This window comes from Pelmatolapia mariae, linkage group LG22 (assembly GCF_036321145.2).
Source record: "Pelmatolapia mariae isolate MD_Pm_ZW linkage group LG22, Pm_UMD_F_2, whole genome shotgun sequence".
Lineage (NCBI taxonomy): Eukaryota > Metazoa > Chordata > Actinopteri > Cichliformes > Cichlidae > Pelmatolapia > Pelmatolapia mariae.
This window is the reverse complement of record NC_086245.2, coordinates 9214764-9357563: the sequence shown is the minus strand read 5'-3', so window position 1 is coordinate 9357563 and position 142800 is coordinate 9214764. Positions and strand designations below refer to the sequence as shown.

The following is a 142800-nucleotide window of genomic DNA, read 5'->3' as shown; positions in this document are numbered from 1 at the left end:
TAAAAGATTTTTAAGCGACATTCCACACTGCTGTGTGTTTTTGGAGGACATAAAGCACTGAGGCTTAAAGAAACATTGCAGATAATTTTAGAACCCTTAGGCTGATTTGAAACAATCTGGAATTCATGTTTTAAACAATGCTGAAGTTGTTGTAGAACACTTGTGTGTAGATAGTGGTGGCCATTCTAGAACATCGGTGTGCAACATTCTAGAATGCAGAAGTTGATTTTTAAACATTGATGGCCATTCTAGAACACCGATGCTAATGTGAAACATTCTAGAACTCTGAGACTGATTCTAAACTTACTAGAGCACGGCACATTCTAGAACACAGGTGTCGAACTCCAGGTTTTAGATGTGCCCTTGATCCAACACAGCTGATTTAAATGGCTAAATTACCTCCTCAACATGTCTTGAAGTTCTCCAAAGGACTGGTAACGAACTAATCATGTGATTCAGGTGTGTTGACCCAGGGTGAGATCTAAAACCTGCAGGACACCAGCCCTTGAGGCCCGGAGTTAGACACCCCTGTTCTAGAATGTATGTTTTAAACAATGCTGAAGTGCTGTGTATATTGGTGGTCATTCTAGAACAGGGGTGCCCAATCCCAGTCCTCGAGAGCTACCATCCTGCAGCTTTTAGATGGATCCTTGTTCCGACACACCTGAATCAAATGAATGGCTTGTTATCAGGCATTTGCCAAACTTGATGGCATGCTGAAGAGGCAATCAAACCATTTGATTCAGCTGTGTTGGAGTAGGGATGCATCTAAAAGCTGCAGGACAGTAGCTCTCGAGGACTGGGATTGTCTAGAACATTTTAGAAACATTCTAGAACACTGAGGCTGATCTGAAACATACTAGAATGTTTTTTTAAACAATGCTACAAGTAATTATTGAACACTAGTGTTTCATTGTAGCTAATTGTAGAAGACTAATGCATGAATTATGCTTCAGTGGGAAATCTACAATGTAGAAGCGGAAACTCCTGTTAACCCTTCACTGTAACCTTCCATGTCGCCTGATGTGCACCTCCTGAAAAATGTAACTACACATCGGGTTGATGCAGGCTGCCTCGACTTCAATGGCATGGAAATGTGGTGGACGGCTAAAAGGAGTTTCTGATTACGACGCAAGTTAGGATGCAGCTTTCCTGCAGAAGTCTAAATCGAGCTTTAGGCTCATCTTAAAACCTGGGTCATTTATGGTCATTCTCATAACAGTCTCAATAACTGTTTGTTGGCTCTTAGTCACCTGCTGAGTTGTGTGCATAAGAACAGATTGCTTTTTTTATAGTGGAGAAATTCTCACATTCAAAATTCAGTAAACAGGTGCTGCTTTTGGATACAGTATGTGCCCCATTAGAACACATTTAGAATGCTGCCTTGCAGCACAATGATGGGGCACAAGAGGTCTCTGTAGCTCAACACTGCATCAAGCCATTCTCGTCAAAAACTACACTATCTGTGATAAAATGATCTAGAGATGCCAGTGAATGGGACTGCTGATTAATGTATTTGGGTGTTTTCAGAAGGGATAGTCTATAGAAATTTCAAGATCAATAGCAAACATGAGGTCCTGACCATCAAAAAAAGAAATGACATAACACAGAAAATACATTTTTGGCTTGCAGAGCCCTATAGCTTAGAGAGAAATGTTACTGCAGTACAGTTAAAAATCATTTTATAGAAATGTTTTGTCACATTAGACACTTGTATGGCTGGATTAACTGTGAAGATGAACTGGCTGAGTGTACAGTTTGCTCTTTATATGAGTGCTCAAATGTGCGTGATGTGACATGGATTATAGACCTCTGAGCCAATTATTGAATTATTCAGAGAATATGCAGCTCAGTGATTATTCTGCTTTTAGGGGCAGTAGTCCATGAAAAGTTCTATCTCACCGTTATTTCTAATGATGAGAAACACTGTTTTTCCCACTTCTCAGTATTGACAAGGGAGTTTAATGAGGATGACTCATCCTTGTTTAGTGTTTAATTAAATGTAGGACAGAGTGTCCTGCTTGATGTAGTTGAGATCTTGTTTTTTTCATTCTGCAAAAGACTTTGATATTGGGATTATCGTCTGACGTAGACGATTGGCCTCGAGAGAATATTTCAGCAGTGTTTGGGAGCTTTTTATGGCATGGATCATCGCTGAGTTACAACAGGGGCTTATCAGTTTCTACCTCAGGTTTTGAGCTGCTAGGTCAAACTAAAAGCCTTCTAAGCTGCAAGAAGGTAACAGGGTCAAAATTTGTAGTTTTTTAAAACAAGTTGACAATTCAACAAAGAATCTTAATGGGTAAAATATTGAAAATTTATGAAGTATGGTTACATATCTTCCAGTAGAAGGCTATTACTTGACCTTAAATGAGCTGTTAAAATGTCAGAAATGTAATTTTCTTTTTCTTTCATACTACTAGAAATGTATATTTCTTTATTTATTTGAGCTTATTTAAGACGTTAGAATATATAACTTCATAATAATGGGAAGCTGTGCAAGAAGAAGAAAATCTTATAAGCCTGCCCTTTGTACAAATGAATTATTTACAATAAGGTATTTCATAATTGCAGAATGCCTCTATGCATACTTGCAAATGTACCTGAGCATCAACACACATACAACATATACACATACAGAGCACTGCATATTTCATACATTCATGTGCTCAAGGACAAAATAGAAACAAAATAGAAAGTAAGCATGATAAATTGGAACGGAACCGATGAACAGCTCATTTTCTACATTATTATTAGGGACACTTTGTGTACATTATCTTTGTGTAGTGTGTCTGTGTGAACTATTCCCTCACTCAGTGCAATCTTATCTACAAATTTTCAGTCAGAGGAAGGAGGATATGCTCTCAGAACCAATGATGTTGCCAGTGCTAGTGATTTTTTTGTTTTGTTTTTCACATTACATGCGTTGTGGGAACGTTTGATTTACTGTACACTTTGTACACTTTTTTTATGTTGTTTGTTTACATGATTAATTTAATATGTGTGATGTGAGGCATGATAACTTACAGCGAATGGAGCAGCAAGCATGCCAATGGTACTAAAACAGTCATTTCTGTTCTGAGCCTGTCATTTTCCACGTCTCTGTGTCAAATTGCTTATGTCTCATGCTTTGTGTTTTATTTTGATAGTCCTTGTCCCATGTCAGTGTATCTAGTTTTGCGTCCCCTTGTCTCTTAATGTCTGATTAGTTCCAGCTGTGTTTCCACCTGTTCCCCATCCTCTCGTTATCCTGCCTGTGTATTTTAGTCCTCAGTCTTCCCCTGTTTGTTGTCACGTCATACCGTCAACCCTCCTAAGTGCTGTGTGTGATTCTTCTGTGCCCCTAGTATTCTCTAAGTTCTCTGTTGTAGTGTACTTCCCTAGGTTTCTTGTTTCTGGTTTCGTTTTCTTGTATTCAGTGTGGAGTTTTTACGGGAAATAAAGCTGCCGTTTTAATTTTACTTTTCTGTGTGCCAAGTCCTCGATTTGGGTCCTCATCCTGCCTGCCACACAGCGAAACATGACACTATAAAATATTTTATACTCTGTTTTTTGCATTACTTTAACGGAAAAAGGCATAAAGCTTTAGAAGTGCAGCTATTTTTATGGTCTGTTCAACCTTAAGAATATAGACTGTATATAGGTGGTTATGTTCTTCAAGAACATAACAACCGTGACATCATCATATGGTTATTATAGTCCTAATGTGAGGCCCTGTTCTGAGAATTTGTTGCTGTTCCTAACTTCATAAGGAGTGAGAGCTCAGTCTGACTGAGACACCAATAAACAGCAGATACTCTCATACACCAGAGACTTACCATGCATAAGGTAAACATGCCTTAAAGCAGGGGTGGGGAACTCCAGGCCTCAAGGGCCGGTGTCCTGCAGGTTTTAGATTTCACCCTGGGTCAACACACCTGAATCAAATGATTAGTTTATTACCAGGCCTCTGGGGAACTTCAAGACAAATTGAGGAGGCAATTTAGCCATTGAAATCAGCTATGTTGCATTAAGGACACATCTAAAACCTGCAGGACACCAGCCCTCGAGGCCTGGAGTTGGACACCCCTGCTGTAAAGCATCTTGCGTTTTATCTCCTCCTAAACTCTAGCAGAGACTATATTTCACATACATTTGAAACTACTGACTGAGAAGAAGCTCATCGGGAAAATCTTTAACTGTGAGTTCAAAATAAACTAAAAAACATTTTCTCATCAGTTTCTACGAAATCAAACCTTTTTAAAAGGAAAAAAACCTCTGTTTTAAGGACTTCTGGCTTGAGCTTTATGACTAAAGTCCATCTTTTACATACAGTCTATGCATTTGACTAGTTGTGTCCACTTGTTTTCAGGCATTTTAAGCCTAGCAAACTGTCCCCTTACCACAGACTTGAAAGTGTTATTATCTGGTTAACGTTCAGCAGGAACGCTAGCGTGCGCATTTGATGTCACATTTTTTGCTCAGAGCTCACTTGAATCATATGTTTGGTAAATCATAACAATTAAAACGCAGCAAAGACAAGGGAATGATCTGATTTTAAAACATTTAATAACTCTTAAATGTGAAAAAAGTAAAGGTGTTTATTGCAAGTTAGGCTGTACATTACAAACAGGAAATTTACATTAAGAGGAAACGCAACACTTATCTAAGTATCAGTTCCTATTCCCGTAGCACCACCACACATTAGCCACCTCATCTTTACAGTGCTTTTGACCATTCAGTTAAAGTGAACATACAAACATCAAGTAGAAACAAGAGTGGCAGTGTAATTTATTACAAACAAAAAAAATCACAAAATATTTGTCAGAACACATGAATCCAACATCCTGTCCTACAGTACTGTGCTCCTCGTGCCACCTTGCTGCTTCATCCTTAAACCTTTGAACCACTTGCAAATTAACCATCAGCTACAAAACATGTCAGCCATCCTCTGGAAAAACACAAATCACCATAAAACTTAAATGACGACAGATCAGATAAAGATAAAGAAAGAAATCACTAAAGGAGCAAAAGCTACAGGAAAGACAACAGAATAGTTTTAGCACATTTCTCAGGTGTGAAACAGTGCATTCGAAAGGGCATTTTTATCTTTTTTTGATAGAGTTGGGTAGCATCAATATCATACATGGTGATTAATTACACTGAGGCAAAGAAAACTTAAGCAGTGGTGTTAAAAACAATATTAGAGTCCACTACTTCTATAGGTTTCCATTTGCATTTTACAAACGTGTGGCTTTGTGACATGCTCAAGCAGAAACGGGACCACCCTCTGTCACGATTTCACATGTGAAAGTTTGTTTGGCTTGTGTGTCGTGTGAGCTGTGTGTTTCTAGGAAGCAGCGAGATCCATAAAGCATCAATCGTGTACAAAATGCAGACGACAGCAGACATAGAAGAAACAAACACCTGCCATGAACAAACCTCAGACAGCAGACACTAGCACCATCAGACAATGATTTTTATGGTAGGAGACTTTACTAAAAGCATGACTGAACCTCTTACAAACAGCTAAATAATTCCTCAGAAGTAGGATTAAAAATAAAAAGAGGATTTTTACACTAATGTTGTGTCTCTGTCTAAAGATAAAGGAGGATCGTGTTAGTTTGTTAACATCTCTTGAGGTTGTGAGTCTGCCGCAGGCGTATCTGTCTCTCCTCCTTCTGGTCTCATCGGTGTCGGATCTGCGGTTTGGTCCTCAGTGGAGAGCTTAGAAGATGGTGCTCCAGCGTTTAGAGGGTGCACGGGACTTGCCTTCTCCCTGGAGAGAAGAAGAAGTGGACACGAGGAGGTTGAGAAAAACATTGGTGTTCCTGCCGCAGCCACAGATAAGAGCAATCTGGGGAGATATTTTGGTTAAAACAGTGTTGAAAGTTCATGAACGAGGTGATTGTCAAAAAAACGTTGCATTTAGTGGCGCTGATCCACACTGAAAATAAAGCCTCAAAAAACGTTGAGGTAGATGGCATTGGATGAATTTGGGCTTACATGTAAAAGTGAAAATGTGGCTCTAAAGCTTGTTAGTTTATTATGATGACAGGCTGCAGTATGATGATGAAATGACCGTATTTATGTCCTACTCACTGATCTCTGACGAGAACATCACTGTTGCATTTGAGCAAACACAAACAGGAAGCAGTGCTCGTGAAATCCAGGTTTACAGGCAAAAAGGGGGAATTCTGGGTAAAGCAAAGAGGCAAACGTTCTGCGAGCTCACCAGGTTGAAGAGTCTGGACAGCGTGCTTTGGTCTCTGCGTCTTCTGACTGGTGACTTTGTGCTCTCGGCACGCGGTGACGTTGCCTAGAAAAAGATGCCTTATAAGCACAGGTGGTGGACTGGAACTAGCTCCAGAATCCAGCATTGCCTCGCCACTGCATAACCTTTAAGCAATTCATTTTATATCAACGGCCTTTTCCTCTCCATGAGATTAAAGACATTTTCCGCCAGACAATCAGAGATATCAAACTACTTCAACAAAATGCCAAACACAAAAAAACTGCTTAACATTTTGTTACAAAGGGCGCCGTTTTTGCTGTTGCTGCACAAAAAACACATAACCACCAGTAATATGACTGCAAACCTTCTTATTAATGATCTCCATCCTCTTTAAATGCATTAGGATGGACTCCTTGGTATTTGGGTTTGTGCTTTCATTGTGTTTGGCTACGAGTTGAATTTCCTTCTTTGATATTTAAAGTGAATTGGTGTGCAAAATAACAAAGTGCAGGTATGTGGTTTCTCTGCAACAGCAAAGAAGAAGGTTGTCTTTGATCTGTTATTGTGAGTAGACATGAAAGGAGAGAAATATGAATGTGTGACTGGACCAGATTTCACCTAACAGTAACCTTTAGAGGAAAGAAGCTGGATGACAAGGAGAAGATGGGGTCCATGAGAAGAGACACTGACACAAAGGGTGTAAATGGCTGATCAAATGACACACAAAGAGGTGTCCACAGTGGCTGGACAGAGAAGAAGACACAAAGGAGGTGGCAGACCAGAACAGATGGATCGGTGAGTCATCTCTGGAGAAGTTGATGAAGGTGTTACAGAGAACTAGAGGTGTGAAAGAGGAAAGGACGGGAGGGGGGAGGGAGAGGTCCTAAGAAAAAAGTGTTTACCGGCTGTGGTTCATAAATAGTTGAGCGATTTCAAAGTCATCCAGAAGCAGTGAGTCGCTCTGGATTGAAGCAAAGAAGGGAGGCAAATTGAAGTGTAATGAACTTATCAATAAGCCAATAACTGTGTCAATAATATTCAAGCAGCAAGTCAATGAATGAAATTGATTTTCTGTGGCATTCATCCAGGCTGATCTGCTGTAACTGTGCCTTTCCGGCCTTGTGTGTGAATGCTGGTGAATCAGGACATGAATGTGACTTGATTTATCGCGCTCCAGTATAAAATGTATTTCTCTTCAGGAAGGAAAGCAGTGAAACACAAAGTAGGAAGGAGGCAGAATGAAAGTGAAGGTTAGGTAACAGGTGCACTGCAGACAAAGGACATTGCAGGACGTTGCAAAGAAGAGGTTGACAGACAGATTTAAATGGGATGATTGCAGACGCACAGAGCGGCGCAGTCAGCAGTGGGGCTTTTGTATAATTTGAGATAGATTGAGTGACGTACCAAACCCAAGACGTCTCTCCACTGGACATGAAAAAGAAACAGATAACGACATGGTGACATGAGCAACAGTAAGATTATGATGCCACCTGCATTGGTCTCAGATTAGCTTTGTGGTAGCAGACAAGTCGATGTGAAAACTCTGATTTTATCCAGTCCCTCCATGATCACCACTGCTATGATCTGGCTTTTAAAAATGTTTCGGTAAAGGTTCCTAAAAAAAAACATGAACAAACTGAAAATGGATGCACATATAAAAAAAGAGAAAAGGTTTTGTTTCCTGTCCATTCATCTCATGATCCTTGATAATGTATTTATCCAGTACCAGAGTGGGAATTTGCATTTTAGAGGAATATGTAACCCTTATAAAGAAACTGCTTTGCAATAATAAGACAAATATAACAATACAGTTAGATCCCCACACAGAGGATTACTAATAATCTAGTAAACATCAGCATAAATAAGATGACTTGCTATGATAATTTTTTCCAGATATTCATTCAATAAACGTATGAACTATAACCTTAATATTACATAATGGCACCATCATCAGGTCACAGTCTTGGTTTGCCCAGTTATAACCAATTATCTATTTGTCTCACTAAAATCAGCCTCAGCTTTAGTTTATGTTACCATGATAACACCAGGATAGCAACCATGGTGATGTGTGAAATTAGGTACACATTACATTTTAGCATGCTTTCATTAACCCTTCAAAGCCCAAACCGTGTTTATGAACCCTTCTGACAAATATTAAAAAATACATTAAATATCATTTTTATGCAGTTTATTGCTGACAGTTTGTTTATCTTAAAAAAAAGAAGAACAATAAGTGGGTTACGGTTAAAGAAAATCTCACTGATGCAGAGGTCTCAAAAACTCTTGTATCTATTATGATCTTATTATCTGATATTTTCTTACTTATGGCTTATAGTGCTGGCTGTGATTACATCAGCTTTTTCCTTTGTAGGACATTTAGATAATCTCTGTGAGCACAGGTGAACTCTGTTTCATCCATTTGTTTATGGGTGAAAGACCCACAGCGCACATTTAGATCCACAGGACACTAGATGGGCAATTCATGGCTCTCCAATGATTTTGTAACCATTACATGAAGGCACCTTCAGCAAAAGGCTGAAAATTAATAAAGTGAATTTCCACAATAAGATGTGAGATGCAATTAGCAGAAATTGTGGTGGGAAAGTTGCAATCTTGACAGTATCAGTAAAGTAACCACTGAGATGGATTTTAGGTCAAATATCCAAATCTCATTTTTAGGCTTCTCTAACTAAAGAACTTTGATTGTGTGCTGCTTTTATAACAGAGTGTATTTATATCGGAAACAGTTGAGTACTGATTTCAGTTTTACTTCTTTGAAGTCTGGGTGCATGTGCAGTTGGTGCATTCAAGACACAAAAAATGAATTAAATAAAAAAATAAAAATAAAAATAAAGGCAGGACTGCAGATGTCCTCATAGACCTTCATTATCTAATGCTAAAATTTGTATCTCTCAGGCCTGAGCAGACCCTAGCAGACTTACAGTAATTATAATCGATGCGTGCAAAGCGCAAAATTCTTGATGTAATATTCAACAGTAAAATACGGTGGCCCTGAGAGGCCAAACGGACTGCAACTTCAGAAAACACCTGCAAAAAGAAAAACGCTGCAAAAAGAAAAACGCTGCAAAAAGAAAAACACCTGCAAAAAGAAAAACGCTGCAAAAAGAAAACACCTGCAAAAAGAAAAACGCTGCAAAAGCACACAAAACACAACGGAAATAGGAAAAAACACAATGGAAATGTTTCTGGGGAGACAATAACCCGACGGACCAGTTGTACAAACCAAAACATGCTAACAAGTGCACTGGGACTGGGAGACACTTCAAAGAAGTGGAGGAGAGGTAAATGTGTTGTAATCATATGATTCTAATAATACTACAGATATCTGGTATATACATACATGTTTTGGTTCATGCAACTGGTCCGTCGGGTTATTGTCTCCCCAGAAACATTTCCATTGTGTTTTCTCCTATTTCCGTTGTGTTTTGTGTGCTTTTGCAGCATTTTTCTTTTTGCAGGTGTTTTTCTTTTTGCAGGTGTTTTTCTTTTTGCAGGTGTTTTCTGAAGTTGCAGTGCAGCATTTTTCTTTTTGCAAGAGTTTTCTGAAGTTGCAGTCCGTTTGGCCTCTCAGGGCCGCAGTAGTAAAATCTGCTAAATTGGCTAATTTTAGCTTGTGGTTTTGTACCTCCATTTTTTAAGATAATATTAACAAGATTTCTGAAATAAACTCAGTTTTGGATTAAGTATTACCCAAAATAAGTGACGGAGTCCATAGACTCAGGAGGAAAGTGTTTGCAGAGGTCAAAAAGGGAGTTTTCATATAAACTTGTATAGGACCTAAATCGTTTTTGCTACTACAAATGTCGCCATCTTGTGGTCTTTGGATAGAATGCAAGTTTTAGGTACTTCCCCTTTTGAGGTTAGGAAGCTACATTCATGTTTTATGCTGCCTATCTAAGTGACAGCCAATCAGAAGAGGTTTTGATAAAAAAAAAAAAAAGGTGTGGCCTTAGAGGGAAATGAGCTTAAACGGCTTAAGACAGAGGAATGAACTTAGGGGCTTTTCTAACATTCAGTCTATCTTACTATATAATGTCTTTGTCTCTCTATTGATCCCTTCTCTTTCTTCTCCTTCACTTCACCCCCCTAAAGACTGCAGCATATGGCTGCTCCTCCCTGAGCATGGCTCTGCTCGAGTCCTCTTCCTGTTAAATGGCAGTTCTTTCTTCCCACTGATGCCAAGTGCTTGCTCACAGGGGTTTGTCTGATTGTTAGGCTTTCCTCTTTAAAATGATTGGATCTCTATTTTACTATAAAAAGGTGAGGTGATTGTTTTGACTTTGTTTTGGCACTTCATCAACAAAATTGAATTTAAACCTGAAATGATAAAGAATGATTATTTTAACCTATGATTTCTGCAAAAACACTCTCTCTTTATCTTCATCCTGTGGTTAAACCTTTGGAATAATTAAAAACAGATATGGCGGTAAAGTGGGACTCACCCTGGATTTAGGACGAGGAGAGGAAACCTGAGGAACACCAAGCAACAACAACAACAACAACAACAAGAGAGTGACTGATTGTTCAGAGCAAAAACAAAACAAAACAGAGCAACAAACTCAGATATGAAATAAACAAAAAGTGCTGAGCTGCTGATTGAAAATTTTTTTTTATTGGTATGCAAATGAAGGAGTCATGCGGCGTGCTAATCACTGAGGTAGGCGAGGAAAAACAATTTAACCAGCTGTTTTTGAAACATTGCCACACTGTTGATGCCAAGAGTTAGAGCCAAAGAAAATACTGGAGGAAATTTATCTATTCCGCATTATGAATTATGCAGTTTTTGGCAATTTCAGGGGATCACATCAAACACATTTAACTGAATGACGCTCGGCGGGGTTAGCGTGACGCAGCAACAAAAAATAGCTTTTATTAAGGAGTGTAAAACATGTATGGTCCATGGAATGGCATGAATAACGTGTGCGTGCAAGTGGAACTTACAATGCTCCTGAAGAAATGCACAACAGCATTTTCATTAGTCCGACGGCGGGAAGAGGACTGCTGGGGTGAGGCGGCCAGATGACCCCGGAAAGACCCCTGAGAAGATAAGCAGAGGTCAAGTAACTACATATATTTGTTTAACACATGTTCAACTGACAGTATGAAACATGCATTTTTCTGCAGTGTATTCATGATAGAACAGATTGGGATGAGCTCACTTCCTCTGATGAAAGTCAGCACCAGCTGCACCACAATATACCAATAATTATAGCTTTGATATTTCCTAATTGTTGTCAGAGCTCAGTGACAGAGAGGAAATTATTAAGATGATGTTTTTAAGACTTCAATCTGATGATACAAATTAAACCTCATATATGCAAATCAATATTAAATGATTTTGTAAATGGTCAAGGTTCAAAGGTTCAATAAACACTCCTTTTAGAAAAAAATTGAGTGTTCTGGGAATTATTTAATGGTTCAGACTTTAAAGTATTAAAGGCAAAAGCAATGAAGACAGTGAGAGGAGATGTATCCCTGATGGTTGTCTAAGGCGAGCTGTGAGATCAGAAGCAACCCCTACATATTGCTGTAAGCCTCTGTTTATGTGGGAAGCCAATCAGAAGAAGGTTCCTGCCTTTCTATGACAGTTATTGTATTTTTTTTTACTTGGTCTTATATTTAATGAATGCAAAGAAGTCCGAATAAAGAAGTGGAATCTGTGCAGGCACGCATCTCTTTGCTTTCTGTTGTTTTCTGTCTGTCTTGCAAATGAGTCACAGAAAGGCTGAAATACAAGAGTGAAACACACAAACAATAAAATTCAAGAAATCTCAGAGATCTGGCGTCCTTGCGCACAGCCTACTCAGAATAACAGCCTCAGATAGCAGATGAAAGCAGTTTGAAAGCAGCAGAAGGGCCCCTCCCATCACATACTGTTGAATCTTGAAATTTGAAAGGGGCTTTGTCTGATGTTTTCTATCTGCTGCAGCTCATGGTCAGACAGATATTACAGACTAAATTTACCTGCAAACATTGCACGGTACATGCATCCACATTGAGGCCTGTTTTTCCCTTCACAAGATCTCAATGGGACTGCATTAGAGCCTTTATATTAGATTCTTTGCAGCATTTTGCAAGACAAGAAGAAAAACAAAACAAAACAGCGCATCGGGGCAAAAATACCAAAGCAACTGGATGGATTTTTGAGTTACTCATACCCTCCAAAAATATCTTTTTTTTTTAAAAAAAAAGCTCAAGATGGGAGGTAAAAAAAATAATCCACAGCCCACAGCACATACAGTAATTTTGAGTGTGAACTTTTACATAGTGCAGTACTCAGTGAAAATTCCAGAGATGGTGTCTGACATACAAAACAACCGCAGTGCTTTAGGACACTGAAGCTTAAATAAGTGGATTTTAATTAACAGATAAGGCTCTGCAGGTGAATGTGAAGTACAAGCAGTAAAATCAAAGAAATCCTAACACTGCTCAAGAAAATTCAAAACTGCTTAAATATTTAAAAGCAAACCGTAATAATATGAACTGCAGAAGTGAATTATCACCTCCCTTAACCTCTAATCATCCACAAAGTCTTACTTTAGCTTATGAGGACATTTCTTTTTAATATTTCACTTTTTAAGATAAAAACACAAATTATAATTAATATTAATTGCATTATTATTGTAACCACATTATTATTTATATGTAAAAATTAATATATGCATGAATTGGCTTACAGACCACAGACCACAGCTTGGCACAAAGTATCTAATTAACTAAGTAAAAGTTTAAAACTGGGTTAAGCTGAGGATAAAACTGTCCTTTTAAATGGATGGATGCTCACCTTGCTCCTCTTCTTTTTGTTTCCTCCAAAGAATTTGCTAATCTGATCCATCAGACCGGGGTTCTTCTTTTTCCTCCCGAGCCCGAAAGCGCTCTGCCCTGAGGTGCTCGCTGTAGCCATGCTAGCTGCTGCTGCTGTTTGGTGGCGTTGACCTCTCTGTTTACTCAGTAGTCCTCTTCCAAGCTATTCCAACCCGTCTCTGCTGCTCCTTCAGGGTGGTTTGCAGCCCATCTGACGCTCAGGGGCTGTCTTTGAAGGTGTCATCCCCTTGGCCCAAGGGCACCATGGGACATACTGAGGGTCAGGTTGGTGAGGGTGGGGGGGTTTGCATTGGTGATGTCCATGGTTCTGGCTCAGCTCCAGGCATTCTTTGGAGCTTCAGTGGCTGTGTCAGTCACTGCCGCCCTCCGCATGGGCCCGGCCATTGTTCCTCTCCCCATCTGCCTCACCCCGGCCGCAGGGACAACAAGGGTTATCTCTGAGTCTGAACTCACACCCTGATGCAAAGCAGCCCGAAGCACTGTGGGGCCATTGTTGCATCGGCCCCATATATCTTCTTCATGCATTGTGTTTGAATTGGATGTACAGTCACCAGATTAAGTAAAGGAAAGACTATGGTGTGAAAGAGACAAAAACCTGTGAACACAAGCCAAATATCTGTCTGCACAGTAATAAAATAAACTTGAGGTGACTTTGCACATTGCATTTGCTCCGTTTCGGTGTCTTTAAGCCAAAGCCATTCAAGAGCTCCAGTTATTTCAGTTTATGACTAACAGGAGAACAAGATCTGTGCCATGGACTTGAAAACTGCAGCTTTATGCTTTAATGCCAATAAAAGTACACATTTAGCATTAAATGCACCAAGTTTAAATACGCAAAAAAATAAATAAAAGGTAGCTGCCTTAAAAGCATCTGCAGCTTGTTGACGACTGAGCAAACTGCATTTGCTCCTGAAGACCTTGGAGTGAATACTTTTGTTAGCCGTCAGTGTTTCACAGAGCGATCCATGGCTGTTTAGCAGTGTAGAGTGTAAATTTCTTTTCTCATTGTACCACTTAACAACATTACAAGGAGTCCTGCATGTGTTGTTTCACCCAGAGCGGCTGCGGCGGTCGGCAGACAAAGCACGATCTGTTGAGCAGCGAGCTGTGTTAGAAAACACCCATGCAGCATCAGAATATTAATATTTTGGAACAGATGTCTTTTTGTTTTTGATTGTTTCTTATTTCAAGTCAAGCAGAAATGTTTATAGAAAACAAACAGGTTAAACTGGAAAAACATGGCTTAAATTCACATGTGTTCATATCGCACAACATAAAGCAAGTAAAAGTCGGGGTTTGGGCCACTTTACTGAAGTGGAAGTTTTATAGCAGGAACAGTCTCCACATTTTAATAACAATGTTTTAGTGTTTTAATATAAATAGTAAAACATTCTTTCAAGCTTCCGAACATTTTCTAAACTTTGTATCCAATTCAGATTCAGATACTAAGCCAGAGATGCAAATAACACACACATATGGCAAATGATTGAACCACCAATGACATGCATGTCTAACATACCACTGTGGGAGGAAACTGGTATGCAAACATGCAAACTTCACAAAGAAGCAGGTTCAAACCCAGAGCCATCTAACCGCTGCAACACCATACCACCCATTTTTAAACTCTGCTGAACTAAATTAATAGTTATGATAAAGACAGACTGAAAATTTGACTTAGCGCCAGTCAGAGGAATAAATGACCTCAATGACCTGCCATTGTGGTGCAACTTTTCAGCTGCCATGGCTTATAAACACCATATAATAATACAGAGCTGAGTTCTGGCTCCTCACGACAAAGCAGGCAAATTAAAAAGACAAAAATTTTGAGGAGAGATGCTGAATCGAGCTAATTTCTATTTATAGACGGTATTTATTCACAAGTAATTTTACAAGTAATTCATATGCCAACTGTTACGTCCCTCTGCAGCCCCTAATCATCTCAATGTGTTCAGCTGGTGCTAATTGGCCACACCTAGTCAGGTGTGGATAAAAGCATACCTGAGGCAAGCTTCCGGGGAGCTCACTTGTCTTTGCCTTGGTGGTACCAGCCATTTTAACCAACCTGGTATTCAATTTTAAGTTAAAACCTCTTCTCACCTACACTCTGCTATTCGTCTCCTTTTTTATGTTGCGGCTTTTGAGCCGGGTCGTAACACAACCTTGGCAGCCCCACTGGCTGATAAACGCATGCAGGTAAATTACACATTCACCACAGCAGCTAAGATCTATAGGCTATTGGTTCCTGCCTTTCTAATCATTTATAATCTAATCCAAACAACCATCTGCAGATCACTTGCACACAACAAACATTTTATATTTGTATATTTCAATAAAAACTCTATTATTGTAATCATAGATAAAAAGACATGTACATAGTGTATCTGTGGATACCAATGACAAACCAAGTCAGTTGCATATCCAGTGGGTTGCAGAGGCAGGCCTCTAAATAACTTGGATGTTGAATGAATGGCCGAGCTTGATGAGTGGGTGAGCTGTCATGTGGCCTGAAAATGAGGAGATCCTGCTGGCTTCTCAGTTTCCACCAACAGTCTTATTTTTAGCTTTTCTTTATCATGTGATCACAAATTTTAGTTAACACATTTTTAGTATTTATACTTTACTTACTGACTAAACTCTAAATATTATGTACCACAAATATATATTTGTGGTCTTCTGGTCTATTTAGTGTTGACTGTTGTGAACTGCCTGGCTTGCGTACTTTCTGGTTTTACTTTTAAGTAATATGTGTACGTGGTGTGCTAAATGTGGATATAAGATTTAAAAAAAAATCATGTTCTGCTTGATGGGCATATAATTTTGAAACAAACGAGCCCTGAACTGTTTCTCCTCACTCGTGCTGTCATATTGTTGTGAATCATTACAGGATAATGTGTTTTGGAACTCATTTCTCTTTCCTGCTGACATCAGAGGCTGAATGTCTGCAGACAGTCTCAATCTGGGATATTAGGGCTTGTTCTCTTTTCCTGCTTTCACCCAAATTAAAAAAAATCAAATAATGAAAGTCTCAGCCTTACAGCAGTATTTCTATTTATTTATCTTTCATATCAGTCCCTGTTTTTCAGCAGACTGACTGTTATCATGTGTATATAAGAAAGAACTTGAGAAATCTGACAATCCCCTATGAGCAACACTTAGCAAACGTTGGGAGGAAGAACTCCCTTTTGACAGGAACAAACCTCCAGCAGAATCAGGATCACGGAGAGGCAACCACTGGTCGAAACTGGTTTTGGGGTGAAGGGAGAGCGTAGACAGAAAATCAAATTAAGTAACATTTTCTGTAGCAAGAAACACATTTTTAACTATTCCAGCAAGATTTATGACTTGCTGAGTTTGTTGTATTTGAACATTTTTATTCTTTTATTGACCCTATATTACCTCCTAGGTAGCTGTTTCTGGGGTCTTTCAGCTTATAAAACTAAAATAAACACATTGAAATAAAGAGAATCGAAAGCAAGCATAAACGTTAAATACCAACACTTGAAATTTGACTATATTTTGCACATCTTATATATCTGAAAATTAAAGTTTATTTAACAATAATTTAACTCTGACATGAATGTTCAGGTTTGAATTTTGTTGATTGCATCATTAAATGTGACATGGATTTTGTCAGTGACCACTGAAAGTTATTTATTCAAATCAAACCAAAGTTTAAAAAAATGAAAGATACATTTAAAACTTCATTATTGTTTTTTCCCCCTTTTTTTTTTTTTGTGTAGAATGTCAGTTTCATTTGTAATTGTTTACCTTTGGGTTTGAATCATGTTTAATGCTCCGAACTCACTGAGCCTCGTCTCAAGTGGAGTTCAAGTTGCATTCCAACTAATGCTAAACTGGCAAATAACGATGATGAGCATGGCGCAAAAAAGGGTTGACAATGGCATCCAGAGTCTAGAGCCCACTTGATGATGACTTGACCTTTAGATGCAGAGGGGAACATTGCTGCCTGTCAAACTGTAGGTATAATGAAATGTTATGCTGGTCTTTGAGTACAAAGTGAACTATTCTTGGAGGGTTTGCAGATGCATATACTGTCATATTTTGTTACTTTTGTTGAAAGTGAATGGCTCAATAAATCAACCAAAAAATAAAGCCCTTAAATTTCTGATGTAAATCTGCCAGATTTAGCTACACTAGCTAATGTTGATCTGCAGTGCCAGGCAGGTTGTATTTAGGTTTTTAGGTTTTCATGGCTTGCTTACAGATTCTTTTGATTCATTGTGATGTGGTTTCATTTGTCTGTGTCCAACTAATGAGACAAAAGGTCATAAGAGAGAAAAGTTTGGAGGCCTCAGTCGTTAAATTGTTCCCAACAAGCCTAAAATTTGCCAAACTAAATTTGACTATTCACAACTTTTCTTTTAAATGTAAATTCTGGATCTATTATTATACCTAAATATTTATATTTATCACCTGATACTGACTGATGATGATAGTAACTGACAGTCTTCTCCCTCCTACTAATTACATCTGAATCACTATTTCAGGACCATGAAAAAAAAAACACTGTTTAGCTGAAATTAAGATGCAAACATGAATTTGGCAGGCAGGTAGTTACATTGATCAGTGTAACTGACAGTTCTTCAGCAGCCTGGTTCTTGGTTTTAGCATGTAGCTATATAAGCACACAACGACATATATCTGGCAATATCAGTAGGTGGACAAAATACAAGTCAGCCATTAATTTACAAATAAATGTAAAGCAGATGTTGCTATTGTTGATTATGCAAAGCTAGCTGTATAGCCCCTTGCAGCTAACTGTCCAATAAAACACCAGTTGCCAACAAAACTTGATCATTTAAGACTAATTGCACAACTCTAAAGTGAACTTGTTATGATTTTCTGTTACATATAAATTGTTACAATGATGGATACCTCAGATTAAGCATGGCCAAAGTTTAAAATAATGGGATCAGTGTATAGACAAGTATAGCCCGTGAGCTCAAAGCTCAGACGGCTCTGAACTCTCAGTTTCAGAAAGTTTTTTCTACTCCTTGGTCTTGGTGATGTCGGTAAGAATGGAAATCCTAAATACACCCACTTACTACTCAAACCTTTTGGTTTACAGATTGTCAGAATAATAACGGAAAAAGTTAAAATGGCTTTTTTCAGTATGTATTCAGTAAGTGTAGTACATCCTTTTTTCCTTTTTAAAGTACAAACTTTAAATTTAAGCCATATATGTGCAGAAGGAGCAAAGAGGAGAAATTATTTGTTGATATTAGTTTAATCCATAAATCTGATTAGACTGCCACCACATCTAAATGAAAGTAAAACTGAAGTCATTGTGTTTGGGCTTCCTAAAGACCCCAACTCTTCTTTTGATTTTATGGGACCCCTAACTTCTGAATGTACTTCCTCCATTAAGAGCCTCGGTGTTACTTTTGACAGTGCTTTTAAATTTGATAAACAAATCAGCTCCGTAGTCAAGGGATCTTTTTATCACCTACGGATTTTAGCTAAAGTCAAGTCCTACCTGTGCAGGAACGATCTAGAAAGGGTGGTCCATGCTCTTATTACTTCACGGCTGGACTACTGTAACTCCCTTTATGTTGGTTTAGATCGTTCCTGTTTGCATCGCCTCCAACTGGTGCAAAACGCTGCTGCTCGCATGCTTACCGGTTCCAAAAAGAGAGACCACATCACTCCGGTTCTCTGCTCTCTCCACTGGCTCCCAGTTGCTTTTAGGATTGATTTTAAAATTTTACTGCTGGTTTTTAAGGTTCTTAACGGCACTGCACCTCCTTACCTGGCAGAGCTTCTTAGCATTTACTGCCCCAGGAGATCTTTGAGGTCAGCAGACTTGATGCTTTTAGATGTTCCCAGGTACAGATTGAAGACTAGGGGAGAGAGGGCTTTTGCTGTGGCTGCACCCAGACTGTGGAACAGTCTACCCCCTCACATCAGATTCTCCACAAGCCTAGGAACTTTTAAAACTGCTCTTAAAACTCACCTCTTTTCATTGGCTTTTAGCAAGGTTTAACCTATTGTTTTAATTTATTGCTTTATCAGTGAGGTATTTTATGTACCTGTGTCTTATAGTATTTTATATTTGTATTTTATTGTACAGCACTTTGGTCAGCCTTGGTTGTTTTTAAATGTGCTTTATAAATAAACTTGACTTGACTTGACTTGACCACATTTAGGGCTAAAGTTGGCTGTTTTGGGCACTCACAGCTTAGTTGAGCCTCTGACAAATGTTGTGTGGACCGAATGTCATGATAGACCTGACATCTGGCCAGTGTAAGATGGATTTGTGGCTAATGTGAGTGACCCTGAGTCAACTCTGTTAGTCATGGTAAAATGTAACCTGCAGATGTAAGCTAAATTTTGGCTGAACAGTCATTGCTTTCTGGGAAGTTGCTTTTTTTGTACATTTGCTAATCCAAAATAACACATTAGTTGAAACAGTGATGTCTTTCACTAATATCACTTATCGCTTACATGCAGGTTTTCCTCCTGATATAAAAGCTAATGGAAACTTTTGAACTCTTGCAGCTCTAAATGTTGCTCATTCACTTAAAATGGTGACTCAGGAAATCTCTAGTCTCGTAAAAACGTAGAAATGTGAGGCCTTTATCTGAACTCATCCGCTGAGGAATCTTGAATAAGTGGGTGAACGTGCCCTGATATCACATACAACTGCCCGGGCAACATGGCTGCCCAGTTTCCTGTACAGAGAGTCTAAAATGGGGACATGGGAGACGTGTTTGTCCACTCTGCCCTGTACACTGTGTTGTTTGTCCTGCAAAGCTGGACATCAGTGCAGCACCCACAGGCCTGTCAGAGGTAGGGTGCAGGAATGCAGAGAGTGGGCTGACCACACTGCTTGTGCTCTCGTGTCCAGAAGAGTCTTGGATTTGTTCCTGGGAATGGATGGCTGAGGACGGAGCGAGGACAAACAATAGCAGCCATGGAAGAGAGCTGTGGGACACAAACACGGGAGATATCCTCGAACCCCAGCAGGAATGTTGATCTAAACCAAGTCACCCACTCAGAGCAAGCAGCCGAATATCTATCTGCTACTGGAGAGAGGAAGAAAGACGGCCTCTGTTCCATCACATGTACTGTAGAAGAGCGCATGAGAAAGTCTGCCTTGTTTTACATTATTAAATTAAAACTGTTTTTATGACTTTTGCAACCTTGCAGATGCGGGAGTCAGCCTGAGAGGTTCCCAGAATTAGTCTGACATTGTCACCATTTTAAAGGCTCGAGGTCACTTGAGTTATAATTTGGTAAAGATGAGCTTAAATTGAATTTTGGTTATTTTCTGGCACAGTTTAATGAAAAGACCAACCCTGCCACCCAGAGACAGATCCTGCTGTTTGTGAGTCTCTTCAAGGCATAAAAAGACAAATCACAGGGTCATAAACACTGTTTATGCTTGCTTTGTACATTGGTTGTTGCAGGTAGATTCCAGTGGAGGGCACATCAGAGATCCCAGTCATTGGAAACCACACTTGAAACCATATTATTTTTGAAAAACTGGTTTTGATTTATAAAGGTACTCAGCAAAATAGTTGCCTGAAGACTGGTGGACAAAATACAGCATCATCACCGTTTCCCCTCATTTTTTAAGTAGACTGACTTTTTTCTCCCGTATATTTGCAGATTTTCTGTTCACTTTTTGCAATTTTGTCAAGTATATTTGTCCTTGTGCAGTAGCAATGGCTCACTGTATGTTTTAGTCTCGAAGTTTGTCTTTTTTTTAAAGAAAAGAAACAATCTGGCATGTTTATTACTGCTGATGCGCCTTCTGAACATGTCAAAAGTCCATATTTGTATTAAAGTATTTGGAGTGTGACACTAACCCTCTTATTCTGAGGGCAGCAATTTCTGGGGTGATGGACGCTAGATGTGTGAAATTAAAAATGTGATGGTCTAAATCTGTGACTCAAAGTTAACCAAGATATTAAATGTGCCTCAGCATTGCTACAGCTCAACAAACTCTTAATAATGGAAATATAATTACTTACAAATATCAAATCTAAAGATGGGAGTCCTGAAAAAATAAACAGAACAAAAGAGCCACCCACACATTGAGCCACTGGATCAGGCTTCTCGCCTTAATATTATTATTAATAAATATTGAAACAGAACCAAAATAAAACAGGGCAGCTGTTAACTTCCAGCTCAACTGATAACTAATAAAGAAAATGACAAATCAACAGTAAAATCAGACCAATGCTAATGGTGGTGAGGAGAGGGAGAGGAAGGAACAACCATCATGCTGCACCTTGTCTAGCTTCCTGTGAGTGCAGGTGAGTCTTCTGCAGCGTATTGGCAGTAGGAATAAATGACACAGGAGACCAGTTTAGTAAGGACAGAAGAAAAACAACAGCAGGACGAAATAGCCCAGCACATTGAGGCTCGTGTAAGGAAAAGCGTTATTATTTCTTTAGACTGGTTTAATGTGAGACCAGTGTAAAATTCAACTTATCCTGGAAAGTGTTTATGTTGTGAGGAAACTATAACTACAAACGATATTTACTGGTGATTCTGAAAGCATGCTAGTTAAAGGAACATGCTATTAGAAAGCTGCTGTTATTAATGCAATGTGCTTTTTTGTTGCTTGGCCTGTTGTATGGCTGATGTGTTCATTGGGTTCAGTATAAGATCGTGATTAATTTCCATTTATGCTTGTACATTATACTGGGAAAAGAGGGGTCAGCAATGTGATTTTCTTGAAGTCTTAAAAAGTGTCAAACCCGTCACTAATAAAAGAAACAGTATTAACAAAACAAAAGATTTTTATTTGATAAATGCAGTCTCATCTCAGAGCATCAAATCCTGACATTTTTAAGATGCCACTGCATTGCTTATAAATATTTATATGTTGTGATGGTTGCCTTGGAAATTGAAACTGAGAGATAACAGTCTTGTTTTAGACATCTTTCTACTTTATCACAGTAGATGTCTTTCTGAAAGTGCTGTAACTAAGTTTAAGAATTTAATCCACCCACTGCTATCGTCGTCAATGCCCTGTACCAACACAGAGCAGAGAAGCTACCTGAACGCTACTCCAACAGAGGTCGATCATCTTGTTAACAATTTTACTTCCTCACTACTACGACTCTGGATACTGTAGCTCCGGTGAAAACTAAGGCCTCAAATCCGAAGTACCTGACTCCGTGGTATAATTCTCAAACACGTAGCCTAAAGCAGATAACTCGTAAGCTGGAGACGAAATGCCGTGTCACAAATTTAGAGGATCATCATTTAGCCTGGAGAAATAGTTTGCTGCTTTATAAGAAAGCCCTCCGCAAAGCCAGAACATCTTACTATTCATCACTAATTGAAGAAAATAAGAACAACCCCAGGTTTCTCTTCAGCACTGTAGCCAGGCTGACAAAAAGTCAGAGCTCTACTGAGCCAACAATCCCTTTAACGTTAACTAGTAATGACTTAATGAACTTCTTCACAAATAAAATTTTAATCATTAGAGAAAAAATTACCAATAATCATCCCACAGATGTAATATTATCTACAGCTACTTTTAGTACCATCGATGTTAAGTTAGACTCTTTTTCTCCAATTGATCTTTCTGAGTTAACTTCAATAATTACTTCCTCCAAACCATCAACGTGTCTTTTAGACCCCATTCCTACAAGACTGCTCAAAGAAGTCCTGCCATTAATTAATGCTTCAACCTTAAATATGATCAACCTATCTCTAATAATCGGCTATGTACCACAGGCCTTCAAGGTGGCTGTAGTTAAACCTTTACTTAAAAAGCAATCTCTAGACCCAGCTGTCTTAGCTAATTACAGGCCAATCTCCAACCTTCCTTTCATATCAAAAATCCTTTAAAGAGTAGTTGTCAAACAGCTAACAGATCATCTGCAGAGGAATGGCTTATTTGAAGAGTTTCAGTCAGGTTTCAGAGCTCATCACAGCACAGAAACAGCTTTAGTGAAGGTTACAAATGATCTTCTTATGGATTCATCTCTGTGCTTGTCCTGCTAGACCTTAGTGCAGCGTTCGATACTGTTGACCATAATATTCTATTAGCGCGATTAGAACATGCTGTAGGTATCAAAGGTACTGCACTGCAGTGATTTGTATCATATCTATCTAATAGACTCCAATTTGTTCATGTAAATAGAGAGTCCTCTTCACACACTAAGGTTAATTATGGAGTTCCACAGGGTTCAGTGCTAGGACCAGTTCTGTTTACATTATACATGCTTCCCTTAAGCCGTATCATTAGAAGACATAGCATACATTTTCACTGCTATGCAGATCACACCCAGCTCTATCTATCCATGAAGCCAGGTAACACACACCAATTAGTTAAACTGCAGGAATGTCTTAAAGACATAAAGACCTGGATGGCCGCTAACTTTCTGCTTCTTAATTCAGATAAAACTGAGGTTATTGTACTCGGCCCTGAAAATCTTAGAAATATGGCATCTAACCAGATTCTTACTCTGGATGGCATTACCTTGGCCTCCAGTAACGCTGTGAGGAACCTTGGAGTCATTTTTGACCAGGACATGTCCTTCAATGCACATATTACACAAATATGTTTCTTCCATTTGCGCAACATCTCTAAAATTAGAAATATCCTGAGTGACGCTGAAAAACTAGTTCATGCATTTATTACTTCCAGGCTGGACTACTGTAATTCATTATTATCAGGATGTCCTAAAAACTCCCTGAAAAGCCTTCAGCTAATCCAAAATGCTGCAGCAAGAGTACTGACAGGGACTAGAAAGAGAGAGCGTATTTCTCCTGTATTGGTTTCCCTTCATTGGCTTCCTGTTAAATCCAGATCAAAATCCTGCTCCTCACATACAAGGTCTTAAATAATCAGGCCCCATCTTATCTTAATGACCTTGTAGTACCATATCACCCTATTAGAGCACTTTGCTCTCGCTCTGCAGGCCTACTTGTTGTTCCTAGAGTATTTAAAAGTAGAATGGGAGGGAGAGCCTTCAGTTTTCAGGCCCCTCTTCTGTGGAACCAGCTTCCAGTTTGAATTCAGGAGACAGACACTATCTCTACTTTCAAGATTAGGCTTAAAACTTTCCTTTTTGCTAAAGCACATAGTTAGGGCTGGACCAGGTGACCCTGAATCCTCCCTTAGTTATGCTGCAATAGACGTAGGCTGCAATAGACTGTTGTTGTGATTTGGCGCTATATAAATAAAATTGAATTGAATTGAATTGTTTTGAAGAGCAGAAAATGTCTGCATTAAGAGGCAGTAAAGCAGGTGAAGGCACATATAAACACTCAGAGAGGGCAACGCTTCCCGAAGGGCAAGTGCTATATCAAAACTTTGATGTTGTATGATGTCTTTATTACAACACGCTGTCATCAGCCTGCTTTTATAGCAACACACTGATGTTTGACCTTTGACCTATGTCCTTCAACGATTACATACTAAAATTATCTTTAACCATATGATTGGAGCAGAATGGGCTGAAGCCTTTGGCTTTAATAAGTTTTAAAACTTCAGATTTTAAGATATACAATTACAATGTAATTGTGCAAAACCCTGGCATCATTGTAACATATAAAAAAAATAAAATGTGTAGACTCTCCGTGCCCTTTCATGTGATAGAGTACCTGATATAGTTCTGTGAAATTGTTTTTCAAGGTCAGCTTTGACCCTGGACACTAACATTGATGGTTAAGGTCAAAGCCAACCTAGGTACTCATATCCTCTAAGGTCTAGTATGTTTTTGTAAATAGAATAGAATAGAATAGATATATACAGACTAGATGAATCTATACAAACATGTGTGCCTACACATTTAGAGCAAGGTTTTTGGAAGTAATGCAAAGGACTTGGTCTAAGTATTGAGTCTGTATGTGATTGTGGGTTACTGTGGGTGTGACTGTGTGAAAAAGTAATTAGCACTACTGTTAATTCATGAATTAACTGGATTAATCTCATTTTTGGGGGGAAGCTAAGTTCACCTGCTTACTGGCAGACTTGTTGGATCAAGAAATCACTTAAATAGAAATTGTCTGATAAAACTGAAGCAGGCTAAAAGATCTCAAAAAGCAACACATGATGATATAAATTAAAGAAACAGCCAAGGAACAAAGTCACCGACATCTATCACTTGGGAAAGGATTACAAAGCCATTTCTAAGGCTTTGCGACTCCAGTAACTCACAGTCAGAGCCATTATCCACAAATAGAGAAAACAGTGACGAACCTTCACTGGGGTGGCCGATATACCGAAATTACTTCAAGAGCACATCAGCGACTCATCCAGGAGGTCACAAAAGGAACCAGAGGAACATCTAAAGAACTGCAGGCCTCACTGGTCCAAAACAGTAAGGTTTTGGAGTGGCCTAGTCAAAGTCAAAATTTAAATCTTATTGAAACCCTTTGGAATGACCTTAAATAAGCTGTTTAAGTTTAAGTCCCTTCTTGTGTACAAACTTCCTGCAGAGATCTGAAATTACTTTTTTACACAGGGTCAGGTAGGTTTGGATAAATATTTCCCTTAATAAATGAAATCATCATTTAAAAACTGTCTTTAAATGAAACCCCAAGTGCTCCTTAAAGAGTGTTTATATTGAATTGGAAGTGACAGACCCGCCTTAGTGTTGCTATAAACTGTTGTGTCACGGTACTTATGTTTGTTGTAAAGCACGTCTTGCCTGATGCCAGCTGCTTTGACAGAACGGCAGAATTAGACATCCTAGAAATGAAATGGATCTATTTTTTGTTCACAGAAAATTTCTGTCCTCAAATAAGTCTGAAGATTTAAATTTGTCTGAAATTACTTTCTTTTCATTTCTCTTTAATCCGAGGAAGACAATAGCTGTGGTAGAAAAAGGAAGAAAGGAGATGTTACTCTGTCTCATATAAACTGTGATCCACTAATAAGCCCCGAGAGTGAAAAGCCTTTGTGCTGCTGTGTCTCTTCGTCACCCTGGATGACCTCTTCGTATCGAGTGGCTTCCCTGTAGATGCACATAGATGACACCATAGCTTTGAGGCTCGGCAGCTGATGTCGCCATTTAGCAGACACTTGGCTGAAAAAGAAAGAAAAAACACTTCCTCCACTTTAAAGTAAATATAATTGTGTTTCATTTTACATCTAGTGTTTCATAATTCAAGATTTAGTCCTTTAAGTCAATTATCACTAAAGGAATAATGATTTGCTGATTTTTCTGAGGCAGTTTGTCTCTTTTCTGTCTTTGAACATTTCTATTGTTTGAGCTAATTGGATCAGCTGTAAGATATGCTCCCCCCCCCATCGCAGTGCGTCCTTGCAGCAATCCTTTTGGCTGGTAAACAACTCAATGCAAATGTCTTGGTGGTTGAAAGCCAATGATTCCATCAACATTTGGCAGGAGCCACAGCGCAGGGCTCCAGCATAAAGCAATCATTTGTTTAGCGACTCAACAATATCGCGCTCTCTTGTTTCAAACCGAAGGCTGGAGGATATTTTTGAGTCGCCGCCGCTAACTGCACACGAAGGGGATTTTTGCAACCAGAGACAAAGTAGAAACAGAAGAAAAGTCTGTGTTGGAAATGTTTCTTTTGCAGGTTTTCTGTCTTAAATATCACAGCCTGCCCTTGTTTTTGCAGCCATTGAAATATAATCACTTAATTTCTTTCTTTATTTTTTGGTGATACCATTTTCCCAGTAAATGTTATATATCCAATATTTATTGGAGCCACTGATGTGTTAAAAACATCTCCTGTGCTGGGTAAAGACGGCCTGTTATGCACCTAGTTTCCCCCACAGAGAGCAGGTGACCATTCGGCTGGTTTTCAGTAAATCTCCATCTTTGCATTCATTATGAAAACAGTGAGTCTGTCTCTCAGTGCTGCATGCTGATCACATAAAAGAAACTCTGACATTTGTGTACACATCAGCGATGTATTCCAGATGTATTCTGTGGGAGTGTGACAGAAACATGTTGGTAGGCAGCGAAGGTCACTGGAAACAACAAGACACTTCACAGGAGTGGACGAACTGCAAACTGTGTAATACATTTCCCAGTTTTATCTTTCTGGTGTAATCAACAGAATTGATCAATCTATCACTGGTCTGCTTTTGTTCCATTTAACACATTCATGAGATTGGCAGGGCCTGAAAGAAGTGCAGCCATGTTGTTATCATAATAATACTGTGACAATATTTTCCACTTCCATGCCAAAAAAGATTTCACGGATTTCACTCATTGTGCCTGCGATGGCTCAAGTGGGCCAGCTGCCTGCTGTTTCCATTCATTTCAAAACAACATGCAAACTGCATCTGCAGAATCCTAACATCTGTCACAGTCTTATGGTTTTACTAAAAACATATTCAGGAGTTCAGTTAATAGATTTAAAAATATTATGGTTTAGAAATAAGACAGGAAAATTTTTCTTTTTCTTACCCTCAACTGTAGCTTGAGCCACAGAAGAGAAGAAACCCAGCTGATAAAGTCATCTTGGACAATTCAGCAGTCTGTCACAGGGCTAACACAGAGACAGGCAACCATTCACACCTTTAAAATCACCATTCACATGGATCTCTTTGGACTATAGAGAACATACAGACTTTGGAGGAATCCTTCCTTCAGCTGCAGCCATGAATTCCTGAATGCTGAAATATAGCAAGTTGTTCATTTCTGGTTCTTAGATGGGTAACTGTTTACTGTGTTCAGCATTAACTGGAATCCTAATTCAGAGTAAACACAGATTCAACACCACATTTGAATGTGTCTCTTGCCTTTTATTTTTTTTACTTGCTTTGTTTTGGATTCACTGCCAGTAAAAACACACAACCCTGCCGTTACTTTTGAAAGTTTTGTTTCCTGAAACTGAGCAGGAATAATGTGAACTGAATACCACTTTTGAAACCTCTCAATTCCGAAGGTTTCTGTCCCTTCAGTGAATCCCCATGCTGCTTTCCCTCATGTTTTACTTTCAACTGTTATCCTTCTCCCTCTTCATCTTCGCAGCCTCCTTTAACAGCAGAACTCCTGCTGCTTGTTCCAGCATCTCCAACTTGTAGCTACCAATAGCTGAAAAAAAAAAAAGTGCTACGTGCATGTTATTTTGCTTTATCTTCCCTGGAGATGTGTCTTGTTTGTTTTCTTTTGTCTGATACAAGTTCCTTTGGTGTTGTGACTTTCATGCATTTATTTCTGAATTTCCTTAGTTTCATTCACTTAATCCCTTTTTCTTCAGTACTTGTTTGTGACAGTGCTGTGCAGATGGAAGTCCAATTTGAAAAGTGTGGTTCAGAAATTTGGTCAAACCTACCTACAGTTCAAGTGCACATCAGACATAACAGACATGTTCTTCTTTGTGACAAAGAACAGTGCATATGTATTTATTTACCATACCCTCAGCCATATTAAAGAACAAGTCGTGCCTTCACAGCTGCAAGTCTTCATGTTTATCATCCATCTGAAGCCATATTTGAAATTTAGAACTAGTAACTTCAGATGGCACGATCTTAAAACAGCATGTTCCCAGCAGCAATTAATAGTTTATCTTAACACTTCTTGTTGTTTTCTGCTGTGTGCTGTATGTACAGTAAACACTATGCAAATGAGCATGCTCAACTTTGATCTGTGTTTACTCCAGCAGTGCATCTTAATGTCATGCTGAGTGGTTCTCACGTGGGTCTCGGTGTGTTTCTGTGATCGTGATTAAATTTGCACAGGTTCCTGACACTGGATGCAAAATAATCTGAGCCAACAAGGGCTTAAAAAAGACATTTCCTCTGGCTCCAGATAAATCAACAGGACTGTTTGACTTTGCACTTGACAGTGGCACTCATGATTGCTGAGGCAAACCTCGATCACTCCCTCTGCTGCTGGTGTAAGGAACTGTGACTCAGATGAATATTTATTTTGCTTTACTTAAGTGTCAGAATGTGTTAATTTAATTAAATGGTAAGATTTACTATGACCCTTCTCAGAGGCTCAAGAAAAACACGAAGAATTAAAGAATATCTTTCTCATATCAGCCTACCACACTGCATTCTGCTTTATCGCTAATATAAAATTTAGTACTCATCACTGCTTTCTGAATAATGAGGTTGGATAAGGTAAACCACTGAAAAAACAGAGTCCAGATCAGGGTGCCAATAAAATAAAACAATAACTAACTAAATATAAGAACAAATAAAGCAGGGGAAACGAAGGTATGTACATTCCTGCCACATATTAATACAGGGAGGAAATGAAGAATTCCAGTGCTACCAAAATATTTCCAGGTCTGTTGAGCCTCAGCAGCTGGTCGGTCAGTCGTAAACATCACTTTTGCTTGAATTCCTTTCAGCACAGTCAGCAGGCTGATAATTAGCTTCCACCCTAATTAAGAAGAGTCCATCATGGAGTGCCTCCTACAAGGTCAAAAGATTCTCTGGTGAAAACCGAGGGCTTTCACTTTTTATCTGAACTAATCCCACAAGCTATTCAGCTGTCATGCTAGGCTACTACAGTTATTTATTAGCACTGTTTATGACAGGCAGGTTTAAAAGCTAACTTTAAAAATAAAATAACACTTTTTAGCTTTTAACAATTTCTGTCATCAACAAAAATATTTTAATTTATCCCAAAATCTACATCTTACAGCTAATCTCTTTATATTAGCCTAGCTCTGCAGCTAGCTACAAGGTATCTCTGGACCCCACAACCCTCTGGTCAGTAGGAAAAAATGTGTATTTCCCCAACTGGCAGCAGCAAATGGCCGTCCCTTCCTGAGCCTGGTTCTGCCGGAGGTTTCTTCCTGTTAAAAAAGAGTTTTTCCTTCCCACTGTCGCCAAAGTGCTTGCTCATAGGTTGTCATATGATTGGTGGTTTTTTCTCTGTGTGTATTATTGTAGGGTCTTCCTTACAATATAAAACCCCTTGAGGTGATTGTTGTTGTGATTTGGCACTGTATAAATGAAACTGAATTAAATTAAATTGGTTGATGAGTGGTTGCTGGAGGCTGCTGGCTGGCACTATATGAAATTAGTCAAAGAGGTCGCTGCACTGAAAACCTGCTCTCATCATTCGCAGATTGTTGTCATCTTTAGTTTGCATGGAAGACGTTTATTTGTCAGTAAACACTTGTCATTTTCTTGATCTTCTTGAGAATGTTCGCCTTCAAGGTAAAAGTTGAGCCTTACCACTGAAACCAAGACGTTTCAAAAGGCACGATTTTTACTTTGAAGGTCAACGGTCTCTGTTCCCAGTTTATGCTGCATTTTTCACAGTTTCACTGCCCCTTAGTGAGTAGTTGGCAAGTGTTTTGTCATGATTTGACATCTATACAAGCTACGGGCAACCACACAAATTTGCAACCAATGCACTGGCAAGGAGGTTTTTGGTGTAGTCCCTTATACTTCTTTGCAACCTTGAACCACTTTCCATCCAGTCAGAGTATTGTCTGTAGCATCTAATTACTGTGGTTCTGGCCTTACGCCTGCATGACTGAGGCTTGAGCACGTGACTGAATCACACACTTTTTGCTGTGGACGCATTGAAAAGTGTAGAAAAACAGCTGCAAAGCTGATTTTTGTGACTGTTTTGTAAACTAAATAGTGCTTTTAATTGCCACCAGGGGGCAATACCTGTGACTGCAAAAAAACCTTTGGCCTTATAAAAATCAGAGCGAAAGTGGCCTTTGTAAACACTTTCCTGATGGATTTATGGGCTCATTCACTCATTTCAATAAAAAATTATGTTCATTTTGTAAATTATGATCATTCATAAGGGCCAACTGTTATGTTGTATTATGTAATGCATGTGTTGGGTAAATATACTGTAACCAGCAAGGGAAATTAAAAAACCTGTGAACCAATTCGGGAGTGAAAATTGAGGTCAAATACACTCGCCCGATGTGTTCTACGGACCGTATTACCACCACCATGTAAGCCTCTTAATGTGGACAATGTGGATCTTTAAAACAGGACTGTTTTCAGCAGTGTTTTCATTCGGCACCTCATTTTGTTGCAAAGACCGCTGTCAAAGAAAACCTTAATGTTGAGATGCAGGCGGCTTCTGAGACAAGACACTGAGACAAGAACACGTTGCATCTTTCATGATATAAAACCACTATTTTGTTTGTTTGTTTTGTTTTGTTTTTGCTGTTAAAGCCTTGAAAATAGCTCACATCTCCTTTTTTCAGTTTATTCAGCTACAGCTCACCATCCCAAACATGGTCAACCTTTGACATCCAAAAGAATATGACACATTCAGACCATCCGCTGACATAGTCATCACTTAAAAAGAATGACCTCAAGCTCTGATTGAAGACTTTAAAGCTCTACTACCTAATGTCTTTTTTATTACGCTCATAATCGTCTTTATGTAGGGTTTTTTATTTGCACACATGCACAACAGCATGAAACTAGATAATAAAAACAAAACGGATGTGACAGGAGATAACATGTACTCTCACATATCCACAACTGAGCGCTATATTATCTGAGGGAATACCGGCCATGTTTAGTTTTCTCTATAAGAGGATGCTTTATTTAGGCATTTCACAAGAAGAAGAAAAAATCAGCACTGAAGAAAAAAAGGTGAGTTTTTTTTTTGTTCCCTGAGAAAAAAACAGTCTTATCTTACTGAAAATTGATGTTAGTTTGAGGAGGAAGGCTAGCAGATTTTGACATCATCATCCTCTGCATCTTCAGGGACTCACAAAGACCTATCATTATCCAGAAAAGAAAATGAAGGCAAAACAAAACCCAACAAACACTGTGGTCTTTGAAAAGTAAATCACCAAAATGACAATCTGAGGCTCCCAACTAGTTAGCAGGAGAAGTAAGCTTGTTTCAAATTATTGGTATAAATGGATGTGCTGTTGCTGTGGTCTCCTCTCATGGCTCAGTGTCATGGAAACAACAGGTCTGACTCCAAGCTGAGGTAAAGGGCTAACCACCTGAGAGGGCAAGCAGCAGAGTCGAAAGCAGCTTATCTCCTTATGTCTCTAATAAGGTTGGTAAAGAAAATCACAGAGGTGGGAGGGGAGACGATGTTGTATAAGATCATGGTATCGCTGTGAGATAAAGCTGCAGCAGATGCTGAAAGTAGGACTTCATGCATCACACCTTAATGATTGTGCCCTTTAGGACTCCATTACTCCTGCACTGAAACAAAGGCTCACATGGCTTGTTTGTGATGTCCCTTCTTTACAGATTTCACACAATGTCACAAATTAGTGTCACAGTACTTCAAAGAAAACAAATTTATTTCAAATATAGCTGAGGATATATGAGACATTACACAAAAAATTCACCTCCAATAAAACACAAAGCAATAATTTTGAGTGAAATGCAACCGAAATATATGAAATCAAATGTTTATTTATTCAAATAATTATTCATTAAGGAAAATATGCTGGGTGTCAACTGAGTCTGACACAGACAGCCACTCACGCTCTCATTCACAGCTATAGCCAGTTAAGATTAATCAGTTAACCAGACAAGCACGTCTTTGGATTGTGGGAAGAAGCTGGAGCACCTGGAGAAAAGCCTTTTAAGCACTTGGAGAATATGCAAACTTGACACTGTAACGCCCCCTGATGGGTTTGAACTAGGACCTCTTGCTCTAAGGCAACAGTGCTAGTTCCTTTTCACCGCACTGCCCTAAACAATCCATGTAACAGTTGGAGGATTGATCATCTTGGGAAATATGATTATGTGTTGTTCTGAACTATAACATCCATCCAACTGTAATTAAAAGAAATTCTCTTGCTGTTTTGTAGCAGTCACATCTTCTTACCTCTCTGATCTTTGAATTTTGCACACTCCCATTCGATCCCTGCGATCTACTGAACAAATCCTAGCTATCTATAACAAACAGAGGAGGTTGCATTTTTGCACTGACTGAAACAACTTCTCCTTCACATCAGGAACTCCCAACATTAGAACAGTTTTTAAAATCAGTTTGAAAAACATTTTGGTTTTTTTTTTTGCTTTTAAAACAGACTTGAGTTTTTCATTTATTTACTTTTGAACAGTTCTACTTTATTCATGTTTGCATGTTTTATGTTTTCTTTTTTCAATTTTTTTCAATTATTTTGTGTTGTTTATAAATGTGCTTATAAGTAAATTTGACTTGACTTGTTGTGGTGGTGTTTTACGTCTCAATCAGAGTTACTTTTTGTGCTTGGAACACATGTGTTATGACCCCTCTGAGGTCTACAGTGACCTACACCTCGGGGCCACGGTCATGGCTTTGCTGATTTCTGGATCTGTTTGGCTGATGATTGAAAGTGCAGCAGTGGGTATATCACATCACCATATTAATGGTGTTTACTTCTAAGGGTCATTATGAAATACCTCTTTAAAGGGAACCTGTTATGGTCAGTTTTCACCACTGTATTTTTGTTCTTGGATTGGGCTAGAAGCTTTGCAACATTCGCAGTTTAAAAAATACAACTTATATCAATTTTACCGGTACTCGGTGCAGCCCCTCAGTTAGTCTTCTCCCTGGAGAAAAGGCATTTTAACCCTAACCCTCCCCCTCATTGATGATAACCCTAAACAGAGGTAGGTAGAATGGTCGCCTCATGATCGCAAATTTTTAGAAGAAAATGTAGATAGTTTGTAATGCATATCAATTATATTAATTTTTTTGTTTCAAGACTACAAAGACTGGGAAAAGGAGTTTAATAAGTACAAACATTATGTAATCTTTTTATTATATAGTTCCAATGTACAGCACTTTGTGTCAGCTGTGGTTGTTTTAAAGTGCTTTATAAATAAAGGTGATGATGATGATGTAATCTGATTGCCTGTGGTTGGAGTTAGGGTTGAGCTTCTCACTGGTGATAATTTAGATCTCAGAGGGTTAAAACAGCTACTTTAAATTTTTACTTTACTTTACCATTACTGAAAACACTAATAAAAAGTATTTGTTATTGGTATTAACTGGAAGTTTTAAAAAGAGGCTTTTGTAAACACTTAGAAAAAGGAAGGTCTTTGTCATATTTTTTAATATAGAGAAAATTCCTCCCAAAATCCAATGACTTTGGGAGTTAGATCAATGTTAGATTAGTTGGTGATTGTAAATTGGCAGTAGGTAGTTGAATGAATGGTTCATTTAAAAATGAGACCCCAGACTTATGATGTAAATATTTTTCTTTTTTTTATTGGACTATCTAATTTAATAATTAAATATATTATAATAACTTTTATTTCTCCTGATTTATTTGTATGGTTAGGTTAATAAAACAAACAAAACAAAACATTAACTATAAACATTGTTAAAAGGCTTTATTTAGTTTTAAATGCACAGTATTTTTATAAAGTCAAAGTAAAAACAGTTCACATCTATCAAAATTAATGCACCACAAAAAGGTCCTAAAGTGATGAGTGCAAGAGGAGCATTTCCTTTTCTATGATTATTATTATTATTTCTTTAAAGCTTTCCTACACTTGAGAATCGCCTTGCCCATTTTTTTGCTTCTGGTGATAATAAACAAACACACACGGTACAATTTAGATTCATATATTAGATATCTAAACTGGACATGCTTTGCAGGTTGACAGGAGATGAACTGAAGAATGTAACAAAACACTTTGCATTTTACTTTTCTTAGAACATAAGTCACATTATCAAAATTCTGTAGGAATAATTACAATTTTCCTTGGAAATCTGCAGCTTTTCCGAGGCTTCAGTGTCACTTTCTTTTTCCCAGCAGAGAAAGGGATAACATCTCAGTCGATGGAGTAAGGAGTCACCATGGAAACTTGGGGCTGCTTCAGGACACGAGCTGAGAAACCAATTACAAAACATCTGCCATGCTCCCAAAAGTATAATAAAACCCCTTAATAAAAAAAAAAACATAATGACTACTACTGATGGCGAGAAAATGCTAAGTGGGAGAATTGGTCACAAACATTTGTCTTCATCTTCATCATCGAATCTGCCGCCATCATTAACATCAGCATCACTGCCATCGACGATAACAATCCCGAGATGTTTGAGACTAAAGGAGTAAAGTTTCTGTGTTTTAGCGACATGATTAACACTAGTAAATTAACCAAACAATAACAATAACAGCTTCAGTCATGGACAATCAACTGAGGATAAGATATCATCAGCCTCTGTTCTCAGGTTACATAGCATGTGCATCATCTCTGTCGTCATATCCAGATGGTATCCCTCTAAGCAGATTTGGCTGATACTCACATGCTTGTATAATGATAATAAGCTGCTTGAAGACCTGCTCAGAGCAGATCAATAAGTGAAGACAGTCGACTATCAATGAAAACCCTTTTCCTAGCGCAGTCTGTGCTCTTTTGGGTTTTTCAAATTTTTATTCATCATTTAAAAACAACAACAACAAAAAACTTAAACCAACTAGTGATTTGTTGAATTTTCATTAATTTGAGGATCTTTTTTTTTTTCTGGTGGTCAGTCTCACCGTACAGTGTGCACATTCTCGTGGTGTTCTGCTTTTGATACAGTGATGATGATCATTTTATGTATTGTTAACAATATCTTGACAACTTTATGATGGCGTCACAGATGAAATTAATGTTAGTTCATTGTGCCCACAGGATGAATCCTGGGTATTTTCAGGCCTAACCTCCAGGATTACTAGCAAATTAGATTTGATCTTTATTGTGGAGTGCTAAAGTGCTAAAGTCATGTTCTCTACTTGGTTGTCTGAGTGATTAGTGCTTGTAACTGGCTATAATATCATAGACCAGTCATAGTCTGTATATTTAAAGTCCCCACTCTCACCCACACACTCCTGCATTTCTTTTCTCTCTCGCTGCCTCCTAACATGCCTTCCCCCTTTCGTTTTCCATTATCTTCAGCCAACAATACCAACATCCTGTTGGCCAGCAGCACTGGAGCCAGTCGTTAACCCTGACATCTACCAATCCATTATGGAAATCTTCTTTATGATTCCATTTATCCAGGCTTGGGACTGTCACTGGGAGTATAGCTTGTGTCCTGTTCATTGTTGGGTTGTTATTGGCTATTGGACATTTTGAGCATTTTAATATCACAGTGGTCAGCTTGCTTAAATTAATGTCCCTAATTAGCAACAGCCTTCATAGCTAATGGCAAAAGTGAGTTGATCTCCATAGGTTCCAGTGGTAAAATCCTAAACTTTAGAGCTTTAAAAAGCATTCTTAGAACAAACAGTTTGGATAGTTTTACCTTTCATAACAACAATTATTTGCTAGTAGATGGTCAAATAAATCAACCATTTGTTAACTGGTAGATCTTAATGTGCAGCTTTACTTAACAGTTGTGCTGCAGCTGATAGCTTTCTGCTAGGCTTCATTTGCCATCAAGGGACCTTTTTACCATGTTTCCCATGTTTGTGCTTTCTGGATTACTGTTTATGAGATTATCTGAAAAATAACATGGCTTGCTGTTTGGAACAGACTGTCCAAGAGGGTTATGCTTAGGTTTTAGTCAGATTTCTATTCTTAAATTTTGCACCATGACTTTGCATTACACCTGTATAGTTTATGGATGCATGATGTTGCTATCAAAGCTGAGGTGACATCTTATTCACCAAAATCATTTATGGCTATGAAAAAACAAAACGATACTATCAAAACAAAACAAAACAAAACAAGCCCCACAAAAAACAAATAAAATACAAAACTAAACAAACCCCTTATATTGAGGCTGTGTCACTTGTGGATTGATGATGTCACAGCACATATGTCCATCTTTTACATACAGTCTATGTTAGCTAACTACAGTATGTCCTTCATTGCACTGGTAAAGCTCCAAGAAAGACACGTCACATCCTGCATCCCCATAAAAAAGCTGTTTGGTAAAAGTTCTGAAACTGTTACAAATAGTACACGCTAATATAGACAAACTATTCATCTCCTTTTTGAAGTCATACCAATTGCTTATAAGCAAGGATTACAAATCAGATACTTTATTAAGATTTTACAAATGATAATGACAAAAATATTTAATTAAACCTCTGTTTTATTTTGTTTTTTACTTTTGACTGTTTCTGTTACATTGTAACATGAGTTATCTTCTGTCAATGGACACTTCATAAAAGTATAAAGAAAAAAGAAATAAGGAATCTATGAAAAGACTTAAAAAGTCTCAGACCAGCATAATAAATTGTCACGCTATCTGTCCCTGAAAATACCTAAATCCATTTATTTTTGCTTGAAGTGAGCTTTTGGGGGAGATAATACATGCCATATTTACAAATAAATTACTTATGTATGCATGTATATGATCTATTTCCTCTCATATAGCATATTCCGTGTGCCAGCATGTGTTATTTTTGGATTTTCCTGGTTTAATAAAGTGGTACTGAATACTTCCGGATGTGGCTTGTTAACGTGAATTCTTAAAGCAATCACCTGGTTTCTTTTTAGTTCTGGTTCACTGGCTATATGCCGCTGAAAAGTGAAAAGGTATTGGTGCGTACAGTATGGTGACGTTTCTCGGGAAGGCAGGCAGGTGGGGAGGGGGTCAGCCTGCAAATACATGAGTCTGTACTCTAGAGGAAATCTATCTTCAGCTTGAGCCTCATAGAGGTTATCCATCCTTCGTAAAAACATGTAACTTTTCTTCACTGGCGGTAAATCATGGAGCTACAGGTGGAAAACCAAAGTCAACCTTTCGCCACCAACACCATGAGGCTGCCAGCTAAAATCATCCTGGGAATGGGAGTAGATAACTTCATTTCTCTTCTAATATTTGGACTCATTTTCATTCTTGGTGTGCTTGGGAACACACTGGTCATAACCGTGCTGGCACGCAGTAAACCCGGACAACCGAGGAGCACAACCAACATATTCATCCTCAACCTGAGCGTGGCTGACCTGTCCTACCTCCTCTTCTGCGTCCCTTTCCAGTCCACCATCTACATGCTGCCTACGTGGGTGCTCGGAGCGTTCATTTGCAAGTTTATCCACTATTTCTTCACCGTGTCTATGCTGGTCAGTATTTTCACTCTGTCAGCAATGTCCGTGGACCGTTACGTGGCCATCGTCCACGCTAGAAAATCCTCCTCGATCCGGGTGGAGAGGCATGCCATGCTCGGAGTGGTGCTGATCTGGACCCTGTCCGTGGTTATGGCAGCTCCCGTTGCGCACTACCAGAGCATCGTGGAGAGGGAGAACAACAACACCTTCTGCTGGGAGGTCTGGCCGGAACACCAGAGGAAAGTCTACGTGATGTGCACCTTTGTGGTTGGATACCTTCTGCCTCTCACTTTGATATCTGTCTGCTATGCAAAGGTGAGCGCGCACGAACCAGAGTCAATATGTGACCATGAATATACAGTGTAACAACGAATTTTCAAAGTGTTGAAGAAATTAATGCGTTAACTTGTTATTCAGATCGCATTTCTCTCTTTTATAGTGTAAAAAAATACTTTTTTTTTAACAACAATGGATTGGTTTGTAAAAAAGGTTTAAGTGGTCCTTCCAACATCTGCCCAGATGTCTTTCTGAAAATAAATAAACGTGAAATAATTTGGCAGCTCCTTGAAAACATTCACATGTGCGTTTTGTGTTTTCAGGTTTTAAATCATCTGCACAAAAAGCTCAAGAATGTCTCAAAAAAATCCGAGCTCTCCAAAAAGAAGGTTGGTGGAAGCAATTTTCTTTTGCTTCTGATTTCTCACTAAATTAGGAGTCGTGATTGAACAGTTCCCTGACTGAGAGGTTAATGTGCTCATTAGGTAGAGAGAAAAATGTCTGCACTCTTGAACTCAATTTACAGCACTTATATGTCAGCATAAAAATCTAGACTAATTTGCCAAGTGGGGCTCTGGTGATGCTGTGAAGTGTCATTTTATTGCATTTGGCTCAAAACTCAGTACTGAGCTATCCACTGACAATTCTCTTCAAATAATTTATACAAACTTGCTTCCAAAAAAGTAAATGTATAAAATCTAAATAAAACAATGTGTAAATTTTCTGCATTTATTCAGAAATTTTTATAGGCTGTCTTAGATCTGTTGGTCCTTAGATGACACTGTAGTAAAAAACTGACACAAATATTCAATTTACTGCATTGGCTCAGCAACACTTTTGGTGAAACAAACATTTGTGGAAGACTGGAACTGCAAACCAATTTAGCAATAAAATGTAAAATTTAAAAAAATGATTGAATAAAGATTTAAAAGAAAAAATAAAGAAAAAACTATAAGTCTCGATGTGTTTAGTTTCATATTATATCTCATGCATTTAATGGGTGGCTCCATAGTGGTCACCACATTCACCTAACATGCAAAAGATCCTTAATTTGAGACTGTGAGAAGGGGCAAACCCGTGCATGGGTTTCATCAGGAAGAGAATTAAACGTGTGGATCCATCTGCTGTAATGACCAGAATAGGGGAGCAGGTGAAGATGCTTTGCTGTCTGATGCATTTAAAGACATATTTTTATTAAGTTATTTGTTTATTTATGTTTGATTTTGGCAGTCTTGGTCCACCATAGACTCTCTGGGTCATGTGCTTTTAATGTGCAGTGAGGCAAACTAGAAAACTCTCTTGTGGTTTGACCAATAAAAATTTAAAATAGCTTTTGGACGTCATCCACGAGGAGAGAGACCAAACAGCTTGTCAGAGTTCAAAGACAGCATTCCTGATAGTTCACATGGCTTGGATAACATCTACGAAGGCACCATTATTGCTAAATGATACACAACGCTAGGACAACAGCTTCCATCCTGAAGCATTATTTCAGCGAAACAATGTCAAACTGTATTTTGGGAATATTCCAACAGAATTGCTTCTGAGTAAAAGAGTTAGGGTTTTAAAGTGCCTGCAGTAAAGACCTGACAGTATATAGTAAAGCATATAAACTCTACAGAGTGTTGTTAGAAGAAGAGATGATGCTGTTAGGATCAAGTTTAAAATGAACAAATATTTTTCAAAAGCAATGGCACTTTTGATTGGCTGCACTTGCAAACTTTTAAATAAGTATAGGATTTAAATGTCTCATAAATATATTCACCTTTTATTTACATTTTACACATGTTCCAACTTTTTTGGAAATGTGTTCATACCATTATGTGATGACCTGTGATCATCTCTTTTCCACAGACTGCTCAGACTGTCCTCGTGGTGGTTGTTGTCTTCTGTCTGTCCTGGCTGCCTCATCACATCGTCCACCTGTGGGTGGAGTTTGGCTCCTTCCCTCTGAACCAGGCCTCCTTCGTGTTCAGGATGGTGGCTCACTGCTTGGCCTACAGCAACTCCTCTGTTAATCCCATCATCTATGCCTTCCTGTCTGAGAACTTCAGGAACTCGTATAAGCAGGTTTTCTGGTGCCGGGCGCCCAGCGAGTGTCCTCTGAACGAAAACAGAGACCCCCGCAGCAGAATGGAGACGGCACCTTCCACTAATATCAGCGTGTCTTATAAAGGTCACGACTCTCAGATCAGTAAAATGCTTTGATGACACTGGCGGTGCATCCTGAGTACAGCCTGCTGGATAATGGATTTTTGAAAGGCTGAAACTACTGATATGAAAGTTTAACCAAATCCAGAGTTTCATATATCGACTGATATTTGTATTTTGAAAGACTTTAAAGAGCATGTTTGAATTGGGCCTTCATTCCTCAATGTGGCACATTTGCATATCTCATGTATACACAAGAAGTAATAATTTTAAATGTCAGGAAATATTATCCCATTTCCTGCTCAAACAGATTACAAGAGGAGGAAAAAGATCTGTGTAATATATATAGTCTGTATATAAAATATGAACATGACTAAATGTCACCCACTGATTTGTGAAGTCTTATTTTGAAGACTTGTTGTAAGTATCGTGACTGTCAGCGTCTATGAAGCCAGAAGTGAGTATACGTTTGTACAGGATGGTGAAGAGTGAAGTTATCATGCTAGCAAGATTAGCATCAGTGCACTGGTGATTTGCACAGACAATGATTATTGCTAATTGGTACTAATTAACCAAAATGCAAATATAATACTAAAACTTAACTCAACACAACAGCAGCATGGGTTTCTCTGACTGGTTATTTGCATAATTAAAATTGAATAATAACCATCATTAAATAATATGAATTATTATAAGCTTTAATTCAGGTTATAAAATAAGATTCTCATTACATTATCGAGATCAAAGCTATATTTCATGCCACTTTTTAACCTTTTATTTTCTTTACTACCAGTGAACATTTTGAACATGGGAGTTTATGGGGACTGAATCACTTCTGGACTTAGCATCAGTGATACAGGGTGTATCTAAAAGAATCATTCAATTTCAAAAGGCTATATATTTTTTTAAGTAATGGATATAGAAACTTGCATGGTTGAGTATAAAGTTTTACATACCAAACTTACAATGTTCACAAGTGCTCAAAGTGTCCTGATAGTCAAACTTGTTCCGTACGTTTGTGAGGATGTCACTGCAGCCACTGCTGTTGTTATGATGTCTACTGGCAACTGTGTGAAACTCACAAATCTCCTCTTTCTATCAGTGTGTGTTTCGATTGTTACTGGTGAACAACGATTAAAGCACCCTGAAATTATATGATGCTTTTTGATACACCCACGAATTTAGGAACTACGGTTTTTGGCACTTCCTATTGGCTTAATTTTCAGCCCCAGAGATGGCTGCCTGGTGAGTATTTACCAGGATCAGTCAAAAGCTGTTGGACAGGAGCTTCTAGATATTGCTGGAAGATCCAGTGATAATTGTTATTTTGCCCAGCTTTAGATGATTAGTTTACAATTTAAAGTTTGCTTTGCTTAGACTAAAAACCATTTTAAAGACTCTGTCTCTGCTGCCTGTAAACACCTCTGAAAACTCACTAATTCATTTATTTTAGCCAAGTTGTGCTCATGTTTTGGAAATGTTAAACCAAGCAACCAGCATAGACTCCTCCTATGGATCCCCTGAAAATAATCAGTTCTAATTATAAAGTATATGAGCATGGCATAATTTGCTGACTCTGTCATCTCAGTAAAGCCAGTAAGACTTTGATTCAAATGATCTGCAAATAACTGCTCAACAGAATTTATGCCAGATTCTGGGAGATTAGCTTAATCTCTATACTGAAATTTCAACCCCATCATCTGGTAGGAAAACTGAGTTTGGATGATTATAGAAGTTTAAGTACTGTTTTCAACACAGTGCATGCCCATGGCAGTTATTGCAGCTAATTTGGTTAGACTGTGGTTGGTGTTAACCAGCTAAATCTATTGGTTTAGACTAGGGAAAGGTGGTAGTCATAGTTCATTATACTGAATCTCTTTGGCAGACATGCACATGCCCGTCCACTACAAAGCCAACTTAACATAAAAGGAAAAGTACTTCCAAACACTGACAGTATACTGCGATGCTAGCTCTAATTCTGAGTTGATGAATCAATATACACCAATATGTTAAATGTATGGTGAAAAAAGATGCATGAATTTTATGACACAGTCAGATAAAAATGAGATTATTCCCTGTGAGTAAAGGGACTGACAGACTCTGTCTGCCTAATGTAGTTTTTAACGTAATGTACATACTGTACAGTCTATACCAGAGAGCGTCAGGGACATGCGAGTAAGTGATAACGGTAAATGGACTGGTTCTTGTATAGCGCTTTTCTACTCTCACTGAGCACTCAAAGCGAGTTATACAACTCGTGTATACAACACCCAATCACTTCGCATTCACACTCCGATGGATGCATCGGCGGGCAACATGGGGTTAATATCTTGCCCAAGGATATGTGGCATGTAGACTGGAGAAACTGGGATTGAACCACCAACCTTCTGGTGAGTAGGTGACCTGCTCTACCGCCTGAGCTACAGCCACCGCAAATGCAATAATGCATCATTTAAATCAGATTGTAGATAACCGTTCTGCTCTCAAAGATCAAAGGTGAAGGTTAAATATAGTCTCACCTGAGCTGCCACAGACCTTAAGTTTCTCTGTAATCTGTGGCTTCCTGTGTGTTTTGAATGGATTATCCAGTGTGTGTGTGTGTGTGTGTGTGTGTGTGTGTGTGTGTTGTCTACCTGTTGTGTAGTCTGTTTTTGTTTAGAGGGAACTTAAAGGCAGTGTCTTTGTGTGAAGTGTTTTCACTGAATGTGCTGAAACTATGTGCACCAACTGCAAGCAAAGAAATGTCTAAAACCAAAATGTGTAAGTGTACAGTATGTGTGTTCAAATTGTACAAAGACATGAATAATTTATGTTACAAACCAATAAACTCTTTTTAATAGCTCATGTGTGCATGAACCATGTTTGATGTCATGAATTTGCTCTGATATAACCAGAGCAGCACTGAGCTTGCTGGGCTTTTTTATTGCACAGATTGCATGCTGTTTCCTGTTTATCCCCCGGGCTGAATTTGATTAACTTTTGCAAACAGGTAACTGTGCATGCTCCTTTCTGCAGTATTGTCTGCCCTCTGCAGGCATTATTACACTGAAAACTGGGGCAGTGCAGACTCAAGTGCTGCCTTAGAAAAGAGATAAAAAGCATTTGCACACAAATACAAACAATGCACACAGAGAATGAGGAGATTTTAGATCTAAAAAGTGGATTTGCTTTAAAGAACCAGTAAACAGATCACCTTTGGTGACAGTTTCCTTTAATGTGAACACTTCATTGGTAGTTAGGCTGCTTATAAATACACTTTGCTTCTATTGTTCTGCAGTGTATATGATGTCCTGTTGCTGTGACTGCGAGTTAAAGCAGGAACACACTTCAAGTAGCAAATACTGTTCAGAATACAGATGACAAACTTGTGACTGTCAAGTCTAAATTTATAGTAATTTTACAATAAATACATTTAAATATATTTATCCCATTTTATTTAGTTTCATTTCATTTCATAAAAACATCATGTGGTTGACTGCTCCCATAAACAACTGAATGAAACATTCACTTTATAAGGTTGATAAATAATAAATACAAAATTACTTTTTATAATTACAAATTTAAAAAAAAAACATTGCTATAAGTATTTAGTACATCATTTACTTTTGTACAGTTTTGTGGCTCCACAGTGTAGGGTTAGGGTAACCAAAAGGTCTCGTATTTGATTCCTTTGATTCCTATAATTTTGAGGTACTTTTACTGTAATTGATCTCCACTCTGAGTCACTTTTGGTTCAGTCTTTTTCTAATTGTGCTGTCATGAACTTTGTTTCTCTTTTTTTTTTACAGTATCTCGGAGCATTGCACGGTCTGACCTTGGCTTGAATTTGTTGGACCTAGATTGCGGGGCTGTGTTAATGCTGAATACTTCAGACCAGCAAAGTGCAAACACTACTGCTTTTTTAGTGGTGGTCACACTTGCTGATCTTCAATCAAACACTTGATTAGCAGCACCTGACTGCGACTTACCCATGTATTTCTCATAAATACGAACACGAAATGGTAAGTTTTATTCCTTCTTTCATGATTTGATATTCATTACTGTGGTGTTATTCCTGAAGATAACCTAGAACATAAAAGTATACGGACCCAAAGCATCATGTCTGATGACTCATTTCACTTTAATCATTTTTTTTTTCATAATGGACTCTGTTATGTAATATGCTCAAATGATGCTCATCTTATTTTCCATTAGCTGAAAACTGAGTTAAAGGCACAGCATCACAGTGAGGGAGGATGATGAAGAGCGGGTTTAACTGCAGGTCCCTCAGTTATGTGAAGAAAAAAAGATATATCTCAGTCTCATGCCCTGAAGAAAATGACTGCATCTGAGGTCTAAAAAAAATATGAGGATGAAAGGACACGTTACTAAAGGAAAATGTAAGAAAACCGATTTTCCTGATGTTAATTAAAAAGCTGTTTTAACCTCAGTTGAACAGCAGAGGTCAGGCTTACACAAGAGTTGATATTCAAGCCTCTCTTTCTCTGCTCCGTTTAATTTGCATCTTCTGCAAAACTATGCTCCGTTTAAATTTAATATTTCTGGATTTTTAAAGAGCAAATTTAAAAGATTTGGGATAACAAATAATAATTTAAGAATTTCATTCAGATTATTTTGGTGGGTATTTGTATTTTCTCCTTTCTCTTCCATCTAAATTAACTTTAATTTCACTGCTGGTTGGAAATTCATTTCTAGATCTTGTATGCTAATCAGTTCTGTTTCCTGAAGCCTCTCCCATTTGTCATTTCCCCTCTGTGGCAGCTGACTCCTCTATCCCTCCCCTGAGACTCCCACCCAGCCTATTGAATGTGTCATAAATAATATGGGCTAATTAGATATGAATTGATCGTCTATAGGTCGCAGGCATTTTCATCCATCACTCTAAAAGCTGTTTAACAATAGATTACCTCCAAATAATCCTCCATGGAGCTGGTGAATGAGGCGGTGGGCCATTACAGCCTTGTTTAGTACGGGTCGCAGTTGGAGTCATAATTCTCCCGAATAATAAATATTGCCTTAGTCTGCTCTTTCACTGCTGTAGGTGGTGTTTTAATACAAAGGAGGATATGAATCATTTCACGATTTCACCAGAGGGTTTTAGGCTCCAGCTTAAAAATTTGTGATCATTTCCCTGCTTTTTTTTAAAAAAAAAAATGTTTTTGTGGATTTTTAAAATTATCGTTATTATTTTTTACTCCTGTTAGCTTCAAATTCTGGATTTTGGTCCTGTTTTATCTCACTGATACATTATGTTGTATAAGATTATGCTCCAGAGAGAACATTAATCAGTGTACAAAAGAGCCTTAATGTGTCTTGAGGACAGAAGAGTCAAAACGTAGTTCAAAACTTGAATTGTCTTTTTTAAATGAATAAATAGAGGGAATGATTAGCAAACCTGTGTAAGTACCTATGGAAAAATAAACTCTATAGATCAGAAAACACCAAAGCTAACAGTGGGTAGTGGTTTAGTTTATAGACTGTATATAAAAGATGGGGCCAGCAACACCAATGTGCCTTAAAGCTGCATTCTGACTCCTCTTCTTGCACGCTGAAGTCCTGGAGTAGAGACATCTCTGGGAAAAAGCTGGGTATGATTTGGTGTGCAGCTACTCTCAAGATGTTAAATCGTAGTCATACTGACATGTACTGCCAATATCCCACATTTTGTTAAAACGCCTGTGTGTTTGTAGCTCTGAGTATTCCAGTGTTTATAACACATTTTAACCAATACTATTGACCAAAGAACTGCACATCGGCTGTGATTTTCTTGGGCATTTATGTTTAATGCTCATCAGCAGATGCTAAAAGGCTAAGCATAGATGGTGAATTCTACTTTTAAGGAAAAGGTTAATTTGCAGATGTTAACCTGGCATGCAGTGTCGCAGAGTTGCTATGGCAGCTGCTAGTTGTTGTATATTATAAGATTAAATATGTGCTTTTCACATAGGCATTGCACATGGCATGGTATTAAATAATTGTTTTTCTTTTAGTATTTGATGCTTTCCTTTTATATTGATCTCCCAGTTGCTTTCTACATTAATTTTATGATGTGTAGAAGTGTTGTAGAGATGCATGTGGATGTTTTTCAACAGAGCTGTGAACTAGATTACTCTAAATTAACCAATATCACCTTGCAAAAACACAGGCATGCTGTATTTCAAACCCTTAAGAGTAAGAGACTGAGAGCTTGTCCTTGTTATTGAATACCCCACTGCTGAAAGGTCTTATGATCTGGTGTTGAAATGTTTATTTGAGTAAAAACTTCTTGTGAAAGCAGTTTTTAGGATATAAATATCTCATCCAGTGCTGTGGCAGACCTAAGTTTGATCTCTATCTACCTGTCCTGGACTTTTCAGTTTTCCCACTTTGGCCGATGAAAAGATGCGGCGCTCCGGGCTGAAGACGACCGCGGCAGGCCTGGCTGTCACCCTCTCTGATTAATGGCCCTGCTGAAACATGTCCAGTCACATTAGAGCCCCATGTATCTCCCAGAGTCCACACAGGCCTGGCTCTTTGTTCTGATGGGAAATGGTGTCAGCCGCTCACTGCTGCTCGCCCAGAAACAGATAAAGATTTACTGTCATCAGAGGCCAGATTAAAGCGCACAAACGCAGACATTGATTTCTGAGAGGGAGAGAAGAGGAGAGGTGGGGAAAAAAACCTACACATTTTGGGGAGGAAACTCATTCCAGGGCCAGCGGAGATATGATCAGCTTATTTGGGAGGTGGATAATATGGAGCCCTCTCCCAGAATGAACTTTGAAAGAAGTAAATTGTAAATATTGATTTCTGAAATGAACTGTCAATCTTACTCGGCGAGATTATTCCTATCATCTTGTTGAGAGGGGGCCAATGAATTCAAAACTGCGGACAAAGAGAGGGGCCTGCTGGATTTCTGTTAGGGGGCACTCAAAAGGGCTTTATTCGCTTAGTAATGGTTGTTCAGTTTCATCAGATAACAGCTGAGATCTCATCGGTGCTGAAAAATGAAATGAAGTGTGACTTCAGGTCCTGATTGCTGCTCCTGTCCACAAGGACGTCATCAGAGAAGAGCTCTAATAAACTCTTTCCTTTGTGAATCTGTGGCACATTGTCCCAAATCTAGATCAACTCAGTGTTTCTGTACAACAAAACATTTCTACTGATTACTCTGAAGTTGATATGAAACAGATTATAGAGAAGAATGATTGTAAGGATCCAAGACAGGAAAACAAAAACACGCCGTTCTGTTTTATACTGATGAAACAAAATCATTATTGCAGTACATCCCCGTTTTCTCCCATATTGCTGCATATACACACTTCCTGATTTCTATTTTTGAAGTCTGAGATTGTTGCAGCAATAAGCAATAATCACTTTAAATCCATCAGACTACTGTGACACTTCCAAACATCCCCAAATTTCACCTGAAAAGGTAAACTGAATAATCTCCGGCTCTGTGGATAGGAGACATTTTAAACAGTCCAGAGTCCAAATTGAATAATCTAATTGAATACAGACAGTTTGAGTTTTACCCAATCGAAATTATGAATCAGAAAGTAAATAATAGCCTTAAAACTGTGACTCAGTGACGCCAATTTTATCAAATCTGCTTTAAAAATTCTCAACTAAATTTGATTACACAAAAATAGATTCAAAGTAAATATTACATCAATTTCAGTCATGGTACTAGTCGATGGCCTCTCCATTGAATATGTCATGCTTGGAAACCTTCAAAAGTGGTGCTAGTACAGGGGGCTCCAGGTATCAACTGTTTACTATATTTTCAAACTGACCAAATCTTAATGTTCACATTTATGAGAGCTGAAGTGTCAAAAATGTAACAGAGTAATAGATCTCATTGTTTCCCTTCATGAACAGAAGGAAAAGCTGTGTAAAACTGAGCATAGTGTTAATTCAGCTTTGAGGTTCCGGATTCTCCTAAACGCCACAACCTCAGCAGATCAGCAGATGCCTCCCACACAATCATTGAAGGGAAGATATATTCATGCTTCTTTACCCAGCTTGCAGGGGCAACTGCAAGCTGCTTTGCAACCCTGTAATATAATGTATATGATTCTCAAAAGTTTCATTCCACATCAAGTACATCAACTTTGGGTACTTTAATAACATTTTGAATACACGTTATGTGCACTATTAAGCTGCTTAAGTAGGATTGTAACTTTTACTGAAGAAAAAGGTACTTTTTTCTTTGCAAAACAACACACAGTGTTATGTTTAAATTCTTGCATAGCCAACACCACTATTTTGTACATATGTATGCAGATGCTCAAAATGATCAATTAATCAATAAAAGCTTGCTTCACTAATGTTATTTCAGATTAAACATTCTGATTCATCTTTAGTCCCCTCTGTGCCATTTCCTTTAAAAAACACATGGAAGTGCAGTGAAGGGGCAGAAAGGTCTCAGAACATAGCGACACCACCAAAAATAAAAGACTGTAGATGGAACTAAAATCTTCTTTTAGTGGGCCTGACTGAAAGGGTAACAACAAGTAAAGTGCTGGTAGATTGTTCCCAGGCTACCACTGAAAGAGTCAGAGGGGCAGAGTTACAGCTTTGCACTTTGCATTTAAGGTGAAAAATTTTGTTGTATTTCTAGTTGCAAGTGCAACTTTTGACTATCCAATAAAATCACTGCTGCCTCTGAGATTTCCTTTAAATCCACAACACACTACAAGCTTATTTCTAAAAGCCAGTTGGACAAGATTCCTTTTTTTCTATTTCTTTTTATCACCTTCACTAGTCACTTTATTGCCAAACAAATAAATGCTTTTGTTATTATCGCAGTTATTACTGAATTATGAATGCTATTCTTATTTCTCCTCATTTCAGTTGTTTTGCATATAAACTCTCACTAGGTGGCAGTGCACGTCTATGCATGCAAATCATTTGGAGTTTCTGTGCTGTGTTTGCACTCGGTGTTTGAAGAGATAAATCAGTGAGGATTTGCACCACCTCTCTGTGCATCTGTTGCTGTTTGATGCAGTTGATTCTTCTGCCTTTGTGCTCCTTCGCCCCTTCGCCTTCTTCATCAGAGCAGCAGCTTCGCGCAGACCCCCACCCCTTCAATTAGACTGAGAGCTCTTTGAGTTAAAGTAAAACTAATGATGCTCATTTTCAGCAGCACACCACAGCAGTTTGGTCACCATTTCTGGCATTCAGGATTTGATTTTGATGAAACGGACTCAAATGTTTCGTTTTTGGGTAAGAAAGCAAAACGTGTTTAGCTCCAGTGATTCTCGTTTAGTTGTTTACTTCTATTTGCACTTCCCATACACATTTAAAGCCTTTTTATCCATATGGTTCAGAGGGAGTGGACTAATCGCTCTGATCACTTTTTTCCATTATGCTTAATTGATTTAACGCATAGTGCCAGATCCCCCCGACCCCCGTCTCATTTTGACAAATGAGTGTCAGAGGCCAGCGGCTCTCAGCAGCTGTGTGTGTTCCTATCAAAACCAGCCTCGTAATGCAAGGACAGCGCCTGCAGCACTTAGTGTCCTTTAATTGCCATTTACATAGTAGGCTAATCATTATTTTTTATGTCCTCTATTAACCACTATCACCACTATCTCTGCTCTCTCTGGACTGAAACAATAAGCTGTTTGTCAGAAGTGATGCTCTGATGGACAGGTCACTGATGGAGGAAATGATACTGAGGGGAAAGACGAGCACATTCAGTTATATTTAGATAAAACACATTTTCATTATTTAAAAACAATGAAACAATAAATGAATGAATGAATCCAATTCATTCGTTTATTAAAATCAGATCAGCCCTTATACAACTACAACTTTAATAACAAATATACTGGTTGTAAATACTTTTAAGTGTAAAGAGTTTAGAAAAACTGGCAACACGTGATATCTGCAAGTTGCTTGTTTTGTCCACCCAAAGGTCTAAAAACTTAAATGTGATCAATTAATACATTTATAAAAAACTGCTTGACCTGAAAGTCATGTTGATCCAATTTAACCCTCTACTTCTTTAACTAATACCTTCAGCAGTGTTATTGTAGGGTCTACCTTGCAATATAAAGCGCCTTGTTGTGAGTTGGTGCTGTATAAATAAAATTGAATTGAATTGAAACTGAATTTGCTGCTCTGTCTTTGGTTTCGTAATGTGGAGTGTGGGGGCCAAAGAAGACTTTTCTTTGTTTAGGTTGTGTCATTGATGAAAGATCAGAAGAGGCCTGAAGGCTGAAAACCATTTAGCATTTCATAAAAAAAAAAAACATGTAAAGCAGTCTCAAAAGAGACATTTGGAACAAGCAGGGATGACACTACATTTAGAAATAAATGAACAGAGGATTTAAATGCCTCCCAAAAAGTCCCATTATCCCTTTATATTTAGTATACTGTCAACCCAAAGGGAATATCACCCACTTAATTAACTGACTGCGGTCATGACATTTTAAATTATATTTTTTCCAACAAACAAAACCAAACTGCAGCACAATTTATTCTCATTCTTTCATAATCATAATCTCATTCTTTTTTCATATTATTGCCTTCACTAGGAAGAGAGCAGGAGAATGAGGAGCAGTGGCCTGCAGGAATGCTGAAGCCATTTTTAGCAGAAGTATATGCTCGAGTCTGGTGCTGACAACATATTTTTGACAAAATAAACTCATAATAGCCTTTCAGCATATTATAATTGAAGTGGTCTAAAAATTAACTACCCTCCTGCATTTATTCCTTTCTGACCACTGGTGTAATTTATTGAGCGGACAATGGGAGAAAAGATTTGAATCCATAGACTGTATATAAAGATGGACATAGTTAATGTGACGTTGCCCCGTGGTTAATGAACTTCATGCTTAATTGAGTATCACCTGAAAGAAGCGACACAGCTGATATAAACTCATCAGGAAAGTGTAGTCGCCCCCTGCTGGCCAAGGCATTTCTGTGTTGGTTTCAATTTTCAGATCCAAAGCAACGTCCATCTTTTATAACGTCTGTGTTCCAATCGTCTGGTGGGAGGGGCTAAGAACAGCTGAACTTTTTTGCCTTTTCCTGATTTCATCCTACTGCAGCTTCGAAATAGACCTGTGTATAAAAATTCTAACCTTTTGTTGTCTGTCTGGTCAATGTTTTGAAAAAAAAAAAAAACAACCCGAAAACCACTTGGTTATATTATGTTAATCAAAAGTACTTTGTTAGGTTTAGGCAACAAAAACAAATTAAGGTTAAGACTAAGAAAAGGTTGTGGTTTGGTTTAAAACATTTTATCTTTATCAACAGTAATCCAGCTCATCGGGGGTGACCAGTCACTGTCACTCATGCCATAATCCAGTGCAGAACACACATCAAAGGACACTTATACATACAGTGCCTCAAGTAATGTCAGTTATGTCTTTAGATCTAAAGGCTACATGTCTTAAAATTACAAAGAATAAACATATGCTGGTGTGGAATGTGAGGTGAACTAACCAGAACTCACTTCAGGCTTTGGGTTATATTTGCTGTTATTTGCAACAGAATTTTCAAGCAAACAAGTTGACTTTCACTTAATGTAATTTTGACAAAATGAAAAATGTGCCAATAAATAATAATTTTATTAATTATTAATAAAATCTTCATCAGCTCACGTTATTTAAAGTGCCTGTTTTGAGTCTGCAAAGTGGATCTGTAATTTCAACTAAGATGATAATGAAATTAATATACTATAAATGTTAACCAAAACAGACGTGCTTCAAGCGGTTGAAACATCAAGTATTTGATTGCAAGATGATATTCATATATAATTTTTTTCTTTAAAATCTTAATCTAAAAGGCTACAAAGTAACTGAACCTTTAGCTATCAGATACATGTAAAACTCCACAGTACCCGGAAATTTAGTGGGGTAGAGGTATAAAACATAAAAGAGAAAGTTCAAATGTATGTAATTCTACCCTAAGAGCAGTACTTAAAACTCCACCACTAAACTAAATTTCCTCTCTGTCTGATCTGAGTTTGTATTTGCACTTTCAGAGCTGTTTGATTCTCACTCTAAACTTTGACGAGCCGCGCTCTGTGCCAGACCTGAACCCCGGTTTATCTGCCTTTCCACGCATCACAGAGTAATAATGACAAATCGGGGCGATGTTTGCTAATGATTAGTGGAGATTGTTTCAGCTCACTTGTAAAAGCCATGTTTAAGAGCTATATTTATTGTTCCATTTGCACATTTTGTGAGTGTGTTTAAGAGAGGACTAATCGTTATTAATTAGGGTCATTGTTCTACTGTGTGTGTGTGAGTGAGGATGGGAGTGTGTTTGTACTTGTATGCCCGTGTTTATGCATGTGTCTGTTCCCTTTGTATGCAGATGTGTTTGTGCGTCTGTCAGTGCACGTGCATACGTGTGTGTGTGTGTGTGTGTGTGTGTGTGTGTGTGTGTGTGTGTGTGTGTGTGTGTGTGCGCGCGTGTTTTGCCTGAAGCCATACTCAGCAAGCTGTGACAAAGGTCCATTACCTTGTCTGATCACAACGGCCTGTGATCTATTAGCATCATCTAAAAGCTACATTAGGATGAAGTGGAGACACTCATAAAGAGAACGCTCTGATCAGCCCTTTTAATGGGTTCACTGATTTTACATGGAACCTCTCTGGCTTATTCCCCCTGGTTTGTAGGTTAATGCATTTTCAAGTACCCACCAGACAACACTCAATTGACAATGAGGCGTATATATGAGCTATTCAATCCAAAATGAGTGAGGATCCACCAGTGAATTCAGATGGAAAGTGAATTCTCTTTCTGATGATGTGCAAACCAAATGAAACAGCAGGAAAAAAGGTATAAATGAATGTATCATTGTACATGAGCCCCCTTCAAGATTTCTTAGTTTTACATTCGTCATACGTAACTATTTCAGATTGTGAAACTTTAATATTAGACAAGGATAACCAAATGAATAAAAAAAACATTTTTCAAATGATGATTTTATTTATTAATTTGTTCAAACCAACTATTCTCTATGATTGTGATTAACCAGAAGTGCTGATTCAAGAAATCACTTAAATAGAACCTGCCTGACAAAACAGGATGAAAGATCTCATAATGGCACAATCTGAAGAAACAGCTAAGAAGCAACATCATTGATAACTGTTAGTTGGGAAAGGATTACAAAGCCATTTCTAAGGCTTTGGGACTCCAGTGAACCACAGTGAGAGCCATTATCCACCAATGGAGTAAATTTGGAACAGTGGTGAGCCTTCCCAGGGGTGACCAATCTGCCAAAATTATTCCAAGAGCGCGTCAACAACTCATCCATGAGGTCAAAAGTTTAGGTCAGAATTCATGATTTAACAATAAGAAAGAGACGGGGCAAAAAATAGCATCTGTGAGGGAGAAAATCAGGACCAAAAAGAAGAAAACGGCTGAAATTTTTGGAGGTTTGAGTCTCGTTACATCTGCTGTAAACTAACAAAGCATTTCTTACAAAGAACATCATCCCAACAGTCAAGCATGGTGGTGGTAGTGTGATGGTCTGAGGCTGCTTTGCTGCTTCAGGACCTGGACAGTTTAAGTTCATGATGGAATCATGAATTCTGCTCTCAATGTCCAGGAAACAGTTCATGGCCTGAAGCTCAAGCACCCTTAGCTTACGTTTTGGAGTGGCTATGCTCAGAGTCTTTGCTCCCAATCAACTGTTAAACAGCCGTTCATGCTTGAAATAAACAATTCTGGAAAGAAGAGAGGCAAAAATTCCTCCACAACGATGTGAACCAGATGATTTCAAACATTTAAGTTTAACAAATAAGAAAATAATAAGAAATCAAGAAGTGGGCAAATAGTTTGTCACAACACTGTATGATCTACTTAAATGTCCTCTGCCAAAACTTTTAAATGAAATGCATGTCATTGTGTGGTTGGTGGTTTGGTTTGTTTACTTCCTGTTTTCCTGTATCAGAATCCGAAATAATGGTAATGGGTCCTAACATGGTCAGTCTTACTACAGGAGTTCACAAATTAAAGGTAAAAAAAAAAAAAGTAAACTATAAGCTACAGTTAAAAATTACACTACGGTTAAAAAGAAATACTTCTCACAACACAGATAAACCATTATTTGAAATATGTGAATTTTTCTGTAAATTGAAATTGGGCTGAAAAAAAAGTTCTATCAGTTCAAAGATTACAGATTAACAAACACAAGATACACAAGTAGTATTTCCTGTATTTGCAATAGCTGACAGTTTAAAACATTTCAAATTATTTGCTTACTTTTCATGTCTCTTATCTCCCTGCTGCTTTCTTACATATATAAATGTGATTTCCATCAATTTTAGCACTAGCGACCAGTGTTGGTCAAGTTACTTGAAAAAAAGTAGTCAGTAATTAATTACTGATTACTTCCCCCAAAAAGTAATCCCGTTATTTTACTGATTACTTATTTTCAAAAGTAATTAGTTACTTAGTTACTTTTTAAAAACATGATTTACAACCTGAATAGGTGATAAAGCAATAGATCTTTCAGCCCAATTCTACTTTTTCTGCATAATCCATCATACAAAATGTAATCAAATGGAAAAGTCTCTTTTTAAAACTTGTTTTATTAGTTTTAATCTTTTAACTTTATGCATCAAGCAAAAATTTAATTATATATAACATTCTCTGACTGGAAGAGATTTGTTTAACATTTAAACCTATTTTCTGCACATTCCAGCACATAAAATAAAATATTTTTTGTGTTTACACTCACTCTTTCAAATAGATGCAAGTGAAACACAGCAGAAAATAAATAAAATCAAAGACTAGCGGTCCTGTTGCTCTATTTTCACCTGTATAGCAGGAGTGGCGTAGGCGGAGGTTTACCCTGGTGCAGGTGTGCTGCAGCAGTCAGTTGAAGAATCCGCGAGTTTGTCTGTGAATTTCCCATTACATCGTAGCGCACTCGGTGCTTGCTTGGAAGTTTAGGGGTTTTTTTTTTCGCTGTAAAAAGAAGTTTTCTTCCCACGCACAACGGACACTAATGTTTTTGTCACTTTTTATGGAATCAAACTCAAAGAAAGGTCAGTACTTCCATGCTTTAAACGCTGCATGCTCATACTCTCTCCGCACTCGATATATTATCCATTGTTGATCTGCACACAGCTGTTGTCATGAACGTCGCACTCGCTTACGTCACTGTCATGAGACAGTCTCGCAAAAAAAAATCACGGTTTTAGTAACGCAGTAACGCAGCGTTTCTACAGGAAAGTAACGGTAATCTAATTACCGTTTTTTGCAAAAGTAATCCCTTACTTTAAGGGATTACTCTGAAAAGAGTAATCGGATTACAGTAACGCGTTACTGCCCATCTCTGCTAGCGACACAGTAGCAGCTTATTATCAGCTATATTTAAGATATAAATATCAATAATGAGTTAATAATGAATACACATGCTGTTGCACAGGTGGCATCCCATCACTTACCACTCTGGAATTCACTGAGCCCCAGAAAGTCACAAATGTTTGTAGAAGCAGTCTGCATACTTTGATTTTATACACCTGTGACCATGGAAGTGACTGGAACACCTGAATTCAATGATTGGATGAGCGAATACTTTTGGCAATATAGTGGTTATACAGTCATGTGACCTAAAAAAAAGTTTCCACAGGACTATAAGCCTTACTGCTTCCATAGGGATCAAAGGCTAAGTAACAGCCCGATGTGCCAATCAAATGCATTTGATTAAGTGATCATCAGCACTTCTAGTAAAGCAGAAGGTTTGGCAGTTCAGGAGTGTGTCAATGCAACAATATTCTTAGGAGTGGATGCAACCTTCTGCACCCTAAAGGCAGAGAAAGGTCAAAAAACCCACAAGTTGCATCTGAGACTCTACAGGCTTACAGTGGGTTTACAGTTAGAATTTCAATGTTAAAGTTCCTGCACAAAGGAGCGAGCCTCTTCTCCATACAAAGAATATTTTAAGTTCGTAAAAATTCTATCTGGAACAATGTCTTCTTGACAAACAAAGCCAAAGTCGAGATGTTGGTCATAATGCACAGAGGCATTTTTGGAGAGAACCAAACCCAGCATGTCAGCACGAACACTCCATACCAGCTGTCAAACATGGTGGTGGAGGGTTCATGATTTGGCCTTGTTCTGCAGTCACAGGACCTGGGAATCTTGCAGTCATTGAGTTGACCATGGTCCCCTGCAAACCATTTGTTGCAAAGGACCAGTCAAAGTCCAGACTTTAACCTGAAATCGTGGGGTGTGAGTATAAGAGAGCTCATATAGTCACAAAAGGTTATTTTTCTTTGACCTGTTAAGTTAGTACTGTATATATTGAAGGTTACTTTTATTAGTTATTGATTGCACTCAGTAGTCCTACTGGTCTCTTTGTCTTTTAGCCCCAAGTGTGCAATTTACTGGATCACTGTCGCTGTATATGTTCGCTGATGAACTGTGGCAATTTACATTTGTTTGTATTTATTGACTTGTTTATGTCATCTCATCTAAATGCCTAAGAAGTGGTACCTCTGTTTTTGATTTGTTAATAGTATAAACTCAATAGAAGTGCCGTCCGTTGCCTACTGATACACATGTATGCATGATGTTAATTAGTCAGGCCAATCCTGATTGGCTTTTGTCATGACTACGGCATTTCCTGTTTGTGTAAAATGAGAATGGGGAAATGCTGCCCTTATGAACTTATGAAAGAATGAATTTTAATAATAATATTGATAGATCTTTCAGCAGTAACCAAGAAAGAGTGCAGGACCTCAGTGTAAGGAGTTCAAAGAATTTGCAGAAAACAACAGCACACAAAACACGATACTGATTCATTTAACCGATTGCTTTAATAAGTTTCAATAAATATTGCAGTAATATCACTTTCAGGATTTCTTTTGACCACACCAATAGCGAAGTGAAAGGCATAATGTCGTGACCGTCCAGTAGCTCCATAATCTGCTTTTCTTTGTTTGTGTCTTTGTCTTTGCCACCTCCTTTCTTCCAGGTACTTGCAGAGATGAGGCTCATGCCTTGGCCAAATTTCCCCTAAAAACGATGCTCTTGAATTTAGTAGCACTGACAGGTTAGAAAAAAAAGGTCAGCTAAAAAGAAGCTAAAATGAATAAATCATATTCACTTACTTCAAAGGTTTTATAGTGTCATTTGTGGAGCTTTGGGCCTGAATGTAAATGAGACCCACAGACTAATGCATGAGGTCTGACAGACATAAAAGAAATGTTATTAAGAGAGAACAACGCTGAAATCAATAGAGTGAACTTGAAACACGCTGGAATACATTTGCAACAATGTGATAATTAGTGCACCGAGCTCATATCTGCAGCCTGAAATCCCTTCATTATTGTCTGCATCATTTCTGAGATCTTTTTCAAAACTATAATGGTCGGATGAGTCTTCAGATGAGAGATGAGATGAGTTCTGTTGCGGTGCATAAACGGTTTTGTTTTTGATATGCAGAGAGGGAGCATTGAGGCCTGCTAGCGTTACAAAGCTCACAGCAGCAGCCTTATTGTGTGTGAAATTATCATAAACTCGTGCTACCTTCAGAGTCCTGAAAGATCAGGCTTTGAGCAGTCGCTAAGAGCTTCACTTTATGGGAAATGCAAATGGCTGTGTCTGCAAATTGGATTCTCATAAAAATAAAATAGAAGAAGTGTCGAAAAACTGGCAAACACTTTGACACCAATAAAAGATGACAGTCTGCAGTGGTGAAACTAACAGCTCGGGCTACACAACAGTATCAACAAACATTTGAAAACTGTAAAACCTGAGGAGCTTTATGTATTACTACGTGTTCTCCATTAAGGCCTGCCTCGGCTGAAGAGAGGCCAGCGAGCGGCTGGCATCTTCTGCTGATTGATATACTACAGCGAACCATATGGACACTGTGTTAATCGAATGAAGGAGACATCTGTGAGATGATTTATGATTTTGTTGTGATTTGTAAGCTGTGGGTTTTATCAATGACATCATCAGCATTACTCAACTCTTTTCCTGTGATGCCAACACATTTCCTAATTGATGAAGAAAGACAAGCGGCACACTATAAAGAAAAGACCAAAGAAGAACAAGTCTTTACATTAAGCAGGAATATGAAGTGATATTTTATTTTTGTCTCTTAGCTTAAATTATTTTGTTAAAACTGAGAGCAGTGAAGGGTATAATGTAATATGCATTTTCAAGTTTAAAAGAGAGAGTAAATTAGCCATATATTTGGCATACATTTAGCTCAAAATGAATGTGAAGTGCAACGGAAAGAGAAAGCAGGGAGGGCATATCAAAGGAATGGAAAAGGAAAGAATTTAAAAAAAAAGAAGAAAGAGGATGGATAAGAGAAAGCCAGGGACACAGCTGGACACACTTACAGTAATAATCACTAATAGTTTAGGAACAAAAGGAAAGGAAAAAGGAAAGGAAAGGAAAAGAAAGGGAAGGAAAGGAAACAAGCATTAGAAAGACCAGGGCACAGCTGGACATAGTTACAGCACTGTACAGTAATAGTTAGGGAACAAGACAGTGGAAGTAAAAACAAGAAAGGAAAGGAAACAATTAATACAATGCAGTTTAGCATCAAATAAGGATGAAAATGAAGGAAGAATGAAAGTAAACTGAATGAACACAAAGATAATGGAATTTTTTTTAAAAAGCAGGAATGCAGGAAACAGGAATTAAAAGAAGAATCGGGAAGGGACAAAAGAAAGGAAAGAAAAGGAAGGATCTCATACAAATCTGCTGACCCTTAAAAATGACAAGCTGTTAGCCATGCTGTGACCCAGCTGTCAGGAGAACAGCTCTCCTGGTTTATCCTGAACACCTCCTCACCATTCATCTCCAGCTGGGACACTGTCACCTCAACTTCACCCAGCGGTAATCTGACGATTGGACGAAACCTCCCCCCTCTGCCTCTTTGACCTTTGAGTTATTTATTTGGTCAGCTGAAATGATGGATGATGCCTAAGCTACAAACTTCTATCCAATTATCCATTTGGATTGATTTAAAATTATGAACTATTCTGTTATTAATTTGGGTAAGCATGCACTACACAAGTGACAAAAAATGTGCCAAAAACTGATACCTCTAATCTTTTGGAGAGAAAAAAAACCTAACGGTGGTAGTTTCTTAATTTATTTTACAATATGATTATCTAAGGTTGTATGAAGCTTTCTTATTAAAATCTTGGGGGGAAAAATGTCAGTTTGCGGTGTATTGGGCACAGAAATGTGTCAAATTCTGTGATCGAAGAATTTCACAACAGGTCATCACAGTGGGATTTGTATCTCGTTCCACTAAAAACCACTACTATGGACTAGAGCCACTGAATATAAAGAACTCTTTCATGAAAAAATCTAGGCCATTCAAAGTGATATTGTCCTAATTTATCGTAAAATTTGCTAAACTAAAATCGTGTAAGGTTGTATAAAGTGTTGATGTTTAAATGTTAAAAAGTGTTCTTGTTACGCCTCAGATCTCTTCACTTTCTAAAAACAAACTACGCCCTATATGCACATTCAACGTGATTTTCCTACATTTTATTTTAATTATAACTGGAATAAGATTGTATATAGTTGTATAAAGTGTTGTTCAGTGTGTGGTATGTGGGGCATATTGCACACTTACAAATTATCTGAAAAATGTTCTTATCTAAGGGTGTATAAATTCAATTAAATTTCAGATTAAGTGCAGCTCCTTTACTGTGGAGTTACGTGACTTTATCTTTCATAAATTTTGCAAACTCAAAATAAAAAAAATGCCTCTCTTAAGTTGATTTCCTGTATATTTAATCTTCTTTTGAGGCAACAAGTTGGCAAGCATTACAGATTTTACACTGTACAACTGAATTAAATTCTAACAGAGAGAATAAAGCCATGATGATGAAACTACCTCGAAAACTGGATATTAAACTGAGAGGATATCCTGGTTAAAAGTTAATTGCAGCAATTCCAGTTGAATAGTTTTCTCCTTTGTTCAGTGTAACACATTTATTTTCACTGTCTCCTTTGAAGGCAGCAGCAATTTGTCAAACAAGTGACAAAGCAAATCACCAGTATAATTGTAGTCTCTGCGATTGCAAAGCATATTTTACTACTGTTGAACATCTGTCAGTGAATATTCTAACAATGCATACTGCTGTTTTCAGGGACCTGCTCCAACATCTCATAAACAGAAAAGAATGCACTGCACATCTGAGATGACCAGTATACTGAGATGAAGAGCAGTTGTGCAGTTGCCACAGACTAGATTAAATCTGCCGCCAGTGAGACAGATTTGTCACCAGTAGAGGCAGCAGACAGAGATTCACCCCCAGCTCAGAAGAAGAAAATCTACTGGTTATCAGAAACGACCCCATTTGTGATTAAAGACTTTAACATCCAAATGAAATGTGTTCACTCTGTAAACAGTTACAGCCAGAATACAACAAACTCGAATTTGTGAGTTAATAAACGAGAGGATCTGTGTCACTACAGCAGCGACAATAAGAGTCTGACAGATTTGCACGCAAACACATCACAGAAAAACAACAACAGATCTTTTTGCTGATCCTTTACAGGCCTGGGTCTTTATAAAGTAACAGATCAGACAGATGACAAGAGCATCGGCAGCAGCAGCATCTCCCACTGATGGCTCAGAGTTCCCCTGGAGGGAAATCCTCTTTGTTTGGGCGGTCCAAGCCGGCCGTGTCTTTCAACAGGATATCCCAACAGAAGGTGAGGTCAACTATGAGCAAACTCTGCACAAAAGGATCTGGAGCTGGATTTAATGTTTCACAAAGAACTGGTCATATTCTTTGAAGATTTTGCCTCCTCCCTTCGTCAAGTCTGTGAGAGTTAATTAAACATTAGACAGCTTGGGGTCAAGCATAGGCTCAAAGTAAAAAGGAGAAAAACTTTCCCATAAAAGCATCCCATAATCTTGCCTTAATATTGTTTAATTTTTTTCTCCCTTTTTTTTGCAATAAGAGGGCAGTGTTATTGAAATTCATATATTAAAAAAATAAAAAGTGACAGGTGCTTTATAAAGAAGAAGCTACATCCAGTGCTCAGCTGGAGCTCTAAGGATGACTTGCATTTGTTTATTTTAAGAAAAAGTGATCCCTTAAAGAGATTTAAAAGAAGGCACTAAGTAATTTTAAAGCCCGACTACAGCTATTTTAATAAAATGCAGCTTCTAGATGTTTTGTGTACTAACAACAGGACCAAATAAAAAACAAGCAAACAAACATTTCCTGAGACAGTAAATGTTTTAAAAAGCTTAGAACCTATCCACATATTTTTCCTCTACAGACATTTCAGCTCTGAACGTATCCTTAAACTCGTCTGAGTGCTACTGTGATATCCAAAGTAAATGCTCAGTATCATTATTATAGCACCATATGTTGTACATGCGGTGCTATAATAAAGTTTAAAAAAGGCGGTTGTAGCTCAGGGCTAGAGCAGGTCATCTACTGATCGGAAGGTTGGTGGTTCAATCCCTGGCTCCCCCTAGTCTGCATGCAAGATATTAACCCCAAGTTGCTCTCCGATGCATCCATTGGAGTATGAATGTCTATGAATGGGTTAGTTAGAAAGCACTTTAAAAAAAAAAAAAAAGCATAGAAGATAGTGCTATTGTGAATGGTTGAATGTGATATGTTGTATGGAGCATTCTGAGTACTCCGGGACATTAGAAAACTATATAAGAATCAGTCGATTTACCATTTCTAATAAATCGCTGCTCCTTGGTTACAGACTCTTTGCACTTGTATTATAAATTGATCTGCCAAAAAGGACAACAAATATAAACGAATTTCTAGAGTAATATGACTTACTTAAAACTCAATGGCCGGAGGCTGAACTTTAACCTTTGAGTTTATGCAAGAAACTCCCACTTGGTTACTTCAGGCCTTCAGTGTCAGCTGATCATTCAAGCTGAATTTGTCCCCTGCAATTTATGTGACCTTTCAACTCCTCTCAGGTTCTGAATTTCTGCTTACAGTAATCTTCCACTTTCAGCCCTTTTATTTAATCTGATACTTCAGTCTTTATACTTTAATCACAACGTTATTTCTGATATTTCAAATGGAAAACCAGCAGTATATTAGTATATTAATCACTTTTTCTGACAGCTGAAATTTCTGATGCATTTTAACTGCCTTTAATTCTCGCTCTTCACCTGTCACCTCAAACCCTTTCAATTGTTAGGTTTTGACCTTTGAATATCTGTGAATTCAAAATATATTGAAATAAACTTCTACATAGTCTAATACATCTTTCCATTCATATCTTTGACTTGTAGACATTCATTACTTGTCCTTACATCCCAGTCAACATTTTACTAACAGCTTCTTTTAGTTTACACACTTTAAGTGGCTCTTAAAATGATTTCCACTTCAGTCACCTGGAATTCTTATGACACTTCAACACCTTCAGTGAACTTCAACCAAACCTACAACGACTTTCTGCACTTAAGCACATCTATATTTAATTTCTTCAACTTGTTTTAAACTAAAACTTCTAACCGGTACTTTGACATTTTCAGTACCCTTTAATTCAAGTGTCACTGTAATGCCTGCTTTCATGGCTTTACTGTTGTAACAAATACGAAAGCTTCTCCAAACATCTCATTTCCAGCAGCATTTGAATTTTTTTGTTCATTCCGATATGAAGCCCAAATTAATATTGGTAAATGTTTGAGTGTTTGAACTCAAGTTATTTTTCATTTCCCTCTTGACTGAGTTTGGCAGGGCATCAGTGGAAACGGAGCTGTTGGCTGCCCTTCCATGTCTTCTGTTGTTGTTTTCTGGAGGCCTCAATGGGATGGGTAGTTTGTGAAATGACAGGACATGCCAACAAATTGCATCACTTCTGGCTCAGCGGCCAAGGACAATGCCATGCCATATGCCAATTGGGGGGGTTACGGGTGGAGGGATGAATGGGTCTCATTTCCATGTGGTCCCTTCGAAGAATGACCCCCCCCCCCCCCCCCCTGACTCCACCCCTCCTGAATCTGTGCTTCTCCATACTCTCTGTTACCAACACACGTACATCCAAAAACCCAGTTGGGAGGTTGCCTTGGCCAGTGGTGTGACACAGACATACGAGCTGACACATCAGCCATGAGCCAAAACAAAACATCCAGAGATTCAGTTCAATACACAGGCAGGCCTGAGGAGCGTCATTGTCCCCGCTTCTCGCTCTCCACCTGCAGACGACGGCGTGGGCAGAGCAGCACATAGAGTACTGTACACACTTACTGTTCACACGGAGGATATTGAACTTGTTGTATCATCAAAAAATAATGTCGCAAATCGGAAATGTCATTTGTTTTTTCCTGTAACAACTCAACTCAGTTCTTATATATGTATGTATATATATATATTTATAGTATATGCAGGGTAAAGTAGATACCTTGTATCTACTTTTTTAATTCTAGTTTAAATCTACTTCCTAATGTGCATGCACCTTATAATTGTTCTACTTTGTGTATGACATACATCATATCGTGTTTTAGCTCTTTACTACTGATTTGGTGTTTATTTGATACTTTAATCGTCATTTTGTAACTACTTTGTATAAAATTTCTAATTTCTCTGTATTAACTTTGTATCTATTTTGGAATTTCCTGCTACTTTGTGTCCATGTTGTACTTAATATATGTGTGGATGTTTTATTAATTTGTATCTACACATGTTTCCAGGCATTTTCAAAGTACTCAATATTCTATTTATTTAAAACTTTTTCTTGTACTTTTATGATTAAAAAGCTTTCACTTGCTTTAAAAAATTGTCACATCTCATAAAGTATTCTACATAAACTGGAAAACTTTATTTATACTTTATTTTTATTATGGAATTGTGAAAACTATATATTTAATTTTTTTTCCTTAAAAACGCTACTATTTTAAAGGACCCAAAGTAATTTTTCTTCTTAATTATTACTGCCCCATATTATCCAATACTTACTCTGTAGCAGGGTAAAAATCACTTTTCGGAAAGTTCACTCCTAAATATGTCTCTTTTCGGTGTCTTTGGGATTGCAGATTTAAATAGTGCGAGGTAATTTGTTCAGGGAGTGAGGAGCAGTGATTTAGGAGCTGTTTTTGAGTTGACATGATACAAATGAGGATGGTGCTAGAAGGTCAAGCACCCTGCGCCATCACCATAATCATGCTAATTGGGACAATATGTGCATGATAAATCGCTACAGCCCAGTAACGGATCCTTTAATCACTTCTTAAAGCAGCTTTAGATCCACCGGGTTTGCTTCAAAAGGAATGTTTTCAGTATTTCCATTTTTAAAGGAGCAGAAATTTTGTTGTTGACCATATGCTCTGTGCTGCTGCTGCAGTGGGAGGGAGGGAGGACACTGTGAAAGGGTTTTAACCTTCCACTTTGGGGAAGTTGGAGTTAATACTCCAGCCACCTCATCACTGGGCCAGCGCCAAGTGTTGCTCGGCTCATCTCTGGGAAGGGGGGTGAGGACGAGACCCCACAGATGCTTTCTCTCGGTCCCCTCTACCTCGCAGCCAGATGCCGAGAGGATAAACTCCGGTAGCTTCAGGATCACAACATCAAGGTTGTGTCCAAATCTGGAGCTTGTGATATTAGTCAGAGAAGGCATGATGTATGATTGTGTTCTGCCTCAACAACATCTGAATCACAGCGCAAAACAACTGAAATGACTAACACTGTAATACATGTACTTCAGGTAATAAAACTACAGTGGCCTCTGCAGTGAAACAAAAAGCACAAGAGAGTACTTTAGAGTACTTAGTAAATAGTCTTAAAAATGTTTTGAATGCTACAAAGATTTTGATTTGCTATTATGAAAAAAGCTCAAACGGCAAATTAAACAACAATACTTGCTCTGATTTTTATATTAACATTTGAAAACCTACATTAAAGTATTAGCATGAGTCTTTCATGGATGTTAAAACATGTATTTTTACTTTAGCAGAACATTTTTGCTTTTAGCAATATCTTCAGATAAAATAAGCACATGCTAAGCTACATCATATACAAAGTCAGCAATAAAAAGTCACCGCTTCCTTGAATTTATCTTTAATTTAAATCCTCAGTTTAGCTTTTTGTTGAACTTTTCAAACATCTGAGCAAGAGTAAAACTGGGAGTAGTAATAAGCTAATGCTAGCACTGAATAGCTAGCTTGGCTAGCAAAGGGCAGCTATATTTTGGTTACTTTGGCTGACAAAACGAGGCTTGAAACAAAAAAGACAAACTGAACAAATATACGCTGAACAATACAAAATGCACCCACCTGTCCCTTAAAGTAGACGAGCCCTTCGTTAAGCGTAGCTTTGAACGCTAATGTGACTTAAACGCTTGACCTAATTTGCCCGCTGAGTTGTTATTGATGGGAAAATTATCCATAGAGCCACTGTAACCTGGGGCAGTGACTCCAGCTTTCCTCACGTGGCTCTTTGAGGGATACTGTTCATTCATTGGTTTCATTTTTCAGAAAGAACAGACTTTACAAAAAAGCATACATATGCAAATAAAACTACAGATGAATTTCACCCCCAAGTTATTTACATTTTCTCATTTCACTAAATCTTTTAAGGTCAAAACACACAGACGAATGCAGACCTGATATCAAAAAGTCTATTTAAATGCCTATTTAAATTTGTAGCATGGCATCCGAGTGCAGGTGTTGATCCTCTCACCAGTTGCTCTTTACAATAGTCTTGCACCTGCACGTGATGTGTGCATATAATTATGCTTCTTCTCCACATACAAATGCAACAACAGATCTCAGTTAAGGGAGTAATGGGACGTTTCCAGCTTTGCTAATTAGCCAGTTACAGGATTCTGCCCAGAAAGTAGTCGCTGTGGAGAAAAGGAGAGGAAAAATGTCAAGTTAAAGCAACCGATACAGCACAACGAGCACGGACGAGGAGTTTTAATCGGTATATGATTATTTTTTTTCACACGGACGCAACTTTTTATTCATTAATTGTTTTCTTAGCAGTTTAATCTTGAGTGTTTTCTCTGAATTCATGTCAGTGTAAAACTGACAGAAAAGCTGTCTCATAAACAGCGAAACAGAACACAAATGTGGGAACTCGCCATAATTATACATGCAGATTTATTCTGTCATTCTTACATAATCTTTTTCTCTCTTTTTCCCCCCTTTTTGTTTTTTACAGATAACTGGGGAGGGAGGGAGTGGGGGGAGAGGTGGAGGGGAGGGGAGACCTGTGGATGATTAGCTTCTTTTTGTCCTCTGTTTTTTCTCTGCTTTATTTTCCCTGAGAAGATTAAATATTTCTGCTTGAGAAAATCTTTTTAAACGGCCACTGACTGCTGTCCTGGCCCCCTCTGTCACTGCCTGAGCACACAGGGTCCCCACAGGGTCCAAAAAACCCACAGTTCTCCCCCATTTTGTCATTCCAAAATGTGGTGAAAAAATGTAATCTTCTAACAAAGAATAGAAAAGGGAGGCTATAGAGGAATTTTTTTCTGCAAGTGGCCTCTTTATTGGGTGGGGGATGGGCGACGGAGGGCTCCTTCACAGTATCCACACACAACAGGGCTCCAATCTGTCAAATAATTAGCCAGTGTGGGAGGACAAAGGTTTTTATTTGCCCGAATTTCATACATCACTGCTTGAATACATCATCACTGTATTGTGACGGGTCATGGGAACTTCAGCTTCGAGACAGAGCGACGGAGACAGAGACACAGAGAGGTCGAGAAACCTGATAATGAAAAGACTAAAATAAATGAGAAATTTATAAGGACGCATATGGATGTAAAGATATGGTTCACATATGACAAGCATTTTCATGTTAATCAGAAATGGCCCCAATTTTGCTATAAAATGCAATTTAAAAAAAAAAAAAAGGGCACAACCTGAGCTGAGGTGGAGGAGTGATTAAAATCTTTATTTGTAACAAAAAACTTTAATGTGTAGAAAGTTTCACAAAGCAAAGCTTTCATTTAATAGTTCACTGTTTCTCGTTCATATTACTTATATATTACACTTTTTTTTATCACAATGGATATAACAGTTTAAGATAACACTTGTAAAAAATTACAACACACTACAGTGAGGAATGGTTAAAGTGAGATTTTCAAAATAAGAGTTTTTGGATCCATATATTCATTTGAAATTTATACCAAATTTGATGTTTTTGCTGTGAAAGTGTCAAAGCAAGATTGCACCTTAAATACATAAGGGCTAATCATCATTACCTTTAGCTTTAAGGTCAATCAATCTTTTTTCTCCCTTTATTTTTTAATGAAATCAGTCAACTGCTTATTTGAAATTTACCTTCTTCTTCTTCACGTTCATGTGTTTCAATTTCTTGATTCAAAACCTAAACATTTAAAGGTATTTACAAATATTTCAAAAATAGAGACACGCACAGAGAAGCACAAATTTGGCAGCAACTGATGATTTAAACACGATATAATTTGTGGTTAGTCATCTGTTAGTGAAAACTCTGGTTAATTAATGTTGTTTCAATTTAAAGAAAAAAGAGAAAGAGACATTAAAAGTCACTTTTTGTTTTACTGAATGATCCAAACTCTAAAATAAAAAAAGTGCCACACAGAGACAGACAAGAGGAATGGCTGTAAACTGATGACAAACTACAAGAGAGTCTTCAGCTGTGAAGAATTAGCTTCTTAAACTGTTCAATTCATAGCTTTTCTAACTGTATGGGGACTGTGCTGGAAGGACTTGTCGTCTTTGTGCGCGTGGACTGATTTTGTCACACCCAGGTGGATCATTCTGAGTAGAAAACCTTCTTGTTTACCTTCTTTTTTAGCATATAAGTGGACTCAGTGTTAGCCAGAATGTTTCATGGCCTATTTATTTAATATATTTCTTATTCAGTTTGAGTAAACAGATGCAACAGACTTAGTAAGTGTGGGGTGGAATGGTGGGAGAGTCCTTATATGTATCCCTGTGTTGATGTTATTGTGTTATTTATATGCATGTTATACCATTACTACTTTTATTCACACATTTATTTTTGCATACTTTACCTTTGAGGACACCCATTAAATCTCAAGATGTTTGTCATATAATTAATAAATAATAGACTGGTGACCTTTGACTGCACACACATTATATTGTATTTGGGAATGCTAACTCAAGAGTTTAAACACTTTCACATTGCTTAAAGTGAGAGGTATTCTGGTGGTTGTCGGTCAGTCCTACCAGAGCCTATCTCTGCTCTCATAGGCTGGGAGGCAGGGTGCACGCTGGCCACGTCACCACTGTTTGCAGAAAAAGAAAAATACAATCAAGAGTAAAACCAGAGGATCAGCTCGCTCGTATGAGTCTCCAGTCAAGCCTGCAAAAACTGCTCAAAGGTCAACAAATCAAAACAAGCGTAATTGAAGCTATATTTCAAGTCATTAGAAGCAGAGCTCAAGTTTTAGTAAAGGAGACGTTTGAGTGAAACCGCAAGGAGGAACGCTGGTCGTCTGCCAGCGTGTCTGTATGTATATTTAAGATGTCAAAATAAGACCGGATATTTTCACATCTGAGTTAGGGATTGAACTGGAACAGTGAAACTTTTTTTTCTGTGGCCCCTGAAATCAGAAAAGAAAGTTTATCAGCAGCTCGATATTGTTCTCTTTTCACCTTTGAGTTTGTGGGCAAAGGGAATAGACTTCTGTGGGGCCATTGTCTGGGATGATTGCACCAGTCCATCACACGTTTCTCTGAAGGATTAGATTGATCCACTGACTGGGAGGCGAACTCCTCGTGTCAGTACTGTACTGAACAACATTTTTAAAAAAAGAAAAGAGGAAAGTGGAGTGGATCGTGGGGGCTTTTTTTGTTTGTCTACTGAATTGAAATTAATTACTCTTCTTAGGCAGTGTAAAGTGGGTTTGGGGGCAGGGGTATGCATTTTTTCTGTGATTATTTCTCATTAAGTTGCTTTTATCACCTTTTTAACCCTCACAGCGGATGTACAAGAGCAAGGGTGCAAAGCCAAATAACCTGGTCAGTGTCTGAAGAAGATTAATGACTGGTTAAAATAAAATGACACAAAAAAACAACAATTTTCCATAAATTAGGAAAAAGTTGCTTTAGACAGAAGTAGGTCAACAGCACTGCATTTATCTTTGCATCTGATCCTGGAGAAAAGTGATTTACAATTTTTTAATAACGCCAAATTCTTCAATAAGTACACAATCTAATTATATAAAGAAGGCAATTTTAATAGAAACCCACAGTATGGAATTTAGCACTAAAAGATAAAGAAATTCAACTGGAAAAGTCTTTAAGGACCCCAGGACAAAGAGTCCACGTAGCTGTCTAATGTAATAAAATAAAACTCTAAAATGTAATACAGTGTCGGCATGTAGGACGCACAGCTGCAGATTTGGAACCAGAAAGGAAATAATTGTGTAATTGCACAGTGATTGTAGAATATTCTGTAAGTTGAGTATATATGTGTATTTTTTTGTATAATTTCGCGGCCTGTTTGTGTTTGCAGAAACTCTGACACTTTGGCCCGCGGGGATTTTTAAAGCCCATTTGACAAGTCAGTGGACAAATGATATTTTAATTGTGTGACGTTTTAATCCCGAAGCCCGGAGCAAAGGTAGCTAATTTCTGAGTGCACCCTGCTTTATTTAAAAAAAAGAAAAGAAAAAAAAAGGAAGTTTCAATGTTTGCAAAAAGTCACATTAAGTTTAAAAAATGACAAAAATTAAGCTTGGACATCTGTTTAATAATTATATTTAATTAACAACAGCTGGATATTGTAGGAGCGCAGATATGAGTGAAACGGGTCAAAACATGGTTTTCCTGCTCTATTACAGCGCTTTAAGAAGCTTTTATACAAAACAAACACGTGTGACCTCTTTGAACCGTCTGAACAGGATTTTTGTTTTCCCTCAAAGTGTGTTGATAACAATATAGAAATGAGATGGAGGATTGATATTTTGGAGTGTGACGGTTCCATCCCGAAGGCATCGACGTGCGCCGAAACGCTGTAATCGGATCTGTTTTACAACGCAAGAAGTCAGGGAATTGCGTGGCATTTTATACCTGTTGAATTCATGTGATACAAGTTTATATATTATTCATTTTATTGTCAATTTCCTTGCTGTTAATAGAAAGCTGATATTACCTACTAGCTTCTGAAAACGTATAAAACGAGATAAATTAGGGACTGAAAGGGCCACCCTAAAATCAGAAAGTTAAACACACTCCGAGCTGTCATGCGTGACTAGTTGACATTCTCAAATCTCGTCTTGGACTAAATGTTTTACTTTCCCCCTCGTCTCTTTTTTTTCTCTTTCTCTCTCTCAGACGGTGATTTATACACACAACATGTTGCACAATGGGAGCCTTGTTTGCTAAATGGGATAGCCTTAATGGAGACTTATATTTCCAGGATTATATCTGTATTCAGTTGCAAATGATTTGGAGGGGGGGTCGTTTCAATACTCTTCCTCTGTCTATGAATAATAGTATCATTTGAATTAAGTGGACACCTGGTGCAGTGGGTAAGGCTCTGAGGCGCGCTGTTGACCCGCTACCACTGCCAACTTCCCTTTTTCCCAGCCTGTCCTTATCCGTCCCTCCAAGCCTCCAATTTCATTCTCCCTCCACGAAATGCCACACACTTGTAACTTTAGTCTCCCTTCGGCAAAAACTTGCTCTCTCCTGAAAGGCAAAGGGATAGAAAGAAAAAAAAACTTTAAGAGAGGAGGGAGAGGGGCTGAGGGAGGGAGACAAATTCTTATCAATCTCCTCTTAGATTTGAGCAAAGTCATTTGAAAGCGTGGTGTAATGTTTCAGGGAAAACTTCCAATTAAATACTGTAAAAAGATAAAATAACAGTACCCTGGACCTGCCCGTTGCTGGTATTAAAGCCCCCTTTTGTTGATTTATTGTACATTAGCCACTGAGCCATGCAAGGAAGAGGACATTTCAGAAGGGATTCTATTTGTATGCATCCTGCGTCTGCTCCACACACAATCAGGCCTGTATTGCGTTTTGCAAATTTATACCAGGATGTAGGTTTAGAGTGTTCTCCCCCCCACCTCCCCTGAAAGAAAAAGAAAGTTTTTCAAGTAAGTGTCTGCTTTCATGAGCACAAGTGATTGAGGCTCACAAACAAAGCTTTGTTTCTAAACTCACAGATGTACAGGCCGGCTGTAGCTTTGTCCTCTGGCCCTGAGAAGCATTCATAGATTTCTATTAGAGCACAACATTGGATTGTGTGGAAATACTTTTAGAGTGGACATCCAATAATAACCCAAAGGTTTCCCAGGGCTGTATTTTCACCCAAGAGGGGGAACGAAAGAAGTCTTTTCTGAACCAGATATCAGATAAAAAGGAAGTAGCATTCTTTCTCTTCAAACGCTCTTTCTCCCTGATTTTGCTTTGTGCGACGTCCTGAGAAACTAATGAGTAGCGAGCATTTGAAATTAAATGAGAGCAATAATATTTGGCACTTTACGCTCAGAGTGAGATTTGGGGAAGCAGCACGGTGGTGCTCGGAGGTAATATTTGCATTCAAACTACTGCACGTCAGTAATTAAAGATACTTTTTTTTCTTGTGCTTTGCAACACTTTAAAGGCAAATATTGCACTTTTTTATTACACTACATTTATTTAAAGACTACAATTAATCTTTAATTCAAGAGTGTAAATTAGAAAACACACAACAAGCCTGGCAAATTGTCAGAAACCCCCCCACACACACTTATTTGCCTCTCAAACTCTTACGCAGAGGCTTCCCGAATCGTTAATAGTAACGTTGAAGGGACACTTGCCCTTTAAACTTCGCTGAAACAGCCAAAAGTGCTAAAACCTATCAAGTTTTTCACAAGAAATAAAGCAGAGCCGAGTAAAATAAAACTAATGCATATGTAACTTCTTTTAATCTCTGTTATCAGACAATCTTATGACCCCTTTGAAGAATTAGACCCCTGTGATGAAAGCAAAGGAGAAAAAAAAACAGCAGTTCTCAGATGCTTTTCAGTAATGCATGTACCCCTCATTTTTCAGCCAAGTGCCTCCCCCAGAGCAAAACATTTTCGGTAGAGAAAAGCGGCTGCAGCGCAGGACTGAGGCGTCAGTGTCTGATCTGTTAACAACAAACATATTGCTGGAAAACGCTTCAGCGCTTAAGTTCAAAGTTTCATAATCCATCGCTAATTTCTGAAACTAAGATCTGACTATTTATGATAAGATGCATTTAAAATTAAATGTGACGCATGGGCTTGTGCCTCACTGGGGATCTTTGTGACTGTGCAGTGATCAAACTTTTGTTTCCAGGCACGATCTGTATCAGTGCTCCAGTCTGAATATGCGGATCACTGTTCTGTGAATATTTAGTTTTCACTTGTATTGTTGCTAAATTTAAACCTTTTTGATGTTTTTTTCGCCTTAAAGATCAGAAACTTGCAGTTAACATGAGTCTGTTATGTGTTGGGGTGAGGCTTTAGGGCAGCTGAAAGGTTACAGCCTTATTAAATAAAAAGTTTATCAAATTGCATTTCTTTTTATTTTATTAAAAAGTGACAGTGAACATTAAATATGCTGGATATATGTCAGATTTTGCCATGCAGTTCATTTTCACTGCACCGTGTTGTTGTATTTTAATTATTTTGGAAATTATCCATGACTGAAAATGTTTTTATTGACTTAAACAAAAAAAGGAAAAATGAAAGGAAAACACTTGCATAGCCCCTGCAGTACTACGGTGTACCCCCAGAGGTACCATTATTCCCATTTTAGACACTGGACTAAACTATAAAACTATATACAAAGTGGTTAGAGCAGTAAAACCTCCTTATACAATCTAAATGATACAAATCAGATTTTCCTGTCATAATTTCAGTCTGTTTTGTTCATTTTACGTCCTTTTCTTGCAGGATTTTTAAAGCAGCATCGTTTCAGTTTTGGTCCTTTAACAAAGTCTTAATGTCACTTGTTACTGCAGCTCACACACAGAAAGGGAAGCGCAGTCATGCTGGAGTTAGATGACAGAGGAACAATTATCCCTCTAATTCTCTTGTCGATACAGTTATGTCTTACGTGGTCGATGGACACGTCGTTGTTATTCCTGATCAATACTGAGACACTTCATAACACATCTGAGGTGTGATAGAAGCTGATATGCTGCGTGACACCTTCTGATCCCCATTTAGCTATGATTGCAGGCGTTGGCGTGAATCTGTTTGGCTGGTTATGGATTAGCTACTTTGGCCCTGAAGTGGCTGCAGTCGATGATGTGATTAAATCAATGATCATCTCTGCGAAAGCTCTTTGATTCGTTCTCGTTTGGCTGCACAGCAGAACAGACCAGGGTGTCTCGGCAGCAAAGGGATAATTTACACAGGCTGCATGTCAAAGACGTGACACGTTCACTGTCCACAAACAAGCCTGGAAAATGCATTATTGCTTCTTCAAGGATTGTAAATTGTGGATTATGTCGAAAAACGAGAAGAGTTGGAAAGAATATAATCGTGCGCACATTAAACTTTGACTGCTCAGAACGTGTGTGACAAAATCAAGGTCCACTTACTGGGATTTACACAGTACAATATATTAGTATTTACCTTGCTGAGGACTTGCATATTTCCTTTTTTTGTATCGTTGGATATTTGTGTTTATAATTTTGATGGACAGGATATTTTGGGATGGTGGGTTCTGTTTTTTTGTTTGATTTAGTTTTGCAGAAAGTAATTTTTCTAGACTTATTTAAAATTATTTTCATTTTAAATTAAAGACTTAAGGGGATTTTTTTTTATTGAGAATTTTAAAGGATTTGTTTTTTTTAATTGATTTTATCTTTACATTTTTTTAAAATGTATTTAGGATTTTTTTGAAAGAATGATTACAATTTTTTTTACCATGTTCTCTTTAAATATAGTCTGTAATCTAAAGTGTAAAGACACTGTGTATTTTACCTGCTGTGACTATTTAATTAACCCAACATTCTTCTCTTACATAAACTTAGTAATTAATCTTTTTTGTTTCTTTTTTTTCTTAAATTTGTTGTAAAACTTTTATTGCACATTGGACAAAATGAGCTGTGCTGCCACTCTGCCTCGGTTATGTCTAGACTACCGGAAATGCAAAATTGCATCTGCTTACAGCCACTAGGAGCTCTGAAAGAGTTGCTGTTGGGAGGACAGCAAAGAGCTGCAGAGGCTGCAGCGAGCAGGGAAGGTTTGTCTGCAGGCAGCTGCTGAAGCTCAGCCCAGGATGTGCTGTAAAACTGTTGTAAAGACTGGGCTCTCTTTACTGTTTGCATTGCATGACATTTGTTTTTCTCTTTCCCCACTCCTCCTGTTGTCCCCTCCCCTTGCCTCTCTCTTTGAAAAGGCTGTTTGACGCACATGCTGCCATTTTGCGACATGGTTTTGCTGTGAGAGGAAAAAGGGTGTGTGGCATGTATAGAAACAGAAGCATTTACGGGGTTTAAATACCACTGTTGTGAGAAAAAATTCGACTCTCTTTCTCCCTTTCCTTTTCTCTATAAACACCATCCCCGTCAGAAAGTGTCAACGAGCCTCTGCAGCGTCTTGATATTGCCCGTTACTTTGCCTCAGGAGCAGACATAACACAAACATCACCCTGATGACAGACTTTGTCAGCTGCCTGGCTGTCTGTCTGTCCAGCGATTGATTATCCTTCAGCAGGAGGTCATAAATGACCCATGATCATGTGCCTGAAAAACATATTCCCAGCATCTGACCTGTCACTATAGGTTAATCAAATAAACCACACCGGCCCCACGGAGCATGACTTTGCAATTATCCGTAACTTACTCCTCCTGTCCTGCCTTTTATTGCATCATTAAAGTTGGGGGGAGTTGGGTCGACGACTGAGGGTGACAGCAACTCTGAAAAATCCCAGCAAGGAGCGGTTTACATGAAACGTGCCGAAATGCAACAAAACGAGAGCAAGTCAGAGCTTTAACAGAGGAAACCAAAAATAATGCAAACAAATCACAAGTTTCCCATCATACTTATGTTTGAGCTCAACTGTGGTTTTCATACCGAGACAGTTTTAAAGGAACTAAGACAAACGAATAACCTTGGAATCTAAAAAGTTCATATCAGTGGAGGGCAGCTTCCTTTTGCTTATATCTGCTGTACCCTCAGTGCTACCTCTTGAGTATGTTTGGGTAGAATTAAGGACGATAATAACTGCAGAAGAACGTCATAAAGTGCTACTTTGGGAAACAAAGGAAGCATTTTGTGTTTCTCATAAGAAAAGACTCGTGGAAAGTTTTTACTGGGTTCTAAATTTCCACAGTTAAAATGTGAATAGTGGGCACAAATATTGTTTTGAGCAGTGTGTCTACAAAATCTGTGCAGGGGGTATACTAATGAATATTAATATTATATAATATTATTGTAATTGCAAAGAAGGAATGCCCAGTACAGATTCACATTAGCTAAAAATCACTTCAGTTCAGTTTTATTATCATTGGATGTCCATCAAAACCTGCTCCTCCATGTGTGCAACCTGCTAAATATCATGATAAGTATACAGCAAATAATATGTCCAAAAATCATTCAGATATTTTAGTGTGCATAGCTCATATTTATACATACTTCCTTTCATTAGCATGTTGCTAACAGGTGTAGCACAAGCTAGACTTCAAAAGTGAGCAATGTCCTGATATTTGTGGAATTTCCCAATTTTTGGCTCCATCTAGCCACAAAATTGATTAACTTGCCTGATTTCTATATACGACGGCATCTAACAGCCGCTAAAGCATTACTGGTCGAGCATCTTGAGCCGAGTTCAGGAACTTTTTTGCTAATCAGGTGCTACGCAATACTTAAGACCCAAAACGGTTCCCTACAATGTCTGAAGTAAGTCACAGAAGTTCAGTGTGCCTTTGATCAATAAACACAATCTTACCTGCAACTTTAAAAATCAGCTCCTCACATGATTGAAAAGTAGCCTCTCTCAGCAGGCCTGAGCCTGACTGGGAGACCAGCAGCAGAAAGTATAACCCTGGGAATGTGTGCCATCTTGCATGATAAATATCAGTGATTTGCTCCAGGCTTCAGACTGTGACTCACAGGAAGTAACTGTTTGAGTTGGTTTGCACAGATGGAGACCATTCTTAGTCAACATTCACATAAAAATCAGCCTGGGCCCTTTTAGTTTAGTTTTCTCTTTTTCCTCGTCTCCTTTTCATTGTGTGCAGAGAGCTGAGGAGCTTTACTGTTTGACTTGGTGGGAGACAACACCTTTATTTGTTTGCAGGATCTTTGTGAGGTTTTCCTTCAAATTTCACAAGGATCTGCAACTTTTCACGGACACGAGTAAGCCAGACCTTTTAATTTACAATTACACAGAAGTCAAATGATTTATTTTAGTTTATACGGGAATTACAGTTCAGAGCAGTGACGCAGTCCTCTGACGCTGATATAATAATGCATGTGAAACTGTTTTTCTTTTTTTATCCAGTTTTGTGCTCTAATGATGATGTGGCATGGCAAGATTTAGGCTGTGGCTACGAGCATTTATTGGTCTAAGTTATGAGGACAGTCATGAGTTTCTCCTGGTGTGCTTTACGTTGAGTTTCCTAATAATTATTCTGTCCACTGTCTGCCTCCCACTGAGAGCCACGCTGAAGGAGGAGGCTAGAAAATCTTCACATATGTTGCTTTAATGTGTGAAAGTCGCCTGCAGGGCTCCTCTTACTGCTTCAGTATGTGTTTCTGCTAGCAGTGGAACAAGTATTTAGATCTTTAACATCAGAAAAGGAGGTGATACGGCGATCTGAAACTACTCCATTACAACTAGAAGTGTTAGATTAAAAGCTTTATTAAGAAAGTGTGCTTAAGTCAAAACTGTTATGATACTAATACGGAAATACTTCCTTTATAATGCAGTTTTGTTACTGATATGTAAGCAGATAAAGAAGTATGAGATAAATCATGTACTTCTCAAGTGTGTCGCACTTTTACAAACTAATCATATGGTTGTATGTTATCTGTATCTATCTTTGGGTAACTTGTAGCTGTTCGGTGAAAGTACCGAGCAGAGACTACGGGAAAAAAGGAAACAGACGAGTACTTGGGGGGATTTTTAGGTTTTTAAAGCGCTCATTAGAATGTGTCAAAAAGAAATTCAGAATTTCCCGTTTGTATTTTTTTAGGGATTTTGGGATTTTTCTTAAACAACATTTAGCAGAAACACTACAGGTTAAAACTCCAGCTGAACTCCTCAGCTGAATATTTGGTGCTATGTTTAAATTTTGTAGGTTTTCTGAAAGTTTTATTGCTGCATATTGAAAATTTGCATATTTGTTAGAATGCAAATGTTTTTAATTTAATGCTTATTTGCATATTCGTCAAAACACAGTTGTAAATACTGACTAAAGCAAAGTCTTCATTTTTCATTTTTGCATTAAAGCAAAAGGTTGGAACTGATTCCATTTTGATTTGTTTCCAGTCATCATTCGTCCTACAGTAGTAATGTTTTAAGGATTAAATCGTTCTATAAAACAGGTTTGGAATGATATATATCAAACGCTTGTGTAAAATCCTAAACAAGAAGAAAAATGGAGCGTTAGGTGTTACTTAAATGAGGATTTGTGGCTCCAAATATGAGACTAATGCATTTTAAGAAAACTGCTGTTAATGTGTGTTATTAAATTCCATTGCTTTCCAATACTGTTTGAACAGAGATGACCCTGACACTTCTTTAGGGAATTGCTTACATTATGAGAATGATCTTTTGTATTGTGTTATACGTCCAAGATTATAAAAGTGTATGTATAGATATGCAAATGAGGCATAGTCTCATTAGACGTACACTGACTTCTGAAACTGGAATGTGTATTTTGGACATATTCTTTCCATTAGTACAAGAAGATACGTTATGGAAGCAAAATAGTTCAAAAAGTTTTTGAATATGTTTTTTTTTAAGTTAATTTAGATGTACAGTCTTTAACTTGTCGGCCTCTTTTGTAACCAGGACGAGTTTAAAAATGTAAATCATCAGGGGATAATGCATTTGACCTCATTTTAGTGAAAAGAAAAAGGCGTCGCTGACTTTCTACAGTTTACTCGGCATTATTTTATCCATATTTGAGTCCACACACTCGTCATTGCTGCAAGAGCTGAAATTCGAACTCAGCTAGAGAATAATAAGCGGGGTGAGGGCAGGGCCAGCTTTACTTGTTTTTCAGATTAAGAGAGAGCTAACTGGATTATTTGTAAGAGAGCTGATGTGAAAATCTATTTCTGCTGATGCTCGGTGAAACAAAAGGCTAGCTGTAGGTAGCCTGCTTTGTTACTCAGCTGGGAAAAGACCTGAATCTGAAACAATCTATTCTTATTCTAAACAACTGTGTTGCTTAATTGTTTCAGAGATAAGAAAAGGGCATCCTGCTGGTACGTTTAAGTCCTCCTTTCTTTTAAGAAATCTATTACCCAGGGGTTTTGCCTTTCTCTTCACTTTCAATTCAAACACTTGTAGCTTTAATTCACCGAAGAAATTATTTATTCCACAAAAGATTTTCTGTCCTACGACAGGGCGGTGCGTTTAAGGAAACACACAAGGAAAGGAAAGGCATATTGTACTCTGAGTCTTCCTTTTACCTGCCTTAGATTTTATGTGCATGAAGGTTGTAATTAGCTTCTGTTTTATTGCCTCCTTTGTTCTAATCTGCATGCAAGTTTTAAGAAGGAATGATTTCCTTTTTTTCCTGAAATCTGCAGCTTTTTTGCCGTTAGGTGCTTTTCATGTAGGTTTTCATGTCAACAAAGCCCCAAACACATAATTATGAAGCTTTTATGTGCAAGAAAACAGCAGCTGAGGGGATGTTTTATTCTGTGTCCCTGTTTCTCTCATCCTCCTCTAAATGGGTGAGTTATCTCAGCACCCTTTGAGTTTCCTCATAAAGCAAAAGTTTACAAATATTTACACCTATTTTATGTCATTCTGCACTTTAACTGATTTATTTTGTCATTTTTTTTTCTACCTTAGCCAATTTCCTCTTTTCTGATCCCAGCCCACTGGTATCATCACTTTCCTCATTTCCAGCTTGAAGGCGATCCTGACACCCGGGACGTCATGTGAAACCATGAAGGACAGGAGGCAATAAGCCGGAGAATAGCAGCAATCTTCAGGAAAGTTCTCCATTCACTCTCACTCCCGCACTTCTGTGTCCTCTTATCCAGCCTTGAAGATAAAGAAAAAAAATCAATACAGAAACACAGTGTTAGATAAAAGCAGAGAGGGGGGAAAGAGCCGAGCCAAGTTAGGTGTAGTGAATTAAAGCGATCAGAAATTTCCCCGACACTCAGCCCTCAGTCTACATAACCTAACAGCCCTGCCTTGGTGCTGTCTGTCACTCTGCGCTCTCCGTTCAATCCCTCTTTGTTCGCTTTTGATTTCTTTTTGGTCTATTCTCCGTTTGCTTTGTGTTTTGGGATGAAGAACCAGATCCCATTCAACCACAATAACTGCTGAGTGAAGGTTTTGGCTATTGCAGGGGAGACTGTCTGGGTCTGAGTCTCCATCTCAGCTTTGACGATTGCTGGTTTCTCTTAAGGGACGTGACCGTGTGGAGTCATCGGCCCTCTTGTTTTAAAGCAGAACTAGAAGTTAGAGAAGGTGGTGTTGGCTGGTCATTCCACAAGACTATTTCTCAGCATCTACTGGATGGATTGAAAAAAGCTTTTGCACAGACATTCATGGAGGACCCCAGAGGAACATGAATGTCTGACTTTTTTCGGTTTTACTGAAAAACTGAAAAATCTCAAGAACTATTGAGGCGATTGCCATAAAATTCTGAACCAAGCATCATAATCTAAAGTAAATATACATGCTAGCTTCTCACTTGTCACCATTAGATTTGAATCAGTATTTGTGATTGGCAAATGTTTAATTAGGTGAATCTAAACACCAGAACATGCTACCTGCTAATGACTCCACTTTGACTTTACTTTAAAATACACAAATGGTTACTTTAAGTTCTTTGAGTACGTGTTAATTTTCCATGTAATTTTGTTACATGAGTACAATGTAAACCGTTCATTTTAATGGAATAAATCTATGATTGTATATATTTCAGTTGAATTTCTGTTTATGGGGGCCAAGAATAGTTTTTGTGTAATTTGACAGTAATACTTTTATTTTCTGTTTAGTTAATTTATGCAGTGACATACTTCAGGAAAAGCATGATTTGGGTTGTATATTAGTCAAGTTAAAAACTCAGGCTGTATATAAAAGATGGCTACAACCACTGTGGCCTCAGCAATCTGGCATCACTGTGTTTGCTTCAAGAAAACCAACTTCACGAATGACTGAGAAACTGAGGTACATCAGGCCTGTCACAGGGGAACACAGGCTGGAGGATATCCTGCTTTAAGTTGCTCTACATTGTGCCAAATTAAAAATTTCCAGTGAAAAATAATGGAATAAAATAATCAGAAATGAATTTTATTTTCTGCACTTCCTCTCGCAACCCCTTAAAACTTTAGTCAGCTTCCATAGATTCCCAAGTTTACAGCTTAAAACGAGCATGTTTACAGGTACAAACTAATATTTATAGTCATTGGGTGAATGTATTAATAACTCATCCATTGGGATAATAGAGTAAGGGGCAAGGCTATTTAAATCGAGGGTGTCCCAACACAGGGAGTTATAGCCGAATGCTGTTGAACACTGGATGCGATTCGCTTGTTGCGCTTCACTTTGAAGCTGACGGCTGCTGGCTCGCAGACATTCAAGGCTCCAGTTGCCTTGGTAACCCTCTAATCTATTTGCTGCCAGGTCATATGTCAGTCAGTGGTATCCTTCGCTCTGATTGGCAGTCACTTTAGTTGTTGGACGGGAAGTTGAGAAAATGTTATATCGGGTCCCGCCCACTTCCTCATCGCTTGCAGTTGTTTTCATCCGTAGTTGCTTGAAGTTGCTGAATGTCATTCACTTTATGTGGTCTCTGGTCGCCGCGTTGCTTCCAGTGTGGGTGGAGCTTAACGCTGAGCATTCAAAATGCAAAATAAAAATGAACGGTTTGTGTCAAAGTAGCTACTGTAAGCCCATCTTTTATATATAGTTTATGTTTAGGAGACAAACTCCTTCTGTGTACAACAATCGTTTCCATATTCTGGATTATAATAGTGAAAGATAGTTGAGTTAGATGATACAAAAGATCTCCAATGTGAGCAGCTGTGGTTTCATCCACCTTCGACCATTACTGCCGATTTTCTGGTGAGGTCTAAGAATTGCATATTTTCATACATTTGGAAAAACTGGGATCAATTGTAAAAATTAATTCCTCATCATCATCATTGTCAAAAAAATGTTTACTTTGGTTTACGAACAAATATCTACCAGAGATGAACTCCATACTCTGCTCAACCTTTAGTCTAGCACCTACTTAAAGATATACTAAGATGGCAAACGTGATGAACATTGTACCTGCTATTTCACAGATTTTAATGGCATGTCTAAAAGACAAAAATGTCAGACTATACAAAGACTATACAAACCTATGGAAAATGCCATTAGTAATGTAATTACCTTCATATTACCCTATTTATCTACTGTCATGCTATAGTTAGCATTTAAAAGAATCACTTGGCCTGAATCCTGTCTCTACTATCTTGACTTCTTTTGTTTTACTGTGTGTCCACTTGTATTTTCACCCCCATCCCCTCTTTCCCGCAGCCCTCTGTTCCTTCAGCTCCTCAGGTACCAGATCACATCGACAACTGATGAGTTGTAGCAGATATCAGGGTTGTATGTGACGCTCTGAAGCTTGTATTTCAAAAGGGTTTGGGGTCATATTTCACTGTTTCAGGGCTGAGGTGCCGTCATGTATTAATTAAAATCCAAATACCCCTATTGATTGTGTTATCAGGCTAGTGCAGCCTGGGCCTGCTGTATTGATCCAGCCTGTGATTTACGATCATTTTCTAGAAAAATCCCTTTGTGTGATTATATGAGGAAACAGAGCCTGAGTGAGTGCAATTCTTTTAGAGATATTATAGAGCACAGTGCCAGTGGTGGAGGGCTAAACAGACTGCCACCCTGAAGCCCCTCACAGGAGAGATATTTTCAACTAGAAAAATTGTTATGATCCTGTTGGTTTCAATGAAAAGTAAATCAAAGGAAGCAGCTGGCTCTACACACTCATGAGTTACAAACTGCGGCTGCTGCCTGTGGCTTTCAACATTGCACCTCTTAGATAATGTGGGTAATTTAGAAATCCCGCCCTATTAATGAGCTTGACTACATTCCCAAAATATACTTTTAAAACTCATTCTCGCTCGTGGGTAAAAACATTGCATAATTACCTACAAAACACCTCCAATTTTTCCCCTTCTTTTAGTTTAAAGACGTACAAGTGTGATCTGAAAACTTTAACATTTAACAAATCTGTCATTTACAAAACAGTTCATTAAAACCTTAAAAGTAAAGAACAATATTTCCACACTGAGTCAGTGCGCTGTCACTGTGAAGAAACACTACAGTTATAAATCAAGGAAACTCTTTGGCATGCCTCCTGAGCTCAACCACCTTACTTCAGTGTGCTATGGCGAGCCATATGCGATGACTTTGTCAGCAAGAAGGCTGTAAAACTGACAATGATTCAAACCTGAGTGAAATAAGCCGCTTGGACAAACATTTTCATGATGTCATACGTTAACTACTTGCAGCACAATGCTGCTTGTTCCAAAATACACTGAAAATACTGTCATTCACAAACAAACACAGAAGGACAACAGTCGTAAACCCTGACAGAGACTTAGAGCAGGGAACAAGTGTGTGTGTCAAATTTCAAAATAAAAGTCCTTTTTTAAAAATCAAAGACCAATATGATGTAAAATTTCAGAATTTTTAAACTAAACCTTCATTTTCACACAGGAACCGATTTAAAGCTACTATTTATTTGTCTGTTAGTGTCCCTGGCTGTTTGTGATTTTGAGTACATACCACACGGGGAAACAAACATACTCATATCTCTGGGTCAGGTATCGATGCTGTGACATCCTGGAGCTCTGTAAAGATGCTGACCGTTTTACTACGTACACCTGCGTGCCTGAAAAGGTGGCTGGCCACTTAATTAGGTACATCTGTGACTGCTTTATTTGGTACACTTATGTGCCTAATTAAATGGCTGTCCCCTTTATTAGTTACACCTGTGGTCACTTTATTAGGTACACCGTGTGCTTATAAAGGGAGTCAGCCACTTAATTAGGTACACCTGTGTGCCTGGCCACTTTATTAGGCACACTTGTGTACCTGGCCACGTTTTAGGTACACCTGTCTACTGAGCCATTTTATTAGGTACATACACCCTACCAAATTTTAACCTCAACCTACAGGAGACAAAGCAACGATCTCTGGGCGTAGCAACAATGCAACAGCAATTTCTTAACATCATAAGCTTTATTTTAACACAATCTTTCCCTTGTAATTACCACATTTTAATGTTTTTCTCTGAGCCATGGCTAACAGATGTAAGAGAAGACAGGAGGCAAATACAAATGCCTGAATGAAAACAGCTCCACTGAGTCAGAGTAACCTCATCATGCATAAAAAATTATTGCAAAAACAGTAATTAATGCCATATTTTAGAATATCAGTCTTATATCAGTTCTTATATAAAATATAAAAAGCTAATAAATGACCTCACTCTGTCATTTTAGTCACTACAATACCTTAGTATTGTAAGGCTAACAATAGCATCCTCTGGTCACATATTTATCATACCACAGCACATATGTGGCTCTTACTTTCTTCATTAGCACAGAATGTAATTTGATCTGTAGATTTTTCACTATCAATGAACTTCTTAGGAAATCAGGCTTAGCTAAAAGAGCTTTAAAAGAATATTTGAAGAATTTAATACCAATGTCCTCCTAAGCATTTATTAAATTATTTTGAGACGGTCTAACAGTTTATCAACTTCACACAATATTTTAGATCACTTTAAAGCTCACTGTAAATCTTCTGCTCATATTAAGAAAATTAAAAATAACATTTTAAAAACATTTTAGTGAGTTTAACCAGTTTTTGGCTCCACAATCACCACCACGTAGGCCAGTCAAGTTTCAGTGAACACATTGAAGCTCTTTAGGTAAAAATCTGTGCATAAACATTTTTATTATTCCCTGCAGATTCTCCGCGAGGTTTTTCCTGTTAGTCAGTAAATACCTCAGTATGAATAGATAGTTTCAAAGTCTTGCCGTGTCTTTCAGCCTGATATATCTCTGGAAAGTTTTGCATTTTTCTCGTGGCTGATCACTGTCTTCAGGGGCCATTAGCTTGTCATATCTCCATCTGTGGCCTCATGCTCTGTACAGCAGCCTTCGCATTCCTCAGTTGGCACCGGCTGATGAGCCGCTGGTGTATCTGCTCCTCCTTTTAGCTGCTAGTAAATCACTGCCTACTGTAATTTTCATACAGACAAAATGTGGCTGCAGAGAAGCTTCTCAATTCTGAAGCATCAAATTGTAATCTTGGCGAGTACGTCGACCTCACTGTCAATTTCTTGCTCAGAAATGACTGATTCGCAAATGTGCAAAGAACTTAAACATTCCAAATGACAGATTTTAACTTTCATTTTATATTCATTCAAACATAATAGTGTATTTGGCCTATTTTTAGACACGCAAACACTTTGTTATATTAATTGATATCTTTTCCAAGTTCGTGTGGAGTGGACAAAACATGAATGAATATAATCTGTATTAAATGTGATGTTGTTTTTAGGAGATGTGCTTGTTGATTTGTTGATGTTTATCATTTCCAGACTCCTGAAAGAAAAGAAATACCTTCTATGTTATTCATGCCATAGCCACTGATATCACATTTCCTGTGTTTTTTCAGCTGTTAGTGGATATCAGGCTAGAATGATTATTACTGACTATAACAGCCCATGTTTGGAAATTTAATCCTCTTCCTCCTTTATATCAGATATTTTGGCATATAATTATAGGCGGGTACGGTTTGATTTGTACAACAAAATGAACATTATGTAACACAAGGAAGCATGACACAAAAAAAGAAAACCATGAGTCACTGGCCCTGACAGCGAGGCATCCGGTGGTAATGGTTTGGGTCCTTTGTGCCATGATGCCTGGTTTCTACAGATGTGATGCTGGTGCCTGGTTTTGGTACCAGCCCACATTTCTGCAGGTTTGAGAACTGAGTATAACATTGCATTAGGCGGCAAAACTTCATGTTCATGATCCATGTGATGAAAATTATAGTGGACAAAATCTGCAAATCATCTGTGAGTTTCTTGCCATAACCCCTCCCTTAGTTACTTACTTCAATGGGTCCAAATCTGGGCCCAGCAATTTTGTGGTGCAGTACTTGTGCCAGCTTTTTGGCACCAGCGCAGGTCCTTTTTTTTTCACTGGAAATGCAAACAGCTGGTTCTAGATTTGGCACTGGCACTGGATTGGTGGAAAAAAAAGGTTGCAGGAGGAAATTAAGGTTGAGTGCATATCAATACATACTTGTTCTGAAAGATCACTTTTAACTGTGTTCTCTTCCAGAACAACAATGCCTTCATCCGCATGCATCAATAGTGGCTTAAAAGTGTTGTGAATCATCCGATATGGCCTTTAAAGTCATTTTTAAAAGGTACACACTGATGCTGTGGTCCAAACCAAAACAAAGGTACTTTATGTTGTTTTCTTCTTTACCCATCCTTATATGCTATTGCTGTATTTTTGCAGTATTTAAAGCTTTAAAAGTTCTTTTTTAGACTTCTCTTCATTAAATAGCCTGGAATACTACTGGTCAGTTGTTTTTCCAACAAAACCACTGAAAACAAAAATTCTACTGAAATCCTGTGTAATAGCTTCATCCAGGATTCAGGACCTCTTTGTTTCTTAAATTAAGCCAGTGTTTGTATTGCAATCTAACACCACAACTCCACTTACTGCTGCCCCAAAATTAACTGGAGACTTCTTCTGCCCTGCTGAAAAAAGCGAAGCAGTTTTAGCAGCATAGGTCGCCAAAATAGCTTCATGAATAACTCCCAAGTGCCTTTTTTGTTTCATTATTAATTAAGTGATTTGTGTATTTTTAGTGTAATTGCTTACTTTCAGCACTTATTTATTAATGAATATAATTTATTTAAGTGGCTCAGCTGGATTACCTTTCCTCGTCATATTAAACAATATAAACTGATACATTTGTTTGTCTAACAGATGTTCACAATGATTAAAATCAAGTGGTGCTTCGGGCATAGAGTGGAGTCTGCACCGGTGGAGGCCAAGTTAGAATCTGGAAGAGATCATGGTCAAGTAGTTGCTAGTTTGATTTTGTGTGCTGACGCTGGTTACAAAGAATCAATATCGAATCAAGGAGGGTTGAGTTTCTAGATAAGCGTTCTCGGCCACTCTGGCTATTCATCATAAGTCTGTAGAAACCTGATAGGTCAGAAGAAATTATATTCGAGCAAGAGTGGGGCCTCCTTATCTCTCTATAGCAGGGGAATAGGAGACATGCCGATCAATACCAGGCTGTTGTGTAGTACTTGCAATTATCAACAGCTGATTCTGTCGTCCCCCAGCTGCATCTTTTAATACCACATAATTACAAGTTTGGGGACAATGTCTGGTGAAAGGGGATTACAGCTTTGCTGAAGTATGCTTCATTCTTCTCTCGGCTTTGAAATAGCTACAGTCTGTGGAAGGGATTCAAACACATTTTATTATACACCTCATACTCTTGCATACTTTCTTTTTTAAAGGATTTTTTAATTTATCGATAACTGAGCTGCATTTAAGTTTAAACTCTGGTCTGTATTGGCTGCTATTATGTCAACCAACCGGTAAAACATATATACAAGCTACAAAAAAGGTGTATTCAGCCTAGTTTTATTTTCAAACTGAGCTCATCTGGGTTTATCTTACACACTTCCCTGATGCTCACTCGAGGGAGGATTTCTTCTCCGACACATTTTTCAGTCTATTATGGCGCCAAATTGTGGGAGGTCGTAACAAATGAAGCAAGGGCTCCAACACCTCCTGTGGTATCCTGGCAGTAGCCTATCGCAGGCGGCTGAAGGGCATCTAATGATGGACCGGAGGCGGAGGCAACAAGGAGAGCGCCGGTAGCTCGGATAAACCAGGGAGTCTCACTTCCGACAGTCACCAGTTTAAGATCGGATCTACGTGCGACCTGAGCGAGATTTTTACGCGCAAAGTTTGACTTTACGCACGTATCCAATCCTGCGAAATCTGATCTGTTAGGGAGTTACCTCTTCCGTCGCGTTGATTCTGGGCTTGAGGCAGTTTTAGGTGTTCAGCCTATTTTCTCTGAGGGTGCTCCTGCTAGTGTTACGCTTTTGCCTCGAGTGTGTGTGAGGGATTCAGCTGGGACATCGAGCCATCCACCTCCCGAGGAGTCAACTCAAAGTGGAATGTCTAAGCCAATCCAAGAGCTGAGAAAGGAAATAAAACAATCTTAGTCTCAAACGGACTATCTAAAGATGCAGCATTTGACCACAGAGTTAAAACCAAGACCGTTCCAAAACGCTTAAGACTCTCAGGAGTTCAGATCGGACTAAACCATGTTGGCTGCTCGGAGATGTGCGTAAAATCAGCCGCACACCGGACAGGAAGTGAACTAATTATTATTAAACACCATCCCTCATTTCCATATCTACCGTGAGTTGGCTGGACGGCAGCCAATCACCCATCGAAAGGCAGCTAGAGTCGTAAAAGCATTATCCTTCCTCCATCATAATTACACTGACATGCGCAATCTGCACTCGGGCATCAACACCATCCTCCGATCTCTTATTTCACCGAACCCGCTCTCCACGAAGCGTCCCATTCGCTGCTTGTAGATGATTCGGCAAAAGGCAGCAGCGAGGCGCACAAACAGATCAACATGTCCCGGCGAAAGCAAGCCAAGCCGCAGCACCTCAAGTCAGATGAGGAGGCGATACAGACCGGACTGCTCTGCAATAATGGTAAGTGTACGGGGAGCTTTGGACGACTTTTCAGGGTTTTTTTTAGGCTGCTGCGTGAAGAAGAACTGTCGTCTTAGACGGTTTATTCAAAATGATTTATTCTGTTACAAAAAAAAACTTTTTAGGCAATTTGTAAAACAAAATAAAAGACAAATTAATTTAAACAATTTTACTTACCATTTTCTGCGGAAACACACCTATTATTTTAGCATTATTTCTGTATCACACTTTTTAGCTTTCAAGTCTCATTAGGGAAACTTTGTTAAAGATAAAATCCGAAAAAGTTCATGATTTGATCACAAGGAAGCTTTTTTCATTTAGTTTTAACTTTACTTTGAGGCGTGCAGGTCGAGATTTAACAGCTGGAGAATATGTTGACACAATATGGAGTAGCAACTGTAGACTGAAATCTTTTAACATTTTTCTTTATGAACCAAGTTCAATGTAATAGTTTATTTGCTTGGTGTTTAAATGTTGAAGAAACAGGACCTGCTGTGAAGGACTGTGCCGAAACAAAACCTCAAAATGAAGCAAGAAACGCACGGAAACAGCGGAAATCTTATATTTTGCTTCACATTATGTTCCTATTTTATTTTATTGTATTTTTTTTTTAATTTGGGGGGCAAAGTCCTCCTGCCAACTATTACACTTTTAATGATAAACATTTATATTATAAATCAAATAGAAATAGTCTTAAAAGAAGCTTATTAATAAAGTAAGACGTTTAAGTAATCAGGACCCTTTTTTAAATATATATGTATATTCATTTAAAGTTTTTAATTATAACATTAGGGAAGTCCATGAATAAAATAATGACTAAGGATTATCAGCGCATTTCATATCATTTGTAAACAGAATAAAATCATTAAAACATATGACCATCCCATGTTAGAGTACACTATAAGTCTTATTTTGTATATTTTCAATGTCAGGATTTAATCTGGTGTGCTTACAGGAAATCCCTATTCAACCTTTTAATCAACAAAGAAGCTGAGCATTAAATTGTATCAGCATTAATATTTTAAGTGTAAATCAACCTTTAAACTGCTGGAAGAGGCCAAAATGTTTACTGAAATTTAACAAAATTTTAAAATTGATCTTTGGCCTCTCAATTTTGTGCAGAATCAGATGAAATACTTTTACATTCCACCAGGGTCGTAAATATAAATTCATCTAAATAATGCTGATGTAATATCATTCATCTGACTTATTTTAATTATGTTAATGTTGATGGAGGGTTTTTTATTATTATTTGCATAACCCTGAAAAGGAAAAGGCCTGTAAATGAAAAAATCAGCTTCACTGGTGGAATCGCAATTTTTATCATCATCGCCGTTTTTGTTGCGTATTTTTCATTGAATTATATGTGACTTTGTTTTTATGCGTGGCTGTGAAAAGGTGTCGAGTGTGGAAGAGGCCCTCCTGACTCGGGCCCTCCCACCGCCCTCCAGCCAAGCAGGGGGCTCCGCCACTATGAGCTGGGCTTTGATTGAGCCTGCTGACTTAACCTTTGGCAGCCTCACCCTGAGAGGGGCAAGTGGTCCATGTCTGGATCACAATACAATTAGTACATCTGAACCATTGACCTCTGCGACCCAGAGGTCGCGCAGAGAGTCACAGAAGCATTAATGCTGGGCTGTGAATCTGTTTGCTTTTCAGCTGCAGCTTCATGATTTTTTTCCCCTCTCTCCTCTCATCGCCAAACCACACAAGAAACCAACATAAATCTGTTTACTGTTCCTGACATTATGGATTGAGTGAGGGTGACATTTTTAAATAAATTCCCATCACGTGTTATTACATTTGGAAATATATTTAAAGGTTTAAATCAAATCCGATCTTTTCTTTGTTTTCATTGGAAGTAAATCTTACAGAGAGCAGACAAAATCCTGTGCTAAAACAGTGGAAGTGTTTTCACTCCTGTGTTTGCTGAATCGCCCTGGTGATCCTCAGACCACCCACTTTGTGAGGCAAGGACTCTGATTATTTACCCTTGACAAGTTTGACTTTCAAATAGATTTTTCTACTCTGCTCTGGTTACACTCTTACTTCTTAAACTGAAAAAAAAAGTCTGTAAAAAATTCTTTTTTATAAAATCTCTGACGTGCCACATTTGGAGCTACATGTCTATAATGTGTTAGTGAACTAATTTCCTCCTTAATGCAGACATTGTTCTGCGTGTTTGCGTGAGGATTTGTTCAGTGTGTTCGTATAATTGTAAATATAACAGACGTCTCCGGCTGCTTTTAGCTCCAGCACACTGAGAGTAATTCTTTTAGGTGGTGAAATGTGATAATTGGAGTTTATTGATTTAAGTCGGAAACACAAACACACACGCGTGTGCACATACACACGAATTATGTGCACATGTGGAGCCACACAGACACACATTCGTGTCAAATTTAGCACAAACACACATCTTTCAATCTAAAATTATTTAAAATTCACATTTAGTTTGCTTAAGGAAAAAACGCTGACAGCCTCTGTGAACGTGTCTTTAACGTGTGATGCTTACAAGAATGGAAGTTTGTAAAGATACTCAGTTAACAAAATCCAATTACAGTCGTTCCTAATCCCTGAAAATATCCATCCATCTAAATAGTCAGTTTTTAAAAACTGTTATCCTTAAATTAGTCTAGCAATACCCGGATATATGTGCAATAATTCAGTAGTGATTTCCCCAAAACTTCCCATCTGGCATTACTGTCTGTTTCCTAATGGGGCAAAACCTGAACAGATGCAACAGTGATCATAAAGTGTGAAATCCTGTCATAAGGAATGTCAAATATCAGCTACTGAAACAGGGCAAAATGAAATGAAGATTTCAAAATAAAGAATTGTGCTAACATATGAGAAAATACATCAGGAAAAGTCTGGAAACGAGGACGACAAGGCACGCTCTTACGTCCTGTTCACGTCAGGGGATTTTTTGTATTTTTATTTTTATATGTATTTTGTATTTTTTGGTATTTGGATGCATGAAATACAAAAATAAAAAAGAGATATGTGTTGCTGATGCAGATTCACTGCTGTGTTCCTGTAGAAATTTGAGAAGACAATTAAATTTATCAGACCCTGAGAGCAAACACGATGTTTTAATAACAATCAGGGTATAACATGTGTTTCAGGTTGTGTAGATTATTAAATGTTACAACAGTTTTTTTAAGTTTAGGTTAATTCACTTCACTTTTTCCAAATAGATATTTTGACAAATATGTGTTTTCACACACTCTGGATTATTTTACTTTATTGATTTCTTTTTAAATAACAGCAGTTGAAAACTTCTGTCAGACACTTAAAAGCAATTTTTTTACAAAGCCCGTTGAATTCAGTATTTTAAAGTCACGTCTCATTAAAAATGAACACACACTCCACAGCTGTAAACTTTGAAGTAGCTGAGAATGGTCTTTGGTTCTACAGTGCAGTTTTTTATATTAAAAATAAACCTTAAAATGCCCCAAACCTTTCCTCCTGTGGTTCATAATTTGTTCTCACATACAAATGTACGTGTGTGCATAACATTTACAGCACATATGCAGTGTAATCTAAATTTGTTTTGGATAATTCCTTGACAAACCGTCCCGTTTCAGCTTGACATGTTTGTTATCTTTGGACGCTGCAGGGTGTCTTGTGGATTTCAACGTTCAGTGGAGTTAAACAATGGTTGTCCACACAACACGAGATTGGAAAGATGGACTCACCGCTGTGTGTGTCTCTGTGTGTGTGTGTGTGTGTGTGCGTGCACGCGCGAGTGAGAGGGGGAAGGGACCATAGGTGGAAGGTGATATAGAGAAAATTTGTCCCACTGACGAAACATCGGGACATTCAGTGATCAGTTTCCCATTCTTACTCTTGTTTTTTTTCCTTCTCAGGGATTTTGGATGGCATGGAGCGAGAGAAGGCCAATGAAGACAGTGAGGAAACACACATCTGTGATAAATGCTGTGCTCAGTTCTTCACTTGGACTGAACTGTTAGAGCACCACAAAGTCTGCACTGAGGATCCCTTGGTGCTGATAGTGAAGGACAGCGAGGGGATGCCTGCACCGGAGGAATCTCCTGTCGGGCCGTCTCCAGTTCCCAGCGTAGCGTCCAGTGACTCATCTGCTGCAGAGTCCACGGATGCCGGCTTTGAGCTGGGAGAAACACTGGTGAATGACAACGACAGTCTGGATAATTTGGAGGAAGGGAGGGAGCGAGATGAAGCTATGGAGCTTGAACATTGCCCACAGGACAAATACACTACAACCCCTAGCCCCCATCCCCCGGATTCAGCTGAGTCCACTCCTTCCCAGATGTCTGCAGCTGCCAGCTACAGCATGCCGAGCACCAACGTGACACTTGAGATCCTTCACAGCACCAGGGTGGCTGTTGCCCAGTTTTCCCAGGGGATCAATAGCAGCGGTCCAGGAGGGAAGGCAGCTTCAGCAGCTATCCCAGTGATCCTGGAACACCTGCTAGCGCTGCAGCAACAACAGGTCCACCAGCTGCAGCTTATAGAGCAGATCTGCAGCCAGGTAGCTGTCATGAACAGACAACCAACACAAGCAGCATTAAACCCAGTCTCCAGGTCCCTGTCTTTGGCTCCTAACCCTTTCCCCTCACAAGGCATCATCCCTCCTCCCGTCCTGCCACTGTCAGGAACGATTCCCTCCGCTATTAACGGACAGGCGGCTGTTTCTTTGTCTTCTGTGCTTGAAAAGTCGCAAACCCTGCCCTCACAAACTATATGTGGACAGCCCACATTTAAGGATGTCACATGTACCTCAGCCTCCTCAGAAAACGCGACCCCATCTCTCTCCAGCTGCAGCAGCAGCATCTCCACGTTGCTGCCTCCTTACACAGGCTCACACACCAGCAGTGTTAGCAGTACTCAGACAGTGAGCTCCTCCAGCCCACTTTCGCTGGCGCAGAGCAGTCTACTCAGCTCTTCTTCTAGCCTGCCATTTCTACCTCAGAGCCCCCCCAGCAGCGTCATTTTTCCCAATCCCCTGGCTAGCATTGCCGCCACAGCTAATGCACTTGACCCGCTCGCAGCCTTGATGAAGCACAGGAAAGCGAAACTGCCTAATGTGTCCTTGTTCGAAACGAAGCCCAGCCCAGAGGAGCCCTTCTTCAAGCATAAATGCAGGTTCTGTGCCAAAGTGTTTGGCAGCGACAGTGCTCTGCAGATCCACCTGCGCTCCCATACAGGAGAGCGGCCCTTCAAATGCAACATCTGCGGCAACCGATTTTCTACAAAGGGAAACTTAAAGGTGCACTTTCAACGGCACAAAGAGAAGTATCCTCATATTCAGATGAACCCCTTCCCAGTGCCAGAATATCTGGATAATGTGCCAACAAGTTCTGGGATTCCCTATGGAATGTCCGTCCCTCCAGAAAAACCTGTCTCCTCCTGGCTGGACAGCAAGCCGGTTGTAGCAACTCTGCCAGCCACTCTGGGTCTTCCGCTTTCCTCCACTATTACTAGTATCGGAGGCTCAAATGACCCTGTAAGTGTAACACCATCTGTTAAATCTTCCTATGAGCCAGCTCCTGGTGAATGTGGATCTGTGTCACCCAACCACAGAGGCAGCGAGGCTCGTTTCTCTCCTGTTTTAGAAGCCTCCAGTGTGCTGAAAACAGAGGGGGTGCACCTGCCCCAGAGCTGCACCAGTAATCTGAGACCCAACCTTGCCTCTGAAACAACCAGCACCACCATCCCATCTGTGACCACCACACCTGAACCCATCGCCTCAGCATCTCCTGCCTCCAACTCTCCTTCTCTCTCATTAAACTCAGACGAAATAAAACTCCCATCGTGTGGCCTCCTGGATTCTATGCAAACATCTGAGACCTCAAAGCTTCAGCAGCTGGTGGAGAATATTGACAAAAAGATTACAGATCCCAACCAGTGTGTCCTCTGTCACCGTGTCCTCAGCTGTCAGAGCGCGCTCAAGATGCACTATCGCATCCACACAGGCGAAAGACCCTTTAAATGCAAAGTGTGCGGCAGGGCTTTCACCACCAAAGGAAACCTGAAGACTCACATTGGCGTTCACCGAGAAAATCTCCCAGTGCAGGTGCAACACTCGTGTCCCATTTGTCAGAAGAAGTTCACCAACGCTGTTGTTCTTCAGCAGCATATCCGCATGCACATGGTTGGGCAGATTTCAGAGTCAGCCGCGATGGACGGGCTGCAGGAGATGGACAGCAATGTGTCTTTCAATGAGAACAACTTTGACAGCCTGAGCAGCAATGGCAATGACCTCATTGATGATATTTCAATGGAAGAGGATAATGAGGATGGTGAAGAGGAAGTGGAAAATATGGAGGAAGGCGTAAATACATCTAAACCCTTAATCTCTGATTGTAATTCTCCCCCCAAGTCTTTAGCCATTGTGTCAAGTTTAGCAGCTCTGGAGAAACAAATGAGAATGATTGACTCTGCTGTAAGCCTAAACCAGTCATTTGGTACAAAACCCCTAACTAATGGTTTTAAAGACAGCAGCCAGCTCAATATTGAAGCTGCTTTATCAGAGAAAAGGGTGGAGAACTGTAGTGAAAACAGCCCACACGTGTCCGAGTCCTCCTGTTCACCTTGTGTATCAGCGTCTCCCTTTCAAAGCAACTCAGAAAGCATGACGATCAAATCACCGGCAGTTGACAACAGCAGGCCAGAATCCCAGGAGCCTTTGGCAGCCTCAGTGAAGAGAGAGCAATCTGAGTCTCCTGCCTCTGCACCAGCAGCTGCCCAAGAGCCGAGAGGAACACAGCCCAGCAAACTATGTGTGAAAGAGGAGAAGCCTTACAGTATGTCATTCCAGCTGAGCAGAGAGAGAGGTAAGCTAAAAATGCCATGTAAATATTTATTATAATAACCTTAAAAAAACCGTTTAGTTTTGTAAAGATAACTTTATACTGTATGCTTTTGTTTCAGCTGCAAGTCAAAGTATTCCAAGCCTGATTACCAGCACTTCATCAGGCTTGATAAAAACCGAGGTGAATGGTCACAGTCAACCGAGCACCCCGATGGAAGGGTACCATCCTCCATTTAGCGTCCACATCACCTCAGCTTATCCGTCAGTTGGTAGCCCAGGTATGACCTCCCTGCTCGGCCCTGCGCCTCCTCGGCGAACCCCAAAGCAGCACAACTGCAATGTCTGTGGGAAGAACTTCTCCTCAGCCAGCGCCCTGCAGATCCACGAGCGGACTCACACCGGAGAGAAACCATTTGTCTGCTCGATCTGTGGTAGAGCTTTCACCACAAAAGGCAATCTGAAGGTAGATAAAAACGGATGGTTTTTCTGTTGTGTTGTGTTAGAATCTTATCAAGGAAAACTGTTCCCTATTGCTATTAAGTTTAAAAAAGTGCACAGTAGGTGAACCGGGACTCACTTTACTGTGTTGAATATTGGATAAGACAAGACTTCCTGCAAGGCGGGAATCCTTTAGACCAAGAACCTGGGTTCAGTTTTAGAGAAGCAAAGCGTTCAGAGGATCTCTTGTTCAAATGTGTCTCCAAGTAAAACAGTCCATATTGAAAACAGAATGATGAAACAGATGAACTAAACGAAAACAGAACATTTACCAAGCATACATATTCTTCTCTACATGGTATCTTTGCTTATAAGAATCCATTAACGCGAATTAGGAAGCATCTCGATGGATGCTTAATCATGTAACTTTCAAAATAAAAGACTGCTTAGACTATACAGGTTTCTGTAGGATTAAAACTTTGTTCATCATTTAGTGCAACATCATACTAACACTGACAAAATCCCTGCTATTCACCACTTGGATCTTAAAAATCATAACTGATTATTACTTTTACTTCTTAAATGTTAAGAAGTATCAAAAGTAATTCCCATTAGAATTCCTTAGAACCCCAGGTGGCACCTTCATAATGTTTGTTTTTGTCCAAAAATTTAAATATTGATAAATTAAAGAGATAAATAATCAGAACTGAGAAGCTAGAAAAACAAATATTTTACAGTATTGAATAATCAGAAAGGTTTCTGATTAATTATTAATCAACAAATCGATTCTGGATCAAACAATAAAAACTTGCTGTTCAAACTTTTATTTTGTCAGAGCCTAAGAATGACGTTTAAATAAATCTATCTGAACCATCAGGGTGTGTTTGAAAAAAATCAAAAGATGTAACATGAATAAACTGTCAGCTGTCCTATAGGTGATATATAACTATGTTTGTATTTTGAAAAGGATTACCACATAACACTTTAAATGCCATTTTCAGGTTCATATGGGAACTCACATGTGGAACAATGCACCGGCAAGGAGAGGCCGGCGGCTTTCTGTGGAGAACCCCATGGCCCTGCTGGGTGGAGAGGCTGTGAAGTTTGGAGAGATGTTTCAGAAGGACCTGGCAGCTCGAGCCATGAATGTAGACCCTGGATTCTGGAACCGTTACGCGACAGCTATCACCAACAGCTTGGCCATGAAGAACAACGAGATCTCGGTGATCCAGAACAGAGGCATTCCTCAGCTTCACCCCCTCACGGCAGGCATGGACAGAGTGAGCACCGCAGGAGGTCCAATTACCAGTCTAACCAAGACAGGCATCGAACTGGGAAACAACAGACATTTTTCTCTGCTGATTGATGACAGTAAAGAAATTGGAATCAATTGAAAAAAAGACAAACGTTGTGAAATTATGCAAGTTATTATGGACATTAAAATATTTGTAAAACACCTTGTTTGTTCTTATGTATTATATATAGACTTGAAAAAGAACTTTTTATGACTCAACAGAGAATAGTAGGTTATTCACATTTTGCTATTTTACTTTGCAGTCATTTGTGAATGTGTTTTTCTACACAGTAAAGAAGTTGTTCAACTCATACTGTAATTGACAATTCCTTAGATGTATGGTTGCTCTGAAGAAGGGAACATATGTTCGATAATCAATAATGCAAAGAGTCTGCTTTCTCCTCCGGACACCTGCCCACTGCTGCTACAGTGAGAGCAAAGCACAAAATATGCTCGTAAACATCCACATCTATGAACTGAAAAGATACGTTGTCGGTGTTATGGTGAGACATTGTCATTCTTAAACAACAGTTGGACCGAATAAAAATCAGAACACACCACCTGTATGTTCAGATCTATACGTGACACTCCTTAGTTATTACAACACTTTTTTTTGCTTAGAAATCACAGCCAAGAATAAGCTTTTTCATTTACTTTTATCTCTTTCAGCAAGGATTTTTTTTTGGCAAACAATAAAATGGCCCTCATAAACTAACAGCTTTAACAAATTGATTCTTTAGCTTGACTATATTTTATCATTTTAGTAGAACTGCAAAGCTACGTATGAAGTTTTCAATTAAATCTAAAAACAACCATCAGTAATAATAATAATAATAGTATTTTAAAAAAAGTCAATGAGTTGTGTTATCTGTAATTATTTAAATCAAAGAAAATAACAGAAAAGTAAGTCAGCAGTCAACACTAGATTTCATAAAGGGAGACTATGTCAGCCAGTGTCAACTCAAAACCTTAGGAACAAAATAAAGGCGTATATTTTGGTAAGTAGTTTCTATGAACTCGGATTAGAACAGTTGCTTTTCAAATAATTTCAAAATCATATGGTGCGTAATGCAAAATATACCACCTATTCAAGGTTTCGTATCATCCTCCAAAGTCTTATTTTAGCATAAGCTATATTTATTTTTTCACTACACTGATTAAATTCGCGTGAAACCTTCGGTTACATCTGGAAAGCGCAGTTCTCGCATTGCTACACTCAGAAAAAGCCTACTTTGTTTATTTTTGTTATTGTTTTTTTGCACACACGCTGCGCAAAACAAGTGTTGTGTGAGATGAACCCCCCGCCCACCCAGTCTGTGCTCTCTAATCTTAAATTAGTAAAGCAATTTTTTCTTGGCTTGACATGCATCACTACGACATTTTTAAATGCCACGTGAATGCCACACAAATCCCTACACGTTTTGCGTGGCATCGCATAGGTACTGCCCAGCCAAGATGGCTGACAGCATCCCGTTAAATCCGGTGCGGAAGAACTCGAAGAGAATCCCGTATTACAACTCAGCCAGGCTTTCAAGGTATGGACGGGGTAGCTGAGCTGTTTTTTCGGTTCGCACTAAAGCGACAGTCTTGTTGTCTGACACGTTTATGTGTTTTTGCTTTGCTTTTGCTTCCCGGGGCTCGGATCTGTGTACGGGGGTCGTGCTTGTTAGCTTGTTTTGCTAGCAGTGCTGTTGACAGCTCATTAGCGGTTTCTGCTTTGACAGCTGTTTGATTTTATCACACCGCCTCAGGTAAAGCTAGAAACCTGCGCAATATGTACTTTGCTTTTTACAAGTCCCATAAATCAGCCTGTCAGTGACAGTGTCAGTGTAGCATATGTTAGTGATAGTTATCTGCTGTGTTCCCTCGGGCTTTTCATTTAAAGTCACATGATAGCTGTGCTGGCGTACTACGTCACATGATATATGAAGATAGTTACTTTCTGTAGTCATGATTCACCATCTTGCTCATCTTTCAGAATGGAAGAAGATGAACTAACACAGTCCTCAGGGTGAGGAATGGACAGGAAGCGAAGTAGGCGCATAACAAGGTACTTGTAGTTCAAGAGCATCCACAGCAAATAGCTTTGGGCCATGTTAACGTATAGGCAAGTGGCTAATTAAAGGTGGAAGGTAAAACCTCGACTCCTACAGGGTTGGAATATGGTGGCCAAGTTAAGATTTAAGTAGAAAATGTCCTAGTATGTTTCACGTCCACGTGTCTCTTTTGAAGTGAGGGTCACGGCAAAAATAATAAAAATTTCTCTTCTTCCTGTGGTGAAAAACATCTAGCGATGTCCTTTAGGATGACAATGCCTCCACCCATAGGGCACAAGGATTGGCTGGTTAGTTTGATGAGTATTAGAATGTTATAGTTTCAATAACACAAGATTACAACCTAGTTGAATTCCTATGGTAGATTTTTGAGTGCTGTACACCACTGTAATCAAGTAACAGCAACAAAACAGGGACTTGTATAAAAATCTCAAACTAAACTAAAGGTTTTCTAGTATTACATGATGGTTTAGCAGTTTAAGATGCCTTATGGGCTGAGAAACAGAGAGGTACTGCTTGCTAATACAAGATAGGTATGCCGTAGAGAAAAGACTGCTTTATCTTTATCTTCACTAATAGGGACCACATTTTACAAAAAAACATCAAGTTGTGGTGGAAAGGATTAAAACTTAAGTGAAACCATAAATGGGTCAGTAAAGTGTTTACTGAGGGTACAGGTTAAGGCAGTCAATTTATCATTCATCAAACAAAGTAAACAGAATTTTCCAGCCTTCTTTTTCAGTGAGCTTCAGTCATTGATGACAGACTGTCTAAATCAAAGTCTGAAACTTGTTGCTGCAAGGTGCCAACAGCAGCACTAACAATGCAATAACAGTGACAAAACATTATATACAGCAACACAGTTTAAATCAACTGTCAGCAAAAAAAAAAAAGTAGCCTAGGTAGTGTTTTTAATGGGAATTTTAAGTCAAACTATAACATAACTGCTTAATCCTTTAGTTCAACAATAACTCATAAATCAAATGAACCATGCAACTTCTCAGGAGCCTCCACAGTATTGAAATTAAAAGATATTTTATACTTGGGGATGTTGTGTCTTGGGTCAGACTTTTCAGCCAGTTGCTTAAAACCCTACTTTTCCACTACGTAACTGTATCAGTAATTTCCACCCAGCATTAGCTCTTCCTGTCATATGAAGTGCAACTGGTGAGCGCTCCAGTGAGCCATTTGTTTACTTTTGGGTCACTCCTCACCAGCTGCTATTATCTCGTCTTTCATAGCCTGGTTATACTGGATGGTGTGTTTTTTGCTTCAAGTGGTGAAACAAGTTTGTTTCCACCTTTAGCAGAGACAGTTTTCTTGCTTATTCTGCAAAGCATTGTGCTTTTTTGGAGGCTGTTGAAGTAGTTCATTTCTAAATAGTCGTCAGAGGCTGATATGTGGCTCTCGCTGTCAGAGATGTTTGGGCTACACTTGTTGTTGTTCGCACTAAGTATTGTAAACACCTGGCACAGCTCTATCCTTGATATCACATTGATGACACATTTTTATAATGTAAAAATATGTACCCCATATTATCGTGGAGGGTGGCACAACCTTAGAAGGACTGTATTGTCCCATGTGCACACATAAATCACAGACCTCGGCAATTGTAAAAGGTGTTTTTTAGTGGGTGGTAGTAATGTACAATTCAACCGCAGTATATTAAAAGGCAAAAGTATTCAGTTTAAATCAGTTTTATATAGTTGCAGTTCACAACAGTAATCTCCTCAAGGCATTTACATTCAGGGGTAAAAACCATATGATATTACAAATAAAACCCCACCAATCAGATCCCTTATGCTTAACACTTGGCGACAGTAGGAAGGTAGAACTCCTTTTTAACTGGAAGAGATATCCAGCAGAACCAGCAAGGGGCATCTATCTGCTGTGACTGACTCGAAGGGTGAGGGGATGATACCTCACTGAAAGAAAGATGGTAGAGTTGTATCTAGCTTGCTTATTATGCCAATAAAATGGCTAGTATTCTGCCAGTGTAGCTCTGGCAGTTCATGTTAGACTGAGTCTATTTCTCAAAATTTGTCAGCACCAAGTCTAAAATAAAGAGCTTAGTTTCACTTGAAGTGCATCGAAGCAGAAACACCAGCGCACACCAGTGTAAAAACGCAAACAGCTATGTTGCCACGAGGGCAGGGATTCAGGACAGGACAATAAATCCCACTTTGTTTCTAAGACCTGTAAGTTGTGTCCAATTTTAATATATCTCCTACTATGGCTAAAAGCACATTTAAACTAGGACTTCCTGGGAAAATCCTCTGCCACGCTGAACTCCTTTCTCATGATAGTGATGAAATTAATGTGGCAGTTTATTGATCCCTGTAGAGGAATGATGAGAGCTGATTTTCTCAAACTGTTCCAAAGCATTTGTCCTGAAGCTGATGGAGAATGCTTTCCCACTGACACTCTGAGCAACTGTTGGCAACACCGTCAACGCTGCACCGGAGAGGCAGAAAACATTTTTACAAAACAGCCCACGTTTCCCACAGGCTTGAGTTATTATGTAATCAGATGTGGGTGTTCCATCGCTAGAAACACTGTGGCTAATAATCCACTTTTTTTAGCAAGTTCAAATGGTGTGTAAACATATCACACATTTTGGTAACAGTGAAACATTTCCCAGATCATATGACTCAAAGCTTTGAGCACAATATTTACAGGGTTAACACTACTACTTTTATGTTTATAGATCTGTCTAAAACAGTCTTTTTTTCTTATCCTCTTTAACAGTTCATCTCCCTGCATATTGTCATTCAATCAGTGTTTGTTTAGTTATAACTTGAGAAATCTGTGTATCTGTATCGACTGTTCTTCTCATCAGGTTCAGACTTGGCATAGCTGGGTCTTTGGCTATGAAGTGAAGGATTTGGGGTATGTGACCAATGCAAGCGTCCTTGGATGCAGTCCTCTAAAAAAACAAAAAAACCACTGCTTACTCTGAAGGTGGTGATGCTATGCACAAGATGTGTGCTGATTGATTGAAAGATTTGCTTGAACAAACAATGGATTGACAGCAGAGTTCACCATGAAGGGGAAGAAGTGTGAAAAGAATCAAAGGTCAAAAATAAAGAAGTACAAATGGTGGTTGGAGTGAACTGTTCTGGTGGTTTTGAACGTTTGGTTTCTTTGTATGTTTTCACTTCTGTAATCTAAAGAAACACCCACAACAAGCAAAAAGTAGCCAGTAGCAGTTGTTGTATTTTTGACATAACCATTGATGACAACACACTGATGCAACATGCGGATACTGGTCTGCAAAGCTCTGTGTAGGATCAATACACAACCTTTACAAGACACTGAAGTGCAGTGCTGAGTGTGTGAAGTCATTTGAATGAACAGGTCTTACTTTTTTTTCTCACTAGAAGTTGTTCTTGAATGTCAGTATTTCCCCTACAGTGACACCAGCCATGTGTTTGACTGTGCTTGTGAAGATATTGAATTAAAATCTTGCATTCCCAAGTCACAGAACCTTAATTTTGGACATGACAACTAAATGCCAAAATCCTGACTTAAATCTTACATTTTAACCATAAAAAAAATCTCTTTTCTTAGGTTTGTTCTTTCTGATAGTAATAAACTCAAACTGGTTCTTGCAAATACAGCTGAACATAAATGTATTTAGCCTCATGCTATAAAAAGGCTCATGAGATCATGCTAAAAATCCAGGACATTTATTTGTGTTACAGTTTATCAAACTTCTTTAGGGATTTAATCCATCCATTTAAACATCAGCAGGCTAATCTTGAGACGCCTGCAATACTAAATACCTTCAGTCACTCAAACACATTTGGTATGTGTATGCATGTAACTGGACTTTTAAAATAATAACTTAATGTGTGTGTGTGTGTGTGTGTTTGGTGGACATCTGTAAATTGTTGCTACAAAAATGAACTGGGTTACACTCTTATATGACAATTAAAAATTAATTGCTTGCAGCTGAACTTTATTACTATATAGAGACAGAGTTATTTAGCTTACCCTCATTTAACAGAAAGAGTAGGATACTCGTTTTGGCATTTAAAAAAGTAAATACCATATTCATGAACCCCCTGTTGTAGTCCCTTAGAATAAATGGCACCTCCTTTTGATGCTCAAAGTGCCAAAAGAAACCTTGAACAACTCAGGAGAACTGTCTTCTCAAATATTATGACTCAGTTATTTGAAAATGATCAGGATGTTGTATGAGGAACTTTATTTTTCGTACCAAACTATATCTGATAAGCACTTTGCTGTGCAGAAATATGGGTGTATCAGCCCGCAACAAAGTGCTTGTGCTCATGACAGGGTATAAGCATGAACAGATTTCTGTTTGGCTAAGTTACAGCATTTGTTACCGGCATGTTTCTCTTGGCTCAGATGTTGTTCGACTTACAAAAAAAAGCGCTGCAATTTTTTATTTTTTATTTTTATTTTATTTTTTGTTCAGAATCTCATATAAATGAAACAAACTTTAAGATTAGTTCTAGCAAATTTTATTTGACAGAAAATACATTTTTTAATAAAGAAACAAATACTATAAGCATGTGGGGGGGGGGAATGGTCTGGACTGTGATCTGTCCAGACTGTGATTTTTAGAAGTGAGGAACCAAACAAATACATTAACTGGTAGTAGTTGCTACACAAGAAATAATTATAACAAATATTTTTTAATGATTTGTATGATGAATTGTACTCTTGTAAAATTTCTATTTCTATTTGTGGTGAGGCTGAATTGTGTTAATAGGGTTGTATTTTATGGAAAACACCATCATCATAGAGGGTGTTGATTTTGTGGAGACAATGAAGTGAATGTATAAACCAGCCAAGCCTAGTGGTGCACACCTTCTTCCCTTGTTCAGAAACAGAGCTTTAGGAGTTTCTGTTCATATGGTTTATAAATAGGTAACAGGTTGTGTTGTAGCAGAAAGTCCTCTTAACCACCAGAGTGCCATTATCTCCGGTCCTTCAACTAAAGTTGCAGACGCTCTCAGCTCAAACAAAGTCAGGCTACAGCAGGCGTCTAAATGTTTTACTGCTGGGGAGGGCCGCATCTGTGAGTTTGGACCTTAAGCTCTTAATCCTGCTCATGCTACGTTTGCTTGCGCACATGTCCACGTTTAATTATTTATTTTCAATAAAGGACACTCTTGTACAGTGGAGTGACCTTTCAGTCTGCTTATATTGTAGTTTTTTTTCTGAATGTATTTGATAAAAATAAGTTTTGGTTTCTAAAAAGAGATTGGAAGTTTAAGTAAAACAAAAAAATCTAAGCAAAACACAAACCCTCCCCAAATGGTAAAACTGAATGATGTTAAATTTGAATTAAATAATTATTCTTTTACTTGTGTCTGGTGATGTGTTCATTCATATTCAAAGTTTCCTTAGCAAACCTGTCAAACAAGATTTGGGTTTTTGTCATTGGTCTTTTAAAAATCCACACCCTGTGGATGGTAAACTACATCAGCACATTTAGGACCACATCACACTTTCTTTTTCATCCAGTATTTACAAAAACAACAGTTTAATTCTAAAAAGCAAAAAAAACAAAACTGCAAATTGATAAAATGGAAGAAGTTTGTTAGGTTATTTTTTTTTTTTTAGTACAGTAAATTTTATTTACTCAGAACATCCAGCTCAGTATAATACATGGAAGATCAGTACTTGTATGTGACATTGATCAGAAAAATGTTAATTTTTTCAGCTTTATTTTGCCTGTTGCTGATATGAGACTCTCTGAATCTTTTACTGCTATATTTAATTGGCATCCTCATTTTCATCACGTAATCTGGCAACGTCACTATAAATATCATCGAGGTCATTGCAGGGTTGACGTGACCACAATGTGTTTTTTTTTTTTTTTTATAAGAATCTAGACATTTATTAGAGGGCGTCTCATGAATAAGGTAGTATATCTTCTCAACAGTGTTTCTAGTGTTTATTATGTGAAAGTGCTGTTGGCTCTGCCCTTCTAACTAGCTTTAATCTTGGCTTTTCTCACTGAATCTTGCACATCTTGTACTTTGAAGTGCTTTTTTTAGTATTTTTTTTTTTTTTACCTTGAGATTTGACTAAGTATAAAGTTGGTCACAGATGCTGTTACTTGTTCACACTGCTTGGATATACTGTTTTTACGATTTAAGATTAAAAAGGTTGAGTTTAATGTAATGAATAGAGTACTTTTTTTCTTCTTTTTTTAAACTAAAGTGAATTTTGACAGTTTTTTTTCAAAATTTATTCATTTATTTATTTTTAGTAGTCTGAGCAGAGAATGTGAATACTTATGACCTTATTAATTTGTATTTTTGGACACAATTTGAACACAAGTTTATGTTGCTCTATACTGCCTCATTTCCATATACATGAAATCAATGTTTTTCACTTTAATAGGGCCAAATAGTCCACATCTGGGGCGATTTGGTGGAGTGAGTGATTTTTGCCACTCACGTCAGAGACCACAGATTGAGTTGTACACATCAGACTTCATGTGCAGTGGTTGGCACAGTTATGGGATGCTGAATTTACAACTAAAACAAATGAAAACACTGTTACAAAAAGGAATGAAGCACAAGAGTTGCTTTATCGTGTTGTCATAATTGTATATATAAATTGTTTATCCATTTCAGCATGTTTCTAAAATTGTTCTCCAACACACATACTTACCCTCGTTCAAAGTAACTGAGTCTTCTTAACACAGCTTACTGTTCTTTCAGATACTCTTTAGAAGATGAGCCCTCTAACTTGGATGAAATGCCCCTGATGATGTCGGAGGAAGGCTTTGAGAATGACGAGAGCGACTACCAGACTCTACCCCGGGCCAGAGTCAATCAGAGACAGAGTGGCCTCGCCTGGTTCCTCCTGGGAGGATGGAAAGTCCTGTGTGGGAGGTACCTCTGCACCATTGTTGTTAATATGTTGATTTAATGATTTTTTTATAGTGATGCTTTAGGCAAAATATTGATAGTTTACATTTTGGGTTTATGTATCTGGGTGTTTTCTGATTATTCACTCAAGCCCTGCTATTTTTTAATAGGAAAATTCAATGAAACCATTTTAAAGCAAAAATAGAATAACCATGTTTTCAGTGAAGTTTCTATTTCTGACCTCTGCTGCAACCACATATTTTTTACCTTCTGCCAAACACTGCACCACCTTCTTGTATGTTTTCTAAATAAACTTAAAGGAACCTGTAATATAAGTTTCTAGCAATTAGACTACTTGAATAATATTTGTAATAGAAGCTTGTCCATAACAGATCTGTAAACACACAAAAAATAGATTGCAAGTTCACTCTGGGATATAAAATGGATTGTGCTTGTAGCCCAGTAGTCTTTGCAAAATAACACATTTTCATAGCAAAATACTCGGATATGTTTTGCCAAATGCTTTACTGACGTCGCCTTATTTTTAATCTACAGACTAGAGTAGTCCAACTGGACATTTAACATTTCCGAGAGTCTTTCTGTAAATGCAAGCGTATTGTATAATGTCAGCAAGCATGCTTGTGATGATCAGTTTGGATTTCAAACGCACTGGTAGCTGTGCATGAAGTGCAAAGAGAGGATAAGGGCATGTTTTTTGGTCGGGTTCCTCGATGCGCACCATCAGTCCAAAAAGATTTTCAGGTCAAACAGAACAGGGTGGTTTATCCGACTAATGATTTATTTGACAGGTTTTGCCCTCTAACGACGCTCCTTTCAGGCTAAGAGGACTGTTTGTTTGTGTACATTTATAAACACTTGTTTGTGTAGTACTCCAGTGCCCAAAACGTAACATTCACCGCTGCTGCAATTTCATAGCATATTCTGTTTTCAGTTCAGTTTTGTTGGTAGTGGTACGTGTCCAATTGAAGCTGCATATTGATCCCCCTCCCCATCCCCCCACTAATGAACAAATCGGATTTTTCACAGCTGACCAGTTTGATGCTTTCCAGTAATTTTATGTGTGCATAGTGTGGGATTATAAAACACAAATAATTCACAGTGAATAAGCCCCGACTGTTCAAATGGCATATTATTTGAATAGCATTCATTTGCTCAAATAATCGCTCTTATGAATCTGGACTCAGTGCACAGAGACAGAGAACGTCGAGGCCAATACAAACAGCACTTTTTACCAAAGTTGATTTATTTAGTTTCATGTTTTGCCAAGTTGCTTAAAATGTGGAAAAGCCAAGCCGTTCAGCATGACGGTATACACTGACACTCTCCCCTCTTTCCCCCCAGGTGCCAGTTTAGGTCATGCTCAGATCACGCTGCTCTCATTGAAATTTACCCGCACACTATGCCACTGTTTGCATTTGATATCAGATATGGGAGATAAGCCCCCATTGTAGTCATTACCAGGTTGATGGAAAGTCACTTACTTTTTGAAAAGTAAATGTCAATCTGAACCCGTCTGTCGTTATTGAGTTTTGATAATATGGTGGTAATGATGTTAGCGCAGAAATGGACTAGGGGTAAAACTACAAACTGCATATAAAAGTCAAGTTGTTACATCTGCTGCTGTGTTGGCATTTGTTAACTGTGGAGGTGCAACACATAAACATAAATATCTGCTTCTCAGTGCTCAGTACCAAACTAATAAAATATTAAAAATGGAAGTTCACTAAAAGTAAGGCACAGGCTTCTTGGACAATATTTATCACCCGTTCAGCAGACACACACCTGTGGGCACACCAGTCGAAGCAACCGCACCGCTATTTTTAAGCCTTGATAGTATCCAAAAATCATTCAGTGTGGAGTTGTTATGATGGAGGAAATTACCAATTGTACCAGATTGCAAACTTGCATTTTAACATGTATATCATGGGAATTGATTCACTTTTTGAATCAGCCCCAAGTGGCCACTGGTGGAACTGCAGTTTTTAGCTTTTTTATGTTGCCTTCTTTTTAACCTCAGAGGTTGCTGTTTGGGTAAAACTAACAAAACTAATGTCTGTCAACCAATTTCATGCAGTAGTTTGGTTATATACATGCAACATGTTTGACTCTTAAGCTTAAATTGATTATCCAGCTCTGAACTTGTCTGACTTTTAACATAATTAGCAAGGGATTTCCCACCAGGAGAGATGCTAACCTTTTTAGATGATTCATAGCGTTAAAAGCAAAGGACCTCTTTATACAAGTGGGTCAAAAAAAAAGCCTTGAAGATCTAATTTACACTGATGAGACCTGGAATATAAATCACATCAGTACTGTAGGACGCAGCAGAACACAGCTGTGAGGCTCCATGGCTACTAATGGTTTAACAGCTGAGAACGTTAATGAGAATGAATAAACCAATTTGAAGTGGACGTCACGGTTGCGTCACTGTAGTTGCAGAAAAACAGGAAACTGGTGAAAGATGCAAGAAAACTGGTGAATCTAAGGAAAAAGTAAAAATGTATTTTTCTGCTTTATTTGTTGCAGAATATAAATGAAGAGAATGAGATGGCCTGCCGTTTGGTTCATGTTTGCAATTTGGATAAGAATTGTTTTTCTTTTATTTATAGTATTTTTTTTTATATATGTTTACACACACAGTTGCTGTTGAATTGTGAGTTATTGATATTTATAGAGCTAGTTGGGTATCTCTCTCTCCTACATTTATATTACTAATGTAAATTTTCGTTTCATTTTTAAGGGAAGACAGTTGTGTTGCCTCGATGTATCAGCAGCAGCCATACCATCCTCTCCCATTGCACAACCCCCTCATTTAAATGAACATGTTTGAATAGACATATTCACTCAGTGTGCACCACTGTTGCCACAAAGAAGCTGGCTTTACTTTGGAAACCCCCACCTCCAGTTACAAAAGCTCAATGGATTACCACATGTACTGATATAATTAGTAGGGAGCTATTAGTGGTGTTACTGCACAGTGCTAGAGCTGGCATTAAGCATTGTAAGCAAGGAAGGACAAAATCACAATTTGCTTTAATCGCTTTTTCTATGTATTGCTTAAATTTGTATCCTGTGTTGTGCAAACTCTACAGAGATCCTCAGAAAGTCGTGTATTACCACTGAGTTTATTTTCTGTTTATTGGTTATATTTTTTTCTTTATTATTTTAAGCTCTATGTGACTGGAGAAAATTTTGAGAATTTTTGACATCAATAATGATTTAAAAACAAACTCACACAGTTACAGAGTGATTACTGAAATGTAAGAGGGCTGAAAATAAGTTTTAGACTCTGGTTGCTGTGACAAATATTAAGTTGAATTTTAGGTTTTCAAAAATGTTTTCTTTTGTTTTTCTTATTTTGAAAAAATCATATTCTGCGCAGGTTCTGGTTGGTAATCTGTTAAAATGTTACTAAAGCTGTCAGGCAGTTGTAGTAAAGTGTAAAAAAGTAAAATAAGGAGAAGTTTAATGATTAATTTGTTGTCAATCTTTTTCAAGCTGCATATTTTTTTCAATAGCCTTACCTATGCTCCCTTTTTTTAATAAAGTCACTTCAGCACATTTTATTACTTGGATGCCCTTTTCTTGCACCATCTACTTCTCCTTCATCCTTTTACCACAACCCATATTACTTGTTGCTATATTACAAATATTGACAGTCAGTATGTTTCTTTAAAAATACAGAATGGTTTCCAAAAAGCCTTTGAAGCAGTGTGTAGCTCACCACATGCTAACATTAAAACCTGAAAAATAAACATTATATATGTAAGATGTTTCCATCTGTTAAATTTATTTTGTGACCTAGTGTGGAACTTTCCTACTCCCCTGGTACAAAAAAAATATCCCCAAAAAGCCATAAAGGCAGTGCTGTCTTGTTGTTGTAATTTTTGCTTTTTTTTGGTCTGTTTTTAATCATATTGACATCTTCTTTTGTAAGCTGCTGTGACTGTCTGGCTCATATATGTCGGAGGAAGAAGGAGCTGAAGGCCAGGACAGTTTGGCTCGGCTGCCCTGAGAAGTGTGAAGAGAAGTACCCCAAAAATGCCATCAAAAACCAGAAATACAACATCATCACCTTTGTGCCTGGGGTGAGTGGCAGTAGCTCCCACACAACCTGTAGCCTGTTTCAAATTAACTGTCTTGCTTTGGTAACTGAATTCGCATTTCGTGCCCTGATCTTTGCTCTTAATGCAGCAGTTTTTCCTTTTATCGAGTCCATGTTCCCAGTCTTTATAGTGTCTACAGTACCAATTCATCCTTTCAGTTGAAATCAGTTGTTTTTTTTCACTGATTAACAGACTGTAATGCACAGGAGCATTCACTGGATCTCATTGTTAACTATTCTGTCATTAAGTTAAGGGTTTACTCTGTAGGGAACATTAGAGATCCATCAGAGTTACTTATTAAAAAGCAAATGGTTCCTTGATTAAGAGGGCTGCCTTCAGCCCAGGCCATTAAATGTCAACTGTCTATTAGAGACGTAGATATTCTCGTCGATGGTGAACAAAACGGCTGTTTTTCTCCCTCCACTTTGAATTATTAAATACACACGAATTGAGTTAGCAGTATGCATTTTCCCCTAAAGGTCAGGAGGTTCATTAACTGTAGAGCGTCGTGCATTGATCCCATTGTCTCTGATAATCTGTGACTAGACACTGGACTCTCATTATTGCAAACATTATTCAAATTTTGACCTTAGATGACTAGAATACTGCGATCTCCCTGGTGATAGATGGCACATTAGCGAAGAAGCTTGAGCAGCTCACAAGAGCTACTTTGGTATGTGTAATATAAGAGAGTCTCTGGTGATTTCCACCTGAAATGGTATCTGATTGAGTCAACCTCATGTTGATTTATCAACACAATGCGCCTGTTTTCCTCCTTCATTTGAAGCTTTGGTCACGCAGTGCAGGATTATTCTTGAAAGTTTTAGGCACTGACATCGTACCTAGTTGCCCTTACATGTGAAATCTGCACCCTGCGTGCCATTTGAAACAGACGTTCTCAAAGTGTCAGAGTTTCCATTAGGTTAATGTAAAGTTAACAGCATTAACATGTATCTTGTTCCCTCTTGGAACGTGTACAGTAACCCATCCCGTCTGGTTTGTTTCTGCTGCTGCATCCTCTTTTATCTTGTCTGCAGCTGTCGTCATCTTTGACTCACCTTGCTGACATGTTCACTCACCTCGCTGAATCTTTGTCTTCTGTCCCCTCTCAGGTTCTCTACCAGCAGTTCAAGTTCTTCCTCAATCTTTATTTTCTAGTGGTGGCCTGCTCGCAGTTTGTGCCATCACTGAAAATTGGATACTTGTACACATATTGGGCACCTCTGGTAAATGTTTTTATGTATTTATTTTTGATCTATCAAGTTGTTTGCAACTAAATTAAATGTACAGTGAAGCCAAATTAGTCGTACTATTGGAATTCAGCAAGAGAATAAGCCCATATTTTTCCACTTTTTACTATTGCAACAGTTTTAAGTGAGAACCTGCTCCAATTTGTTAATGTTAAGCAAATGCCAGTGTAGTTTAAATTAATTAATAAAACTCAGTTTTTAAAGCACTCCTTTGTCGCTCAGGGTTTTGTGCTAGCTGTCACAATGGTGCGGGAGGCTGTGGACGAAGTGAGACGTTATCAGCGAGACAAAGAGATGAACTCTCAACTCTACAGCAAACTGACAGTGAGAGGTTAGTGAGACAACTGAAAGAGACCTATTCACCTTCCATCTTATTCTTCTAGCTGTTTGCTGACATTATGAAGACTCTTATTCCAATGATTGTGAGGCTCCATGCAATTAAAAGATGGCTCTCCACTGGCTTTACACTTGCAACAGAAGTCATTCTTCTCACTGTAATTGCATTGACTCTTTTTTTTTCCCTTCAAATTTATAAACACTTGTGTTGATCGTAGCACTTCACAGCCACCGTGTACATATGTACATGTTTGTGCATGTAAGCGCAGTGAAAGAGGAAGGTTCTCAGCGGATATTGGGGTGGTTTAATTGAGAGTGACCTTCTATGTCATTGTTTTTGTCTGTGACTCTGACCAGAGATGAAAACAAAAGGGTATTACGTTATCAAGCTGGAGATAATCAATCAATTAGAAGGTGAGAGGGGGAAAAAAGAGCAATAGCAAAAAGTGGGCTGTGGTTTTAAGAGTCGGCATCATTTCCATGGGCCAAAAATCAATATCTGCATTTTATTTCATGACATAATTTAGTTTGAAGGTATTTCAGAATACAAGTCTAGAGTCTTTCACAATTTCTGTGCTTTTCCTTAGGTAAAATTCAAGTGAAAAGTTCAGACATTCAAGTTGGAGACCTGATCATCGTGGAGAAGGTAAATCTCTCCTGTCTTTACCTCTAGATGCCTCTGCACGGAAGGATTCTGAAGGGATTCAGTTAGGTGTATTTGCTTGATAGGTGCTGATTTGACTCATTTTTAAGCTATTTAAAATATATAAAATAGGAATTTGATTTATTTTCATATACTATGAAAAGATGTTTGTTTTAAAGTAAAAGCAACCACAAAAAAGGTTCTAAATTCTTCAAAACATTAGCTTGAGCTTATTTTATAAGCATTTGCATCTTTGCTAACAGGCAGATATTATAAAACAGATTAATGGATTTGATTTAAACAGTACCGTGGGAAATGTATTTTATTATTTGAAACTAAAGATACATTCTCCAAATTTTTATTCTTGGACTCTAATATTTTTTTCCTTCTCTTCCTTTAATGCCACCCTGTCTTTTAAGACCACTTTCATCTGATTGGCTGCTATTCCCAAACAAATTGGTTTGTTTACCAGGAGTTTGTTTCTGTGCTCAAAGCCCCAGAGCTGTGCACCTGAAATAACTGTCTGAGGGATATCCTCTATCACTGACATCAAACACAGCCAAGAGTATAAAAAAACAGTCTAAAACAGAGTGTTTAGGGTGAAACTTGTGCTTTTGGGTCCTTTCCTATACACCACTGTTACAGTGATATATGTGAAGTAAAATGGTGAAAAGCACACTAAGTCCATTTTAAAATTTTCATTGCTGTGCATTAGATTCACGTAAAGTGAACTTCAAGTCAGGGTATTGACCATAATTAATTATTCAGGAAGATTTGGAGGGGTTTTGTCATAGTGCTCAATGACACACCACCTTTAACATTTTCTTCCTTTCTTCTTCTTCTTCTTCTTCTTCTTCTTTTTTTCCTAGAACCAAAGGATTCCTGCAGATATGATTTTCCTGAGGACATCTGAAAAAACTGGTGAGCAGATGAACTCCTGGTCTGTTTTTTTTTTTTTTTTTTTTTTTTTTTAAATCAGTCCTTGTGAAGCAGGACAAAATATGTTGGAGACCCAAGTAGATCAGAATTACCTGTACACACCTGTAACGGTATGTTTAAAAATAAAAAAATAACGCAAGGAATGCTTACAGTTGAACTTTTGTGTTCTCTGTGGCAGTTCAGCCAGCTGAGTCAGGTGTATTTATGTGAGAAATGTGACTTTTCCCTACACTTCTAGTCCTTTGACAAGTCACCCTGTGATTCATATTTGTTCAGGTGATTGACGATGCAAATTCTAATTAATCAATGAGCTGCATCAGATCCTGGCTCTTTTCTGAGTGGCATCAGGAGGAAATGTTCAGAGGACATCATTTCCATCAATCTTTGATATGTCAATAAGCTTGGCAGGAAGTTGTTGATGTCTTTGTCTCTAACTCACACATCCACATAAAATAACATATTTCTCTTTCGCACACAAGCTCGTATATTTTGTCTTTCACATACTCATATACACCCTCACATCCCAGTGGTGTCACGTGAGAAGCTGACCTGCCATTACTGCAGAGGGAAAGCATGAATCATCCCACTTGTGTTAATGTTTTCCATGATACTTAACCCTCCAGGGATGGTTTATAGTTGCCCTTTTACCCTCTCTGTCAGATAGTTGCTCTCATCCATCAGTTTCATATGTAATATTGCCTCAGATCAATACAGGTCACCACTGCTCAATTTTTATCAGGCTTTGCGGTGTTCACAGCAACCACAGAGGCTTTCTGTTGTGCTACAGGCTCTGTATTAGCTCAAGTTATTAGATTAAGACAATTTCTATGTGCTGCGAATATGTTTACGTTCTTTAGCACATGGTAATGTGGAAGCATGCTTTTCAAGAATGTTTTTTTGTTTCAACAAAGCAGTCTCATGTTTTTGGCCTTTAATTGTTTAATCCACAGGATATACTTTTAAAACTTTAGTCACTGTAAGGTTTCTAAAAATGCAAATGTTAAAAAAAAGTCTATTGCTTATAAGTAATGACATTGAAATATGTGTTAAAACATGCAAAATACCACAGAAAAATTGTGATTTTCAAAAGAAAAGCTTTTTGGATTAAATGTGAGTCATAATCTTTTTGTCTTATATGGGAAAGTCAATTAACACAACAAACCAGTAAGCATCTGTACCCTGTACAGATACTACCTGTACATTGCTCTTTCACACTGTAAGGGTTCAGTGTGAAAGAGCAATGCAAAGTATGCAATCACAACAACTGTGCAGTCGTTGAGAGCTTTTGTGTTTTTCCAGGTTCGTGTTTTATCAGAACAGATCAGCTGGATGGAGAAACAGACTGGAAACTGAAAGTTGCTGTTGGCTGCACACAACGGCTGCCAGCAGTAGGGGTATGGATACGTTAGTGAATCTCTGGTAACAAACTGTCTGTGAATGAGTGTTGAGTTATCACTAACAGCGCTGCTCATCGAATGTCTGTGCTGTGATGGAAACCTAATCACTGATGACAGACAGCAGGAACAGTCTGAACCTGACAGCAGCTTCCTTTAACTGGAGATGATACCCAACACTTCAGATTTGAGTTTTTGTTTTTTTGTTGCCACTTAATGCGATCAGAGAATTAAAGTTTCAGCAAGTCATTTGATGATTGAGCCACGGCTTCTGTATTGGGTTTCAAGACACCCGAAGATGGCACGAGCTGTCTTTAGTTGAGCCAGTTTTCGCCTTGTTAACACGCCTCGCTTTTATACTACATTAAAAGATTGTTCATTTGCCAGAGAATATTAGGATCTAAAGTAAATTGGTTTGATGCACTTTCACAACAAGAAGGGTTGCTGACTGTGAATAGTTGAGGTCCTAACTAATCAAGTATGTCCTCCATCCTATGTAGAAACTTTTCAGAATATAAGCACTAAATTATCATCATGTCTACACCCACTGAGAAGGTATTATAGTTTATATGTTCACAACTCCAGTAAAACATCTGCTAAATTATGCTGTTGTTTCTATATTTAAACTAATGACTTTCATCAGGGTCATGTATTGTTCCTCCATCATCATCCACACTTGCTATCTCTAAATCATTGCTGCACCAACTCTGTGCTTTTGTCTCTAAAATGCTGGAGCAACATAACTCTCCATTGGGGGTTCAGTAAAATAATCTTCCCTGCTCCTCTTTAACCGCTCTGCCCATGTTCTCGCTAGGAGAACACTATCTGAGCACAGCTGAGGCCAGCCTAACTGCTGCCGAGGCTCCATGCGCTGCATTCCTCCCTGAATAATTTAATATTTACAATCAATTTTTGTTCCACTAAGAGGGGGGAAGGCTGGTATTGGGTGCTTGACAGGCCTTAGGCTGCAGTCTTATTTGTCAGGGTGACTGAGAGAACAGATGATTGAATGGTCGTGATTTAGTGGTGATTGTTGTGACTTCCTGAGGTTGTTTCCTTTTTTTGTTAATAAGCCAGATCCTACATTTATGGAAGTGCTGTTATCTTAGTACTCCCTTCATTGACTCTGTTGTCTCTGTTTGTTTTACTAAATCTTGCCAAAAAAAAATCCTACTAAAGGTTTTGCTCGTGTAGCAAGATCAGTCTTATTTATTTGAGCAACTGTGCTAAAGTTATTATTACACAACACACTTTGTAGTACATCACATATATATTAACTAAGACTTAAGTTCCAGCAATACATGTTATTTTAAACAATATTTGCTGCAATATCCAATTATTCTGCTCTAATAGGAATTAGTGAGGCTTTTATTTTCAAATTTAAAGTATATTTTTCTAACATATTTTCACATCTTCCAAATAAGGTGTTTAGTTTGAGGGCAACAGACTGTAAAATACTGAAATGCTAACACAGTTTTTACTCTCCCTTTAAAACAGCTGGTCTCTTTTCCATTTGTAGTTTTCAGAAGAATTGCTCACTCATATAACCTAGTTAAATGAGGCTGTGTCTCATTTTCAAACTAATTAAATGGCACCTCTGTCGTGTCTTCTTGTCTCAGGATCTCTTCTCTATCAGCGCCTACGTCTACGCCCAGAAGCCTCAGCTGGACATCCACAGTTTCGAGGGGAATTTCACAAGGGTACAGTAGCTCGTTGACATATTTATAACCTGTAAAACAAATCTCAAAGAAATGCAGATTTTTCTATAGAAAGTGGATTGACATAGAAGATGTGTATCACTGCAATGTGTTGACAAGTGACAACAATAGGGGCTTGTGTGTCCATCTGGGCCTGTTGTTATCTCCAGCAGGCATGCCTCTTACATCACAGGCAGGTTCTTGCAGCTCCAGCTCTATCCATCCTGTCTTGCTTGTTGCTCAGTGATTTTTTTTTTTTTTTTTTTTTTATTAATAGCAGATTAGCGCAGCCCCCACAGAGAGGAGAGCTCCAGTACAAAGGGGGGCTTTGTGGTCCGTCTTCACTCTTGGCCACACACCAGGCTTAGTGAGCGAGCACTTCCTGCGCTCATTCATCCTCCACGGCCTTCCTTTGCATAGCGTGTGCTTTTAGTCTGAGCAGGATGGGAAAAAAATGGGTTCCCACAGATCCGCAGCAAATGAACTTACCTATTTATGAGAGTTTCTTTTTTCTTTTCTTTCTTGAGACGGATATAGTGGCTTTGTTTCTGTGGTCTTCATTGAGACCCTCTGCAGTTATGAACACCGTACTGTGATGCCAATGTCAGAGCGGTCAAGCATTCTGCAAACTGCCATTTATTTTTCATGCACCTCTTCCCATGTTTGAGTGGATTGACAGGATGTGGGTGCTTAGGTATCATAATTATCATATCGGGCAGGCAATTTGAGCCGAAACTGGAGCCTTGACTCTGCACTCCTGACTCAAGCCATTTTCAGCATTTGTCTTTATTTAAGAGAGAGGGGTGAAACGGGGAGGGTGAAACAAGAGGCTCTCAAGGGGCTTATTTATCACTAAAATCTCATCTACTTGAACACTCTATACTGTTTTTTAAAAGGAGCCTCTATCGCCATGCCAAATCTAGTGAAAGTATAGGTAAGGGGACTACTGTATTGCTATAGTCGGCACAACTGTGCAAGGTGCTTGAGAAAATTAATGGCACAGCAGAGCTCAGCCATCCTGGTCAAGCTATGCACCGTCTGAGCTGGGGTCTCTTAACCATTTCTGCTCTGTCCAAACAAAACTTTTCAGCTTTTTCCTTTTAATTATTGTCAAAAAAATCTATCAATCAATTGGGAAATGTAGTTTTTTCATTGCAATTTTATTAAATAATGGTTATCAGATAGTACACACTTTTATGTAATAAAGCTAAGATCATTATTATTATTAAAAAAATAAAGTGTAGACCCACTGGTGGTGATCTTGGAGCCTCTTGCACAAAACAAAATAAAGATTTCAATCATTAGAAATCAGTTTAATGTTTTTTACAGTTTGTAAAAGCTGAAATAAAATTTGTCTTCATTATTTTATTTTTGGCAAGAATAAAATGTTTAACTGCAGTAAATTGTCTTTTACTATTAAAATCACTGGAGTGAAATTCATCTGTGGTGCTACTTTTGTGTTTGTTTGCCTGAGGGCCACACTGAGAAATACTAATTAGGAGGTGGCTAATTGCAGAAATAAATTCACTGCGTCGAGGTATTTCTTTGAAGCTTGAAGCTTCTTTGGTTGAAGTTTTGCATGTCTTAGGATTCTTGTTTGCTTTGTTTTTTCTCACACACAGCAAAGTGTCACAAAAAGGAAGAAACAAAAAGCATGTTAAGTTTGTACTAGTAATATGTAGAATTTAATTTGTATCTAAGTATTATTTAATTTAATTTCAAACCACCAGTTAATTTAGCAAAGCTAAGAGTTATTTAAAGTCCTAATAATGCCAATTTGTTTATTTGCAGGAAGACACGGACCCACAGATCCATGAGAGTCTGAGCATTGAAAACACTCTTTGGGCCAGCACCGTAGTTGCATCTGGTAAGTAAATGAAAGCTATTGTAGCCTTTTCATTTTTTTAAATTGAAGTGAATCACAAAAATATTGCTTGTCTGGATGTTTTTAAAAAAAATCCAGTTTAATTTCACCTTCTGACACCTTTTATTATTGCTAAACATGCTAAACATCAGCCTAAAGATGTGAATGCATGTCTGTGTAAATGTTTTCAGAAACTCATATTTCATTTTTCTTATTTTATGTATTTTCTAAATTTGTTGCTCACACTTCATAAATGAAGTGCTCAAGTTTTGTACAGAGAATTCATGGGTTTAAACCTTCAGCAATCGGTTTGATTTAATAGATATTTGCTTAATAAAACCCACGGTGGAGGTGGTCCTCCTTCAGTTCAGCCAAGCCATTCCTGGCAGAAATGGTTGTGTCAGTTGAGTGTTTGTGACGCTCCCAGTGATGGCCACAGCATTGATCTGTGGTGTTGCTCTCCCCTCTGGCCTGACCTTGACCAGAAGAGCAAACACACACAGTGCCACAGAAAACCTGACTTAGACTCGTTACATCATCTCTGCTTGGGAATGTCATTGTCCCTCACAAGACTCTTCCTGACAGACACCTCTCTCCTCTACAGTGGCGTTCAGGGCGTTTGATCTGGCCCAGATCACTGTGTATTCACACGGTTACGGGCCTCAGTCCAGCTGTGACAGGAGAATTAGTTGCTCGCATATTCAGATTGAAGCCCCTCTGCATGCTGAGCCACACAGACCATTTGTCACACCGCTCAATATTTCTGGAGTTAGAAGTCAACAAGAGCAATTCATCACCTTTCTCCTCTGATCCTGTGGCTGCTGGTCTCTGTTGTGCCTGCACTTTACTTTCCTTGTTTTGTTTTTTTTAACCATTTGTAACTTTCTTGCCATTTTTATAGTTTGGGGATTTCAGAGCCTGTATTTAGGTTTATTAGTGTCTTTGCTCTGCCATTAAGCTCATTTAATATTAATGACTCATTAATCCTTTTTAATAAGGCCACTGTAATGAATTGGCAAATAAAGATGGCAGAGTATTGATCAGCTTTTATGAGCTTCCATAGGGTGGCTGAAGGCCCCGAGTGTCTAAGCGTATTAAACTCCTGTCTGTTGGCTTGAGTGGCAATGAGACAAAACTGCCTCAGCTCAGCCTTATTGTGTTTCCTCTCATGCAGTTCATCTTACTTGACCAAGATGAGTGTGTGCATGCATATTTGTGTGTGCTGTGTGCGTGTTTGTGTGTCCATGTGCGTGTGAGATGGTGGGGGTGAGGTTCAGTTAATGAGCAGCATTACTTTCCTTGTCTCTATCTTTGGCAGGCACGGTGATAGGGGTGGTGATCTACACAGGCAAAGAGACCAGAAGCGTACTGAACACGTCCTATGCCAAGAACAAGGTGAATGCTTTTTTTTTTTTTTTTTGTAGCTTTGAATCTAAGGGTTTTTTTCTAGTTTCCTATACAAATAATGTGAAGTGATCTACTAGAAATATAATTATAAATATTTAAACTGTTACAATTAACGCTTTATTGTTAAAAATGTCTGAAACTTGCTTAAGATCCTCATGTTTCCCCCATTTGATTTGGTTACCTTACTAAAATTAAGACAAGCAGCAGAAGAAACAATCATAATTTTTAATGCTGGATCTAGTTTTGTTTTAAGTGCTTCTGTATTGTATCAAATAATGATTTATTTTGGCTGTTTTTAAAGTCACATTGCTGATGTCAGCAGAATTTTGGACAAAATAAAATGTTCTTATAAGGATATCCTCTATAGGTTTTAAACCAGCTTACAAGGTATAACTCAGAAACATGGAGTCCCTTTATGGTGTTTCCATCATAAACGTGTAAAAGCTCTAGTGGATAAAACACCTCAAACAAAGTATCTTCTATCCCAAATTCTCCTCATGCCATCTCTTTCCCTCTCACCTCTGATCACTAATCAATCACTACGACAAGGTGGTTTTTTAACCTTGACTTTCTAGATAAAGTTGGGCCTGTCAGCGCGAAAGGTCAGTACCATTTGCTAATTAACCAAAAGGGAAATTAACTAACTGAGGATTTAAATGACATTTTCAACACCAAGTTAATCCCATAGAATCCCCATTGAGCGTTTTGTCTCCGGATTGAAGTGAATAATTTTATGCTAAATATACGATTTTACCTGGAAGATGTTTTGGCTAGATAGACAGAGGTCATCTGATAGAGGCAACAATAAACAAGATCTCAAAGGGTTTTTTTTTCTTTTCTAGCTAAACTGAATCTACCATGCAGTGACTTTAACACACAAAGTTGTCACTTCCAGCTGTCACCTACTAAAGCTCTCCGTGGCATAACATAACCCCGTCCTGCTGCAGCACCATTTTGACACCAGTGTCTTTTATTTAGAACGCTGATGTGGCCGGTCGAACAGCCGGCCAGTGTTTTGTGTAAGCCCGACAGCTGAGAGGAATTCAATATTTCAAGGAGATGATGTCAGAAGTGCCAATATGGAGACTGGAGATTGGGGGAGAAAGTCGATACAGTGCGGCTAAAGTCACAAGAACGTTTTGGTCTCATATAATCTGTTGTGACACCGGCCAGGACGATGCCCGCGCTTGATCAATCTGACAGGACGTCAGGCGTAGATTCACTCTTTGTTGCAGTATAGTTACAAACTCCTGTCTGAGTAAAGAGGCGGAACATTGTCATTTGACAAGAGGCCACTTCTCAATAAGGATTCTTTGAAGTTTATATCCAAGTTCCAATACTCGGCTCTCCTCGTGTGTCTCTCAGGGCGAGTTGCTCTGGAAAAATAGAAACCTAAACTTGTTTACTAACCTCTCAAAGATCAATTTTATTTTTCTTGACTTTCTTCTTGGCCGGATTTCTAAGCTTTAACCGTTCACTAAGACTGAAGCCCTGATAGTCTTTGGGTTTAATTTCATGAATATTCATGTCCCACGTCTGCAGTCCGTCATCAGATTTCACACACATGCTAAAATACAAGCCACACAGGCAGATCGAATCATTCCTTTCAGTTTTAATGGCTTGGAGATGAATGGAGTAAAATATGCACTTTTATTCATTGATAGCATCTTTAGGTTGAGGTAATTGAGTCCTTTTTCCCCCCTTGACTGAATGAATAATGACTTCATCTGATCCCCGGCAAGGCTTGGAAAATTTAGACTAGCCATTGTTCAAGCAGAAGGCGATCCTTTGCTTTTCAGGCATGCACTGTGCTCTCTGTCTTAATTTTTCTTCATTTTAATCCACCCAAACCCGCTATTTTTCTCAATAGCTCAACCATGAACCATGTAGTGAGGCACTGGGGTGGGGAGATGCCCACCCGCTCACTCGGACCCCTTCCCCTTTCCCCACTCTGCTACTGGGAGTTTAACACCAACTGATAAATCAGTCACACTGGTCTCCCAGCTCTCCCAGTCCTCAGGGGAATGGTTTTGGTGGGGGTTTAGGCAGTGGAGGAATTTTGCTGCTTTTTATATATGCCTGCCCCCTCCCCTCCTTTTCAGAGCAGTTCCTTTATTTGAGAGAGGAGAGATGTTATGTTCTGCTGTTTTTGTAAGCGTGGTGCGTCAGATGAAAGCCCTCTGTGTACAGGGCTTTGCTGCGAGCACTGCCAGAAAGGGGAAGGGCGCTTCTTTATTTGACATCTTTTTCCCACATGCTTCATTGGCTGGGAGATACACTCGAAAAATAAAAGACAATTCTGACCCCCTTTTTTGTCTGTTTTTCTTGAGAGCCATCTCAATATGGGAACTTTCTCTGTTTTTGAGGCCTTTTGACCTTCTATTTGTTGCACTGAAAGACAATACTTCAGCATGACAATAATGCAATTTGAAGTTTAGCACAAAGTGGCAGCACCAATAAACGTATGCTGTATACACAGTTTGCATGTTAAAAACCTGCAGCTGAGAGTTTGATTGGCTTTGTTTTTGCCCATGTGTCGCATATTGTAAGGTTTTGGTAGCAGATGGGAAAGTAGCAAAGACCCCTTTCTTTTCTTTTCTTTATAAGTTTCCAGAAAAGGAATAAGATGTTTTATCTGGCTTTGTATTTCAGGTTTATTGAAAAAGTGTCCTACAGTAGAGAAAAATTGCTAAAAACAAATGCCAAACTTAATCAGATTGTACAGAAATTACTCTCTAATCGATGAAGCAGGACAGCTATGTTGTAATCAGCCCATTTTGACCTCTATTTTTTCCTCAAAGGTTGGCCTGCTGGACCTGGAGCTGAACCGTCTCACCAAAGCCCTGTTCCTGGCCCAGGTGGTTCTCTCTGTGGTGATGGTTGCACTGCAAGGGTTTGTGGGTCCTTGGTTCCGCAATCTCTTCCGATTTGTTGTGCTTTTCTCCTACATCATCCCCATCAGGTACAGTGTAATTCTCATCAATTAATTATAGCTGTTTCCATCAGGAACATGTGGTATGAACATAAAAAAAAATCGACCTGTGCAATCTTTGAAAATGATACTGGTCAAGTCTCAAATACAAACCTCAGAAGACGATCCTCTCACACTGGCAGGTGTAAATGTTCTTACCAAAATAGTTATAATAATGATATATTTTTTAAAAAAACTAATAAAATTTAGAAAAAATAATATTTTGAAGCTTGATCTTACAGTACATTTAAAACTTTGTGTTCAACGTTAAATAGATTTTTGTATATTAAATTTATTTTGCTTCAGTTGTTGAATTCAAAGTATTATCTTTTTATTTCAGTTTAGGTTTACTAAAACCAGTATACAGTGGACAAAAGGACAAGTTATTTAAGAAGAAAAAAGAATTAGCCAGTGTTTTCTTTTTTCTTAGTTTGTTTATGTAGCCTTACTGTGACTGGTGGGACAAAGATACTCTTAAAACTCTTAATCTGTTTTCCCCCCTTTTTTTTTCTCTTTTCTTGTTTTTTTTTTTTTTTGTAGCCGTTTGCCATTTCTTTTTATTTGGTCCTTAATACAGTTTTGTTGTTTTATTAGTGGTGGATTACAGTCATTTTATTTAATTTCGTTTTTTTGTTTAGTTTGCGTGTAAACTTGGACATGGGAAAGTCGGCCTACGGTTGGATGATAATGAAAGATGAAAACATCCCCGGCACTGTTGTGAGGACCAGCACCATCCCCGAGGAACTGGGCCGGCTTGTCTATCTGCTGACAGACAAGACAGGTAGTGTTTAAGATTTTACTAACAATCCGAGTTTGACTGAAATTATTTGCTTTAAGAGGAGAAATGATTTGGATGCTGGTTTAGGCTGTGCTTCTACAAATGGGAGAGGCTGTGGAAGCCTTATCATACCATCAAAGAAGGTGGAAGGTCTACACCAAGTGTGTGACACGTGGGTGTATTATAGCATTTATGGGTTTTTAATGTTAACATTTTTAAGGTGTCTAGAACCCTGCTTGCAGATTAGAAAGTGATGTTACCTGATCAAAGCACATTAACCAAAAGAAAAGCAAAAAAAACTGAGAATGAGTCTTTAATGCAGCCATATTAATTTTTCCTTTATGAATTAAGCACATTTGATGATAACTGAAGTGGAAACATTTGACACTGTGGGCATGTGTGAGTTAAAATGGAGAACTGAGGAAAAATCCAGAGTTTTCAGGTGCTGCTCAGGAGTCCTCAAGTTTTCTTATTTCCCTATTGTGGCGTGTTTCACTAATAAACAAATGGCTGCTCTTTTCTAATTCTAGACGGTGTGTCAGAGTGATAAACTCCTGCTGGGGTCCTAATATGCTTCTTTGTCTTCCCCCACTGATCTAGGTAGGAATAGATTAGCTTTAAAGCCTATTTATCCAGGTTGGTAGTTAAAGTACATGGAAAAAAGAACAAACAATCAATCCATTAGAATTGGTTAACTCTGTGCCTCTAATGTGTATGGAAGTTAGATGCCCTCTAATCAGCTTTACCCTCTATCAGCACACATTCTGGCAACCAACATCCATTAAACAAGGCCATTGCCCCCATTTTCAAGGATTTTTCTTTTTTCTTTTGCTTTAAGTGTCTGAACATTCGCTCAGTCTTTTTGTATGCAGTCTTGTGTCTTGTCTGATAGTTAGAAAGGACATGCAGTCCATATTGGTAATGAGATTAGGTCAGTGAGAAGGCAAATGCACTACCCTGCAGGTCCTGTGATATATTGGAAACGGTCCTATGAAGACGACCACTGTGCTGTGCTCTGTGTGTGTGTGTGTGTGTGTGTGTGTGTGTGAGAGAGCTTTCAGAAAGGCTGAATCTCTCTTAATTTTGCTATTGTATACAGTTGTGTAATAAGAAACTCTGGATGATATAAGGTGGAGACATAAGTGAAGTTTATTTATATAGAGCACAAACCTAACATAAAGTTCTTAGAAGCATAGTCAAATAAACAGATTGTTTTCTGTGCTGTAGTCACAGACCTGACTCTGGAGATCTAGGTGGTGAGCCAAACTTTGCAGGATGGCTAGGAGCACAAGGTGTCAACCTTGAAGGGGATTGCTTGCACATTTAAAGCAAAGACGATTTTAGCTATTAATTTTGGGAAGCGATTAGAGCTTGCACAATAAATAAGGCATCTGATACTGTTGTAGCTTGATGGGTATCTGTGTATATGTAAGATGATACAAGAAGCTGGAGTTCAGAGATGCCAAATTAGGAGCTGCTCAGTTTCTCTCAGGGAGAATTTCATCACAGTTGTGACCAGCAATAACGAAGACTGCGGATTTGTACCGAAAATGTTATTTATGTCTTCTCTTATTAAAACACATTACATAATGGTAGTAAACACAGTACTGATATTCTACACTTGCGATGGGTCTTAAACATTATCTTTTGAGAGTTTGTTGAATTGTGATTCAGGTGCAGTGGATGTTCTGTTTGTTTTATGTGGTAATGTCTAAATAATCTTCTGAACTGCAGGCACTCTGACACAAAACGAAATGATATTCAAGCGACTCCACCTGGGAACAGTATCCTATGGCACAGACACCATGGATGAGATCCAAAACCATATAGTCCAGTCATACGCACAGGTGAGCAACCTTAATGACGTGTGGTTAAGAAAACCCAGCTACTGTTAGTCTGTGTATGTCTTAAGCACCAGAGTTAAAGGCATCTGGACTTTTTTTTTTTTAGAAAGCTTCAGCTTTTGCAACCAATAAAGCCTTTTGGATTAGAGGTGAAATCTCTTCATGGACCTAAAAAAGAAGTCTGGTTGCCTTCAGATCACCTCCATGCTGATTTGTTTGTGTGCATTAATTGGTGTGAGTGTATTTGTGTATATGAAAATATCATCCAATATTTTAATTCACTGAAAATAAAATCTGTGTAACATTTTTTTTAGCACTGATTTTTTTTAGCATCCATATTATGAAAAAAGACATTTTTTTTTGTAAATTTCAGAATAATGATTTTTTTAGTGTGAGTGTTCGCTCAGTATTCCTTCAAAACTATAACATATATGTCTAACGATGGACACTGGGGACACAATTTACTTGACTTTTGAAAATTTGTGCCCAGCATGGGAGCGTATCCAGTTAAAATTAATACTTTTTTTCCCTCAGTGTTTTCCCGCTTATTCCTGCCCCTCTCTGCGGATCAGTTTAATCAATTTTTATATTGAGCTAAGAATAAGTTTTCCAGGAAAGAAGCCCATATTGTCCATTCATCATGCGGCGTCCCTGAGAGACTCCCTGTACTGTAAGCAAGTGTTTCCTCACTGGGTGGCTCAGATCTCGCTGCAGTCTTGACAGAATTATATTGTTCACTCTCAGCCAGCTCCAAACAGCTGGTCGAGGCTGAAACCATCTGCCCCGCACCCTTATGTCTAATCTCAGCTAATGAAAAATGACTAGTCTTTTTAGCGCAGAACAGCTGAAGCAGTGCTGATCAGCAGTGCCTCTCTCATTTGTGCTATACTATACTTTTTTCTGTACTGTACTGTCACAGTGATGTGTAAAATATAAAGAGGATCATTTATAATATAGTCTGAAAAAACCCACCTAAAGGTCTTAATTTAATCACAACTTTTGCCTACAAGTATCTGTTGTACATTTAGAAGAAATCCTCCATTTATATCTGTGACACTATGTTTATCTGGCTGAATGGCATAATAATCTCTCCCTGTAGATCTTTCAGTCCCTTTAGATAAAGTTTGTGTACTTACTGTACTCCTGTCAGCCCCTTTCTCTGCTCAGCACGACTCAAGTCTAATAATAAGCCAAAGTCTAGTGTTCAGTAGAGTGCAGTCCTCCTGTCAACTACAGCTGGCTCTGTGGACTGTTGTCATGCTCAGTAATCGCCACACTGATAGTTGTTGTCAAAAGAGACGAAAATGTAAAAGCCCTCAAACCAAATATAACATGATAGAGACTATGCTGCAGTTCTCTCCCTCGCTGTGTCATCTAGCTTGAACAGGTGTGTCAGATTGATAAGAGCTAGCTGTTTCTTACTGTGTCTGCAGGGATAAATATACATAAATAGACATATAAATATACTCCAGATTCAGTTCTTTTAGGCACTGGATCTGGTACCTTGCAAACACATTTTTAGCCATAACTCATGAATTCACATGGATATTTCAATACTTCACAAACATGTTTTAAAAGGATTTTTAAAAAAAGCGATGACATTTTGTATACAACAGCTCAAAGGTTCATGTAACTGTGCAACACTACGCTGGCCATTGTTCCATTACTCGGTGCCATAACACAGGAACAGTTGAGCCCAAATCTATGAAGTTCTTTCAAAAAACTAAATATTTAATACAAGTCTGGACAGAAACTGTTGTCAGCTGCAGACTGTTTGTTCTTGTTTCAGGCAACTTCCCAGCCATCCAGTGGTAGTGCCACTGGTGCCACGCCATCGCGGAAGACCCAGGCATCAGGCCCAAAGGTTCGTAAGAGCGTTAGCAGCCGGATCCACGAGGCCGTGAAAGCCATCGCCCTGTGCCACAACGTCACACCGGTGTACGAGTCGCATGCTGGAGTAAACGGGGAGACTGAATCTGCAGAAGCCGACCAGGACTTCAGTGATGACAACCGCACGTATCAAGCCTCCAGCCCAGATGAGGTAGATATAAAGCGCAGTGGTTATCCTGGTCGTCAAAGATTAGATTATAGCTCTATTTCCACCTCATATTTAGCAGACTTATCTAATTTGGGTGGGTCACAGTTTTCCTCACTTGTCATAAACAATATTTTATGACTACTTTGGGTTAACAGAGGTTGACTTGTTGTGATGCAGATTACATTTCGAGTTGGAAGCTGGCAGGGAACGTAAAATAGAAAGCTAATGAATTAAATCAGCACATTGTTAAGATTGAATAACTGTCTGAATTGAACACATTACAGTGCACTACATAAAATTATTTTCTTTAACTTTTAGAGTCCATTTTTTCTACAGTCACACAGATGTGTTTAAATAATCTGTGTGTGACAAATTGTCACAATACCGCCCTTGTCATGGGTAACGTTTCTGGGTGATTCCCACCTCATTCAGAGTCTTTGGGAAAACACATTATATATTTTAAAGTCAGCTTAAATCTTTATTTTAGCACCTTTTAATATTTTTGTAGGAGAAAACATGCATATACTAAACAAAAGGATGCGGAAAAAGGAGATTTTGCTTTTGAAACAGTCATTGTAAAAATATTTCTAATCTCTTTCTGTGTCATTTATTAGCCATCCTAAATAATCCTGCTTAGTCATAATTATCATTTCACTGGCAGAAAGTCAAAGGTCATGAACTCTTTTTAGAGGTTAAGCTTTTTAATTGTCTATATTAGCTGCCTGAGAATTTACTGCTGTAACTGAAGGAAGAATGCAGCCCGGTCCCCACGAGGATCCTCAGTGTTCCCTTTCTCCATGTAACACGAGAGCTGGATTACATGGAGAACACATAAAACACAGAAGGAAAACAACAAAAAAAAGTCTGGCTTTTGTTTTGTTGTTTTTTTTAATAGTAGTTTAATGCAGATTGGAGGAGAGTTAATCTACTCTTAAAGGCCCACTGCAGCATTATTGGCATGTTTATCACCACTGACATGTGAAGGTTCGTAAAGCCTGTGTGAGACTGGCAGAGGTTCTTTTTACCCCCTGCCACCTTTGGCAATCAAAATAAAGATAAAAGTGTATTAAAAGATAAATCTAATTTTTCTGTTTTACCTGCACTACCTCCCTCCAAGTTGATGGGTATATTTATTTATATCCCCTCTTTCTGCTCTGTCTCTCCTCCCTCTATTGTCTCACACTGCTTGGATTGATCAATATTTAATTTTCTCTCTGAGAGGATGAGAGGTGTAGATCTGTGATTGTTGGTAGAACTCTCCCTTCCCCTTTCACTCTCTCCTTTGTTCTTTCTCTGTCCTTTCATTTCCCTCTCTTCTTTTGAATCCTTCGTCTCATTGAATGCAGCATCCGATCTCAGCCGCTATACTTCTCTTAGTTTGTTTGGCCGCTCATCATTTCGGATATCATAAGCAGTCATTCTAAAGTGGAAGCTACTGGGATCAGAACAAAGGTCGTCCGACCTGTGGTCTGATTAGAAAAAAATATTTGAGTGTAGCCTTTAAACACTGAATGTGTGTGGGTTTTTTTTTCTTTCCTACATTTTGTCACCTTTCAGGAGCTCGTATTAAATTACACACTTGGTCTTTCTGGATTGAGAAGTCTGTTGACCATTATTGTTCAGCTGTCATTAAGATCAGGAAAACTGTGTCACTTCATCTCCAATACAAGAAAAGAAAAACATTGCAGCAGCTGCTATTTCACATTTAATATTCTCCTTTAAAAAAAATATTTCTTTGCTACTTCCTTTTTAATGGCATACATGCAAGGCACGTCAATTTTACAGTGCCTGATCCTTCCAAGTTTGCAAAATGCTGTTGAAAAGCCAAGAAAAAGAGAAATCTTTGTGTAATTCCCCCTAAGATTCATGTCATGGGAAACACCAGGTTGGATCCATTCAGTTCCTGCAGTTGAAAAGCAGTTATACTGAGCTGGTGGTCACTGGCTATTAATATTTGACTTCTTAGACTCTGTCACAGTGTTGATAATTTTTATTTGGAGCTAATATCAAAAGCTTTATGAAGATAACTCTGTGTCAAAAAAAGATGAGCTACATTATAGTGCTGGGCGATATGGAAAAAATATTTATCACGATACGAATTATTTTATATCACGATAATGATATATATCACGATATACGACCTGACCTGTGGTCATCTAGAAAGTACGCAGTCTGTAAACAGCGAGTGCCGAGTGTGCAGTCTTTGTTTTGAGTTACCGTAAAGTATGTTGCAAATCCGGGTGCACGTACAGCAGCACCAGCTCGCAAACCACGAGACGGAGTTTCTTTGCGAAAAATATCATTTTTTTTATACTTTTTTTTTTCTTGCATAAAGTTAAGAGCATGTATAGTGAGAAGACAACACTAATATATTTAAGAATAAGAAGAATAAGAACAACTTTATTTATCCCGAGGGAAATTCTTTTGTCATGTACATGCTCAAAGCAGCAGGAGAGACAGAGGAACAGATGAATAAGATATACAATATATACAATAAGAATAGTGTACAGTAATATACAGTAGGATAGTGCAAGACATAGTATCGGATAACTCTAACGAAGTAATATACATAACTATATCCTGGTGAATAAATAACTTAACTATCAGTGCAGGCGATTCTAGAAAGTGACAAAGTATTGTGCAATAGAATAAAGGGAGTAGCAGCGTATGATGGGGGGATGAAAACAAATATTCAATAAGTACTCTTGGGTAATATTGCACGGTCTGGGAGAGAACAGAATAACATAGGTAATCGTCTCAGGAGAATCACCTACAGAGTGAGGAAGAGTTAAACAGTCTTATTGCCACCGGCACAAAGGATTTCCACAGGCTATTTAACCCTTTAAGACCTACCATAGAACTAAGTCCGCCAGAGCTTATCTTTATGTTTTTACATGCTGTAGTGCCACTTGTGGGAGTATTTCAAGTTTCCATATATCAATACAACCGTTATAGCCCAAATTTTAATAATATGTATGCATTAAGTCCATAGTAACTACATAAATTGCAAAAACTTGTAGTGCAATAAACTACAAAAAAATTGAAAATCGTTTTTGTTTTGTTTTTTACATATATTTCCCCCCCATCATACGCTACTACTAAATTTAAGAGGTGTATCCCTCAAAACTTTAAATACAAAAGTTTCCAACCACGAGAAATTTATTTTGAGTGTCTTCATAGTTTTATTTTTGAGATACACTAATTTTTATATACTACAGGAAAAATGAAAATAAATATTATAATGCATCAAAATAAACCATTTCCAACAGTGTAATTTGAGTTCTAAGCATCCCAGAAATGATACAGAAAAGCATAAAGTCAAACATGTCTTTTAAAAACACCAACATAGGCTTATAAGGCCCTTTCGCGAAAATGACGTCACTTCCGGTTTCGGGCAGGTAATGGCGGACATGCGATAGTTCGCGCTGACGTATATGCCAACGTAGGAAGTCTTATGAACGTCGGCAAAGCGTGTTTCTGGAATATTATCTTTTTGTTGCTGCAAGTTTGGAATATTATGTTTTTGTTGCTGCAAGTGCTTCTTATGCAATTTTTGCAAAGTTATATGTGGAAGGAAACCGTGACCTTGGACAAGCTAATGGCATAAGATGTAAGTAAAACTCCTCCGGTTTCACATGCAAAAAAAAAAATATTGCACTACCTTACCTGGTTCCAGTTCTACAGGGATTTAAAAATAGTTAGGTAAAACGGAGTGTGCCTGCTCCGACCGGTTGTAAAGGGTTAATTATATATTTTATGTAATAATTTATAAAATTTGGGTTAGTACGATATAAACGATAGAAGACAAATGGCACGATAGACACTTTTCTATCGTCCACACGATATATATCGTCATATCGCCCAGCACTACTACATTATGTAAATAATATGAACATGCTGGGACAATGCTTTTTAATTTAGCTTTGCATATTCTCAGGTAAATCCAATTTCCAAAGTTAAAGAAAAGAATTTAGGTTCAGTTCATTCAGTTCTAAAATCACCAAACTGCAGTGCTTCCTCACTAATTAAATGGTGTCGATTACACCACAATGATAATCAAATAAATATACTTTTCTTTCCCGACAAGTTTGCATGTGTCCCTGTGTGCTTATCCATAACAGTTAAAAATGTGTACAAATAACAGGACGGCTGTGAAGGTTTGTTAAACTGGCTATGAAAGAACTTTTACTCAAATGCAAAAAGAAGACACAAACAAGACGATTTATAGTTTTGTATTTGGGATAAACAAGTTACCAACAGAAGTTTCTCATGAATCCAGATGCACAATTTCTGCTCTGTCTTGAGATACTGTTACTCTTTCAGATCTAAAGTGTGTCAAATGATCCCAAAATAAATTGAGCTCTTGAGGGTGCACCCTTTTATGTTGCCAGTGACATTACAGCAGAAAAAAGAATTTAACTGTTAAGAGTCCACTTGCTGCTATTGTGATTTACATGGCTGCTAAAACACAGTGAACACAGTTGAAATGATTGATCGTGTTGTTTAAGAACGTCTGCCTTTGCAGTAAACTAGTCAGCAGCAGTCGTTTTTTATTAATGTTGTAACACACGCAGTTTGAATCACGTGCAATTTGTATCAAAGTTGACAAAGCTTTAAATAGTTTTTGTAGAGCTGATAAAGTAGATTAAAAGGACTCTGTTTAATGTCAGCACATGTTGTGTGTCAATTCATGTGTGTCCATGTGCAGCTATGTGAACACACACACAGGATAATGGCACACAGATGTGTGTTAAGTAAATATAGGCAGCCTTTTTACGGAGCTCAAAGGGGGAGCAGGAGAAATGATGGGGTATTAACAGGAAGTTCTAATTTGTAGGTCAGAGTATAATAACAACCTTTGAGTGAGCAAATTGAAAATGAACCCATTGAGGATTGAGTCGTGTGCAGCTGAACACTCACTCGGGGGCCGCAGTTCCTGCTGAGGGAAAAAGAGGAAAGAGAAACAGAAAAACACTTATGTGGAGCTGAATGGGAAGAGCTCAGCAGCTCTGGAGATGCCGTAACACTCTCTCATCCTTTAAGTGCATGTGAAAGTACATTTAAGCAGCTTACATGTTGTCAACTTTCATCATTTTCTTTCCTACATGAAGTGATTTTCTCATTAACCTATTAGTTTTAGTAAACATTCATCCTAAAATAAAGATTTTAAGTATTTTCATTTGATCCTCAAACATTGTGAACAAGTGTATCTTGTCTGTATCTTGCTGTTTTATTAAAGTCAAAGCATCGAATCTTCCTCAGGTGGCGCTGGTGCGGTGGACAGAAAGCGTTGGTTTGACCCTGGTGAACAGAGACCTGACCTCCCTGCAGCTGAAGACTCCCTCTGGACAGATTCTCTCCTTTTACATCCTGCAGATCTTCCCCTTCACCTCTGAGAGCAAAAGGATGGGCATCATTGTTCGGGTGTGTATAATGATATTGTGTGGGTGGGTGTGGATCCTCCTTGTTGTGTGGTCTGAGTCATGCCTGTTTCTGTTATTCCTGCACATAATGAAGGCTAATTTTTAAGATAGGTTTGAACCTAATCTTGTAATTCTGTTTATTGTTGCTTCTGTTTAGCTTAGTTTCCACAGTAATGCCTTCAAATTTAGAAGAAACGTAGCTATTTTTATTTTCCAACTATTTAGGAGGAGTCAACGGGGGATATCACTTTCTACATGAAGGGTGCTGATGTTGCCATGGCGAGCATCGTCCAGTATAACGACTGGTTGGAAGAAGAGGTACAAATTTGAGTCATATCAAAGATTTTACTGGATACTTCCTTTAAATATAGTTTGGACAGAACTGGATCAAAGAAGCGCAAATTCCATTAAAATTAGTCTTAACCAAATTTTGGTTGTTATTTTGTACATGATGTACACTAAACTGAGCAGGATGAGAATCACAACAGTGAGTTGGTGACACTATTCCTGCACTCTTAAGTGGTCCATGTGTTTGCACACAGTTACTATAAAGCAGCACGCTTGGATTGGTGCAGTTTGTCAAATTAGTGCCTCAGCTTTGTGTGTTTTAATTTGCGACAGCTGCCAGATAAAGACTTTCAAAGATTCAGTTTCATTCTAAACACCATTAAAAAGGTCTTGTATATAACTTTGCTTATGCTGAAGGAACCCGGTTTAACTGACTCCCGGTGCTTAGGTCCCCGATTTGTAGATCTTTTAGATTGTCACTGCCCGAAATTCTCAATATCTCTGACTCAGAATTGGAATTAGGGCTGATGTAACCAGTTTTTCTTCTTGGCTACTTGTAATTACAGCCTATGTAAAATGATGGGCAGACAGCATAATTACAGGTTTTGGAGCAGGGACAAGAAACATTGTGCTCTAATCAGTCTGGATGCATCCTCAAAACATTTTTGTGTGAACTGTTGACGCATGCTGTTCTCACATAACATAATAGTTAAGGGATTGTGGAGCTTTAAATATAAAAGATTTTAAATACAGTTGTTGAACTCAAACTAAATAAATAAAAGTTATGCTGAAAAACACCTGCTTTAAAAATATGTTATGCAATTTCATGTCTTAAAAAGGCATGTTGATTTAATGTATACTAAATATAGTCTTTCTATAATAAAGATGATACATGTTGAATCTACTGTTTAAGTGTCTTAAACATTGTCACATGTGGGAACTCTGCCAGTATTTTTCTCATTTGTTTCTACTTATGTAAAGTAATAAAATAACCAACATGAATAACAAATATATGAGAGCTTAGCTGCTTATGGCATCTCTATTAATGGGGACATTTCATCAAAAGATCAACAGGCCACCTACACCAGTTTGGTGGTCGAAGGTCTTGTGCGCATATGTTCATAATTATATTGGCATTATTGAGTCATTTAGCACCGGGGGCAGCTTTTGATTTAATTAGTGACCTAGATAAAGTTGAAGTAATTACAGTATGTCATATTCTTGAACAATGGTGCTAATGATGTCCTGTTGGCCGTAATATCCCGTTGTCAGATCAACGCGCTGCAGTTACTCAGCTTGTCAATAACCAATCAAGTGGACAGATTGGCCCTATTGGTGTTTCATATCAAAAATAAACTGCCATCCATCCCTTTGTTTTACTGTGTCCTCTGAATTTCACCACAGGGTATGTTATTCAATATTGATTTCTTTTGGTGTTGGTAACAATATGCTGTTATTGACAGTAGTGTCTGCATGGTGTACTTGCACAGCAGCTGCTCTAATAGAAGAACTTATCTGCCCTAGATTTGATTGAAATTCATCTCGGGGAAACATACGCAAACATTTATTGTAAATACACGACATCTTCTACTTCAGTCAAGAGAGATGAAGCTTTTGAAAGATACTTGAGATTGAAAACACCCCTGAAATAGATCTCTCTCTCCTTCCTTTCAGTGTGGGAACATGGCCAGAGAGGGCCTGAGGACTCTGGTGGTGGCGAAGAAGTGTTTATCTGAGGAGCAGTATCAGGACTTTGAGGTATGCAGGAACACTAAAGTGTCTGTGTTCTGTGTATGTGATTCTCTGTTTTTGTTTCTTCAGAGAATCACATGTTATCTGTGAGGGGTAATACAACCTGTATCAATTTAACAGCAGCAGACCATGTTTGGTCTTTTTCAGGTCCTTTACGCATTGTTACACAAGCTCTACAGTTCTGTGTTTAACTTACACTCAGTTGTTGGTTTATTAGGAACGATGTGTATCTCTTTAAATCTAATATAGTCTGCTTTGACAGCCCTCCAAATGAAAATCTAAATAGGTGTTTTCACTGTACGGTCATTTTTGAGGGTGAAGTTTGTGGTTCCTCTGGACTTTTAACTCACACTTACTGATATAACTGTCATACACAAAATAATGAAAGAACTTATAAGAGTAGATGAAACAAATGTTTAAGTAAATCATGAAAAAAAAGAATTCTTTGACATTAGTAAGCAACCACAAACCCATCATAATCCTCAGATCACTGTCATGTTTGCCTGTAAATACATTTATTGGTTTTGTAGTCTCTGCAGTTCACACTACTCTAAAGGGAGAAGAACAGGCGTGTCCACTATTTGCTGTTCTGAAGCTCTGAATTGCTTCATGATTTTATTCATTATTTTTGTTCTTTCTCCTTTTTTGTGCAGAATCGCTACAATCAAGCAAAGCTGAGTATCCACGATCGAACCCTGAAGGTCGCAGCAGTGGTGGAGAGTCTCGAGCGAGAGATGGAGCTTCTGTGTCTGACTGGTGTGGAAGACCAGCTACAAGCAGACGTCAGGCCCACGCTGGAGCTGCTTAGAAATGCTGGCATCAAGGTTGGTGCAGAAATAAAACTGGACGCCAGACCGATGCTTTTTTTTTTTTCTTCAGATCATCTCCACTTTGATTTATTTACTTTGTTGCAGTCCAACAAAAGTATTAAAGTAATAATGACATGGCAGAGTTAATGCAAGGGAGTAAGAGAAAAAGGTGAAAGAAATAATTAAAAGATTAAAACATGTTTGGATTTATCCGCTTAATTTTTCTCAATCAAAACTGAAGAAAAAATTCATTTTGCTGCTTTTTTGCATTATGTTTAAACAACAATATTGATACCCTGAAGGAAAGTTGCTTTAATAATTACTTCAGGAGGGATAAAAAGCAGGAAAACTATAATATTACACCTAATCAGAATTTGATGTATTTTCATGTTAATTAACCATAAAGTATTGGAGATAACTGAAGATCTTATTTGTTTAATTTTACTCCATTTTTGTGCTGTTTCTGTAACACTTTGTGTTTCTTCATGTTGTTTTCTTCTCAGATCTGGATGCTGACTGGGGACAAGCTTGAGACGGCTACGTGCATCGCTAAAAGCTCTCATTTGGTTTCCAGGAACCAAGACATCCACGTCTTCAGACCGGTACGCTGTTTTATTTGAAAACATAAAGTGTTTGCATAAAAGGACCTGTCGGCTAGTTGGCTGCTTCACACTGTTGGTGTAACTCTCAGTTTTTCAGGGAGGGTGGATAAGAGATTATGATTACCATACCACCTTTATTTTTAAAGCAGTTTAAAATGTTTTAAAGTGCTGTAATAATAATAATAATGGATTGCATTTATATAGCGCTTTTCGAGACCCTCAAAGCGCTTTACATTACAATTCGACTATTCATTCACTCTCACATTCACACACTGGTGGAGGCAAGCTACAGTTGTAGCCACAGCTGCCCTGGGGCAGACTGACAGAAGCGAGGCTGCCATATCGCGCCATCAGCCCCTCTGGCCAACACCAGTAGGCGGTAGATGAAGTGTCTTGCCCAAGAACACAACAACCAGGACAGACAGAGCTGGGGATCGAACCGGCGACCTTCCGGTTACAAGATGAGCTTCCAAACCCCCTGAACCACATATACAAATAGCATAAACAATAAAACATGTTAAAAAATAGAGAATTAGAAAAAATAGTAAAACAAATAGAGTCAATCTCTTAAAATGTGCCAAAGGCTTCAGCAAATAAATATGTTTTAAGAAGAGTTTTAAACTCAGAAAGAGAAGAGGTCTGCCTAACGTGCAAGGGCCGATCATGCTACAACTTTGGAGCAGCTACAGCAAAAACACAGTCACATCTAAATTTACCCTTGGTGTTTGGCACCTTAAAGAGCTGCTGACTGGCAGACCTAAGGGAGTGGGCAGGTGTATATGGCTGTATTAAAGACTACTTTTCTGTCCACTTTTCTATAAGCATATATATTATGATAGCTCTTCATTTCACGATTGCATTTTGACTCAATACAGACTGTCAACCTGCATGTAAGAGAAGCCTGCCTGCCTGATTAGTAGAAATGGGTGTATCAGTAAACTTCAAAGAGTAAATGGAAAGCAGCGAACATCTTGTCCTCTTTGCATTTTCCAAAACAGATAGCTGTTCACTAAGATTAAATGTGCGATAACAAAAAGCCTAAATGTTCTTGTGGATAATTGTATTGTGTGGCTCTCGAGCAGGTCTCAAACAGAGGAGAGGCCCATCTGGAGCTGAACGCCTTCAGAAGGAAACATGACTGTGCTCTGGTCATCTCAGGAGACTCCTTAGAGGTACTACAGCACAGCACAGCACAGTGCACAGTGACGCTTGCACAGCCGATGATGTTGAGGGTGTACTTCTTAGCCAAAACGAACACTTTGGAGTTCACCCAAGAAGTGGAGGAGTTGGAGAGGGAAAGATAATAAAAACAACTGGAACATTGAGCTGAATTTTTTTTTTTTTTTTTTTAAAGAAGTTAAGCAAGAATTTAACATTTTCACTCACTGTGTTTTCTGGTCAACAAGTTAATTTATGTCACACAACCTTTGTTTGTTTTTTTTATTAGTTTTTTTTGAATATATGCTACTTCCTTTGTGGTGCTACAGGTGTGTCTGAGGTACTATGAGCACGAGTTTGTGGAGCTGGCATGTCAGTGTCCGGCGGTGGTCTGCTGTCGCTGCTCTCCAACTCAGAAAGCTCAGATCGTCAGACTCCTCCAGCAGCACACAGCCAACAGAACCTGCGCCATAGGTAAGCGTTGACAGATATAGGGGCGACAGACCTGCTTGCCCACAAGGCATTTGGTTGCGATCCACGGACAGCCTGGGAAAATCTGTTAGCGGGAGAAAATATCTGTGTGAATTTAGCCACATCTTTTCGAGAGGAAAGTGTTTACCATTTATAAAACTCTGGTGAAGAGACAAATTAAGCCAGACCGATTTCATACTCGTGTTTGGGATAAAAGCTGAACTGGTTTGTAAAGTGCTTCAGAGAAAAACACATAATTTCAGTCCCTTAACCATCTCATTCCAGATGTGACCGTTTAACATCACTGATTTTAGTTGGGTTAGAGAAAGATTCATGTAGGGTTAGACTGAGTATTACTGCATGTGTCCACAAGATGGCAGTGAAAACTCACTGATTTAACTTGCCCATTCCAGCTGCTACTTCTAGAAACTGCATCATGTAATTTGTAATTTTGTGACAGGTGACGGAGGAAATGATGTCAGTATGATCCAGGCTGCAGACTGTGGCATTGGGATTGAAGGAAAGGTAAAGCCTACTGCACATTTCATTCAGACCTTGTGTGTCTTATCCTGGATTAGGTCCTGTAACTTAATTTGGTCATAAAAAGTCTAAAAACCTTGACTCAGATCCTTCAGTTATAAAACTGGTAAAACGAAATGGCATGTCTTTAAACTGTGAAGTAAAAAAAGAACGAAAAAACAGTTGTTAGAGGTCGGAGAAATGTCTGAAGTTTTTTTTCTACTTTAGCTTAGCATCTTTATTCTGTTTGTTTCACATAGGAAGGGAAGCAGGCGTCGCTGGCTGCAGACTTCTCCATCACTCAGTTTAAGCACATTGGCCGCCTGCTCATGGTTCACGGCAGGAACAGCTACAAGCGTTCTGCAGCGCTTGGCCAGTTTGTCATGCACAGGGGCATGATCATCTCCACCATGCAGGTACTGCGATAGTTAAATTAAAACACAGACAAAACACTACAAATGCTGTATGTTTCTTCATACATATTTTGAGCGTATATTTTGCTTTTGATCGTTCCTAATGAGTTCATCATGAAAGTTGTTTTGCAGTTAAAACGAAATGACAAATTCCCCACAGCGGGGGCATTAAAATTCCTCATTTGGTGACTTTATAACACCAGTTTTGTGTCCTGTCCTCAGGCTGTCTTCTCCTCCATCTTCTACTTTGCCTCTGTGCCTCTGTACCAGGGTTTCCTCATGGTCGGGTGAGTACCTGAAGTCTCATGGGGCCAGTGTAAGGACAGCTTCACAACAGCATAACCCTGATGCAAGCTTCTACAGTATTTGATCATATAACCTTCAGTTTTGTTGCCTCTCCTGTCTTCATCTCTCATTTCTTTCTTTTTTTTTTTTTTTACTTTGTGTGTAGTTATGCGACTATCTACACCATGTTTCCTGTATTCTCCCTGGTCCTGGACCAAGATGTGAAGCCAGAAATGGCCCTGCTCTACCCAGAGCTTTATAAGGACCTCACTAAGGTTTAATCCCATTTTTTTAATCTTTGTTTTTGACAGCTTTCCTTCGTTAGAATTTAAACAAGTAACAACATGTTTTTCTCTCTTTCAGGGACGTTCATTATCTTTCAAGACTTTCCTCATTTGGGTTTTGATAAGTGTCTATCAAGGTGTGTTTTTCCTTATCATTCACTCACATTTGCTTCCTAAAATCAACTTCAAGTTATAGCAGAACCATCTACAGCGTGATTCTATCTTTAAACTGTCAGAGCAACTCTTCAGCCACCATTTCATCATTTGTGCATTGTCTAGTAGCACAGTCCCAGGGCCCCTTCAAACCCTCGCACAGTCCGTTTCTCAGTATCTAAGGTTTCCAACCGCCATCCGCTTTTACATGCAAGCTTTTGTCTGTCCAGTAAATCGATATTTCTGTAATCGCTAAGCCATGCAGCGAGTGAGAAAGATCTATGTTCTTGCTCAAGTGTGACTTCCTGACAGCTCGAGGTTTTTAATTAAAGGCCAATACTCGGTATGTGGAGAGGAAAAAAAGCAATATGAAAGGAAGAAAATATTAGGAACTGATCGGGCATAATTTATTACAGACTTTGAGTCGGTGGAATGCGCTGTATTAAGCCAATATGAAAAAGCAATTATGTGATCAGTTATAGGCTATTAAGCTCAATTTGTGTAGTGTTATGATAAAATGCAAGGCTATCAAGATACAGCAGGCGCCCAAAGATGAGTGTGTGTCTGGACACTTAGAGTGAGACACACTGGAAGTCATTGTGGATCCTTCAGCCTCATAAATAATGTTATTGAATCAGTCCTTATCTGCAGACACCATAATCCTTAACTCAGTGTCCCAGACCACTGTTGATGAAACTGATAGACTGGGCCAGTTTATCTTTAGAAAACAATCGTGATTCCTTAAAGGGAGATCTGGTGCACAGCAAGTCCTGAATGAATGAGTAATGTAATTTTAGTTAAGCCCAGACACTTAGACCAGACCTAATCGCACAAAAAAGTTTTTAAAGTCCGCATGTTTCCTTTGGCGCCACCAGGGGGCATCCTCATGTACGGCGCGCTGGTGCTGTTCGAGTCGGAGTTCGTTCACGTGGTTGCCATCTCCTTCACGGCGCTCATCCTGACTGAGCTGCTGATGGTGGCGCTGACGATCCGCACTTGGCACTGGCTCATGGTGGTGGCTGAGTTCTTCAGCCTGGGTTGCTACCTCGCCTCACTCGCCTTCCTCAACGAGTACTTTGGTAGGTATACCTTTCCTCTGAGTTTTTCACTACTGGTTTACTGACCTTTTACACATTTCAAGTTTCAGGAGATAATAGAATTTCTTTATATTTAAAAATCCTATCAAAGTTATATGAAAGCTTGTATGAGAACTTATTGTTGTACTTTAATCTGCTGAATTGAACGTTGGTCTGAACAACCATGAAGAGTGATGCAAATATGCTATTTTCCAGTTGCTAAACAGTCAACTAACCTGCTTGTGAACAGCTTGAACAGTTGGTGTGAGGCTTTTACTTTTGGTTTGATACGTCCAGTATTGATTGGTCTGAGTACTTCAAGGAACCACCTTCTTCGCTGTGCCCGCTCTGTTTAGTTTGATGTAACACTACTTGGCACCTAAGTGTTGCGCTGTTGTTTAAACCCTCCGCTCTGTGCTTTTATTCCCTCCTCAGTCTTTTTCTTCTCTCTCTGTCTGTCCTATTTTTATTTCTGTCTTCACTGCTAACCTTTTTGTACTGCACTCACTGTTTCTGCTGCACTTCTTTTGCTTCTGTGTGTCGGCAACAGGCATAGGCAGGGTGTCGTTGGGAGCTTTCCTTGGTAGGTGTATAGCCTGTGAATTCACACCCCTTTCTCCTTCATCTGTCTCTGATATTATATATCTGGTGTTGCATCTGTATGTTTGCATCATCTTATGTTCTTGGGTTTATTTTGTCGTGTGGGTTGTTTTCATCTCATGTGTTTAAGTTTTTATTTTCATGCTTTGACCAATACGCAATCACCAACATAATTTTAGAGCGCGATCATGTCGCTGTAATAAAGTCTTTACCCTTTCCTAATTTCCTGTGGAGTTATGACAGAACTCTGACGGTTGTCCTCTTTCCTTCTCACAGACTTGTCCTTCATCACGACTTGGCCTTTCCTGTGGAAGGTGTCCGCCATCACACTCGTCAGCTGTCTTCCTCTCTACATAATCAAATACCTGAAGCGCAAATTTTCACCACCAAGCTACTCCAAGCTCTCCTCATGAGCCAAACTGGGATTATGTTTTTGTTAGGTTTGTAGTTCTGTGCAGCAATGAGCTTTGTAATTTTCGCACTTTTTGTACACACTGGTCCTCAGTGATGGACAGAGGAAACACTGGAACAATCAAAAAAAAAAAAAACCTGAATGAAAGTTGTTGGGTTTTTTTTCGGGGGGGGTTTGCCACTGATACATGGAATTACTTGAAAAGATTGAGCACATAATAAAAGACTGTCAGAGGAGGGGTACAGGCGTGGTGACTGCACTTAGAAGGCCCGAAACACTTGACCCCACTTTTTCCCAAAGGGTCAACCTGCCTTCTTTTGTTTTAAAGCATTTAAATACATCAGCTCGTCATTTTATACAGTTCATATGCATTACTTTCAGTGTTTAGATTTTTATATGTGGCGTTTGGAAACTTTTTTATTATAAGTGTCACCTTTTTTATTAATGGTATTAATTACAGTTGCTGGGCGGTGTGTTTGAACAGTGTTGAGCTGCAGTAAGGGAGAAAAGGATGATTCGCTGGTTTCTTGTGTTACTGTAAATAAAGTCTTTACATGCAGCTTTGATTGTTACTGGACTTAATGTAAAACTCGCTGTGTTTCAATCTCATACAGACGTGCATTAACCAAAAATCATTCGAGAGAAAATGCTGTTTATGTGTTGAGGGCCGAAGCTTCCTGGGACTGGCTTTGAAGTGAACTTTACATTTTTAAGACATCAATCTGTAGTCTTTGTAGTGTAAAATCAGAACTCCTAAATGTTTCCATGTTTGGCCTTGATTGTATAATTTCACACTTGTGTGCGTCTGTGGCCGTCAGTCCTCCTGTCAGCGTGGCAGCTCGCTTTGTGCCTCATTATGATGTTCATGTATTCAATCTGCATCTCAGAGGTTTAGGTTCCTGTTCGGTTTTTTTTGCCTCCACAGCCATATCTGAACTTGAATCCTGCTGCTTTTCTTGGAGAACAAGTTTTTTCATGATGGCAAACTATAATAAGGGCCCTGATTAAACTCTGCTGGCTGAAAGCTTTTAGGGCTTTATTGACAATTCGACTCTTTTGCTCCTGTTTGACTTTGACCTGCAGTGGACTGCAGTGGACTTTGACATTCATCCCTTTTTAAGGAGGAATGAGTTTTATCATTGTAGTTCTTTGGGGAAAAAAATACTTTGATGCAAATTGCATTGAATGTTTGAATTTGTGAATTTCATTCGTATAAGCAGCAATTCCAGTTGTTGATTCCTGTTTTCTGTCAATTTTCTTATGATCTTACTTTCCATGGCTGACACAGCAATTTCTAACCGTATGTCTGTTATTTATAAAAACTGGTATTGATTAAGGAGTAATAAAAAGACATAATGAATACTAAAAATGTTCCTGGTTTGGATTTTTCTAACAGAAACCAGAGGCAGCCAAGGATATATTCATTGTTAGGTTTACCATCTGGCCACTAGATGGAGACAGAGACTAAATACTGGAGAGCAAATGAGTTTCAGTTATGTATGAACTTGAGTGTTGAACCTTAGGTGTTTATGTTTTTTACATTTAAAAACGCAACAAAACAACGTTTCTGTAACAGATTACAAATAGCATTTATTTGTTTCTGAGGCTCAAATGATGAAAAATGATT

The 142800-nt window shown here is 38.5% G+C and overlaps 4 protein-coding genes across 11 annotated transcripts; 3 read left to right on the top strand and 1 right to left on the bottom strand.

The window, feature by feature from the left end:
* Positions 1–4531: 4531 nt before the first annotated feature.
* mbpa (myelin basic protein a) lies at positions 4532–13309 on the bottom strand. Of its 5 annotated transcripts, XM_065470489.1 has the most exons (8): positions 13020–13308; positions 11177–11272; positions 10678–10704; positions 7619–7639; positions 7117–7175; positions 6215–6298; positions 6082–6102; positions 4532–5758 (listed from the first exon to the last, which is right to left on the bottom strand). In XM_065470489.1, the coding sequence occupies exons 1-8, from the start codon at positions 13137–13139 to the stop codon at positions 5599–5601; spliced, it is 588 nt and encodes a 195-aa protein (XP_065326561.1). In that variant the 5' UTR covers positions 13140–13308; the 3' UTR covers positions 4532–5598. The 5 variants fall into 5 exon arrangements, with proteins under 5 accessions (XP_065326561.1, XP_065326562.1, XP_065326563.1 ...); XM_065470490.1 differs by lacking the exon at positions 6082–6102; XM_065470492.1 differs by lacking the exon at positions 7117–7175 and having other exon boundaries at positions 5670–5758; positions 13020–13309.
* A 24274-nt stretch (positions 13310–37583) lies between these two features.
* Positions 37584–40406, top strand: galr1a (galanin receptor 1a). Its single transcript, XM_065471752.1, has 3 exons — positions 37584–38237; positions 38522–38587; positions 40053–40406. Exons 1-3 carry the CDS (start codon positions 37584–37586, stop codon positions 40404–40406), a joined length of 1074 nt encoding a protein of 357 aa, XP_065327824.1.
* A 46904-nt stretch (positions 40407–87310) lies between these two features.
* Positions 87311–97278, top strand: sall3b (spalt-like transcription factor 3b). Its single transcript, XM_065470488.1, has 4 exons — positions 87311–88198; positions 92071–95019; positions 95117–95460; positions 96437–97278. The coding sequence occupies exons 1-4, from the start codon at positions 88117–88119 to the stop codon at positions 96827–96829; spliced, it is 3768 nt and encodes a 1255-aa protein (XP_065326560.1). The 5' UTR covers positions 87311–88116; the 3' UTR covers positions 96830–97278.
* An 883-nt stretch (positions 97279–98161) lies between these two features.
* On the top strand, positions 98162–142526 carry atp9b (ATPase phospholipid transporting 9B). Of its 4 annotated transcripts, none has more exons than XM_065470484.1 (31): positions 98162–98264; positions 98708–98779; positions 105491–105664; positions 109599–109749; positions 110880–110993; positions 111240–111348; positions 111941–111999; positions 112866–112917; positions 114235–114329; positions 115949–116029; positions 117818–117893; positions 119209–119285; positions 122099–122259; positions 122907–123049; positions 124781–124893; positions 126680–126931; positions 132191–132352; positions 132577–132669; positions 134314–134397; positions 135045–135215; positions 135704–135802; positions 136885–136974; positions 137290–137434; positions 137892–137956; positions 138211–138366; positions 138586–138650; positions 138815–138923; positions 139012–139069; positions 139961–140164; positions 140712–140744; positions 141038–142526. In XM_065470484.1, exons 2-31 carry the CDS (start codon positions 98748–98750, stop codon positions 141172–141174), a joined length of 3360 nt encoding a protein of 1119 aa, XP_065326556.1. In that variant the 5' UTR covers positions 98162–98264; positions 98708–98747; the 3' UTR covers positions 141175–142526. The 4 variants fall into 4 exon arrangements, with proteins under 4 accessions (XP_065326556.1, XP_065326554.1, XP_065326555.1 ...); XM_065470486.1 differs by lacking the exon at positions 98162–98264 and adding an exon at positions 98447–98480; XM_065470482.1 differs by lacking the exon at positions 98708–98779 and having other exon boundaries at positions 98180–98264.
* The last annotated feature ends 274 nt before the right edge of the window (positions 142527–142800 follow it).

Excerpts from the sequence above, each read along its gene's own strand:
- galr1a (XM_065471752.1), top strand. The coding sequence starts at position 37,584 with ATGGAGCTACAGGTGGAAAACCAAAGTCAACCTTTCGCCACCAACACC. Across the intron at positions 38,238-38,521 it reads TATCTGTCTGCTATGCAAAG|GTTTTAAATCATCTGCACAA; the intron begins GTGAGCGCGCAC and ends TTGTGTTTTCAG. Across the intron at positions 38,588-40,052 it reads CCGAGCTCTCCAAAAAGAAG|ACTGCTCAGACTGTCCTCGT; the intron begins GTTGGTGGAAGC and ends TCTTTTCCACAG.
- sall3b (XM_065470488.1), top strand. The coding sequence starts at position 88,117 with ATGTCCCGGCGAAAGCAAGCCAAGCCGCAGCACCTCAAGTCAGATGAG. Across the intron at positions 88,199-92,070 it reads CGGACTGCTCTGCAATAATG|GGATTTTGGATGGCATGGAG; the intron begins GTAAGTGTACGG and ends TTTCCTTCTCAG. Across the intron at positions 95,020-95,116 it reads CCAGCTGAGCAGAGAGAGAG|CTGCAAGTCAAAGTATTCCA; the intron begins GTAAGCTAAAAA and ends CTTTTGTTTCAG.
- atp9b (XM_065470482.1), top strand. The coding sequence starts at position 98,185 with ATGGCTGACAGCATCCCGTTAAATCCGGTGCGGAAGAACTCGAAGAGA. Across the intron at positions 105,665-109,598 it reads TGGAAAGTCCTGTGTGGGAG|CTGCTGTGACTGTCTGGCTC; the intron begins GTACCTCTGCAC and ends TTCTTTTGTAAG. Across the intron at positions 140,165-140,711 it reads CTTCCTCAACGAGTACTTTG|GCATAGGCAGGGTGTCGTTG; the intron begins GTAGGTATACCT and ends TGTCGGCAACAG.
- mbpa (XM_065470489.1), bottom strand. The coding sequence starts at position 13,139 with ATGGCTACAGCGAGCACCTCAGGGCAGAGCGCTTTCGGGCTCGGGAGG. Across the intron at positions 6,299-7,116 it reads CTATTTATGAACCACAGCCG|GCAACGTCACCGCGTGCCGA; the intron begins GTAAACACTTTT and ends ATCTTTTTCTAG. Across the intron at positions 6,103-6,214 it reads TGTCCAGACTCTTCAACCTG|TGATGTTCTCGTCAGAGATC; the intron begins GTGAGCTCGCAG and ends CAAATGCAACAG.